Below are 142,201 nucleotides of genomic sequence, written 5' to 3'. Positions count from 1 at the left end.
GAAGAACTATATTAAAATTAAGACGCTGGTTCTTTAGTGGTTTGTACTGGATTGGATATATTTTCCATTGTTTCTTATCTCTCGTCGCTTATGGATTATGGATTCTTCCAAGCCTAATTTGGATTTGACAGTTTTCTTGAATGGAAAGTTAGCAACGTAAACACTCAACTAAACCTAATGTCCATTTCTGGGGGTACAACAGGATCTGTTTTCGTTTCAGACATCTTCTTTTTGGATTTTATTCGGTCTCGTGGGTTCTTCAGCGCCAACCAAATAGAAGATTTTGGCGGGGAAAGCCGGAAATAAAATTATAATATACCTAAAGCTAATATGTACAGGAAAATTAAATAAAAATAATTCATTCTGGAACGGTATCGATGACAAATATATACAATAGGTAATTTTCTGGTTCTGGAAAACAAAATTACAATTTATATACCTTTCAGGGTGCAGAACCGGAGTCTCCTGCTCGGGCGCCAATTTATGTAGTGATTTCTGTGTTTCGGTTGGATCGCCCGTTAATAGGACAACAAAACCTTCTCGGTGAGTATGTACAACGATACTAAAATGAATGAAAAACAAAACTCTTTCAGCCACTGATATTAAACGGGGGGTAATAATGCCAATGGTGTCCTGGCGAGCCGACGGGAATTTACAGATCTAACCAGAGAGCCCGCCCTAATTCTAGTACCTATCCACGGTTAATTTAACGTTAGTAGTTATAGTAACCAGTTTACAAGGGCATTCACCTCGGAACTAGAATTACCGACAGGCAGGTCGACAGGATACAGGTAAGCGTTTTTACCGTTGAATAAAGTTTCGAAACAGTTGTTTTATTGTAATATTCATATTAATTAATTAAAACCAGATCTTTATTTGTTTTAAAATTTATGTTGGTTGCACAAAATTAAATATAAATAAAAATAAAATAAAATTCTGTCCTTTAAAAGTGGACATGGGTTCTACTTCTTAATAAATATCACATTAATTAATTAATTAAGCATTTATCCTAGTTATTTTAAATCAAATGCGCTAAAAACAATCAACTAAAACGTAGTTTGTTAAAGCACGATTTTGACAATATTTGAATTGGTATCTACGCTAAAAAAAGTAGAAAACCATAGCGTGTTTCAAACAGAAAAATCCATATTAAAAAATCCCCAAATTCAAATTGGCCGCTATATAAAACATTTAGAATCTTCGCCGAAAACAATGGTTTCCGTTAGCACCTTCTATGGGCACTTTTTTTTCGGAGTATCTGATTTTTTTTCAAATATTTCAAATGGGTTTTTTTAGTCACTAAAAGGGACAACTTTGCCCACCATTTAACCTACACTGTATCTCAATGGTGAGCCACGAATTTGAACCACCCTGTACGTCACTGTAGAAAGCTCGGAAAAGCTTTATCTGATAGATGTTAGCTAAAGCTCTTTTTATCAATATTCTATTTTTAGTTTAAAACTTAAATCTCAAAGGTATATATTTATTTCACTAGTTACAATTACCTACTGCAATATTTATATTGATTTTATGTTTTCTATTTTAAATATTAGTTCCTACTATAGTTTTAATAATGCAGTATGCGCTTAACGATTCATTTATCTTTTTTTTGCGATTGTTCATATATGGATTATGAGTCTGTTGAACAACAATAAACATTATTATTATTATTAAAGGGTTGGCGTGGTGTACAATTTAGCATTCTAATTTTTAGCTCTTGTAAATGCAATAGCCACCATGCACTATCAAGTGCTTCTTTTTATGTCAAATGAAACAGCCAAAACTGAAGCCAAATTCTCTTTCTGTTTTTTTCTTTCTAATGTTTAATGTAGTCTACCGTTAACTATTCTTTTTCGAAAATCGTTCCCAAACAATTCGTTACCTGCGTCGGATGCGTGGTTTCTTATTATTATAATTCTGTCATCCTTTCTGTAAACACGACGAATAATGGTCCCAATTATATATGATGACCACAAATTGGCCTCAGTCAACATTTTCTGGTTTCTTTTTCTCCCGACCTTTTTGAAATGCTCGTGGCGAAGCAAAGTGGATCTATACGCCTCAAAGAGCATATGCCGCTTTGTGCACTTTTAATAATCATTTGAAAGACTTTAGTGGTTAGTCATCAAAGTCTTCACACTTATACCTCGATCCTTGAAAAAATGACTAAAAACAGAAATGATCACCAAATCGGACCAAATCTAAATTTCGACCAAGCGCCGGAAAGGTAGTCGTTTATGGAGATGTAACAAAAGACGACCACTTTCCGACGTGACAATGACCTTCCACATAAATGGCCATCGTATAACACAACTTTCGAAACCGCTTCTTGTCTCTATGACATTTTAGAGTGTATTTCTAAATCGCCGACAACTTAATCGCCAGTGGTAGATTTGATTAAAGATGAATCACCTGCTGGTCATCATCATCGGCAGTTAAAAGCGCTCTCATGTCATTCTATACTACAGGTGCAGGTAGTTGTTATTTTAAACAAGTTGCAGGGGACTTAATCCCACTTTTACACGAAGATACATTTTTAGCGACTAACTGGTTTCCTTTGTCCTCTATATAGGCATCTATTTTAGTTTTAAATGAGTCATAAAGTGGCCACAAATCATTTTGACCTCGTTAATCACACTTTCATTACGATCCTATAAGATATTAAACAAATTTAGTCATCTTTAACGAAAAAAAAGTGCGCTGGCACAAGGTGCAAACGCTCGTTCTTCCTGTTTTTGCAGTTCTTTGTCGTAAATATATCCTTCCCGTAATAGCTTCAGTTAGGCTTCAGGTATATTTTTACCTTTCCGAGTTTCAGTGACTAACGGTATAGAATTAGACATAAATGAAAGGAAATGTTTTGTATTGAAACTTCCACTACCTGAAAAGCTCGAAATGGCAAGTTGACAGACGCTATCGCCGCCCCGCATTCTGATAAACGAATTTTCCATTAATTTCGAGTTCTGCTATTGTCAAATTATGAGTCATGTTACGTTTTGATTGTGTAGAATTACAAGTAGGTATCGATTTGGCTGCAAAACTAGTTTGTAACAAGAGAATCACAGTAAATTACCGGCTAGAAGAGAGAGCTGGTTTGTTATATTATCTAGAATTAGCCGCAGGATAACAGACAGGTAGTGCATTGGACAGGTAGACAGCTGGGCAGCTGCACTACCAAGGTTCATGCCGCTTCTATCTCAAGCTGCAACCTTCCGTTTTCGAATACCTTACTTACTGTTTACATGCTTTGGCCATATTTTATTTCCCTTTGGGGAGAGATTTACTTTTTTAGGACTAATTATCTTCTAAGGAAGAAGCAATTAACTATCGACCTAGTTGTTAACTATTTTTACTATTTATGGACAGTTAACTGTTAATCTCGTTTTTGCTAAGCACAAACTCGACATCCATAAGTCTATTTTAATATGCTGTTACACAAGTATAATGTTGAATATTGTACATGAATACTTAGAGGTCGTTAATCATATGAATCTGAAATCGATTCAGATCACTAGCATTCTCTCGAGTTGGCCAAAAAACGGCGAATGAAACGAAAGGCAAAACAAGTACAACAGAAGGAAGTGATTGATTTTTGTATGAAACTAGCGGAATGTATACGCTATAGGAAAACCGTCAGCTACTGCCATTGAACCCAGGAAAAAAAAGAATCTTTGGAGGTGACCATAACTATCACTGACGATAAAAAGACATGCACAATATAAAGTCCGAGAAGAATCGGAACAGATAAAGTTACCTACTATATACGGGAAGTAGACGAAACACCAAAGAAGACGAAATTAAAGAGGCGCTGATAAACGCACTGGGCGAGGAAACTAAGGAAATGGTCGGGTGTAGGTGGGAGTCACCCGATGCGTCATTAAGGAGAGAGTATGAGCTGTGTTTAGGCTTGCACGCAAGAGGCGGTAGATATATTGAAAAGGATGTTAAATGCAAGTGCCGTAATTGCGAGGAAAAGGGTCACTACAAGAATAAATGCCACAAAAGTAAGAAGTGTCTCGTGTTTCACGCCCCATGGCCAATGGTATGTCCAGAATATAAAGCGGTCATAAGGGCCGCGGAGAGGGCACACGCCTTTTATGAGTACCTATCCCAGATGGCATGGATAGAGGGCTGAGCTGTTCGATGCAGTTGGAGACAATTTAACACCTAGCAATATGATCGAGATGATGTGTAAGGATGAAAGAGCGTGGACGGCGCCGGTTGGAAAACACTCCCAAAGAATCATAGGCATCCCAAAGCTTTTAAACTTGATTGCATTCGCGGCTTGAAATATTCTTGATACTCTCACATTTTGAAACTTTGGATTTCCTAATCGTCAGACTTCGATATATTTATAATTAAGGTCGAAATACGAAATTTAAAGCTACAAGATATTTATAACTTCGTTTGAAATTTCTTTTTATAGTAGCGGCTTGAAATATCCTTTGTGCATCCTTAAACTTAAAACTGAAAATAAAGTTACCACTAAATACAACATCATGTAGACGTTTTTTCGGGTTAAACACCAAAAATAATGACGGAACATCTAGTATATAGGAATATTTCAATTTATTACGTTAATCTGGAGGATTATTTAGAAAATAATCACAGAGTTGGTTTGTTTTATTTGAATTTGTATCTCAGTGTTGTTATTCAATTTTTGTAAATGCATAATTCTTGTTTTAATTTAATCGCTTTTGCTATTTATTCAATTTAAATAAGGTGGTAGAAGACACATCTGCTCGTTTGTCCGGCGAAAATTAATTAACGCACGGGTTTTATCGGGGAGGTTTGGCGCGTTTCGTCGTTATTGGCGAGTTATATGAAAAATTGTAATGAAGATGTTGCGTCCCCAAACTAGAATTATTATCCTTTAGTTTTTCCCTCGGTTTTTCCTTTAAAGGAAATATCCTAGCACGATCTGTACATAACCATTTGCCTGTCCCTGTGTGTACTCCCACTTGTTATGTGAGGCACCTGAGGTGCCAAAGCTAGAATTACAGTGCATTTGCGCATTCATATTCGTCGATCAGCAATTCAAAAAAGATGTTCCCGTACAGCCATCAATAATACTGAACGTGTTTGTTAAAAAGCTATCGTCATTTTCATCGACCGTTTCTACAACAGCACGAAGCCGTCGTCTAAACAAAAGCAACAACGACATAGTCGCCATCTCCTTTTTGCCTTCATTTGTATTGACCTCTACTTCGAAACAACAAGTAAGTCCCTTGGTTTATGTTACTTTCGTGATTATACCAATTTGCCAACTAAGATTTAGAATGAATTACTTTATTTGTATTTCTTACCGTAACACAACGAAGTTGAGGTAACGCTTATGTTCTCAATTTTCCGTCGTCTGTCTGTCTGTTCTATTGAGATCTCGGCTCCTGGACCACTTAGAGACTTCGTGTTCTCGCTAATTGGTAGCTGCTATAGTCTATATTTGCTCGTTACTCATAATTTCTAGTTGTGTTACGTGGTCACACCCACGAGTGGGTTTTGAAACATTTTTTTATAAATCTGTGCAGAAGCAAGTTAACCAAAGTAGTCTGAGAAGCGTGTTGGCCGATTACGAATAAAGTTATATTGGGTTAAAAAAGGAAGTAGTGTACGATAGTGAGTCTTTTATTAAAAAAGTTAAAAGTCTCTACCGTCCGAACAGCCACCGAAAATTTTGTCATTTTATTCATCACACCAATTCTGTTTGTCATCTAATTCTGTGGTAAAGCAAAGTTCCGAAGCTGTCACCGTTTGTGCGAGTTTAATACGCTTTATATCACAAACCTTATACGGCCAGATTATTAAGAAAAACACTAAGTAATTTTAAGATTTCTTATTTTATTTGTCGCCCGCTTGCGTGCGGGGTAATATATTCAAACAAGATTTTCATATTTTCTTTCTTGCAGGGATTTTATTTTAATTGCTTTCCATTGTGTTTCCGAAAAGTTTTTGGCATTGTCAATCAATGAATTGTGTGTTTATTCGAATCCATTGTGCAATCCGGATCGAGTTTTCATGTCAGATTTTTACTCGTGCTAAGATTTATTTTAGGCGTTGATTAAAAGTTGTGTAATAAATTCTGTGGAATTTTCGCATTTTCGTTAATCAAAGCCACAGAGTCTTTAGGATTGAGAAATTTTCAGTCAATATTAGAATTTTTCTTATAAGCGAATTACGGATATGTATGAGGAGAGATTATAAAATTAAATTTCAAGTTTGATTTGTTTTGAGCTAGCTAACATCATTTTTTGTAACCTTTGCGTTTTCAAATATTGACCTTTTTGGTTCAAGTGCCATGATTATGGTAACTGTTGAAGGTTAAAGTTTTGAATATTATTTGAGTTTCAAAATTTTTTGAAAATACACTTCCTCAATGAGCACATCGCTTTTAATAAGGAACACAAGATAGACCTATGTTCAGGATTTGTTTAGGGTATACTCTCTTTTTCTCTGTTACGCAATAGACTCTACACTGAAAAATAAGGGCAATTTTCAAAAATACCCCTGTATGTAAAATGAACGGTTTTTGTGAAAAATGGAACGAATCAAAATATTTTTAATTACAGACTTGGGAAACCGGTGAGTTTAGTCATATGTAAGTAGTTTAGTTGCAAAAGGTCCTATTTAATCATAAAGTCATAACCCTACCAGAGCTCTATAGAACTTTTTAAGAGATTCTCTGGCACCACTAGTCCTAGAAAGGCCTTATATATAACTCTGTAAGGATGTTCAAACTATCTTGAAAGGGCTTAGGCGCTAAACCTTTCTAGGATATTTATAAGTCTTTCCTAACATTTTCCGTTAAATCCTAAATGTTACAAGATTTATATACTGTCATTAATTGGAGGTGTACTGTACCTACCATATTTTGTGTTTGTCCCATTTCAAAATTAAAAAGCTCATAATTTTAGATTTCCAAACGAGAATTGCAGTAGAGATGCCATGGGCACATAAACACGATGTAGTTGAAAGTTGAGAAGAAAACGAAATCTAATTCCCTGCGCGATTATTTACGCTATGTTAAAAATGCAAGGACGTACACAGAAGAACGAGCTGCATTTTCTACCCTACTACTACAATCTTTATTTTATACTCCCACGGTGTATATCAACAATTCCGGGGAAGTGCGCTTTCATCCAAGGAAAAGATCTATATTACAAACGTTTTTAACTGTAAATAAAATCTACACCTCGATTTTCTATGGCTTCTCAAATAAATTTAAGCTCGAACGGGCTCGATTAAAGTTTAATCCCATCGCAATAAAAAAGGACTATCAGACAATAGACACATAACTGCAAACGAGAATGTAATAATTTTATTAAAGCTGACAGTTTAACAATAGCGGCAGCGCGCCGTTACAATTCATATTTCTTTATACTTACTTTCCGCAATTTATCTCTCATAAAACGTGGGGATGTACTCTCTTAACTTTCACGAAAGTTCGCCGATTTATTTCTAAGGCTGTGTTACTGATCCTCGTATATAAATTTTCTTCTTGGTTTAACAAGAAATTTATACTTATCCCTCCTTTAATTTAAACATGGGTTACCAAAGCTGAAAATGTTTGGTTTGGTTCTAATAGAATATGCTGATTTAACTGTTGAGATCCTAAAAACGTACATAAAAGGAGTTTTTTCCTGATGAGTCCACACATTTTCATTTATGCAATTCTCATAATTTAAGGATAGAGCACAATAAGTGTAATCACCCATTCAGTTTTGTTATCAGATAATATAGCATCACGACATTGGCCACAAGTGGGTAGCGCCATTTTATGTTTGTCCGATTTTTATCAAGAACATCAATCTTAATTGTCACTCACACAATTGAGTCATAATCTAAACGCCTTTCACAATGAGTGGAGGTTTCGTTAGGGTCATATTCAAATAGCCATATTGGTTTGGTCTTGGTTTGATGCTTTCAGTGTTCTTCCAATTGCTTCTTCGATACCACCAGCCCGTTCCAATCTGATCTAATCCAAAGAGCACTTTTCTAATATTGTGCTTTAAGATCTGGATTGGTTTGATGTGATGGTAATTGGTCCATTAGATAATATGCAAATGAATTAGCACTGTAAATAAATTTTCTCGCATGAATGAGTAAGTTCAAGTTGCTTACTATAATACTATAATACATTTTCAACCAACACTCGTTGATTGGGTACGTGGGAGTTGATTGATAAATCCAAAATCTCGACTATAGATTATTTTTTTCCTTCCTCTACTTATACGAATTTAATGACAATTTCACTTCCTCTGTTGTACATACCTAAGGGGTAGAGTCATTAACTACGTGGTGGTTCTAAATTACAGCTATCGGTTATTGGCACCGTTTTTGCCTTGTTTTGAGGTTTACCGCAATGCAATTATCTCTCATCCGACAATTTCCGGAAGAAAGGTGACCACACCAAAGGAAATAAAAGGCGAGCGCCGACAGTCCATAATACCTTTGTTAATGACTGATAAACCGATTGATAACAGAGAAAACAAACCTTCGAACGTTGATAATTCATCGCTATCTTTTATTTATAACCGAAATCTATTCCATTTTGCGTTCTCGCCTTGTAGGCCAAGCCACTATTCATCAAAATTCAATGAACAAGAAAATCGGTTTAGTTGAAGCATTACATTTCCAGAAGATAGTTTCCTTTCATCTAACATTCGAAATACCCCGCAAATGTATATTACTCTTTCATGTTCCGTGTACATTTTTCAGGATTTATTCTACAATCTCATGCGAGTGCAATATTTCATTAAATATGTTTCCGCTTGAAATTTCTAAAAAGAGTACAGATTAATCTTCCCAAAGATTAATTATCGAAACTTTTAAATTAGACAAAAACAAGATTCACGCTGAACAGGATAATAATTCAGTGTCGGCAACTGCATCCTTAGATAAAACGCTTTTAGCATTCCTAGGCCACTGTTAATTATATCTGTAGGTATAACGCTCGGGGTAGTCTTTATATGTTAATAAAACTTGCACGTAGTTTATAAATTCCTGTGTAAAGAATCTAAAATGAAAAGAAAAAGAGATATGTGGGAAGAAAGAGCATTAAATTAAACATTGAACGGAATAAAACTTTCTGGGCACACACATTTATTAAAGTTGAAATACCTGAGTAAAAAAAAGGGGGAAATGCAAATCAATCTTGCGTGATGGGAATGATTTTGTAGAGGAGAATAGCTATGAGAAAAATATTTATGATGCCGCCTCAAATAAATAATACTCTTTTGTATGCCATTTTCAGTATATTCCTTTCACAAATACAATACGAGCCGAGCAATCTCCTCTACAATTTTGCAAAAAGGCCACGTGATTTTAGGTTGACCAACTAGCAATCGATGCAATGATTAACTGTGTTAATTTGCGTGAATCCGTAAATTCGAGGGTCCTCTTAAAATAAGGAACCTTTTCTGATTAGTGTCTGGAAGCTCTGACTGAAAAAATGAAATTGAGCACTACCGAAATCCTAATGGCAATCTCGACTTGTCCGATATTCTGATCTCGGCTCCCATGCATTATTGTGGTTTACTGGTGTTTTTATTTTACTTTTGCAAGTTCAACAGCCACAAGTAGTTTCAGTGCTTTCCCCTAATTGTTCTCTAACTACAATTGTTTTCTACCAAGCGTCGAAAATTTCTCAAATGAGAACGGCCCTTATAAAGCAGTGCTATACCAACACGTACGGTCATAGTCTTTAGTAGTATTTGTAATAAGTCGAAGTGTAGCGGCCTAAAGGGTGAACTTTGTAGGACGAAGGAAGTTTTTGGAATAGGCTATGTTTCGTGAAACACTAGCCGGTTTATCAACCGCATTACGCTAACTCTGGAGCGATGTAAATAAATGAAACTACGTTCACTCTTGACTATTTATAGACTCCTCGCGCAGCGCTGTTCGAATTGCGTCCGCTTACTTTTAGCAAAGAGTAACCATAACACTCTTTGCTTTTAGTATTACTAGTAACATTTACTGCATTACGTTTCTCCCCCTCCCCCCTCTTTATACCAAGAATAAGTTGAAAAGGATTTTAGCAATCGAGAGGCATTATTTGTGCCTCTCCCTCAGGAGTTTTGGATATATGAAAGACTGGAATAACATGTTGGAGCTTCAAACAAAATTTCGCAAACTATATTTTCGTAATTTTGAGGGGTCCTATAGAATTTTCTAAATTTAGTTTTTTTTATGTAGGTATTTTCCCAATTTTCTTAGTTTTGGAATTTTTAATTTGAACTTTTGTGTATACTGCTATTCCCCTTTTTTTAGCTTAGTTCATACGCTTACTTCATGAGTCGAACAAAGGAAAAGAGGGGAAGGCTGACCACTGCAAGTTATAGTTAACCTTTTTTGTGGCGTTTTTAGTTTCCTTACTTGAGCTAGTTTTAGATCACTTTCGGCAACTTTTAAAAAATACATTTTTTTCCGTCTGTATGTATGTACGCACGTTGGCAATTTTACATGATAACGGATCGATGGATTTTGTTCAAATTTTTGATAATTATGTATGTAAGCATATGAAAATGAAAAATAACGCGCGGGATTTTTGAAAAAAATTTTGGAGCGCCGCAACGGCATGGATTTTTTTAGCGCATTTTTGAAGTTCTTTGAATTATTTTATGGTGGCGTTTACATTGAAAAAGTGGAAATTTGTTTCCACAATAACTTCCTTCTGGGTATACAGTTTTGGTTGAAATAGCATTCATTCAAATAGTTCCGACATTTGCATGAAACAAAAATGATTTAGCTAATTCCTGTACTTTCGCCGTTATTTAGGAAATAAGTTGTTAAAAAACTCCCATATAAAATATATATCTTTCATTTTTATCACACACTGATAATAGTTTGTTATAAAATTTAATTTCATTCACAAGCTTAAACCTTTAACAACCATCGATCGTTAACAGAAGTTTATTTTTTTACCTCGAAAGTTATTGAGGAAATCGCAAGGCAACTTTTGCACTTTTTGTAAACGCCATCGTATGGCTAAAGGTTCATATGAACATAGGTCCGCAAACGGTTCGCTACCGATATATAGGGTGGTATATTTACAAACATTGCGCAAACAAAAACTGTAAAAAAACAATAAATTATCCAAATAAAGGGCCTACTACCATCTTAAAAATCTTCATTTAGCTAACTACCAAAAATTGATTTGTATTTCTTTTCTCGATAACGGTCGCATCAGATACAAAGATTTACAACAGACCAAAATGTTTCTATACAAACCAGGTAGAGATTGGAATATGTGCCAAGTTTCACTTAAATATCTCAAAAACTGCAGGAAAAGAAACAAGTTAAAAAGTAATCGTAAACGATTTACATAAAGCGCATTTCCACTTGCATTCATTTCCCATTTGTAAGATGCAACTTCTGTTAAAATCGTAAAATCCGGCCACAAATATGAAAGATAGCGTTGCACATGGGCAATCCATTGTTGACGTGCTACTTCAATTTCAGTTTATAAGAACAATTTCATTTCAATGCTTTTCTAAATAAGAAAGTTGGAACTGCGCATGCGCAAACCTAAATTTTAAAACTAATGTTAGATTTTCCTTTGTTCCAAGCGCCTAAGTATCAAATTTCACTTAAATAGTTCCATAGATAAAAAAGTTGGCACGGCGCATGCGCAAAATAAAATTTTGAAACTGGCGCTAGATTTTCCTTTATTCCAAGTGCCTATGTATCACATTTCATTTAAATTCTTCCATAAATAAAAAAGTTGGCACTGCGCATGCGCAAAACCAAATTTTGAAATTGGCGTTTGATTTTCCTTTATCCCAAGTGCCTATGTATCAAATTTCGTTTAAATTCTTCCATAAATAAAAAAGTTGGCACTGCGCATGCGCAAAACCAAATTTTGAAATTGGCGTTTGATTTTCCTTTATTCCAAGTGCCTATGTATCAAATTTCATTCAAATACTTTTATAAGTAAAAAAGTTTGCAATTCGGTTTATAAATGGTCGAGATGCGAAAAGGGCACTGTGAATTTTGAATCGATTCGATTCAACTTTTGGCATTGCGTATTATATGGCTAAAGCTATGCCCATATTGAATTTCATGCAATTCAGTTCATAACTAACGGAGATGTAAAAGCGATCGAACATTTCTAAACAAAGTTATCATTCACACGGACAGATAGATGAACAGACAGACAAAGGAACAGACGGACAGACCAACAGGCAGACGACAGATAGCAATGCAAAATTATAAACGATCTCTAGGATCGTTAATAAACGACAAAAGTGTACATGTGAAAAACGGTTTTTTGTTTTTTTTACGATAACTTTTTTTGTAAGCGGTACAGAAAAAATTCCTTCCTTGGTACAAGACTCGACACCATAACGAACCAAATAGCGAAAAAAGTAGAACAATAGCTCTTAAGATAAAGATCTAGTAGCGTCGCAAAGTTAGCGGACGGACGGACGGACGGACGGACGGACAAAGTGGCCACAATAGCGCATTTTTTATTTTTATTTTTGTGGAAATGCGCTAAAAAGTAGAGGAGATTAAAAACGAATCAAAATTTTTTTCGAAAAACTCTGAAACCACAAATCAGAGCGTGATGATCTACATTATCGGTATATATTTTGTATCACGATAAGGAGTGTCGAGGAGGAGGAGTATGGTTGGTATAACAGCATCTCAGCCCTCTGGCGCACCTTTAAAGTATAAACTACCTACTGCAAAAAATTCCAGGACTATAGGACCATTCCCCTAGAAGTAGTTCAAAACGACAGAATCTTAGCTGTCATAGTCAAACAAAATCAGAAATGATTTCATTACCTACCTGCTAAAAACAGCAAGGTGTTGGCCCCTGTTACATGACACAAGAGGAGACAAAAGTCAAGTTTTCGAAATGGATAGGTACATAAAGAGTACAAGAATTCTGGTATAGGTAATTAATTAACCAAAACACTTCTACTTTATTTATTATTGTACATATTAGTTTATATCACGGTGAAATTCATCCTGGTTTATATTAAAGAAATGCTTTCATTGGATTGATTACGAATGGCTTTAGTATAAACACACTTACGGATGTTATGTTTATTCCAGGGTTTATTCCAACTAATCACGCGTGATAATTTCAAGTTTAAATAAACTTAAGTATGTAATTAAAATTGCTTACCTGTAAATGACTCACGCCAGAGCAATTAAAAATCCCGGTGACTAAATAAATTATAGTAAATTGGGGCGTAATGATTTTTATGATCGTTAAGGTGCGCATTTAATTACTTGAGACATTTATTTTTTAATTACAAAATATCTGCTCTTTTACCGCTGGGGATGAATTCGTGTGGTACCCCGGACAGAAATTCAATTTAGGGCTCTCGGCCCACAACCTCATCCGTAAAGATTGTGGACAAGGTTGTCTTGAAATGTTGAAATGCCCCTCTTACAGCTTATACAGGGCTGTATGTCAAATAAATGGAGTGGGGATGAGAACTTTTTAAGCAACTTTTAAAGAAATACGATTTTTTTCTTTTTGTATGTACCCATGAACGTACGTTGGCAATTGTCTGAGATAACGGCTCGACAGATTTTGTTCAAATTTTGGATGTGCATATTAGGCATACGGAAATTAGGTGAAAATTTAATGGAGCTCTACGAAGAATATTGTACCTATATAAGTAATTTTTTGATATCACCGCTAGTTTCTACAATAATCAACTGTCTCAAGATAAACCTCGAGATAAACTATCTTTTCTAGGCAAAAATGCTTGCCTCAAAAGAATCGTATATAACCCGCGTTTTATTATGGATCTGTTCTCAATTCCGTGCCTTTGTTCTACTCGAGCAAAAAAGAAATTTCCCTTTATTAATTAAATTAATAATTCTAGTCTTGAGTGAACATTCATTTAAGGAATTATAGAAGTGTTTCAGAATACTGAAAAACAATTTCAGAAATGGAAATGGGTAGTATGGACATTTTTGACACGTTTTAATATTTTCTAAACGTGTATGCATTTTGAAATTTTTTTCAATGTAATCAGAATCGTAGACTTTTTTCGTTTAACTTTAAAGATGTTGGAAATACGTAAGAAACTTGAAAATGTTCAAGGAATTGCTGAAATTTTGGAAATGAATGTTTACTGAATATTGGCAATGGTTGAGAAAATGTTTCAAAAAATGTTTTAGAAAGATTGGAATCATTTCAAACAAATCGGAAAGGTGGGCAAAACTGTAGAAATTTTCAAAATGTGCCTGAAATGTTCGAGGAATTTTTAATTTTTGGAATTGTTTAAAAAATTTAAAAATCTTTCAGAAGTGATGAAAATGGGAGGAATTTTTAAATACCTATCAAAAACGTGTACTAAAGGAAGGTACCTATAGAAACGATATTTTGGAAATGTTTAGAGAAATTAAGAAGTATTGCAGAAGTGATGAAAATGTGTCATTCGCTGGTTTTGAGTTTGAATTTTGTAAAATATTTCCACATGTACCACTTCATAGTGAACATGAACGAAAGTACGTCTGGAAATACTGGAAAGCGATAACATGGTGAGATAAGCATTGGTTAGACCGTGTGCGTGTAGTGTGAAAAGCTTTAATCTCCAAACAAGAAATACGCTGCTATTTTTTTTTCAATCGCATCGTTAGGAACAGAGCTGGGCAGAATACTTTCAAAATATACTAGATAAAAGTCTTAATACTACTTAAAAAATCAAGCTATACGTTGTATGGGGTTAGCTTTTTTTATATTTCTATTGTTATATACAAATTTAAGGGGAGTAAAAAATTATTATTATATTATTATATAGGAGGTACCCACCAGGACCTTTCTTATACCAGTTATATCCTTAAGAATACGTGTACCAGTTTTCAAAGCGATCGTACGTCGTGCACATGATACGTACGCCTTTCTGAAATTAATCCTATAATAGCGATTTTGGAACAGATCCATTTTTGACCATCCGTTTGTCCGTGTGCATGATAGTTTGTTTAGAATCGTGCGATCGCTTTGAAAATTGGTACACACTGGTCTTAAGGATATAAGAAAGGTCCCTATTGTTTTTAAGTTACGTGGACTATCGAGTCAAAAAGTTTCACTCCAGGATCGTTCGGTATTCAGTTGTATCGGATTTTTATATTTGATTTTGTGACAATGAAAACTTTCGTTAAACATTTCTAAATTGTTCTTAAATATTTAAATAACTTAAAAGTACTGCCTTTTTTTGAGGCCGGAAAAAAAAGTGTCTAAGATCGACCGGGAAAAAACATTTTCTTATAGAATTTGGCCCGTAGAATCCATAATTTAAAACAGTTTGAAGATTGGGCTACTAGAAGTTACAGCCCTTTGAATTTTTTTTCGATATTGGTTTCTACATAAAATTAATTGATTGAGAAGTCTGATTGAAAAAGTACGAATTGTTTTCGATTCTACGCACCAAAATTAATAAGAAAAAGTGTTTTCCCGAGAAATTTTGGTGCAGTCGATTTTTGGTAAAAAAGGAAGGTTATACACTGCCTTTTTTTGAGCCCGAAAAAAAAATTGTCTCAGATCGACCCGGAAAAAAAATTTTCTTATAGAATGTGGCCTGTAGAATCCATAATTTCAACAGTTCCAAGATTGGGCTACTAGTTCAAAAGTTACAGCCCTTTGAATTTTCTTTCGAAATTGGTTTCTAGTCTATAACTTTGATTGAGAAGTCTGATCGAAAAAGTACGAATTGTTTTGGATTCTACGCACCAAAATTAATAAGAAAAAGTGTTTTCCCGAGAAATTTTGGTGCAGTGGATTTTTGGTAAAAAAGGAAGGTTATACACTGCCTTTTTTTGAGCCCCGAAAAAAAAATTGTCTCAGATCGACCCGGAAAAAATTTTCTTATAGAATGTGGCCTGTAGAATCCATAATTTCAAACAGTTCCAAGATTGGGCTACTAGTTCAAAAGTTACAGCCCTTTGAATTTTTTTTCGAAATTTGTTTTTTGTCCATAACTTTTTATTGAGAGGTCTAATCGAAAACGTACGAATTGTTTTGGATTTTACGCACCAAAATTAATAAGAAAAAGTGTTTTCCCGAGAAATTTTGGTGTAGTCGATTTTTGGTAAAAAAGGAAGGTTATACACTGCCTTTTTTTGAGCCCCGAACAAAAAATTGTCTCAGATCGACCCGGAAAAAAAATTTTCTTATAGAATGTGGCCTGTAGAATCCATAATTTCAAACAGTTCCAAGATTGGGCTACTATTTCAAAAGTTACAGGCCTTTGAATTTTCTTTCGAAATTGGTTTCTAGTCTATAACTTTTGATTGAGAAGTCTGATCGAAAAAGTACGAATTGTTTTTGATTCTACGCACCAAAATTAATAAGAAAAAGTGTTTTCCCGAGAAATTTTGGTGCAGTCGATTTTTGGTAAAAAAGGAAGGTTATACACTGCCTTTTTTTGAGGCCCGAAGAAAAAATTGTCTCAGATCGCCCGGAAAAGAAATTTTCTTATAGAATGTGACCTGTAGAATCCATAATTTCAAACAGTTCCAAGATTGGACTACTAGTTCAAAAGTTACAGCCCTTTGAATTTTTTTCGACATTGGTTTCTAGTCTATAACTTTTTATTTTAGATTTTAGATTTAGATTTATTTATAATTCCTTTTGACAATTATCGATATTGTATAGGAAGCGTCAAGTATAGGTATATGACAAACAATTAATGAGACAAAAACTATGACAAACAAAAATAAGAAAAAGTGTTTTCCGGAGAAATTTTGGTGCAGTCGATTTTTGGTAAAAAAGGAACTGCCTTCTTTTTGAGGGCCGAAAAAAAAATTGTCTCGGATCGACCCGGAAAAAAAATTTCTTATAGAATGTGGCCTGTAGAATCCATAATTTCTAACAGTTTCAAGATTGGACTACTAGTTCAAAAGTTACAGCTCTTTGAATTTTCTTCCGAAATTGGTTTCTAGTCCATAACCTTTGATTGAGAAGTCCGATCGAAATTGTTTTGGATTCTACGCACCAAAATTAATAAGAAAAAGTATTTTCCCGAGAAATTTTGGAGTAGTCGATTTTTGCTAAAAAAGGAAGGTTAAGTATTCTAATACTATGCGAAGTATTCGAATACTAAATATTTGTGAAAGTATTTGAGCTACAAATACAAATACTGCTTCCATAAAAGTATTTAATTACAAAGTATTTGAATACTTTAAAGGATTTGAATACTAAAAAGTATTTACAAAATCGAATACTGCCCAGCTCTGGTTAGGAAACTCTTTGTAATAAAAACTGTGAGAAAGTGAAAGTTACCTGCAACCTGCAGAAATTGATTTAATTTGCAGTAAGGCTGTAACGATTTATTTTCTCCATGACGAAACATTATGATTGTTTATGGTTTACTACTTATCCAAGAACCCCCGTAACAATTGAAGAGATTTGATAGATGGCTCCACTTATTGATGGAATTTAACCACTCAATTTTCTGCGCAGGGATGACAGGGGGCATTTTTCTGAAACTTCCATTCCTTCTTTCCGTTAACCTTCTCGTTCGGCACATTTGTCAAAGGCTGATAACATGTTAATTCCCTTAAGGTGGGTTGAACTTTTATATAGAAGTGTCGCCCTGTGCGATAAATAAAATGTTGTATGCAAAGGCATTCGGTATTAAATTTGAAAATTGAAATTAAAGCTGGTATGCCTCATATAAGAACCTTGAGTTTACAGGGGACGCGTCTACGCCAGATAGAGGAGTCTCTTTATTATAAGAGGGATCGCCAAATGAACCGTAGGACTTGCATTCATGTCGATAGGCGAATGGAGTCTTATCTAATGGCTGATTTCTGTTTCAAGGATCTCGTAGCTCTAAGACTTCAGCTGACAGATGGCTGAGGATGCCAAAGGACGGAGCAGGCACTTGGTGGCCTGTTCAGCCCCTAGCTCAGCCTATCCCCCGTACGACTCAGAAGAGACTCCACCTATTAGGGAGCTTGCTAAGTTGATACAGTACTGTCAAAATGGTGGGCTCCCTCTTGTGGCTGCAAACGCACACCATGTTACGTGGGGCACGAACTCGAAAGGCGACCACCTCCTGGAGTACTTTTTTGATTTCAATGTTTTAAATCAGGGAGCAGCGCCCACCTTCCTCACAGCACGACGGCAACAGGTTATCGCTATGACGTTGGGCTGCTTTTCACATGGTTACAAGTTAGAGGATGTCTGATGAGTCATCGCTTTCGGACCAGAGCGGTTAGATGGGCCACCCTTGCTCTGTCGGAAAGCAGGACATGTGGAAGAGGCTGTTTCATTAGTAAGAGCGATACCATAACAGCGTTGCAAATTGCGAGGAACCAGGAGAACACCTTGGTGGAACTCAGACTTGAAAAGGTTCGTAAGGAGGTTCGCACGCTATTTAATAGGGCCATGCGAACGAAGCTGCCTGCGGACCTCAGAAGATCTCAAGACCGCTCAACGCACGTATAAGGACCAAACGACGATCATGGAGGACTCTCTGTGGAAACATGGGGAGTCTTTGTGAAGTTCAAAAGCATAGAAAGATCCTTTTCAAAGACCCGGGGCAAAAAGTAGAGACAATGACGTTACCAAGGTACATAATTATTATCAAGTGAGTAAAAAAATAGGCCTGTCAATCATATTCTGAATAATAAAAGTTATCGTACTCACGGACAGGCGGACAGACAGGCATAATCGACTCCCCTATAAAGATTGCATCCCTGTACTCTGCCGCTTAATAAAGTAAAACGGCATTAAATGGTTTTATATTTAAAATATTACGTAAGTGCTAACTGAACAAATGGTGTGGGACAACATGCTTACCGAGGGGTTAACCTCGCTGGGAATTCGGTGTATAAGTTTGAGGAATTCTTTGAGAATTCTCTGGGAAGTTTTAGGAATTCCCAGAATTCTTTGGGAAGTCTCGGAAATTCCGAAGAATTCTTTGGCCACTCGTGAATTCCAAGGAATTCTTTGGGAAATCTTGGGAATTCCCAGGAATTATTTGGGAAGTCTTCATTACAGACATCTTCAGAATCGAACGTCACATTAGGTTCAATGGATGCCGCTGGCATTTTGGTTACCGTCGAGTTTTTGCGAACGCTACTAGAACTATTTTTCTATTCTAGGTGCCTACATTCAAAATTTCATTTAAATCCCTTAACAAATAATAAATCGGATTGTTCATGAGCAAAAAAATTTTTTGATTCTGCATTCGTTTTACTTTTATTCGAGGTGCGTACATTCAAAATTTCATGCAATTCGGTTCATAACTAACGGAGATGCCAAAAGGGCCTTGCTTATTTTTTGGCATTCATTGCCAGTTCACGAACTCCGTCCATCCGTTCTCGTTCAAATCGATGCACATGAAGCCATCGATCGAGCGAGCAATCGTACGATAGGGAAAAAGCATATAACCGCTCTTAAGTCTTTTTTCAATTCTAAAAATCTGCGCTGTTAAAACAAAAATATTATTAGCGATGTTTATTAGTAAATTGAATTCTCTTACACGGAGTCATCCATATATAGAAAAAAGTACAGTTTCGACATGAAAATTTCAAAGAAACGTTATAAAGTGTCTTTTCGAAAAGTTACTCACTTTTTATTAAATGGTAATTAGGCTTATATCAAAGCTTAAACTTTCTACTTTTCAAATGTGGCATGATCTCGTCCAGATTTAGCTCTTGTGATTTGTTTCTGGGTGCCCCACATATACACTATTAAGATTTAAAACCTTGTTTGAAACAGACAAAAGTTTCATTAAAATCGCTGACTATAAGCTCGGGTTTAAATGCCTGATCATGAATACGGGCAATCCTGGGAAGTTTCCCAGGAATTCTCTGGGAAGTCTCTAGGAATTCTCAGGAAGTCTGCAAATTCCCGTGAAGTTCTTGGCAATTCCCGGGAAGTCTTTGGGAATTCCCGTGAAATCTCTGGGAATTTCCGGGGAGTCTCTGGGAATTCCCGGTAAGTCTCTCGGAATTCCCAAGAATTCTCTTGGAGTTTCAGGGAAACCAGTTTTTTGGGAATTCTGGTATATGCGATTTTTTAGGCAGATTAACCCCTCGATGCTTACCCACAAGATGCCAATTTAACACCTGATTTACCAAAAAGTAAAAAATTACTTCCATAAGAAAATAACAAAGTTGATGATGGTCAACCGGAGACGAAACGTGGGATTTAAAATTTAAAACTAGCATCTTGAATAGAAAAAAAAGTGGCCATAATAATGCGTTATTTATTTCAAAATATCTTTTTAAATAACCAGTAAAAAATAAAAACGGTTTTTTCGGTAGACGGAATTTTTAAAGATTCAAAACTGTATTTTGTTAAGTATCAAAATACGCAACTTTGCCAAATTTAAACTACCTATCTATTTCTTACAGTTCCCGAGATCCCCATGATGGCCCTCGAATTTGAATCAGCCTGTATAATACGCAAAGCCAAGCTATGGCCATACTCAGGAGCTCGTTTGCTATTTGTTTAATTTATTAACAGGGTGCTTTAAGGGTGCAAAATTGTATTAAGGACGAATCCGTAGATAATGCGGATGGACGTTATTATAACAATTTTTCAATAACGTAATTGTACATAGTAGTTTAAAAAAGAAAAGGAATTTATGTGAGAATTATGACTTTGTATGTTGAGGTAAAATTGCATCTAAATAAATAAATCGAAATTTGCTCATTAAACGAATAGTTTAACTTTTCTTGTAGTGTGACGAAACTGAGAGTGAACCCAATCGTTTATTGGTAAAAAATTACAGTTGAAAGGAAGTAGAAATTTCTTATGCATTGGTTCAGAACAGCAATGTTGCAGGTCTAATTTTTGCAAAAGGGACCAAAACCGAATTGAACCCGAGGAAATCATCAACCTCACTATCAGCAAACACTTCTCAAAGCGAAATTTGTTTAGCAACGCGTTTCTCAGGTGTTAATTAACGAAAATTGTTGTATAAATGCTTATCTACCTGTAAGTGATTCATTGCTTAAGTAAGCGTTGCATAGAACATTAAAATTATTAATCACCAAACATGTGACCAAGCAAAAATTATTGATCGTTGAATATTAGGACGCAGTTTAAGGAACTTATAACGAAAAATAAAAGTTCAACAAACTCACCCCTATTTTTATGCTGTTTGTAATTACTTTACACACGCACCTTGCTAAACGCATTCCATTTGATAAACTTGCTTATGACCAAAAGATTATAAACGTATCGAGTGTACCAGAAAAGCGTTATCGGGAAGAAATTGGTGACCTGGATCCCGGATAACATTTAAACAAAATTCTCACCTGTCCCAATGGCGACCAGCATCGTTAGGGAATACAATATGTACGAACCCATGGTTGTCCTTTGAGCTTTAGCCAGGTAAAATTTTTACCGCCAATTCACTTTGACCGCACAAACGTAAATGTCTTGATTAAAAGCTCTAAACCGGCTCTTTACGAATGACGACTGAAATGAGTAATCCGTGACGAAACGCAACGACGTGGAGGTGGTGAACTTATGAAATATGCTAGTTTTTACTTTTTACTATCTACTACAAAGTGCAAGCCGAAAATAAAAGAGCGTCTTCTTCGCAGAGTGACAACGGATTCACTTTCCAAGGTCACATTCAGCTCCCACCAGGATCCAGGTCAACATTTTCGGTCAATACGAGGCAAGACCAGCTGGCTCGGGCGTCGTTTGTAAGGGAGGATGAATAAAACGGAAATTCCACGACCCCATTGTGCGAGTGCAAAGACACACCCTATCCGTGCACGTTTTCATGTTGTTTTTGGCAATGTCGATTGCAACCACTTTTACTCGAATTCATTGCCGCAATGCATACATTGCAATTGTGTTCTATTAAATTTTCATTTTTTGGCAGTTACCTGTCAAAAACCCTTCGGAATTGCCTGACGAATGCATAAAACTTTCACATTACGCACTGCTGGCTTGATCTATATTTATTGCAAAAAAATTCACTTTCCAGTTTGCAACTCGTATAATTTACTTGGACTAATTTTATTTATCTGAGACAATCTCTTTGTTGTCAGCGTTTTTGTTTAAGACTATTAAAAAGAGCCTCTCTCTTGGCAGTGTCTCACGAAGTTTTGGACGATGTCTAATTTTTTTTGGGATAATAAATAATGGGAAAAACTTCACCTATTTGTCATCCCAAATAAGAAATCGATCCAGTGCTACATTATATTATTGTGTCGGTCGAACACACACAAAAAAGTAACTAAAAATTTGGGAGACACATAAAACTATCGCTTTATGAAGTTTTTTTAAATATCGTTATTGATCGAAGACTGCTCATTATCCATCTACATGGAATAAATAGGTTTTCTGGGCCGTGGGTGATTTAAGGATAATCTGCTTAAATAATAACTAAACTCTATGAAGTTCAGTCAAAACAGATATAACTCCATCAAGTTAACCCCCGCAATTTAAAAAGAAATGTGTAATGACAATTTTTGTATAGTGTTAGGATTGTGCTAAATTGTGATGATCTGGAAAATTAATTTTTCTTGAATTGAAACGCGGGGGCCAACTTAGGCTATCTCAGCCCTCCGTTTTTTTAATGTACCTGACCTGCGTGAAGACAACCACAACCAAAGATAGCGACCGTTTCTCCGAAGATGCCCCAATACCACAGAAATACAAAAAAAATGTAGATTGCGTCCACCTTTACAAACAAGCAATGCGTCATATAGAAATCCACCCCCAATGTGATTATAAATCGAATACGGCAATGTTGCTTTGCAATCCCCTATATTGTATAGACGAGTACTTTGTTCTTAAGTTTAATTGTTAAGTTTTATTGTGTTCTGTACTTGACAATTGACATGTGTAAATATCTTCAGATAATACTACACGAATAGACTTTATTATTATTATTATAAAACGCGGGTAGTTATCACTTTTTAGTTTGTGCAGAAAAATACTGCTATACATATCCAATAAACAAAATGCAAAAATAATTTCTTGCAACCCCTTCCGTCACATAGAAATCCACCCCCAATGTGTTTATAAAGTGAATACGGCAAAACGCGGGTAGTTATATCACTTTCTACTTTGTGCAGAAAAATACTACTTAAGTATAAATATTCAATTTATGTGGTATTCGGGCATATTTGGAGAAACGGTCGCTATCTTTGGTTGCTGTCTTCACGCAGGTCAAATTCCACTACTATTTTAACAAACTCTGCTCGATGCATATTGGATTGGGCTGGTCAAATATTCGAAAATAGTCTTGTGGTACACGGTAGTTCCTGCACTCAAATCTCAGCGGCCAACTTCAGTCCTAGCCCCCACGTTTTTTACAAATATGAAATAAGCAATAGTGGCTTGATTAATTTGAATTTTGATATTAATTGCAGATTTTTAGGACAGCAGCATGCCGCACAATTAATTAAAGAAGTTTTAATTTTCGAGTTTTTTTTGCTTTGCGGTTAAAGTTACCTTCGCAACCGTACCGTATTTAAATCATCAGCTTTTGCTTTTGGATGTTTTAGCGGTATTTAAATCTGTTTGCTTTCTGCACTTTCCCCAGATACATCTGTACCGTTTAATTTTGCTTTGCAATTAATTTACGGCACCGGATAACTCGGTATTGGCTTTTAGCTAACTTTTGCTACCGCTTCGTTAATTTCGAGGTAAGCTTTTTTGTTACATACCGTTTCGATAAATACATCTATAAGCAACCCTACAACTACCCTCTAAAAATAAATTTCATTCTCGTTTTAAACTTACTTAATTTTCTACTGTATTCACATATACATACATGGCAATCCTCGAGTGTGGGGGTTGTAACTTTTGTGGTGCGCCAAATATTTGTGTTTGTTTAATCGATTATGTTTAAATTATCTATAAGCAACCCTAAAACTACCCTCTAAAGATAAATTTCATCCTCGTTTTATACTTACGAAATTTTCTACTGTATTCACATATATACATACTTGGCAATCCTCGACGGCGGGGGTTATAACCTTTGTGGTGCGCCAAATATTTTTGTTTGTTTGATCGATTATGCTTAAATGATATATAAGCAACCCTACAACTACCCTCTAAAAATAAATTTCATTCTCGTTTTAAACTTACTTAATTTTCTACTGTATTCACATATACATACTTGGCAATCCTCGACGGCGGGGGTTATAACCTTTGTGGTGCGCCAAATATTTTTGTTTGTTTGATCGATTATGCTTAAATGATATATAAGCAACCCTACAACTACCCTCTAAAAATAAATTTGATTCTCGTTTTAAACTTACTTAATTTTCTACTGTATTCACATATCCATACATGGCAATCCTCGAGTGTGGGGGTTGTAACTTTTGTGGTGCGCCAAATATTTGTGTTTGTTTGATCGATTATGTTTAAATGATCTATAAGCAACCCCTAAACTACCCTCAAATAACAAATTTCATTTTCGTTTTAAACTTAAATAATTTTCAACTGTATTCACATATACATACTTGGCAATCCTCGACTTTGGGGGTTGTAACTTTTGTGGTGCGCCAAATATTTGTGTTTGTTTAATCGGTTATGTTTAAATGATCTATAAGCAACCCCGAAACTACCCTCTAAAAACAAATAACATTCTCGTTTTAAACTTACTTACTTTTCTACTGTATTCACATATACATACTTGTATAAGGGGGGCGCTTTCCCGCAATTGATTTTCTGCCGCTTCCGCCGATTTGTATTTTGTTGCTTTCATTCCCGCTAGGGAGTTTGCCCTAATATAGTTTTAGTCTTCCGCCATTTTCTGGCCCCGTCCGATTCCTGGAGCTGCCGTTTACCCGACGCTACCGACCCTCCAGACCGTTGCTACCGTCGACCTCGACCGGACGCGAGACCGTTCGCTTAGTGGTTCTCGAGTCTGTCTGTCCATCCGTCCTCCGAACAGTCAAAGTGAATATACCTAAGCGCTCCTTTTTTTTCAAAAACGCGATAGCTTTAGAGCATAGACCATTCGCCAGAATTTTAATTACAGAAGAAACGAAGGCATTTCCTTTCAAAAGAGTGAAGGTTAGTGAAGCTACAGGGGTGAATTAAGTACCTATAAAAACGTCTTATGAAAGTTAATTTCGACCGAGCAGTTCCGACTTCAAAGAAGTTAGGGGTGTCTAAGCGGGCGGCCATAAATTTTTTTGTGTAGTACTAAATTTTGAGAAACCTGAAGCCCAGTTTGCTCCTAATTCAAATAGTCAATCATCTTTCACTATCAGCGGGTAGTCAAATTTTCCATGCGATATACAAAAGGTCAATGCACAAGGCGTTTCGACTGTAATTTGGAGAAAACGCCGACTGTGTCCAAGATATTCCAGAGAGACCATTTTGTAATATCCATGGGCGCATTCTCCTTCTCCGAAGGAAATTGGGTTTACTTCAGGGCTGATTTTGTGCAGGTATATTTTCATTCGACAGAGTACCTTGCTACCCGTACCAATAGATACAGGTCATTCCAATTGAGTTTAGATCGGTATTTATCCCTTTAACTGGAGGATACATTGTTAAAATGTTAGAGATATTCTTTAAGCATTTTTCATGCAACTTTGTAAAACGGTTTTCATTTCTCCTCCCACCGTCTGAAAGCTTTTTAAACATCTAAGATGTTTCCATGCGAGCGGGTGATCACTCTACTGTGACCACTGTTGTGTGAAGAGTCAGCGCACGAGATTTTCTCTCTTGGTAGCCATATTGGTTTAAGCTTGGGGGCTTCCCTACTAGCATAATCCCTGATATCGTTTTCGATTATCCATACTACTTTTAGAAGGGAAGACACTATAGGCTTATATACGAAAACGATTTTGCCTGGTCTATGACTCGCCCAGGTTTTGCTATAAATTTCACTTTTTTTTCGCCGTGCCACAACCTCCAGAACAATGCTTACCCTGAAGAGTGTGTATAATTTATGGAGAAACAGTTGTAATTTTTCGATCGCCTACGTGTTTCTTCCAGTTGCTTTTCCAAAACGAAAAAGGTAGAATTGAATTTTCCCTTTAGGGCTAAGACTAAACCTTGGAAAGTGCGTCTGAAGCAAAGGCTCCAGTGTTCCTTTCGAGTTTCTGTGTATCTCCCATACCTTTTTTAACGTTCGTTGATTTTATTTCGCGTTTCTTAGGAAAAAAACCCTTGGGAGTATTGGTACCCTTGACTTCGATGCCCTCGTAGTGATTCCTTCAAAATGTTCCTTATGTTTTACTAATAGCTTTCATATACTTTGCAAAAAGGCACCAGATGTTTTCCACTGACCTGCTACCTTTGAAAGACAATCTTTCTCCTGAAGAAGCTCCTTATATATAGGTAGGACTCAATTGGATTTCCTTTGGTCTCTGCACTTATCTTCCATATTCGACCAAGGTTCTTGAAATAGGCACCTTTTTGAGTTATCAATGCACTCGAGGATAGCTACCTACATCACCTCGTGGTTCCAGGTCAGGCATACGTTTCTAGATGTGAACTGAAGCTGTGATCGATGCCCAGTCTGTAAAAATAAGTCTGGTCTAGCAGGATAACCAATTGTTGCCTTTTAGGATTCTTCGCCCCGCCCACGGTTAACAACTCTTTAGTTGTCACGTTCGGGTTCTGTGTACTCGTCCGATTCTGAGAACCCCACAATCTATACCTTGACCATTTCAGGTTTAGGAACATCCTTGGAAGAAACTGTTCCTTCGGCCCTTCCCAAGGTGCCCCCTACAGTAACCGCTCTCCTATTCCTATCTGTTCCAGGTTTTAGTCTTGTTTCCTTTACTCTTCCGAAGTTGCTTTTTCAGTAGGTTCTATTACCTCTTGTGGAGCGAACGGTGTCGCTTAGGCGCCCCCCTGATAAAGTTTCCTGAGCAGTTGGCAGCTCGACGTTGCTCCCTACCCCTTACTCGCTAGGTGGAAGTGTCGCCGGAAAAATACCCCCCTCTCCTACCTTTGCTTCTTTATAACTAACGAGTATAATTATTCGACGTTAGCCTGGCGGGTGGTGATTTGCCAGGTCGTTCCTATCCGCTAACCGGTGTTCACCTCTCAGGTTGATGCAAGTAAGGATTGATTGAGATGGTTAACCTCTGAACCATATGTTGATCTCTTGAGGGTTTCTGAAAAACGCGTACTACCTATTAAAGGAATCTGTAAGGTATAGTAATCGCAATCTTATTTCTAACTAAGGAGACTACAAAGGTTATAAGAATTTCTTGAAAGACTATTTCTAGAAAACCCTTGTAGACGCCGAGAATCCTGATAAGACTCTATCGCCACTGTTTTTGCAGTAGACCTCGAAATCTTTCGTAATCATCAGCTTCCCAGTACATTTCGATAAATACTTACATAAACAACAGCAGATGATTATGTGTGAATAACCCAAAGTACTCAAGCAATCATACTTGGGTACACATGCACCATGTGTAACGTTTTCGTCTGGTCGTACGAACTGAAGATGCTACTGAATAGTTCGTTAGCCGAAGGATCCCCTTTTTTTCCGTGGGTCATCAGTGCAATGCAACTTGGTATTCTTGCGTCAAAGGCTTGAACATCGAATCTTTCAATCCGACAGTAGTGATCCTATCTCTCAACATCTCTGCTATGATTAAATCGGTTCCTTTGTAGTGCACGAGCCACTTACTGCCCAATTGAATTATAACAATCCCTAATTTTGTTTATTTACGTTGACGTCCGACTTATCACTGGGGTTATGACATTAGGTTTGGGTTCACTTGTACTTATTCACACTTAAAATCACAACATTTCATACAAGTGTTTCCATGTGGATAATGACCGGGTTGTACTGAGTTTTATCAGTGCAAAAACAATTCGGTTCGCGATTCGCTAATAAGTTTAATATCGAAATACAACTTTTTCTACTCTTATACTTAAACATTTGCTCCCTGTACTTTTAAGACACAAGTTTACGACCGATAGAAACGCATAATTTATGAAAATCAACGTTGCCATAACAATGATAGCTCTGAAATTGGTTAGTTTTGACAACTGCTGGGCATAGCGAATTGGTGGTTCGTTTTCTTATGAATTAATCGTACGATTCCAATCGGCGGTCATCTTGAATAAATTTGACCGAATAAATAGCAAAAAAAAAGGATAGCATTCGCTATTTTGGCAACTGTGCTTTGAGTATATGATGAATTACTCAATGACATTGTGAAACGGATGAATTTTGGCTTCTTTTTTATTACTTGAGCAATGCTCAATTTTTTTAAATTCCTTTACTGTTTTTTTAACTCGGTTAAAAATAGGTTATTGAAAGCGGATTTATATTAAATTAAGAAACATCCCCTAAAAGAATGTTAATCGAAAAGGGCCCAGCAAAAGGTTAAACTTCTGTGACTGTTGGGGCCTATGTTCCAAGCTTCCAAGACTTTCCGTTCAAGAGTAATCGCATGAACGGACGGATAAGCGGATTGGCGAAGGCACAGCGCATCAAAAAGCCTGAGCCCGGAGTCTGAAGAGTCCGAAGAGTCTGAACCAGGTAGGTATAATCACGTGATTGATTTGACATAAGATGGCGGTGGAATTTTAGAATAGACCTTCCTTGTGCACCAATTAATATCGATATAGATAGCAATAATCAGGTAGATAATAATGAAGAGTAAGAAGCCTAAAAAGATATTATTCAAAGTCAAAGCTAATACGCAATTGTTGGTGCATACCAGCATATTCTATGAAGCGAAGCAAATATTCAGAAAAGAAACTTCAGAGGAATAAAAACAAACATCGACAAATCCATCTATCGGCGATAAACGATTTTATCTAAAACCTGTAATACTTCTACATCTAAGCTATTGGCTATTGGTTACAAAGGAAATACTTAGATGGCGTATGAATGTGACTTAAATTTAGAATTTTTAAATAAAACGTTACAAAGCGGAAGGTTAGTTCGCCCGTTTTCTGTAAAAAAAATCAGTGTAGTGCAATACGAAATATTCGCGGACAATAAGTGTGCGAATTCACAAACTAATTCCAATTTCTATAGTAAGGAAAAGGACAAGTGGATAAGCGATCGCATAACTTTAAATATCTGCAATAAACAACTTAAATTAACACGCTGCGAATCAACTCGGTTGCTCAAGTTGTCCAAAGTTGAACTGCTCGAAGGGTAAATTTAGACATCAAATAAATCAGGTAAATTGTGTGAAACGTTTAAAAGGATTTTTCCATTGTAATTAATATTTACGTATGAACTCGTTTAGACGAATGTAAAAAGTTTTCCGTTTCAAATCAGTATTAGGTGTCGATAACCTTTTGAAATTTTAGGTTTTCAACTTGTGTGTAGAAAAGGAGATATTTCATAGTTTACTTAAGGGTTTGTTTAAATTAGTAAGACAAGACGTGGCCACGCACAAGAACGTAGTAATAATTTTGGACTACTGGGCGTTTTGGCACATATAAAATTGATTTTTATGGAATATTGTAGACCCATATAGCAGAACAGTATACATTGCATATAATATGCACTATCTACATGGGATTTTGTGTATCCATAGAATGTGGAAAACTATGTCGCAAATGTATCTGCAAGGGATATAAGTTTAGCAAACTTCACATAATGCATAGTACCTATATACGTTTTGGATGTCTTATGTATATGTATCAGACATGCGTTGTACATTGGTATACTGACAAGTGGATATACCATAAATATTCTTGCAATATGCAGAGATGTTCACTAGGATATTCCATGTATGTTGTATACATTCAGAATGGATGTTCTATACAGATTGATCTAATATTCGGGGAGCTTCCTAGCATCTATACATAAATATAAATAAATTTTGTTCACTGAGTGAAATTTTCTGTTTATTAAGTCTCCTAAGTATATAGTTGAAAATAGTTTTCACAAAGTCCTTAAATTTTATTGGCAATGAAATATCGAATGGCTAACAAAGTAGTATGCATGCTATTCATAAACAACTAACAACAGTAATATTTTCATTAATCTTACTTTAACGACTAACTGAGTGACCTCCATCATTTAAAGCAATAAAACTGGAAAATGTGCTTAACAAATTTTTATTTTTGATTCCTTGATTGTGTTGTTGTTCAACACTATAATAGCGTGAGTTAATAACAGATTATGAATTAGGTTGCTAACACACCTGCCATTCTTGCCCTTATAGTAGTTCCCATTCGGTCTTTGCATCTCACTAACACATATTTGTAAATTTAGGTCATGATGCCCCAAATTCAAACAATAAAAGCACCTTAGTATGTTCATCGCAGAAAATGAGATGCTAACGTTTGTAACGTCGGTAATACAGAAAACGCATGTATCTAATTCAAAATGTATATACTTACAATCTCATGTATATACATTGAATATCATCGCAAGGGGGTTTAAGGCATATGATCAGGTTTTAATATACATACAAAAAAGATACATACAATTATTAAATTATTAAAAATTAATTATTAAATTATTAAATAATTAATTTAATTAAATTAAATTAAATTAATAATTATTAATTAAATGTGCGTGATACTCCTGGTATATTTTAGATTTATGATGCATTTGTTTTGTGTGTGTGTGTGTGTTTGTGTGCCTAAACATCCATTTCACATCCAAAAATGTATACTTACAGAATACACACACTGGATATAAAATACATATGTCCATAGTGAAGGTACATAGTACATACATAAGACGGGCAGGAGATTTCTTGTACATCTTGGATTTAAAAGGTATATACATAAGATATCGAATGGCTATGTGGGCGAGTAAGGTCCATATGTATCTAATTTTTAATATAATTGTGTATTTATTTGGCATCAACATGGTCGAAGGCGAAAGAAATCAGTTTTTGAATTCCCAGGTAGAAAGCAGATAGTGGATAGCGGAGATCGCTTTTTCCGATCATCGAATACACTATGATAAATTTGGTGGGAGAGCGGGATTCTTCCCTAAGCGTCCGAGGTGAATATATGTGATTCTTTATTTTTACATGGCTTAACGTTTGTATTTATTTGAAAGCCTAAACGAGTTTGTGCCATCGAAGATTACGAAAGAAACATTAGCCGCGGTATCGTATTTCATATTTTAGTGCGCAAGTTCAATCAAGATTGTTCACCTAATTTGTTTATACACGGTGTAATAACATTTTAAATAAGCGGCAACCAGTAAAATGATTAAAGACAATTCGTGCTATTGTTGGCTGTCAAAATACTCTGTGAACTCAAACCAAAGATATTTGTACATTTTTCCTCATTAATTGTGAAGTGAATTTTAAGTTCATTATTACAATTCTTTTGTGTGGGTTAAATTTTATTTAGCATCCAGAGGCGTGTTTATGAGTTACGAATATAAATCTAATAATAAAACAAAGGTTTTAAATGGGCCCACCCAAAAGAACCCCGGAAATGTCACCTAAACTACGAAAATTAGGTAAAACTTTCGAATCCTGTCGGACGTTACAGATATCAGATACTTGATCGGCCTAGAAATGACAAATGAATATAATTTTGGATATTATTTGTGTCCTTTTCAACTTCACAAACCCCGAAAACGACACACTAAATACAAAAATTGCACTACATTGATTGAAATTCGCATCAATTTTAAAATTGCCGCCATTTGTACCCCTAACGGACGGAACTTTCGTCTCTGCGACTCAAATCACTCCAATAGGGCTAGGGAACATGTGTACAAAGTGGCATAATTTTAATGGGAATTGCCGTTTATTCCCGCGGACCGCTCTCACTACTATGAATGGGATACGGAGAGAAAGAAGGAGCATTCCTTTGAGGCGAATTATACTTTAAAACACACGTTCCTGGGGAGGTAGATGCGTCAAAGTACTCCTCCCAGGAAGATTTTGGAATTTCTCAAAAAATAGAATTCTTGAAGCTCTAATATTATTTATTATAGTTAGAGTTTAAATTGTATTTATAGTTATAGTTTAAATTGTATAGATATCTATTTGTTTTGCTATTATATTGTTAACTTAATTTTATTTTATGATTTACGTTTTTTATTTATTAGCTGGATAATTATTGCTACTTTCAATAATGTTTGCTATCTTTGTTTTTTTTTATTTTTGTTTTTTTTTTCGCATTTAGCATTTATTATTGTAGCTATGTACATTCATTGTAATTTTTCTACATTGTCTTAGAATTGGCGTGTTTTGCTGTTAGACAATAAATTCATTATTATTATTATTCTCAAAAGGTGTTGTGGTTTGCTAACGCGAACCTTTTAATAGGCGATGTTTTTTTGGATGTTTGTAGGGTTAGAATTGAAGGTTGTTATGGTAGTTCTATTAGAGAGTTGATATTCCAACATTTTTTATTCTAAATGTTTTTTTAAGTCAGTAATTTTCTGAATTAATAAAGCGCTGTTCGTAAAAAAAATAAGCGCGAAAATTCACAACCCAATTCCAATTTCTATAGTAAGAAAAAGACAAATACGAGTAGATAACCGCATAAAGTCTGCAATGAACCACTATGTTTGCAATTAATACGTTGCAAATGACCTCGATCATGGAGGGTACTCAAAGTTAAACTGCTCGAAGGGTAAATTTAGAGATCATATAAATAAGGTAAATTGTAATTTTGCATTTGTACTTCAAGACGGACTGTTTTCTTCTAGAAATTTAATGAGGAAAAAGAAAACATTCGTGAAAGAAACAATCCATTCACTTTGTAACTCTGTGACACCAGGATTCTTCTGTTGTAATTAATATTTACGTATGAAGTCGGTTAGAGGAATGTCAAAAGTTTTCCGTTTCAAATCAATATTAAGTGCAGAAAAGGTGCAGATAGAAAGCAGGTAAGTCCAACTAAACAGCAAAACTTTTGACTTGTTTTTTTACTTCGACTTTGTTCAACTCTTATCACGAAAACAAGATTATTTTTCCAAAATTCTTACCTAATCGCACGGGTGCTATTTCAAAGAAAACAGATTGCTGAAACTGAAATGAACTGTAACAGACGACAATCCTCCAAATGCTCTGGGTGTCCTGGAGGGTTGGTGGCAATATTGATTCATGGTAACTCCTGCCATATGAGTTCTTCTTGAAAGCCTACTTCGAAATACCTAGGGGATAAATATCAATATTGGGCAACCAGCAGTGAAACGTCCTGCTGGAACATATAATGAGTTCGACTTTAAATCAAAGGTAACAGGATCCGAGCAATCTAGATTTAAAAATTTTCCCGTTCTCTAGGGTTGTTTAGTTTTTCCTACGACATGTAGCAAAAGACGCCCAGGTACTTATTTAGACATTCAAAAATATGCTCAATTTGAGAGTGCTGATATTGGATACCTTGATTCTTGGAAAATATTGACCAAATTGAGTAGACTTCATATGATCGCAAATATTTACAGAAAAATTGTAATCCGAACTTTATGATAGCGTTTGTGTGATTTGTTGACCCGTTGGCACATTCTAAAGGTCAGTTCTCGAACAGCTGAAAGATCTGCGTCCGGATCTAATTAGGAATACCTTATTTTCCAACGGTTTACCACTATGGTACTATGGTCGATATTAAATTCTTGGTTACCGCTGTTTGTAATTACGGCAACGGTATCCAACGCAATCTTGACCCCTTTCGAATACTTTGCCTTTCGGATGAAGGTGGTGAGCAAAAGTTGGAGACAAGATATTTTCTTTGAACTTTTTTACTCTAACCGGTTAATATCTGTCAGATCGTGATAAGAACCTTTCATCTCTATGCTGGAATTAAGGCTGTATTCTACCTCACCCCAACCACCCTGACATACAGACGTTACTAATCGGTGTATAAATAGTGAGCTTGAGTGAATCCGTTCATAAGAGTGCTTGAGCAGTTGCGATAAGTTTCCAGTTTGTCTCAGTCAATTTGATGTCCAAAGTAAGAGATATTCCTTTGAAATTTATCTGATTTTCACCAGAATCAAAATTACACTAACAACAAGATATACGGCATAGTGGCAATTTTATTTTCGTAAAAATGATAAACTGTGCCCCTTGATATCTCGATGTGTTATTGAGACATTCTCCATAAAAAGTAAAGCAGATAGGGCATTAGTAAGTAAAGATTTGGTTAGGAACGCTTTCGCATCTTTAATTTTGCTAGTGAACGTAATTACATTTCAGTTCAGTATGGGGTTACTAATAGTCATCGCCCTGGTTGCGATCGCTGTTTTTATCTTCCGAGAGATCTACAAGCTTCAGCATTGGAAAAGGCTATCAGTGCCATACGATGGGGGCGTACCGTTATTTGGTAACCTGGCGCAGGCAATGTTACAGAAAAGGGCCATCGCCCTCATCCAAAAAGATTTATATGAGAAATACTCCAATCATAGGTGAGAATTAAAATCATGTGGAACAAATTGTGCATGAAATATCGTAGGTACTTTGGGTACTTTATGTTCACCTGCCCCAGTCTGGTTATACGCGATCTTGATCTTGTGAAGCAGATTTGTATTAGAGATTTCGACCACTTCACCGACCACCGAGAGTTCCTGCCGGTAGACGCGGATCCATTCTGGAATAAAATATTGTTTGCCAGAAAAGGTAACGCCCGACTGGTCTGGACCTTTGAAGCAGTTGTCCCTTTGCAGGTCGCGACTGGCACGATTTCCGCAAATTGGTTGCGCCCGCCTTTACGCAAAGCAAAATGAAGCAAATGTTTCCTTATATGACCGAATGCGCGGACCGACTGATTTGCAGCCTTCCCGAAAGTAAGGAGGTAATCTCGATGGATATCCACGACCTGTTCATCAAAGTCGCGAACGATCTCACGTTGAATTTGGCGTATGGCATCAACTGCAATTCATTCAACGATCCCAATAATCAATTTTATACTATGGCGAAAAATGAGTTTGTGTTGTCCCGGATTAAGGGATTTAAATTTTTTGGAGCCGCCATAAGCAAGCCATTCGCAAACGTAGGTGGACCGACTGTATTTTCTTCTAATTGCTTCTCAGTTTTTCAAGGTTAGTTTCTTCAGCGAAGAATCGAAGAAATTCTATAAGAAGCTTATGAAGGAGACCCTTGCGTATCGAAAGAAGAACGACTTGGTGCGAGTGGATGTTCTGCACATAATGAAAGAAGCCCAAAAGGGCGAGCTTCACTTTGAGAAAGAGGATGCTGAGGATGAAAAACTCTTTGATCCTAAAAACATGAACGGCCTCGGTAATAATCACGCTTCTAAGCTGCGCATATCCGATGAAGACATCACGGTCCAGCTCATGGGGTTGTTCTTCTCCAGTTTCGACTCGTTTACCACTTATCTTTGCAATTGTGCCTATGAGTTAACCCTTAACTCAGATGTCCAAGAGAAACTAATCAAGGAAATCGATCAAACCTGGACGAAGTGCGAAGGAAAAATCACCTACGAGTCTATAATTAACATGAAATACTTCGAAATGGTATGCCAAGGTATTTTCAAATGCATGTCGTAGAAAGCGTTTGCCTAATTTGCTCTTTGTAGAGACTCTTCGATTACGTAGTCCCACCGTGTTTTTAGACCGCGTCGTGACAAAGCCCTACACTATTCCACCGGTGCTGCCACACGAGAAACCCCTACACCTTAAAAAGGGGCAAGACATAACAATCCCTGCCTTCTGCTTTACACGCGATGAACATTACTTTGAGAATCCCGAAAAGTTCGATCCAGAAAGATTCAGCGATGAAAACAAAGCGAGCATTTTACCGCAGACCATGTTAACATTTGGTCTTGGTTCAAGAGCTTGCATGGGTAAGAATTACAGTCCAACTGTGTACAGTACTCAAATACCATAAACTTAGGATCCCGAATGGCCGTGCTTCAAACAAAACTTGTGCTGTTTTACTTCCTGTTGAGATACCGCTTGGTACCCACCGAGAAAACTGCGATCCCATTCCAAATACACAAGTCCAGCATTTCTCAAAGCAGTGAGCATGGATACTGGTTGGGTTTGAGACAACGTACCGACAGTCCTCACATGTAAACATTGTGGAACAATAATGAATGTTTATTTTTATGGTTAATTAGAAAGTAAAAATTGTGTCAATTAATCTGACCGCTTGTATTAATTATGTTAATTAAAAGAATTTTTCGGTGCAGATCCCATTAAATCCCTTAGGTTCTGGAACAGGCGTGGAAAATTATCATCACAATTTAAACACTTCACTTGCAATAAAATAAACCATAGAGATTATTCCAAATATAGCCCTTTGAATATACTAATCTACCAATTAACAATTAAAGAGAAAAAAGATTACCCGTACCTTTGACCTGAGTGTGCTAATCATTTATTAAAAAAAATACACAAATTTGTTCGCGAGATAAACCCGCCTAACTCGACCAATCTATCACAAAGATTTAAAATAACTTACTTTTATCGATACGTTGAAACTTTCTCCAATTGCCAGTTGGATTTTTCCTTTGGAAAGCAACAGCAATTTGGAAAACTAGTGAGCAATACGAATAGATTACCAGTTGAATTGGCTTGATTATTAAAAATTAATTTCGAAAGATGGTTGGCGCAGTTTAATTCAGGAATAAACCATGCTTCAGGTTTAGGTTGATTTAATTGAGTTATTCACAGTAATAAATTACCGATGTTTCGCAATGTATGAATGTCAAAAATGTACCGTAGTAACAGCAAACAAAAGCTTGAATTAATTGTCTTTATCCTTTTTACCGGTAGCCGTTTTGTTCCTAATTTTGTTCGCACTTTATATAAACAAATTGGATGCACCGTTTACGTATCTTGGCACTACAAAACGAAAAATGTTCGCTTTCATATTATATACGGTAATGATTAGAAATATTCACAGGTTGGATATTAAATCAGCCGTCCAATCGCCTCTTTCACGTAATAAAATTCTCTTTCTGCATAAACAAGCCAAGTATTAATAGATTCACTTCTACTGGCAACTCCTAGCGAATTTTTAAGGCACCCTCGTTCGGTAAACTTGTTGAAAATGGCGGCACCGCCTTCTGTTGCGATTTTCTCACACAGAGATCCCAAAATTGGCGTAAATAAAATCACAAGAATCTATCAATCTTCCCCGTTCGCAATACGTAAGGTTCGACTAACACTCGCCCGGCATAGATTCTCTTCGAAAGTTTCATTAAGGATCCCATTCTCCCACCAGATTTTTGCTTTGATACCTCGACGAGCAAATAAGAATGATGTTTTAAGTAAACTCATATATTCTGACATACAGTAGGCATGAAAATGATGGTTTCGTGAGGAATTCAGGAAAAAGTAATACCCTAGGTAATTTGGCAAAAGAGGGTCGTTTGCTATTACGTATAGCAGCATCACGCCTAGGCAGTTTCCTCCTATTGAATATTGATGTCGTTTATGGGCGCCCTAGATTATATTATCACGGATGGCAGCACGCGTCAGGGTCCTGAGCGCCAGGATCAATAGAGATTCATTTGGCATTGGCTCACGTTCTGTTATTAAAGATCTCTGATGACGAAAACGGCTCTATTTTGGAAGCAGTTGGGACGCCAATTTCCGGCACTCTACTTTCTACAGTTTTACCACAAAACTGTCTGAACTCGAACCGCATGGGCCAACAGGCTGAAAGAAGCGGGGACCGGTACTTGAAGTCATTACTGTCAGATGCTGAGTTTGACCGTTTCGTTTTATAGTCCCGAGAGCAGTAGGCAGGAGAGGGAAGGAGTGGGCAGGTGCAGATGACAGGCGAGGATAGGAAAAACTAGGAGCGCATTTGGTGACTTAAATGCTGCTGCTTGCATAGCAAGATTTCCAGTAATGGGGGCTTTGGCGGGGTGCTTATGGGGAGCACCCAGGTCTCAGTTCATCCATCTGGTTTGACGATCTTGACATGTTGGGCGGTCTCAGGGAGATCGCGTTCTTCCATTAATTACCCTTTGGTAAGTTTATTAATTACAATTTCCTTGACAATAATTGTTCAGTGTAAAACTACCGCAACAGTTTTCCAACTAATCATAAGTTTGTATACATTATATTATATTCACGCTTATTGCAAAATAAAATTCTTAATAACAAGGTTAATTCACACCTTAGTGGTTTTATGATCAACAACAATTTCAAAACTTCTTAACCTCTTAGTCACTTATGCAAATGGTAATAACCATAGGTGCTATTTTTCACTATTGCTTTTTATAAGGGGAAAGGCCATTAAACTCTATTGCTTTGAGGGCTTCTAGATATAGTTGAGCCCCAGTTCACCAACTGTAACTTTGCAATTGAAGATATCCGTCGGCTGATTTTTGATGTTTTCGATTCGTGCTGTTATTTAATCTCTTCACTCGTAATTTAAATTCAAAACTCTTACGCCACCTAGGTATCTTCTTTGTCATTCGCTAGCTTTTACCAACTGTAACTTTGCAATTGAAGATATCCGTCGGCTGATTTTTGATGTTTTCGATTCGTGCTGTTATTTAATCTCTTCACTCGTAATTTAAATTCAAAACTCTTACGCCACCTAGGTATCTTCTTTGTCATTCGCTAGCTTTTGACGTCAGTTGTTTCTGTAGTAAATTTGTTCCAAGTGCTATTGCAGTAGTCCTTTGTTTTGCCGACCGAGGTCTCTTTAATTCTATTCGACGTAGAGTCCCTAGATTACTAAAGTAACGCGAATAGCAGCCATTTTGGCTCAGTTTGGGAACCGCGAAATTTGAAATTGAACAACAGTTGGAAAGTATGTATATAAAGTATGTTTTTTGTAGTCGCTCTTGGATTGTACGGATACTTGGATAGGGCAAGTTTTGTGAGCGTATTGTTTAATAGCCTTTAACATCGCAAGAAAAATATAAATGCATCGCTTTTTCAATCGTTGCACCATTCCACATAACAACCCTTGTGTTTACCCAATTCTAAATATTTTAATTTATCTTCATTAAAAGTTTTCAAAAAATTGTCTTCATTCTGAGTAACTTCTTTTTCGGTTTCTGCCTAACCGACTTGAACATTTTTTTTTCATTTTTTCTCATGCACTGGCCAAAGTGGATTACACAGTTCTACAAAAGGTTCTATACAGTTTGTTTGTGACTTTCATAGTTTTTGAGAAGTTTTGAATTGAAAAATTAAACTATTTATTTTATTTTTCTAAATTTGCATTTTTCTCGAAAAGTAAGCATCAAAGTGAAAAATGTTAATTAGACAAAAGATGCGTTTTGATGGCATCTACAAAAAAGTCTTATACACTTTTTTCTCGGGTTGAAAATAGAGGCGCCCGAGAGAAGTTTCTAAAGGTTATATGACCAATGACTATATTAAAAGTAGTTGGAAAGTCAAGTCAGGAGTTAATCAGACAACTACTTTTATTTCTTTTGATTTGATTAAACTTTTTATTATTTTTCAAGCAATTGTTTGTGGCGAACATCCCGTCAAAGTTCGTCGCACCCTCTCGTTACATTTTTACGGGTATGAGTATGCGACCAGAGCTATTCAATATTAGGCTGATGTATTTTATCGAATATCCGGAAGGTGGTAATTTCAAAAAGTGGCTCTCACAGCATCTGTACCTAGAATGATAAATTTTCCGGAAAATTAAATAATTAATAATATATTTTGACGGAATTTACCAATTTGATTAAATAGAAATTAAAAATGTTAAATCTAAATTAACATAATTCAATAGGTATGCTATCCAAGTATCAATCTTAATGCGAAACCCTAAGTGAAAAAACAAAAAGTATAGCAAAATTAGAATCATAGATAAATTAAAAATAAAATTACGCGTGAGTCTATCCCTAAAGCAGTAGAAACCAGAATTAAAAATACTGGAATTTCATAAATTATGAGATTACTTTATTTGGTGTTATTTATTTTTCATAATTGTTTGAAAATAATACAAATAATAAAATGTTAACTAAAACTATTTGACAATATGCGAAAAAAAAACCAGACACTCTGACTTGAATCAACAAATTTAAATCGAATAAATATGATTATTCGATTTTTCCAATAAATCACGATTTTTATCACTATGTGTAGTACACGTTTCTAATTCTTCTAATTTTCCCTTATTATGTTTGATATGTGTTAGTTTTTTACATCTGACGAGATAAAGTACTCTTTATACTCGTGACAAAACTGCACCGTTCCGAGGTTGATGCTGTAAAATAATTATAAGTATATGCCTCTATTTCTTTCGGGGTTGCAATCCAAGCCAAGTTCCATCTTCAGCAACCAGTCCAAGTCTCGCCTTACTGAGCTTTAAGGGAATTTGTGTTTTATCGATCACCACCATACTAAACTTTGCCAGAATATGGAACATTAGCGTTTTGGTTTCCAAAAGTGCAAAACGAGAGGCTAAAACCGGCCAATAAATGCCGTAGAAAAAAACACGCACGTACTTACCAATGCAGTTTCTTGGACCGGAACCGAAAGGTAAATAGGAGTATGGTTTAATTTTAACCTTGTTTTCGTCGTTGAACCTTTCTGGATCAAACTTGGTGGGGTTCTCAAAGTGTTGTGGATCGTGGTGAATGCCGACGGCTGGAATAATTATCATCATTCCCTTTTCGATCGTAACAGGTTTCTCGTGGGGTTTCTCCGGTTCGATCACGTAATCTCTTACGCAGCGGCGATCCAGTTGGAAACCAGGCGGCCACTTTCTTAACGTTTCCGAAACGACCATGTCCATGTATTTCATGTTTTGAAGAGCGTTGTACGTTAATTTTCCATTACACTCGTTCAAGATGTCGTCAATTTCGGCCTGAAGCCTTTCTTGTATGTCAGGATTCAGTGCCAATTCGTAAGCCATGAATGATAGCAAGGTGGCGGACGTTTCGAAGCCACCAAAGAAGAAAATGAGTGCTTGCGCGGTTATGTCTTCGTCTGTCAGTTTGAGTTTAGTGGACTTTCCGTGGTGAATTTTGGATTCTTCAACTGTAGCAAATCCGGTGTCCTCGACCTCCGGTTCTTCCTGTACGGATACTCCCTTGCGAGCTTCGAGCAGCAGATGAAGCATGTCGTGTCGAACTAGTCCTTCATTCTCCCTCTTATCGATGGCTTCCTTGATTACTCGCCGGAAAAAATTGGAAACGCTGTTTGGAAATATATCAAATTTGATAATCTAGAATTACTAAAGTAAGAAAAGTACGCCCTGCATTTCCATTACCTTTTGAAGGAACGGGAACATTCCAAGAAAAGACATCACGAGTAATCGACTCCCTCCAAAGTTGGTGGCCTTTTTTCCCATGGTGTAGAATTCGTTCGTTTGGTTTGTAAGGGAATCGCATTTAAACCCGAATGCCGTCGACGCGATTGCGTCGTTGGTGAATCGTGTGAAAAGGTCCTTCATTTCGACCTGGATCACATCTTCACCCTTTTTCTCGAAAAATTCGACCACTTGCTGGGCGCATTCGGAAAACAACAGAAACATCGATTTCATTTTACTGCTGGTGAACGATGGGCTAAGGGTGGCCCGCATGTCTCGCCATGTCTGCCCCTTCAGATTTACCAAATTTTTACTCATCAAACTGTCCACATTCTCGACAATGAAATTGTTGTGGTCAATAAACTGGTCGAAATCCTTGACCGTTATTCTCTTTATTAAGTCAAGGTCGCGAATGCAAAGGAGCGGTTTTGTAAATTGGTGCAGTCCATAATACCTAAAAGTGTGGTGTTGATCTGCGGTTAGTACAGTTCAACTTACCTGTCATTGGGAAATTCATTGTAGATATCTTCCACGAAGTCCAGAAGTGACTTGTTTTTTAAAATTAGAACACTAGAATTTCCAAGTAAAGGTAAGGCCTTCTTGTGGGGTACTCCACGATCTTTCCAGTACGAAAGCGGCTTAATCGCTTTCTGGTAGAACACCACCAAAAGCAGAACCAGCGCAATTAACCATAGCATTGTGCACAATTAATTGTACAATACAAATCAATACTACAAAGGTTTCCAGTGTAGATGAGCGATATAAATATAGATAACACCTAATCGCTGATTAGTAATTTACAAATTCATCACTTTAGTCATTCTACCCGTAGAAACGCGACAATGACTGCTTTTTGGTTTAGACTGTGAGTTCAAGGGTACCTACCTAACGCTACCTACGTGTTTTCGTGGTAGAAATTGAAACTAGGTTTATTCCCATAACCATGTACTTATTATTGTGTTTGTACTTGAACTTTGTACTCTATTAAAAATAAAGTGAACGTTTTTGTTGGGAAGAGCGTCTTTCGGAGGGTGTTCAGTAGTCGATTAAAAGCCAATTTACTGACAATAAATTAGAATTTACAACAATGCCAAAAATTATGTTCTTGGAATTATTACTGGGTCTATAATATTACCCCTCCAGCCGAAAGTTACAAAACCCAAATGGCAGGAGAGTGAGAAATATTTGTCTGTTAAATTTGGATATCTTTTAAGTGGTTTTTGCACTGAACAGTTTCACGTCCCTGTTCAGTGAAAGTGGATCGTGCATATGATCCTTAACAGAAATGGTTTTGATTAAATACAATGGAAAGGGTGCCAATTTGGGCTCCTCAAATCTTTATGGTTGCGTTCTTATTAAGGGAATCTCTCTGATACTTTACACGTATTTTTCGCTGATCGATTGTAATTAAAAGATCCATTATCAACCCTATATACCTACAGTAACCAAAAAATTCATCCCCAATCCGTTTTCATATTACGTATTTTTTTAAGGAAAGTTCTTTGTTACTTTACAAGAGTATTCTTTGGAAAGGGTATCTATTTTGCGACGCATTAAATGTTTATTTTTTTCATTAGAACCATTAGCAGCCCTATATGTATACTTTATACAGTAACCAAAAATTCAGTGTTTAATAGAAACTGAACAATTATGGCGTTAAAATATTCAACTTCAGCTGTTGAATCTCCCTTAATCTGGAAGCACCATTTGGTCTCTATGACTTTCCTTCCAGATGGTAGATCACATACAACCCAGGTCTGGTGAACTATTAAATGATCCAATTCTTTTTTCATGAATGATGTTTCCACTTCGAAGATTGTGAATCTTTGAAAGCACATCGAACAGTTGTCAGTTTATTGGAAAATGTTTTAACATCTAAGAAAGCAAATCTAACAGGGTGCTTATTGACTCTTGAACATTTTCTAAACCAAGAAATTGGTGTAACGGTGTTCTCTTCAACATCCTCAGGATCAGAATGAAATTGACGAGCATCATCTACCAGATTTTTGTCAACTTCATCTGCATTTTGAACCTCATTTGACTTCTTTTCAGCGCTCCGAGAAAGACTTAGATACTGGATCTAATGGAAAGTTATAAACAAACATTTAAATTTGCACTGAACCTAAAGTATCACAACCGAAATCGGCGAATCAATCGATCAAATCTTCACTGAGGGTGCAGTGGAATCATTCATACTGTCGGGTTTTTTTAATAATGCATCCAAAGAAATCATCTATATTCTCCAGTGTGTTAAACCAACCTCACTAGCTGTAAGAACTCCCGGTTTCCACTTCCGGGGAAAAGTCGCTCACATAAGGTTCGTTAAACAATTGTATTATTTTTTTATAACCCTAAATCGTCAGCTTTTCAGTCATTTGAACAAAGGAAATGTTTGATCTACTATTATTACCATTAATCTGTAGGCGAGGGATCGTAAACGTGTTTTAAAACTTATGTAAAAAACGGTTTATATATTTTTGTATTCTTATTGAAAGAAATCTCTGAGTTTGTGACCATTTTTATTCGAGTTTTTATTTTTCGTGGAATCCAAGCTAATCGAACTCAGTAGATTTCCACTATTTATTGTGTCAACGTAAACCATTTGTGCGTAAAGTACCAGTTATTAACAAGTAGGTACAAATTGATTGATTGTTTATTGAAGAAAAAGATGACCACTTCTATCTAGGAAGTAATTACTCAAGTCTGTGCTAGGTAGAAATTTAATGTTTAAGCAATTCCATTAGAATATGCCATAACAACAGATTAAATACCCATAACTAAGAAGCTGCATACTTTTTAAGTGTCTGAATATTTTCCGTGTTTATTTTTTATTAAAATATCGAAAGTTAACCATTCCTGTTGTTGTCATTGCATTGGTCAGATGAAGTTTTTAGCAACCCTTTTTGGCGCAAGTCGAATGCATAATGATTTTAATTGCTATATTGTTCAAGATAAATTTTCTGATTGCAATTTTCACCTTAAGAACAAGAGAGGTCATTTGTTATTGTTAATCAATAACTTGCAACAAAATAAAGCCCTCGTGACAATTGACACCTATCAGTGGGCATTATTTAACCCTCAGATGCAAACGCTTGTTTGTAAACTAACATTTTCATCTTGAAGAGACGGTCATGGAGGTAGCAAAACTGTAACCAAATGAGTTACAACATTCAATGCCAGGGCTGATCTCGACAATCAACTGTACGCTCGAAACCCCGAACAAGGGGCGAGTTATCTATCTCGGGAGCGAGATAATTAGAATCAATGTGTGATATATGAGTTGCGATTCATTGATTTCCACATATTTTTTCGTAACACTGAATTTCACCCTTTCTCAGAATCTTAGTACCTGCTTACCTGACCCATTGTTCCCAAAACTTGTTTTTAAGATATAGGTATGTCATCTCTCGAAGCCTACATATTTTGTTAATATTGTTATAATTGTATTTACATCATTACAAACAAACAATTTGGCTACACAACTTAATATTAATTTATCGGCAGGTTTTTTTCTTGGTAAGTTCTTTTTTTTTCTAGCCTATTTTTGTTTATTTAGTGAACTACCATTTTCAAGGCTTATTCTTGCAATCTAATTTATTTCGACTTAAATTTACGAACTTTCACAATCTTTATAAGATGAGCAATGACTATTAAACAAACTTTTCACAATTTCATTGTTTTCCATTTCAAATTTGAGCTGGATCTGTTTAGTTTTGGAGGAAATAGTCCCTGGGGTCGCCATTGTATTGTAGTGGAGTAAACGACGTCGCAATTTTTTATCTGTTTCTTGGCATAAGCGCATCTGATTGGTCCTTTCAACAAAAGAGATCGCGATCGCATTCAAATTAAATTGAAAGAACCAATCAGATGCGTAACCGTAAGTGACAGCTTGCCCCCTTAGGTTTCCCTTCTGGCTCACCTGCAGTATCCGCGCTTATCATTGTCACGCATGGTCAAAAGTTTGATAAATAACATTTTATTAGGACCAAGATAAAGGGGTGTATAAAGGAAAGAATTTTTGGCCTACCAAGGTATATGTTCACCCGATACCTAGACCCTAGCGGACCTTTATTCTAATATTCAAAGTTTCGAAAAAAAAAGTATGCAACTTTTAAGGAGATTCATGGAAAATACCCAAAACTACAGCTATTTTCAAGAATATTCCCAACAATTAACATTTCATAAAATGTTGAAGGCGGTTTCTAATGAGGTCTCCAAGCAGATTGTTTCCAACGACGATTTTTCAATAGATCTTCAAGAAGATTTCTAGAAAAATGTTTCAATACGATGTTCCATTATCGAATTATAGGGAATTATATGGATTTTATTACAAAACACATATTAATGCGGGTTTAAATTTGTAGAAGTACCTCCCAAGGAATTGTTCATTCCTAGAAAATGGGCTCCTAAAAAGATGTTCAAGAAGATTCCGAATGAGGGTTTCAGGCAAATTTCTAGTAAAGAAATGTTTAAGTAGGTTAATGGAGAAATTTCCAAGAAGAATAATTTTAAGAAAGCTCTAGGAAGAAATATTTAAAAGAAGTAAATTCCTAAACACTTTCTTTCTAAGGGTGTTTCTAGAATGTTCTCGAATTTGATTTCAATAAAGATTTCGAAAATATTTCTATGACTTTTAAAGAGAGGTATTCCACGGAAGAGGATTCCTAACGAGTTTGCAGCCATGATTCGTAGGAGCATTTCGATATTTTCAAAAGGTTTGCATGATGAGTTTCTATGGCGATTTCAAAAAAGAGGATTGTTTCTAAAAGCAAGAATATTTCTCAAGCATTTCTAACACGTTTTTAGTGAAGATCTTTTTGTTTACCAAAGTCCCATTACAAAAATGCTTGATGCTTTTGCTTGTAACCATTGTACTGTCTTCTCCACACTTTTCGGCCGCATACGCGGCCAGAACGATTCACTGTCTGGCTGAAGTATTTGGGGCTGTGGGGCTCGCAGCGTCTTTACCTTGCACTGCAATTATGCCGAAAAATTAAATTATTAATAGTATATTTTGACAGAATTCACCTGAAGCTAAACAGAAAATAAAATGTTTTAAACTAAATTAACTTAAGTCAATATGCTATTCCAATAGCAACCTAGCCACTTAAAAAACGAAACAATATCAGAAGAATTAGAATCATAAAGAAATTAAAAATTAAATTACGCTCGAGTACATTTAAAGCAGTGGTAACTAGAATTAAATACATAAAACATGTGGAGTTTAATAAATATGATTACTTATATTTTAATTACCATACTCTTACATATTTACAAAGTTCTAATTTGCCCTTTCTACGTTTGATAGGTGTTTGTTTTTTACATTTGATAATATACGAGTAAAGTGCTCCTTATACACGTGTGAAAGCTGAGAAATTGTGCAATATCCTATAAATACAAATTGCACATTTGCAGAAGTTGTTACTTTAAAATAATTAAACAATACAAGAAGCAGTGGCGTATTTACGGGGGGGATGAAGGGGATATATCCCCCCCCCCAGAAGAATTGAGTTATCATCATAGCTATTAGGTATTTAGGTAATACTCCGCTATCCGCTCCGCCCACTTTAAAATAAAGGCAATAATAGGTATATATAGAGAGCAATTTTGGTTTTGGTTAAAGTCTAAAGTCACTAAAATCTAAATATTCTGTAGTATTCAGTATTCACTATTCAGTGAGTGATCAGTGTTGGCAGTCAACGATTTGGCTATTCGGCATCGATCGGCAATTCGCTACATTGATGCCCAAAATAACAAATAGGTATCAGGTACTTAGTACTGCTACTGAGGTGAGGTACCTGCGTCCTGCCTTTCACGAAATGACGAAAATAAGAATTTGAAATTTAAAAAAAAAACTTTTTTTGCCCATAACTTTTGATTGAGACGTCTAATCGAAAAAGTACCAATCGTTTTGGATTCTACGCACCCAAATTAATAAGAAAAAGTTTTTTTCCTGAGAAATTTTGGTGCAGTCGATTTTTGGTAAAAAAGGAAGGTAATAACTGCCTTTTTTTTGCCCAGAAAAAAAAATTGTCTCAGATCGACCGGAAAAAAATATTTTCATATAGAATGTGGCCTGTAGAATCCATAATTTAAAACAGTTCCAAGATCGGACTACTAGATGAAAAGTTACAGCCCTTTGAATTTTTTGTCTAAATTGGTTTTTTGGCCATAACTTTTGATGGAGACGTCTAATCGAAAAGTGCGACTCGTTTTGGATTCTACGCACCCAAATTAATAAGAAAAAGTTTTTTCTCGAGAAATTTTGGTGCAGTCGATTTTTGGTAAAAAAGGAAGGTAGGTAATAACTGCCTTTTTTTTGCCCAGAAAAAAAAATTGTCTCAGATCGACCGGAAAAAAATATTTTCTTATAGAATGTGGCCTGTAGAATCCATAATTCCAAACAGTTCCAAGATCGGACTACTAGATCAAAAGTTACAGCCTTTGAATTTTTTGTCGAAATTGGTTTTTTGCCCATAAATATACCTATTATTCAAAGTTTTCGTTGACTAATTAAAGCAAAAGCAATAAAGGGGCCTGTCAGCAGTAAGAAATAAAATACCGTTCTAATCTAATCTTTTTCGCCTGTGCAATCCAATTTCTATTTCTTACCCCCCCCCCCCCCCCGTGCCACGAACTTGTTTAATCCCCCCCAGAATAAATTTCTACGTACGCCACTGACAAGAAGGTAGGTCCGAGGGCACGTCTCTATTTTTTTCGGGGTTGCAATCCAAGCCAAATTCCATCTTGAGCAACCAGTGAAAGTCTCGCCTTATCAAGCTTTAGGGGAATTTGTGTTTTATCGATCACCACCATACTAAACTTTGCCAGAATATGGAACATTAACGTTTTGGTTTCCAAAAGCGCAAAACGAGAGGCTGAAACCGATCCATAAGTGCTGTAGCAAAACACGTACAAAACTTACCAATGCAGTTTCTTGGACCGGAACCGAAAGGTAAATAGGAGTAGGGTTTAATTTTAACCTTGTTTTCGTCGTTGAACCGTTCTGGATCAAACTTGGTGGGATTCTCAAAGTGTTGTGGATCGCGGTGAATGCCTACGGCTGGAATAATTATCATCATTCCCTTTTCGATTGTAACAGGTTTCTCGTGGGGTTTCTCCGGTTCGATCACGTAATCTCTTACGCAGCGGCGATCCAGTTGGAAACCAGGCGGCCACTGTCTTAACGTTTCCGAAACGACCATGTCCATATATTTCATATACTGTAGCGCGTTGTATGTTAATTTTCCATTACACTCGTGCAAGGTGTCGTCAATTTCGGCTTGCAGTCTTTCTTGTATGTCAGGGTTCAGTGCCAATTCGTAAGCCATAAATGACAACAAGGTGGCGGACGTTTCGAAGCCACCAAAGAAGAAGATGAGTGCTTGCGCGGTTATGTCTTCGTCTGTCAGTTTAAGGTTGGTGGACTTTCCGTGGTGAATTTTGGATTCTTGAACTGTAGCAAATCCGGTATCCTCGAGCTCCGGTTCTTCCTGTACGGATACTCCCTTGCGAGCTTCTAGCAGCAGATGAAGCATGTCGTGTCGAACGAGACCTTCATTCTCCCTCTTATCGATGGCTTCCTTGATAACTCGCCGGAAAAATTTAGAAACGCTGTTTGGAAATATATCAAATTTGATAATCTACAATTAGCTAAAGTGAGAAAAGTACTCCCCGAATTACCATTACCCTTTGAAGGAACGGGAACATGCCGAGAAAAGACATCGCGAGTAATCTACTCCCTCCAAAGGTGGTGGCCTTTTTTCCCATGGTGTAGAATTCGTTCGTTTGGTTTGTAAGGGAGTCGCACTTAAACCCGAATGCCGTCGACGCGATTGCGTCGTTGGTGAATCGAGTGAAAAGGTCCTTCATTTCTACCTGGATCACACCTTCATCTTTTCTCTCAAAAAATTCGACCACCTGCTGGGAGCATTCGGAAAACAACAGAAACATCGCTCTCATTTTTCGACTGGTGAACGATGGGCTAAGGGTGGCCCGCATGTCTCGCCATGTCTGCCCCTTCAGATTTATCAAATTTTTACTCATCAAACTGTCCACATTATCGACAACGAAATTGTTGTGGTCAACGAACTGGTCGAAATCCTTTACCGTTATTCTTTTTATTAAGTCAAGGTCGCGAATACAAAGTAGCGGTCTGGTAAATTGATGTAATCCATAATATCTAAAATTCTGGTGTCGTTCTGCGGTTAATATACTGTTCAACTTACCTATCATTGGGAAATTCATTGTAGATATCTTCCACGTACTCCAGAAATGACTTGTGTTTGAAAATAAGGACACTAGAATTGCCAATCAAGGGTAACGCCTTCTTGTGGGGTACTCCACGATCTTTCCAGTAAGAGAGCGGCTTAATCGCTTTCTTGTAGAACACCACCAAAAGCAGAACCAGCACAATTAACCATAGCATTGTTGCACAATTAATACTATGAAGGTTTCCACTGTGATGTGATGTGTTTATATAAATATAGATAACAGCTATAATCGCTGATTAGTAAATTAGAAATTCATCACGTATCTGTCACTTTAGTCATTCTACCCGTAGAAACGCGAATATTTGCATGCACAGCTATTTTTTGATCCAGACTTCATCCAATAGGACCTAATGCCAAGTTTTTCATCGACAATACATTTATTTCCATAACTATTTCTATTTGTTGAATGTAATTACCTTATTATGTTTGTACTTGAATTTTGCACCGCATTAAAAATCAAATTAACGTTTTTTTTGGGAAGAACGTCCTTCGAATGGAGCCCAATTACTGACTAATTTGCTTTTCACAAAGGAAATTTGAATTTACAACACCAAAATAATGTTCTCGGAGTTAGTGTGCGTCCATAATATACCACACCTCCCACCAAAAGTTCCAAAATCAAATGGTGGGGTTGCGATAAATAATTCCCCGATAAATCTAGATCGTTGAATCAGTATGTGCCCCAGAGTCAAAGTGTACCAAGTCACAAAGTTTAGAGAAAACCGCATCCCACACCTGCCTAAAATGTTTGGGAATGGTTAATCGTTAGCGTTTAAAATAAATCACTTATATTTGGCCCGTCCTATATAAAGGAAACTATCTATATCTATCTATATCTACAGGGTGATTCCTATAGTACCTGCCACCGTTTGGGAGCGTCTAGGGGGTGCCTAGGGGAGTATTTTGATATAGGACACTTGGGGTCGGAAATCTAAAATAAGGGCGCCAGAACCAAATTTATCTTCTGGAATTTCACGCCTGTATGTAGGCAACCCAACCGACCGACGTTTCGCGCGGAGCGATGCAGAGCGAGTTAGCGCGAGGAAGCGACATGGAGGGAAGGAGGGAAAACCACAGTCAAAAGCAATAACGTTTACAAGTGTTCAACGTGGCCACCGTTGTTCTCAATGCACTTCCTACATCTAGCCAACTATTATTATACTATTGCCATAGTGTTTATTCACTTGATACGCGTCCTTGCAGACGGGATTTCGTGGGTTTAAACAAAATTCTGATCAAGTGTCAGCCACACATCGCCGCCTGAGATCGCTCCGTGTGCACCGCCGGCCGGTTGGGTTGCTACCTACAGGCGCGAAATTCCAGAAGGTAAATTTGGCTCTGGCACCCTTATTTTAGATTTCCGACCCCAAGTGTCCTATATCAAAATACTCCCCTACGCACCACCTACACGCTCCCAAACGGTGGCAGGTACTATAGGAATCACCCTGTATATCAGAACGATCGATCCCTCCCATATTAACATATTGTACATATTTATTAGATGTGGCTCTCCTTCCTACCATGAATATTCTCTTTTTCTTTTTGGGAGTAGCGTTTCACTTTGTAAATCGTCGGTTCAATTCTAGCCGAATTTGAGCATACAAACTATACGGTAAATCATACCGTTCCGTTTGCAGAAAATTCTTCCAGAGATTGGGGATGGGGGATGTCATAAAGTTATCCACAAAAGAGGGAAAAGAGCGAAAAAGAGCTCCACTTTCTCCTGACATTTTTTGCATACATACTCCAACACTATCCCCGCTCCGACCCTAAAATGCGCATAATATTTGACCGATGTTCATTGCCGCTCCTTGATAGGGTTCGAACCAGTTTATGTACCCTAATCTAGTAGTGCCGTAATACAGGACTTTTGTGTCATCAACTGGGGCATTTTTTTGTATATCTTTCATTCTTGAGAGTAAACAGTGGCCGTACTTTGCTGAATTAGTCACCTTGTTCTAAATTGTCATGAATTCCACTCGTTCTCTAAAGATAGCTTCTGCTCCATTATGGATCCAAACGCCTAGGAAAGCCCCGAACTCGTAACTTCTGGCGACACGGCGTATTCGCGGTTATCTACATCCAAAAGCTAATAATTCCTTAATTAGTTGTGCCGCCTGAGGACGTCCTAGATTTCTTTTGACACGACTTAATCGGATGCTGTTTACTGTTAATTGCACTTGATTAATTGATCGGATTCAAATTTCTAAAGTTGGTAGTCCAATTAACACCTATTTTTAATTGGAATTTCTCAGATCAACATAAGTCGCTTCTGAAAATGATATCGGCGTAAACCTGCATGGCCTTGCAGTTTGAATGCTCGCTTTAATATACCAGAGGAAACAAATATCTGCTAATAATGACTTAACGGATCTAAAATTCGAAAATATTCATGGATACTCGTCTTCTAAATGACAGCTTTTGGACGCAGCAAAAATTAATGGAAATACCTTGACGGGAACGGTTACAAACCGCGGATTAATTACAGGTTTCGTTTACGGTAGCGGCTGCTGAAACAAAATTCTTGAAATTAAATCAAATACCTTTACCTTCTATCTTCAATTCCTAGAACCAACACAAATATTGTCGGCACGACACTTTTCCCAACGAAGCGCCTAACTTAAAACACTTTTAGATACCGGGTGTTCCGTGTTCATCTACAGAGTGATCACTAAAACAGGTAAACATCAAGGTGAAAACGGATGCTCCGTTACATGGTGATTAAGGACAATAAAAAATAGTTAGAATAGTTCTGTGTTATTAACGTTTTTTGATGTGGCGTTATTATCACATTATTAGTAATCGAAGCGAACATGACAGTCACCCATTTTTGTCTCATTCATGTCACATTAACGCGTTCCTCGAAAACATGACAGTCACCCATTTTTGTCTCATTCATGTCACATTAACGCGTTCCTCGAAAACATGACAGTCACCCATTTTTGTCTCATTCATGTCACATTAACGCGTTCCTCGAACCCCCTAAAAGATTTGCCGACCACTTCCCTTGTATCATTTCTCGAACCTTCACCTAGATAATCTTCTTCATTCCTACTTCACTCTTTCTTTATGATTGTTTCGCATTTTCTTCCTAACGATTTTCTTACATCATGTCGCGCCTCCTTCTTAGTATATCATCCCTAGACCTTCTGTTTTATTTTCAAAACTTTTCACGCCTACTTCAAACGTTTCTCGCGCTTGCTTCAAAGTTTCCTTTGTTACATTGCACCTCGCATTGCACTCCCTTCCTTTTAACCATTTCTCTCCCTTTCTTCGTACCCTTTTCACGAACCCTTCACGATCTCTTTTGTCACGCCTCCTCTACTTTCACATGTTGTTCCTGACTCAAACCACAACCCCTCCCCCTCCGCCACGAGCACCATCTCATCGCTTGCACGAATCGCTCTCGCGTTTTTTTCACCTTAGACGTTGTCCATCCTTCAAACTGGTCTTTTTTTAACCCACTACACCAACATTTTCACCATGCCTGCTTTAAATCTCTACTATGCTGCTTTATTTCTCTTTCAACTCCGAACACATCTCACTCACGTTTTCTTTATGTTCATTTCGCGCATGTTTTTGGGCTTTTCTTTAACCTGTTTTACGGTTTCTTATTGGGACCTTGTTCGCGTCTCCTTCGGGCCTCCTCAAGTTTCAAACGTCTCTTTCACGTCTTTTAGCACTTTTTTCAACCTTTCTTCCTCTATTTTCTTTCCCTATTTCCACCTCTTTGGTGTATCACCTCCTCTTCAAGCTTGTTTATATTATTTTGGTGGCCTTCATGTGCCATTTAAGGCATCTTCTCCATGGTTTTACATGTCTTTGATGCTACCCCTCTGTTATACCTACTTTATACCTAGTTTATACATACCTCATACCCCTTATTAATTGAACCCGGTGTCTCAGGTTGGGTACCAAATACATCCGTTATTCGATTTCTAAGTACCCCTGACGCTTCATCAAAACTATTACGCTCGCCAGAAGAGAAAGCCGATCACAGAGAACCCTTAATGCCGGTTCACAATCGTACCTAATGTTTAATCCGCTACCATATTAATATTTAACAGTCAAAAGTACAGATGAAAAAGCAAGCAGTGCTCATTAGATTAAAGGAAACCCACATACTAAACTAAAGGAATGTTCACTAGATGCGACCCGCTTTCTCATATTGCTAAGACACAAAGACTGCAGTACGAAAGAAATTGAAAAATCATCGTACACAACGCATAATCGAACTACATCTAGTACTTTGTCTACAGTATAAATAGTAATTCGACTCATACAGGGCAACATTACACTGATAATATACTTCCACTTGAATACATAAATAAATAATTAATAAAACAACATAAAGAACACTTGTAACAGATCAAGTTTACTTGTATCTTTCTAGTTACGCCTCTGGTTTGTTCACTTAATGAAAATGTGCACCTCGCCGCCACTGCCTATTCCAGAGAAAGCATTTTGATTGGCCAATGTGTCTTGTTGACGTACGATTGCATAACCTTCAAATTAATTTAATATGATGTCAAACACAAAATGTTTATTTATAATAATTAAGTCAGTAAGTAGGAAGTCTTTAAACAATCTTTTTAGCACCATGAAGATCTAACCTCAATTGTAAATATGAGTCGCCCATTGCAATTAATCGAAGATGCCGTCGAGGCAGCCCGTAGGGCTGTACAGTTCGACTCGAATGGGCAACAAGATCCCGCTATATACTTCTACAACATCGCGGCGAAGAACCTAAACCAAGCCGCTCAAATTAGCGAACCGGAGAAGGCACAATCTCTTAGCAAAAAGGCCCAGGAGTACGCCGCTCGAGCTGCCACCCTAACGAATGCTAAAAACTCGCAGACGCACGTCATTCAGGAGGATGTCCACAAACAGCGGATGCGTCGGTGCCACTTCTTGCTCGAACAGGCTTTGGACGCGGACGCCGCCGGTTTAAAAGACGATGCCATCCAGCTGTATGCCAATGCGATCGAGTACGTAACTCAAAACTCGGAGCTGTTGCATGGAGAATTGAAGGACGTGATCATTCGCGGTCTGGAACGTGCCGAGGAGTTGAAAGGTATTGTTGGCTAAGTACTAACGCTTAAGGTATAAAATCCCTTACCAGGTTTAAGGGTCTCTTTAATCGTCTTTAACAGTCTAACAGTGTCTTAACGGCTTCAGAGTTTCCAGTAGCCTTCTAGAGGCTTTAAGGGTACGTTTAAGAACCTCTAATATGCTCTAATAGTCTTAAGAAACCAGTCTGGAAGAACTCTCACTGGCTTGTTAAACGTTTAAGAGGTTTTATGGAGCTGTAAAGGTCTTTAACAACCTTTAGGTATTGAAAATAGTCTCCAAAATCCTCCCATAGTCTTCCAAGCATCTGCAGTTACAAAGTCCTCGATATATAGGGTGTCCATTGACAAGGTAAGTCAATTATTTGATTTAAATGGGAATATAGTTGTGAAAAGTTGGACAGGTGTCCCATTTTTGACACCTATAGGGTGTCTCCGTCACTGTTAGTGCCCTCAAAAGGTAACATAGGCTTCAGGTGCTCTTTTTAAGTAAAATTTAAAATGGAAAAATCAAAATTTGAAAATTTTCACTCTTAAAAGATACAGGGGAAAATAAAAAAGTTGGCAATTTCAAAATGACCCTATGCTTTTTTAGTTTTTTTTTTTTATAATGCTTAAATAATTGCTGTTTTCAGAATAAATAGATGGTGTCAGGTAAAAATGTGTCGAACCTAACCCCATTTTTTAAATGTAGCACCCTGTAGATTTTAATCTAAAAAAATAGTAGGTATATTAAATTCTTTTTTCAAAAATTTATCAAATAAAAGATTTAAAAAAATGTTTGATCCCTTTTTTGAATTTTTTCAGATTAGAGATTATTCAGCAATCCTTACAAAGAAGCTTTCGTATACAGCATTCTTTTGTTTAACTGAGAAAATATAGGGTCATTCTGTAATTAAAATCCCGAAATGTTGAATTTACCCTCTTAAAGTTTGTATGACTTCCGGGGACATATGAGACTAAAATAAAATTAATTCTATTTTTAAACGCCTTGTATAATAACAACCGAGATAACAACAGACCGAACTGCCGTATGTCAATATATACCTGCAGGTGGTGGCTGGGATCGGCTAACGTAACTGCGTCCTCCGTGTACTTCTGGATCTTGTGGCCGAACTCGCATCGGATGAAGTTTAAGCTTTAACTAACAACACTATCAAAAACGGGACACTGACTTTGTCCTTTTAACTGCGGAACCGCATGTGTAAGTGCTAACGTAATCCGCAACAATGAAATACGCTTCTTTTAAATCGACCCGCAAACAGCCTCGTTTATTCCCCATTTTTCGTACTTAAAGATCAAGCCACCTCCGTTCCATATCATCGTTCCCCGATGATTCTCGAAACATCGCTTCGTTATCTCGCACATGGCGTTGTTAGTAAATAAAGCCAATTAATTGGTCCTTTACAAAACTAGATGGTTATTTTGTTTTTTTTTCAATAATAGGAGTTAGTAAACGTACCCCTCCGGCGACTCCATCGTCACCACCAAAAGCCGCTCCGAGTGCACCCCCAATGTCTCCGATAGCCGAAAGGCGAATACCCAAATTGCACAGGGGAACAAGCGCTCACTTAAAAGTAACCGGTGGCTCCGATACCTACACCGAAGAGGAGAAACGCGTCCTCTTCCACACCTCTAAGATCAACAACAACGAATTCGTACCGTTCATGTCGATCGATCTAGCCGAAAAGTTTCAGTACGCCATTCCCTTTACAGACAAGGACGGGACGCTGGCACTTTCACCGAAGCAAAGAAAGGAGTTCGCTCGTTGGGTGAGACCGGACGAACTCTGCCAGGAGCCGTGCGTTTTGGCACCCGAGTCGCCGAACTACTACAGCATCAAGCAGACTGTAATATCGGATTGTTCGTTCGTCGCCAGTTTGGCTGTGAGCGCATCGTATGAGAAACGATTCGGTCGCAAGTTGGTTACGGCCATCATTTATCCCCGAAATAAGGAGAAGCGTCCTCTGTACAATCCGTTTGGGAAGTACATGATAAAATTGCATTTGAATGGCGTCACGCGTAAGATCATTATTGACGATTTGCTGCCGATGAATCGGTATGGGCAACTGCTGTGTTCGTACTCGAATAACAAGACGGAGTTCTGGGTGTCCCTACTCGAAAAGGCCTACATGAAGGTGATGGGTGGATATGATTTTCCAGGTAGTAACAGTGTAAGTATTTTGATTTTTATTTCTTTAAGGGAAGCATTTCAGTTATGATGCTATTGCCAGAGCCTTTTTTTTTAATTGTCGATCAGGATTTAATTGTACGATTTCTACCCTTAGAAGGCTTAAAGTTGCACTATAACAGTAGGGAGAATTATATTTCGCTGGACGACAACATGACCTGCCATTTTGCCCAATAAATCAAAATCCCTGACGTTTTTATCGACTACATTATGACTGTAGTCGCTCCTTATATAGAGGTAATCAGCAAAGTTCGTGGTGAAAACCTGTTCTGCTCAGTCTACATTTCTTTAGATCAATCCTATTCGTTTTTAAAAGTCCTCACTGGTCAATCCGATATTCTCTTCGAAATTATGAACCTTCCATAAATATTGCTGTGGCCCCACGTTGGGCACCAAATAAATAATACTGTGGCTGGGCGCCAAATAAATAATTTTGGATTTCGCGTTCTTTGGGTATACTTACGCTTATCCTGGTGAAAATCGAGTAACGTAAATTACGTAAGAATCGTCAGACGGGTGTTAATGACTCATCCTGTAATTAAGCAGTTTCATAGCAATGGTCTTAAAGCTGAAGATATCGCGCTCCCATTTTGTACAATCATTTAATTGTTTAATGGGAGTCCGTTAACGTATTTCTTTAATATTTTTTTTAGGTGTGTATTGATATTTCGTGGTGTGTTCTGCAAATATTTACCCGTGAAGGCAATGTGATTGGATGGGTACAATTGGTCTAATGCGTCACGGGATGGGTCTCAATAAAATAAAAGAAAAAGTAGTGGCGAGCGACGTTACTTCAACCGTCTGTAAATTGCCGTGGGATGTTTTGTTAGTAAAAAGAGAATTTGCGTCTGTAAGTGGGACAGAGTTAACTACCTGTAAATTAGCGCGGGGTGTTTTTTTTGTATTGATGTGAGACGCTCATAATCAAGAACGTGCATTACTTTCGTACGCGGTAGCGAAGTCAAGTACGTGTAAAACAAACACGTAAAGTTTAAAAGCACGAATTATAGTATTTTACATTATTAGCCAGGTAAGTGAGTTTTTACTGGCGATAGGAGAAGTTGACTGGCGAGCCTGTCATCTCCTAGAGCCAGTAAAAACTATTACCTGGCGTATAATGTACAATATTTTATTTGTTACTCATTTGTAAACGTAAATAATTAGTTCTTAAATTGATCTCGAAGAAATGTCTAAAATATCATATTATCCATGTAACTCCTTCGCATTAATTCTGGCCAATGAAATTACTAGATTACTAACTTGTAAAATTTTTACACGTCAGCTGTCAGTTTTACAAGTCAGTAGCGTTTAAAGATGACGTTTACCCGTTTGCGTTTTGTCTTGTTAATCAACGTTTACAACTGAGTAACAAATAAAAGTTTTTTGGTGACCCTCATTTACAAAGGATAATTTACGACTTAGAAACTATTACGGTAAATACGGGCAATAGTGGAATTTTTTATTTAAGTTGAATTCTGAAATGGCGGATATTGTTGCGAATGACAACAGTTTAAAATTAGAAGCACGATATTAATTTCTGTTATCTTAATTATTCATAGTAAATTTCATCAATTTGATTATTCACACATTTGAAGCGGTTGGTTGTGCGCCTGACTGGCACCAGCACCCGTTCGCGGGATTTTCACACATTCCGATCTAAATTTAAACCTACGCGAGATCACCGTTGGCATAAAACGGTACATGTTTAAAAATACGTGTCTGTAATTCAACTTATCAATTCATATAAAAACAACTTTTAGAGTATCGACTTGCACGCTCTGACTGGTTGGATACCGGAGCGAATGGCCATACGTCCCAAGGATCCCGATTTCAATAAAGACGCGTTATTCTCTATACTGAGCAGTCGGTTAACGAAGGGTGACGTTTTAGTAACCGTCGCCACCGGTGACTTATCGGACGCGGAAGCCGAACGTACGGGACTGGTACCGACCCACGCCTACGCCGTCATGGACGTGCAGAATGTCGAAGGTGTATGTACACCGTACGCATCGACTCGCTTCCTCTTACTGTCCCCGTAGGTTAAATTGCTGAAGTTGAAAAACCCGTGGTCTCACTTGCGCTGGAAGGGCAACTACTCGGAGTTGGACAGGCGGCATTGGACGCCTCATCTGCAACAGACTCTCAACTTTGACCCGAACAGTGCCGCGCAGTTTGATAATGGAGTTTTTTGGATCGACTACGATAGCATCTGCGCATTCTTCGACGTGTTTTACATGAATTGGAATCCGGAGCTCTTCGATTACACGTACTGCCTGCACCAGTCTTGGAGTGCCGGCACGGGACCCGCCAAAGATATGTACACGATCGGTTCTAATCCTCAGTTTTCCTTAGACGTTCCAGGAAGCTCATCTGGGGCAGTGTGGATATTGCTCACGCGTCACATTACTGCGATTGAGGATTTTAGAGAGAATAGCGAATATATCACTGTCTTAGTCTATAAAGGGAACGGAAAGCGAGTATACTATCCGAGTAAGTTTATACTCCCCTTGTTCTTTCCATGTTAGTTTCTTGTTGTGCAGATGATCCACCACCATACATCGACGGTGTTCGCATTAACAGCCCGCACTATTTGTGCAAAATTATTCTAAACTCCAGCTCTAGCCGTCGCTACACGTTGGTAGTTTCACAGTACGAAAAAACTCAAACAATTTATTACACCCTGCGCGCTTACTCGACGACTCCTTTTAAGCTCAGCAAAATAGAGGACAACTACGTGCGGCACAAGGAAGTGGCGGGCGAGTGGAGCGCCGTTACCGCCGGCGGCTGCGGAAACCATCCCCAAACTTACAAAAACAACCCGCGCTACCGCTTGGAGCTCAACAGCGCCACCAACGATAACAAAATTTTCATCGAACTAAAAGGACCGAAGCAATATCAGATTGGATTCGACGTCACCATTGCCAGCGTAAACGATACTGACATCACGGCGCCTTTCCGAACTACGTCATCGGGCCCTTACAGGTATTGGTACAGGTTTGAGTACTCTCATAAGTCTCATTTTGTAGATCTGGTTTCGTGGTTTTGGAGCTCGAGAGTATTCCGGCTGGAGTTTTGCATATCGTTCCTACAACATTTCAACCCAATCAGCAGGGTCCGTTTATTTTGTCTGTCAAAGCCACTTCGTCCATTGAGCTTGTGCGAGAGAAATGATGCCTTTAAGTGATTATACAGATTCGCTTTTATAGCTAATTTATTTTTTTACATGATGTCCGTTACTATAATATGTGATATAATTGACGCTTGACAAGAGCACATAATTGCAAATAAAACACTCAATTTATGTTAGTTTTGGTCAGTGTTGTTATTTAGCAACTTAGAAAACATCAGCCAGGAAAAGGTAAGCTCTAACATAGCAGAAGTGCTAGTCGTCATCAGAACTGGCACCCGAGAAGCCTAGTGCAAATCGTTCATTTTTAGCGCATTTCCACAAAAATAAAAAAAAAATGCGCTATTGTGGCCACTTTGTCCGTCCGTCCGTCCGGCTGTCCGTCCGTCCGTCCGCTCGTTTTGCGACGCTACTAGTTCTTTATCTTAAGAGCTATTGTTGTACTTTTTTCGCTATTTGGTTCGTTATGGTGTCGAGGCTTGCACCAAGGAAGGAATTTTTTCTGCGTTTATTGCTAAAAAAGTTATTGTAAAAAAACCAACAAACCGTTTTTTACATGTTCCATAATTTTACACTTTTGCCGTTTATTAACCACCCTAGATATCATTTATAATTTTGTATTGTTGTCTGTCGTCTGTCTGTTGGTCTGTCCGTCTGTTCCTTTGCCTGTCTGTCCCTCTATCTGTCCGCGTGAACGATAATTTTGTTTAGAAATGTCCGATCGCTTTTACATCTCCGTTAGTTATGAACTGAATTGCATGAAATTCAAAATGGGCATAGCCTTAGCCATATAATACGCAATGCCAAAAGTTGAGTCGAATCGATTCAAAATTCACAGTGCCCTTTTCGCATCTCGACAATTTATACACCGAATTGCAAACTTTTTTTCTTATAAAAGTATTTGAATGAAATTTGATACATAGGCACTTGGAATAAAGGAAAATCTAACGCCAGTTTCAAAATTTGGTTTTGCGCATGCGCAGTGTCAACTTTTTTATTTATGAAAGCATTTAAGTAAAATTTGATACTTTCCCAGGTAACACACATGTGTACAATGGACGTACAATGGATATATCTATTAGACATTTCAAAAGTCCATTGGATGTACATATTAGGTCCTCAAACATTCAATGGATGTTCAGTGGATGTACGTTTGGCACTAGAATGGATATCCATTGAACATCCATACACTACATCCAATGGAGGTTTACCTGGGATGTAACATGGATATTTTGCCTAATAATAATAACAATAATATTGATAGTTTATTTATGTGTTTATAATAATACAGTCATTGATTATTAATTTTTGTCCTTCCTCTCCTTTGCACGTCTCAACCATTTCGCTATTGATTGCTCAAAAACCATTCTTGTGGTGGTGTGTACAAAAAATGGATCAATTCTGAATGTCCATTGGACGTATGGTGTTACTTGGGTTGGCGCTTGGAACAAAGGAAAATCTAACATTAGTTTCAAAATTTAGGTTTGCGCATGCGCAGTTCCAAATTTCTTATTTAGAAAAGCATTGAAATGAAATTCTTCTTATAAACTTTTTAACTTGTTTTCTTGGCTGCAATCGATGGAACTAGTAGCTTTGCGAGTAGATTTTTGAAGATGCTGTGTAATTCCGGCGCTCATTTGCCAGTCAACCGGAACTCGGAAAATTGCCTACATACCAAATTACAGATGGAAAAAAGTACTTTACTAAAACTTCGACATTTGATGAAATTTTGACAAACGCGGTCGCAATAGTAAGCCTCAAGCTAGGATGCTAAAAATCAAAAATTGCCACCCAGTATACATGTTAGTCGATTATCACCAACACAACCACATGCTAAACAGTAGAAAAGTTAATTGAGAGCCCCCCCCCCCCCGTTCTTGCGTTGCTTAGGCACTGTCCGGCAGGGGCACGAGAGAGGAAAACACATGATACAGCGAAAAATCTGAACTATGCGGTACTTCCTCCACGGAATAACCTTTAGTCGGCTCATACAAGGCAACAACACATTACACCACAAACATGGCGCGGGCGCTTCTCCCATGCGCCATCCTTACCACAGGACCGGCATTTATAAAACGAAGCGCAAGACGTTGTTGTGTGAACAGCGGCATTTAGACGCTATTTCGGTCTAAACATCAAAAATAACGACGGGATATCCTGTATATGAGAATTTTTCAATATTTATCAAGGAGATCTCTGGGGGAAATAAGTTTATTGCTTTATTGGAATTGTTCAATTTAGACAATGCGTTAGAAGTAGGAGACATATGGTCGTTTGCGATAAGAGTTTTATTATCAGGCGAAATTTCATTCACGCACGTGTTCTGATGCGGATAAGGAGATACAGAGATTTTACGAAAAATTGCATTCGGAGAAGTGGGACGTTTGGCGCCTTCCGTTGTGGTTGGAAATTTATTTTATGGTGTGGAAGTGGTGTTTGCTTATAAATATTGCAGACAACGAAAAAACAACGAGGCTATTGTAACTGATGTTAGCTTACGTGACGGTTGAAAAGCGTGTTAATTTGTTTACGCTAAATTAGGGCAGTTAGACTGATTTTTGTTTTGTTGAAGGCGTATAGTTTGTCATTTTTTATGAGAAATTATTCATCGGCGGCTTGCGTGCGGGGTACTATGTCCAAACAAGCTTTCTAGGCTCTTCTTTCTGGCACGGATTTTGTTTTATTTCTTTAATGTGTTTCGAATAAAATTGTTGTCTTTGTCATACAATTAATTGTGTGTTTATTCGAGTCCATTGTGTGTGTAAAATCAATTTTATTTTTTGGCGATGTTATTTAAAAAGATATTTCAAAATAAATGACACACATTATTATAGCCACCTTTTTCCCTCTACAAGTTTTAAATTTTTAAGCTTGACGTTTCGTCTTCGGTTAATAATCAACTTTGGTTTTTCTTATGGAAGTCATTTTTACTTTTTGTGTCATTTGATAGAACATTTTTTTCTTTCGTCCTACCAGATCAGCATATATAGCTTGAAAAACAATTTTTTTGACTCAGCATTAGGTTTCCTTTCATTGAGATATGAAAGGTTCCACCCTGTATATACAACTTACGACGATACATACATTTTTGAGAGTTGGCAACCATGCAATTTCTGGCTGGGAAAAAGCTGCCTGCGCCATCTAAAAAGCACGGACGGGGGTTACGTTTGGCATCTTGTCTTGAATGGCGGTCGTGAACGCGTCGCTCCATAAATGTTTGTTGTTATTTTGTGTTATTTAATGCAGGTAGTAATTTTTGCATTTCTTTATATCGTATATTTGTGTTTTGTACGCCACAATTTATATTTTTTGTGTGTTTCAAACTTTGTTTTTGAAATTTACTTGATTTAACCGCAATGCAGAATCACATGTGTAATACCGTTATGCTATTGTTTGTAAATGTTTACGTTTTTGGTGTAATGTTTGCTTAATATATGTTTATTGATGTTGATTACTGTCTTGTCCCTGAAGTAACATTCATATAAGGTTTGATCATTTTTTTTAATATGTTGAAATTACCGATTCATGTGATGTATGTACTGACTTGTTGTTTGTAACTAACCATTTTTCTCCGTGAATGAAGCCGTCACGGGGGTGGTAAAACTGTTGTCAAAATTGAGCTACGACACCTAATCCCGTGATTGTCTTCGACATTCAACTGTAGGCTCGAAACCCCGAACGAGGGGCGACGCTACCTATCTTGCGGGGGCGAGATTACGCTATTCAAAGCTCTTCAGTTTAGAATCTATGTGCGATAAATGAGTTACGATTCGTAATTTCCACATATTTCGTCTTATTTAGTTAAATTTACCTACAAAGGCCATGTAATTTTCCATCTTGCTTTTAACAAAAGGACTTTATTGCACCAAAGATGAGTCACATCCTGTGTATTTCACCCTTTCCTAGAATCTGGGTACCTGTTTACCTGACCCATAATTCTCAACACTTTTAACCTATATGTTACCTCTTGAAGTTTACATGATGATCTCCCTAATAATTATGCGTATGTCAACAATTTTTGATGTGCTTGAGACCCATAATGGCACCAATGATTGCGTCTGTTAAACAAAATAATCAGTAGCAAGTTTTACATTAACATTAAAACACAAAACTGGAATAGCGCAAAATATGTAAATGCACCCATTACAATTCGACCTACCTATAGAAACAATTTAATAATGCAGATATCTGACCACGAAAACCTGCAGACCTTGATGGTGACGGAATTTTCTATCAGTAGAGAAAATGTGGTTCTTGATACTAGTTGCCTTTATTAGTTTACTTGTGTACCTCTCAATTTTTAAGGTTAACACATATTGGACACGAAAATGTGTGCCCCAACTGACACCACTCCCCCTCATAGGAAACATGGGTTCGATTATTCTTCGTAAAAAAGAGGTCTCCCATATCACACAGGACATCTACAACTCCTTCCCAAATTCAAGGTGAGCGCGCTTCCACTCGAAACAGATTAAAACGTATTCCTCCAGATACATTGGAATCTACCAGTTCCGCAAACCAACCCTCTTCGTGCGCGATCCCGAACTGATCCGCCAAATCACGATCAAGTGCTTCAACAACTTTCCCGAGCACAGCCTCTTCAACAACGATGAAAACGACGTCCCTAAAAACAAGGGTCTCTTCTCCCTCGGAGGTAAGTTGCATCTTCCGTCACTTAATCCCACTAAGTCTTAATAGCAAAAAGCGGATGGCACGACATGCGCAAGCGACTGAATGGCGGTTTCACCCCGAACAAGATGAAGGACATGTTCGGTATCATAAACGAATCCGTGGACACCCTCGTTGAGTACCTTTCGGAACGTGAGGGCGCCGGCGTCGACAGCAGAGAACTATTCACGCGACTGAACTGCAACGTTATTCTCAACACGATGTTCGGAATCGAGTGCAATTGTCTAAAAGAGCCACCTCACAAACTGTTCTCCATGGGGAACGAAATTAACGACTATTCCAGTTGGAAATTTGTACGAATTTTTGCTACGACAATAAGCATGACCCTTACCAAGGTAACGTTTAAGCATTTTTGGACCATTCTTAGCTGAATTCGTGTTGCAGCTTCTTGATATTAATCTGGTCAGAGGCGAGCTGTTCGTCCACTTCATGCAGGCGATAAAGGGTTCGTTGAGGGAGAGAGAACGGAATAAAACATTTAGGGGTGACATGGTCGACTTCATGTTAGACAACAAAGGCGAGACCGATGATGAACCTAGCGCGAAGAAGATCAACCTAAATGAAGACGAGAAAGCCATGCAACTTTTTGGATTTTTCATCGGAGGGTACGACGCAATTTCGGCGTTGTTAGCTTACTCAAGCTACGAGCTGGCGGTGAATCCGGACATTCAGAGGAGGCTCAGGGAGGAGGTTGAGGGAGTGACTCATTTGACGTATGAAAGTTTAATGAATATGAAGTATTTGGATATGGTTGTCTCAGGTGACACTGCTTTACATTGTGGACCTTTGTTAAATTAGATTTCAGAGGTTTTGCGAAAATGGCCCATTGCAGTGTTCATCGATCGGAAATGTATGGAGCAGTTCGTGATACAACCGGAGCATGCGAACGAGGCCGAGTTGATCCTGGAGCCCGGCATTCTTTGCTGGATACCTATCTATGCGATCCATCGCGATCCAAAGTACTATCCCGAGCCTGAGAAATTCGATCCCGAACGTTTCAGCGAAAAAAATAAACATCAAATTAACCGATCGGTTTACTTTCCTTTCGGAGCAGGCCCGAGGACATGCATAGGTGAGTTATTGTGCTATTTTCCACCCTTAACGGAAAACTTTTAGCGTCTAAATTCTCGGTGTACGTTTGCAAGTTGGTATTGGTGAGAATTTTGCAAGAGTACCAAATCGTCGAATGTGAAGGTACGGTTCCGCCTTCGGATGTGAGCAAGATTGTCATCTTTTTATCAGGTTCTGGATCGAAGGTGGCGTTTAAACGAAAGAATTAAAAACTTGATTTGCACATATTTTTTTTTCTCTCATTGAATCCCTAATATTCCCAAGTAGGCCAGCCAAATTCAACAATAAATCACCAAAACATGATTTATCTCTGATTTTTACTACTCGCACGTTAGCAAAAGGAGCCGTATTGCATTGGGGTAAAAAATGACCCCTCAGTTTTTTTAACGGAAATAGGTACACGTTTTGAAGCACCAGGAATCCGAATCAAACAAAATCTGGATGATGTGAACTGGTCTGTCGGTCTATCTGTCTGTACTTCGGCTAAACAGTTAAACAGATTGGAACCAAATTTGGTATACCTACATAATATGCTTGGACATAAGAGGGCAGAATCGCAGGTGTGCGGGTGGTATCTGTGCTAGCCACATCAAATTTTGTAGTAGGCTGTTTGGACCCATTAGCGTAGTTTGCAAGTTGTAGCTCTCTAAACGTGGAAAAAGTGCAGCACACGCAAAACCGGAAAAATTTCGGACTTTTTTGCTATATATCACCTAAACCATGTATTTTTCGACGAAAGCTATTAGACAAATTGAAGAGCATTAAATGTATGTCAATGTATATCCAACCGGAGCTCTCTAGGTCAATTAGTTACCGAATTACGGCACTTTGAATATGCCATTTTTTCATCAAGTGAAAATTTTAGTTTTAGACCTTCTTTAGACTGAAATTGCTGATAAACCGTTGTTCCTACAAATAGAGCTGGAATTTAATTAGCTTCAAATTAAGGGACATCTATAGGTCTTGTAGTTCTCTCAAAATCTCAAGGAAATTTATACAGGGTGTTCCCTAAAGACATGCTAATATTTAAGGGGGTGATTCTGGGACCCATTTTAAGACAAAAACTTCCTATGAACGTATGTCCTAAATTTTTGAGATACAGGGTGGTAAAGTTTAAAAAAATCAGTTTTTTAATAACAACAGAGATAATGTTGTAGACATCTTTATGAAATTTGGATGCATCAAGTTGCATCTTCTTTTGTGTAAAGATCCGATACAACTGAATACCGAACGATCCTCGAGATCTTCACACATCCGTCATTTTTGCAATACACCTTAAGGGGTTGATTCTGTCCTACCAGATCAGCATGGCTTGTAAAACGAACTTTTGAATCGGCATTGGCTTGCATGCGCAAAACAAATTTTTTGATTCGGCCCTAGTTTTCCTTTTATTCGAGGTGCCTACATACAAAATTTCCAATCGTAATAAATAAAAAATTGGGAATGCGCAATATTTTTTTGCATCTGCATAGTTCCCTGAAGTTTAAGAAATATTTACTAACACAGAAAACCGGACATTCAAATGTTCTTTGTAACACGAGTTATAAGAGAAACCCCTTTTGGAGGTTTGGGCCTAGGTTTGAGCAGTTCTTGGGCGGTAACTTTTTGGCCCGTTAGTTTACGTAGCCAAAAAACAATAGCGACCTTTCATATATGCCGAAGAACATGTGTATCAATTTGTAAAGCGATCGGACGTTTTTACACAAAGTTATCGTGCACACGAAGAGACAGACGGATAGACGGACAGACAGACAGACGTACGAAAAAAGACATCAAAAGCATAGCTGAACGCCAGTATCATTTATTCATTTACTGATTCCATTAATTTACCACGAGAAGTACATAATGATTATTATATTATTATTATTATTATATGTCAATGGTAAGGATTCATGTTCACTTTCCATTATCCTCCAAGTAAAACGTATAAATATAGACGAAATGTTAATTACAGGACCCCCTTTAAGACACAGGAGCTTGCAGTCCGCAAGATGAAGCTGAGAATCGAACTGCATGCGGTACAACTACAACCCGCTGATAATAAACTTTGTGACGTGAATAACTAAATAAATACTTAATAAAACAATATAAAGGCATAATCACCTGCACCTCACTCAAAACGAAAGCTTGAGATATTGCCATTCTTCCATTTGTTGGCTGTGTAGCTTAACCCCAAACTGCACATTTTTTGTCTTGGTCCTTCTACAGCATTGATAATCATCAAGGTAATACCTCATTTTTGAAGGTCATGTACCTCCAACAAATGTTCCCTTAATTCTTGGTGAAATTTTTGCTTCACCATGCCAAGCCTCGACTTCCAACCACTGTAATAAATTGTTTGAGATTCGCTGACATACCTAAATTACGACGCCACCTGTCGGTGGATTTTTTCGAAGCGCATTCTTCTTACTTTTTAATTTCCTTTTCCGGACATTCTAGTACGAGTACGTCTTAGTTCTCCACGTAAAGCAGACTGAATGGCGAAAACCATATGTTGTTCTAGTTACAATTTTCAATTGTAATTATTCTGGCGATTGTACTTGTATCTTGTGGATCCGGATTCAGTACCTGTTCTGCATTTGCACAGTTGAATCTAGTTTGGTTTAATGAAGATGCTACAGCATCTAATTCGCGATCTGGAACTTCTTCTTCCAAACGACGCGTGATGGCGAATTACCTACTGCTTAGGTATTTTATTCAATACACCAAAATACATAAATTTAATTTAGTGTTTTTAAACACTCACATCATTCAAAAAGGTTTATGATATTAAAAAAAATATAAAAAACATAAATGACAGGTAATTATACAAAAATATTTTTAAATTACGTAAAAAACATAAATTATTGGTAATTTTACTGTAAAATTACGGTTTTTTTAACAAATGGTAAGTTACATAAATTACATAAAATACCATAAGAAACATAAACAATTGGTAATTTTACACGTAGTATTACGCACTTAAAAAAACGTGTAATTTCACATCACTACTTCGTAGGAATTTCAATAATTGTTTACTTGCAATTTATAATTGGGCCACCTCTTCAAGAATATGAATATTTGAACTTAATATAACTTTTAATCGTCATTCTGTAATTTGAATCCAGAATAAACCCGTGCTTCAGGTTTCTGACAATTTATTAGTTTTAATTTGGTTAATTTACACAAATTAATTGAATTTAACCCTTTTACCGGTTTTCGTTTTAGTTATAATGTCATTATCATCTCGTATAGACACATTAGGTGAACAATTTTGATTAATAAACTGGTTTCTCAACGTAACTAGGTACTCCAAAAAAATAGCGCAACGAAATGTTTGCACCTTGGACCCCCACGCTTTCCTGGTAATAATTTATTTAAGTGCTAGCACAACAATGCGATCGTGCATTGACCCCCAAACATTCATGTAGGTATTAAAAAAGTAATTTACGGTTGAAAATTTTATTCATTATTTTTCGCTACCCGACGAAGTTCTTCTTAATATTGATTTTTTTTTCGAAAGAGCAGCTACCACTAAATATATAAGTGCGCACGACAATACATTAGTCAAAAAATGGTGGCATAAATCTGCCTGGCTAACGATTCTTTTATATACTGTTATACGGTTTTCGGTTCAGACTTTAAATTAGAAATAAAATTTCACGCGATCTCAAAATTAGCGCACACGACTCACATGATTCGCTCGAAAGCTTGTCGAAGAATTTCGTGCTACGCTATCTATAAATATATTCGCGTCTGTACTGATAGGTAAGGTCGAGCTCAGTTTTTGTAAATATTGTAACTTTCGGAAATATCTAAAAAATGAATGAAATTTTTAGATAAGTTCAAGAAACAGGAATACTACACTGGTCTGTACGTGTACATATGATTGATTAGTGCCAAATTGAATGACAAGTATCTGAAATTGGTTTGATTTTATTAATATATCGCATGCAAAGTAGACTTAGGACTTATTCTATCGCTCTCTCTACGACATAGGAGTAAAATGTTGCTTCAGATAAGCGTTATCTCTTCAGAAATATGCACATACAAATTTGTACTGTATAAATCGTTCAAGTGTTATAACCGATAAGATTATATGTAGTCATACTTGTGATTTAGTTCGGTATTTTACACTAGCAAACCAGAATGCTTTGGTTAATTACTCTCGCACTGCTCTTGGTATATGCCTATTACAAAACAGCGAAGCCTCTTTCTTATTGGAAAAATCTTGGAGTTGCACACAAAAAACCACTACCCCTAATCGGAAACTCTGGCGTCTTTCTCATAAAGCACACGCCGCTTCCTGAGTACGTGAAGCAGTTATACAACGAGTTTCCAAATGAAAGGTAAGAGTATCAGGGCGTTATGACAAATTTCCAAAAACTGCTAAAAATAGATACTATGGGATTATCCAATTCGGCAATCCGCTGCTCTATGTGCGCGACTTAGATCTAATAAAGAGGATAACCGTTAAGGACTTTGATCAGTTCAGCGACCACAACAGTTTTATTGCGGAAAATGTGGATCCCCTGATGAGAAAAAACCTCTTCAGCTTAGGAGGACAGGAATGGCGAGACATGAGGGCCACGCTGAGCCCGTCCTTTACCACTAGCAAAATCAAGACACTTTTTGAGTTACTAAACGATTGTGCCCGCGAGTTTGTGGCGTACTTCGAAAGGGCGCAAGAAGATTTAATTCAGGTCGAAATGAAGGATATTTCGACCCGATTCACAAACGACGCCATCGCATCCGTCGTCTTTGGGTTCAAGTGCGATTCGCTCAAAGACCGAAATAACGAGTTTTATTCAATGGGAGTAATGACCGAGGACAACTCGGGCGGACTGAGATTTCTCCTGATGGGAATATTTGCACTGTTCCCATTTCTTCAAAAACTTTCAAAAGTGGATATGATACCGGGAACCGTTTCGAAGTTCTTCCGCCGAGTTGTTAAGGAGACCATCTACAAACGAGAAGTCGAGGGATTTGTACGGCACGACATGATTAATCTCTTACTGGAAGCTCGCAAAGGCGTCACCGCTGTGGAGGAATCTGACTTGGCCGCGCCTAGCGAGTTTTCTGCCGTTGAAGAGTCCAAATCCCACCACGGAAAACCAAAACTTGAATTGACAGACGAAGACATAACAGCGCAAGCGTTCATCTTTTTCGTCGGAGGTTTCGAGACCACATCCTCGGCGATGACTTTTATGTCGTACGAATTGGCGACTAATCCCGACGTACAGGAAAAGCTTCAAGCCGAAGTGGACGAAACTCTGAGCGAGTGTGAGGGAAAATTGAGCTACCACGCGCTCCAAAGGATGAAATACCTGGACATGGTTGTTTCGGAAACGTTGCGAAAGTGGCCCCCGGGTTACCAACTGGATCGCCGATGCGTGAAGGACTACGTAGTGCAACCGGAAAAGGTACACGAAAAAACCTTTACCATCGAGAGGGGTTCCAAGGTCATAATTCCGGTTATGGGAATCCATTACGATCCTCAATACTTTCCCAATCCTGACAGGTTCGATCCAGAACGATTCAGCGACGAAAACAAAGTGAAAATACATCCGTACTCGTATTTACCTTTCGGCTCGGGACCGAGGAACTGTATTGGTAGGTTTTGCGCGTAAACATTTTCGAAATTCTTCTCTGGACTTTTAGCATCCCGTTTCGCACTTTTGGAGGTTAAAACGATAATGTTTCATCTACTGTCTGAATTCGACTTCGTTGTTACTGAAAGAACGCAAGTTCCACTCAGACTTTCTAAGATGAAAGTTCACATAACAGCTGAGAAAGGGGTTTGGCTTGGACTGAGACGAAGAAATAAGATTTAATTCAACTATTGTCGCCTAATATGCTACTCAGGCTCGGTAGGTATTCTTCATTATTTATTATTTCGTTTTGGATTACTTTTGCAATAAACATTTTCACCTTTTGTTGGTTTTATCTTAGTTTATACACTCATTTTTACGAAACAATAGGTGTTTAGACCGCTAGAACCCTCCAGGGGTATTTTAACATGGCGGATTCTTTCTGATTCTTCAGGCCTTTCTTGGAATTTTTTAGTTTTTTCAAAATCTTTAGATACTATTCAGACTTATTAGGTATTTCCTGTTTCATAATCGTCAGTTGGTTCAATTCCTTCGGGCAATGCAAATGCTTCTTTCTCGGCTGCGTTGCAGGTTTTCTAAATTATGCAGATTTTCCAGATAAGAAAATGAACGCTATTGTCTGCACTTTGTCCGTCTGTCCCTCTGTCTGACTGTCTGTACCACTACTAGTCATCTAGTTTAAGCTTCTTCGTTGTGGTTCTCATACTGTGTGGCACAGTCCCGAGGTAAGAACGAGAAAAGATTTTTTGGATTATTCACTTCACTTCCAAGCTATTACTAATTCTGTGCGGGGAAAATGCAGTTTTTAGAACATTTTCACCTTTTACCATACGTTCATGAACATGACACTGTAAAAACCTACTAGACTAGATGGTGCTACTCTCACTATTTTTGATATTTTTCAATACTCATCATCCCCATCCCCTCCTTGCACATTTTTCCACTATCCTCCCGCCTTCTACCCGCCTTCATTCCCCCTTTCTTCACCTTTCGGATCTTCTGATCCTTCGCACCCTCCATTGATCCTTTAGACACTATTAGGTACCAATTTTAGAACTCTTAGAGATACAGATTCTTCGGACTTTTCAAGCACCTTTAAGGTTCTTTACACTTCAAATTTTTCAGAATTTTGAGGCTATTCAAACTCATGAGATATTAGTAATTCTTTTCATATTCTGCAGCTTCTCGATTCATCCAAAGGTTTCAGATCTCAAGCTAACTCTGGAGCTTTTCCGGATTCTTTGAGGTGCAATATTTATTCATTGAGTTTCTTTCAGATTGCTTCGTTACTGTATTGTTTTTTTAACCCTTAAAACTTTTTTATTCTTCGGAAAATTTATGCTCATTAAAATTTGTTAGGTTCTTCAGAAACTTGAGACCTTTCAATCTCCTCGATTATCAATCAATCAATCAATCTTTATCACCGAAATGGTAATACAATATACGTCTCTTCTCACCTCGTCCCTCTTCTTCCAGTACAACACTCCTGCTTCTCCCTGTCCTTTCCACGTCCTTCCAATTCCATAACATAATATGTTCTATGTTCTTTTCTTCTTCTCCACATATTCTACGTTTCTTTTTTCTCTTTCTCTTTTCATTTTCAATCTTTCCTCCAACTCCTCTCCTCCTTTCGGCATCAGCCCGTCCGTATCTATTTCTTTCATAGTATTTTTCTCTTTGTTCTTCTCACATTCTATTTGCATCCATCTCTTATTTGAACATTTACTCCATTATTTCAATGCATTTGATACCTTAAATTCGCCCCCAACCCCTTCTGTTCTCTCCTCTCTCCATTTCCGTTTCCCTGCCCAAATCGTATCATCTTCGACTTTTCCACATTTAGTACCGTTCCATTCCTCTCCCAATACTTCTCCGTTCGCCGTGTCTTAATACTTTTTCCATGTCTCTTATGCAGAGATTAAAAATAAGGTTGGGCTAAGTGGGCATCCCTGTCTTAGTCCAAAACACTTCAGACCCCTCCCCTTCTATTATTATTTTCTCCATATAGTTACTGGATTCTGTCCTTTAACTTCTTTTCACTTTCCATCATTTTTCCCTCTCCACTCTGTCAAACGTGTACACCTTTTCGCCCTTGTTTCCAATTCCTTTTCAACAAATCTGTATACTGCATCGCCTCCCCTGCCCCCTTCTGGAGCCCATTCGTGTTTCATCCAACATCTTCTTCTCTTCCATTTCTCTTTCTAATCGTTATCTCATCTCCTTCAACTTTCTCTCTTCCATAGCCTCCTTTTCCCCCTGCTTTCTTGGTCGTCACTTGACAAAATTTTGTTTCCATTCCTCTAATGGTGTTTCCTTCCCACTTGTCCTTTTGTTTACCACCTTTCAAACATCCTTCTTTGTTTTTATTTCCCTAATTTGCTCTTCGTATTCCTCCATCTTATTTTCTGTACATTTCCTCTTGTTCGTTTTTTTCTCACACTTATTTGAATGTTCCTTATTTCTTTACCATTCCCCTCCTCCCACTTGTTTGTTTCCACGTGTTTGCTTTTTTGAGATTCTCAATTATATCATTAAACTCCTCCTTTGTACTCCCTCCTATTTCTTATCCTTGTTCCTTCTAGTATCCATCTATACAGCTCCACCGTGTCTCTTGTCCATAACTCCCTTCGTATTTACATCTTTTTATTTTTTGATCTTCTTACCTTCCGTTTTGGACTCAGCTCCATCGATCCATTTTCCAGTATTTTGTCATACAGTATTGTGTAGTCAACTACCGACTTTTCTCCTCCTGCCATGTATGTGAATAACCCATCTCCCTCCATATTTCCGTTCTCCAACCTTCATTTTTAACAATTCCATTCTCCCTCTTTTTCCACACTTTATCTGTTGATTTTCTATATTATGTAACTCTTCCCATCTTTACCCCATTTATTTTAATTCCTGATCTGACATTAGAATCTCCCACCAAATATTAGCCCCTCATCACCATATTTTATATAAGTAGGTATTCATTTTCATTCTCATTTTCTTTTCCTCCACTTCCATTCGTATCACCTTTCTTCCTCCTCTTTCTTTTCATCCCCCCATTCCCTTACCGCTATCGTACCCCTTTGCTCTTCCCTTTATACTGTCTCTCTTCGCCAGTGGGTTCTTCCATATGTATGCATTCGGAATCCTGTTCTTTATTTTCTCCCAATTTTTTTCTTTTATTCCTGATTCTGCCATCCCCACCACATCAAATTCTCTTACAAACTCCCAGAAATGAGAGTCTATACCAGCTGCCCCTGCTACATTCGAGAATATCATTTTATTACTCCCTTTTCCTTCTTCACCTTCGCGTCTAACCCTCTTCTGGCACTTCGCACTTCAAACGCCCTTCAGACACCGTTAAAACTATTCCAATTGATCGCCGTCTTTAAATTCTTTCAAGTTCATCAGGTACTCTTCGGAAATTTTCAAGAGATTCGTATTTTTCGATCGGACTCTTTGGAATTTTCGCATTCCTTAGACTCGTCTTAGACCCTCCAGACTCTCACGACACTTAATATCCAATGACTCTTCAGGGATTCTTCTGCTCTTTAAACTCTTGAGGTTACTCAGATGTCAGATCTTTCCGGACACATTAACCTCACCAGACCCTTCAAATTCCTCTGGTATTCAATTTACTTTTTTCTTCTTCAATCTTATCAAAGTACTCAAATGTTTCAGATCTTCTCGCAGTCGCTTTAGGAATTTGAAAAATGCTCCTCTTTGATCAACATGAGCTTGAGCCACTTCAAATCAACCAGGTGCTGTTAGATTTCCTCTGTTTTTTCTTCGATTTTCCTTCGGATTTCTTCGGTTTTGTTTAGATTTCTGAATTTTCCTTGTATTTATTTTTTTCGTTTTTTTCCTGAGCTATTGAGAACTAACATTTCTACGGTATTGTGTAACGGTTTTTTAGATTACAAAAGAAGCCGCAATACCTTCTAATCTGTATTAGTTTAATGTGAAGTCCATTTCATCTTTGTTAAAAATCCCCCTAGGTCAAGGTTCGTCTTTGTTGGTATATAAAGTTTTTTATCTACGGGAATTGACAAATTTTGGCATACGTTCCGTTCCAAAGCTACACAGTTAGCAGCCTCAGCCTTTCACCAGGTCAAAGATATCAATATATAGGTTCGTACTTGCGATGTTCACAGGGGTCGTGATTTTACTGGCGATGTTATTCTGTGCGATTAATTCCGTAACTGTTTTTCTTAATTTGTTTGTACGTAACGTAACTCGCCTGAACTTCTTCGAATTTAGTGATCTTACTGTTACCAAGGAATTTAATTTACCGTCGCTAAAGTATTTGTATGGATATTTCCAAAAACAAACATTTTACCCAAAAATCAGGGTGCATGCAACCACTTAGGTTATTCACCAAAGATTGACTATACTTAATAATTATGCGATTAAATCGCCATTGAATTTCTCAAAAATTATACACCAATCGGAGCTCGTTAACTGAATAGCAGTGGATGCCAATCAAAAATTGCATCAGAAAACCAAAATGTTATATTATAAACAGCAAAGGATTGCGTCCGGTTGTATTTCAGAATTCTCCACAGACGTGTCTCACGTGACGTAATTTTTAAGTAAACGTTAAGCACCGTTTATGAATTATTTACCTTCTAAAACGATAACTGTATTCGTAGACACTGTGACAGAGATTTTTTTTTATCTCGAAATCGTAGTTATTTTTATAACCCACAATTTGTTGGAAATGTGGTTCACGCTCTTCGTGGGTTCCCTAATATTCCTCTTATACCAACTCTGGTTAAAGCCACTAAGGCACTGGGAGAAACAAAATGTGCAGTACGTTGAACCATGGCCGTTGTTTGGAAACCTTTTTCCGGTGATTATGGGGAAACAGTCAACTGCCGAACGGCTACAGGAACTCTACAATTCATTCGGCGATGAAAGGTAGGTACGTTAAACTGGCTTCGTCGAGAGTACAACGCCACCTTAACAGATGCATCGGAATCCACCTTTTCACACGTCCACAGTTGATGCTCAAAAGTCTGAGCCTGGTGCAGCTAATCGGTGCGAAAGATGTTTCGTATTTTGAATCAAACGCCCACAAATGGCAGGACTTGGGAGGCATCTTCGGGGTTAGCAGCATGCGGTCTATGTTTAGATCAGTTTCGGATCACGCATCAAATTTCGTACGACAGTTGCCAGCAGAAGAAATTGATTGTCAGGATGTTTTTCCTCGTCTCGCAACTGACTTACTCGCGTCCGTTACTTTAGGAGTTGTAAACGTCCTCGTGGATGAGACCAATGAGTTATTCGCCGCGACCAGAAATCTGCTAACGGATTGCTCCATTTTTACCAATCTGAAAGAGGTAAGCGGGTGTTACAAAGAAACCTAAATTCGACTTTGGGGGTTTTAGCTGCTGAGATTAGAGCCTCGATTGGATTTCTTGGGCGATGTTATTAAGAAACAAATTAGCGAGCGCGAGTCCGTGGCAGCTAACATGCTTGAGATGCTGCTCCAGCTCAGAGATGGTAAAGAGTTGGAGCCCCATAAGGGGTGCAACTGCATGGTCGTGTTATCCGACGAAGAAATCGTCAACTGCGCCAAGGCACTTCTCCTTGAGGGTATCCAAACCACATCCTCACTAATGTGCGCAATTAGCTGTGAGCTGGCGATTAACACAAATGAGCAACAGAAGCTTCTACGGGAAATTGATGACACGTTACAAGGGTGCAATGGTGCAATTACCTACGACAAGCTTGTGGACATGAAGTATTTAGATATGGTCGTTTCTGGTAAGTCCCTTTCGGTTTGAGTAGCGGGGCTTAATCACCTACTTGTATAGAATCACTGCGTAAGTGGCCGCCCAAAGACACGCTGAAAAAGATATGCGGGAGTGACTACACAGTTCGAACGGAAGAGGGCGACATTGCAGTAGTGCTCGAAAAAGGATCGAGCGTAATTATTCCAGTGTACGCAATTCATCGGGACCCCAAGTACTTTTCATGTCCTGGAAAATTTGATCCCGAAAGGTTTAGTGACGAAAACAAGTGCAACATTGTTCCATTTTCATACATGCCGTTTGGAGTTGGTCGTGAGAGTTGTATTGGTTTGTACTCCTGCTAACTCCCGCTTGTTCTTTCTAGCCCCTCTTTCTAGCCCCTCGACTAGCACTTCTGGTAACGAAGATTGTCTTCTTCCACCTGCTGTCCCAATTTGAATTAAGGGTTGTGGATAAGACAACCATGCCAATGATGTACATGAATCCGTTTTCCAAGTCACGTGAACACTGCCATATCGGTCTTAAAAAAAGAAAGTAACACAGCCGTAATCTATACCGATGAATGTTGCAACAACGTTTTTAAATAGAAAATAACACCTACAGAGTAAATTTATCGATACCACCTTCAGTTCCTTGATACCTCCTGATGATGATGTACAGTACATCCCTTCACCGAGGGGGGGTAGTATACTTTTTTCGGGCGCGTTAGATATTGATAGTGTATATCCCCCAACGTGTCTTTGATATTGGAGGTATGTTAATGGCCCAGTTTCGGTGGAGGGGGAGGCTGTACGGAAGGGTGAAAAACGGGATTTATTCGAACGAGTCGGATATTTAAAGCGTTTGTAGCTATAATTTATAACACGACCGCCTATGGTCTCAGTCAACTAACATGCTTCAACTGCTGAACGCACTGAACTTTATTGACGATTTGTTCCACTTGACGCGTGGAAATCGGCAGATTATATTACGTCTACTATTCTTGAATAATATTACTGAAATGCACACTTTTGAACACGTAGTCAACCCACCATGCTTTAATCTGACGCTCTCTAGTAAATCCAAAAATTTCCCATTAGACTCCTTTACTACAATGAGCTGTGTTTAGATTTGTTGAGCAATTTACCCAACTTGGTTCTGCGTTGCTCCACAAAAATCCTTTGCATGGATCCATTCGCTGATCCTACAAGGACATCGACTGTGTTTAGTACCCGGCCCTTCGTTACAAAGAAAAAGTTAATACTGCTCCTGTTAATTTTGAATCAGTGTTCAAATAATTTTATTGATTTTTATATACTGCGACGAACTGTAGACGGTGCCGGCGATAACCGGGGAAGACGGTGGAACAGCGGCAAGGAACGGCAAAACGAAAGTGCTTCGGGTCCCATTAGAAGTTTTCGGTCTTGCTTCTCAACATGATTCGGTCGGAGGGCAGGCGGTGGGCGGCTACTGATGAATGATAAAACAAACTTAAAACGCGCAGCAATTTCCCTAAGCGGGAAAAGTAAATAATCGAATTCGGTAGCTGTTTCCACGGGAAAGCAAATGCAGGAAAGCGAGACAATATTCCTCCCAATTTATAATTAATGAAACGGAAAGTAGCGAAAAGCTTACCTTGCAATAACCGGAGCGCTAGTAATTACTGTGCAAGAAATAGCAAAAACTATAAGTAGTAAATTACAGTTAGGTACACTTATATAAGAGCATAATTTATACGGTGTCACCTCGCAAGTCAAGCTGTTAAGCTACGTGCCGACGACTGTGTGACACTGGGGGTGCAGTGTCGATAACGGGGCTCCTCGTATACTGGCGGTTCCTTTCCTTTGCAAAGCAGCTGACAGCAAAACCCTGGGCAAGAGGTTTTGCTCAGGTAAGACCGTGTTTCTACAGTACTCCTGTGAATTACAGGAGAGAGAACCTTTTCTGGGTTCCTTGTTAAAGTGAATCTACAAATCGGGTTCTCAAAAGTGGTCTGGCAACGAGGTAGGTTCCTCGACATGGAGTACAGCTCCGAAACAGGGTCTGAAGGGCACGGAACCTAGTGAGTCGGCATTAATCGATAAGGTAACTTTTGTGAAGAGTAACTTGCAGCATGGTGAAGGGGTGTTTATGTGGAAAAACGAATCTCATTTAAGGGCTGATCGACTACAACTTCAGCTGAAGAATGGCAGAGGACGGATCAGGTGCCTGATGATTTGCTCGGCTTATCTCTCGTACGACTCAGAAAAGGTTCCAAGTACGAGGGAACTGGCTGAATTGATGGAGGTTACTGATCTGTCGCTGGTATCTTTTTCAATAGCTCACATGGCTCTTTAATAGGCCATGCGCTCTAAATTTCCGGCGGACTAGGATGATTTCAAAATCTTTCAACGCAGACATAAGGACCTTATTCGGAGATCTAAACGAGGAACACGGAGGACGTTTTGTGGTAACATAAAGGGCCTTGCAAAAGTTCAAAAAAGTAGTAGATCCTTTTAAAAGGAAGGGGTAAAAAGTGAGGATACTGAGGCTTCCATGCGACAGACATACGCCTGACGCTCTCACATGTATCCTGGCTCTGGGGACTACGTAACTTCGGAATCCCCAAAAAGTGCTACCCGAGCCGGAGCAAGACAGATTGACTGGAAAGTAGCCACCTAGGTGGTACCCGAAGGATCACTAAGATGGGCGTTCGACCCGTGCAAGACCGGTCGGGATATACCCGGCTCTTTTGCAGAAGGGTCTGGAACGGTTGCTCTTACATCTTCTGCACCTCTTTAGAGTCTCTCTGCGTTTAGGAAGCTGGAGAAAGATGAGAGTTGTGCACCTACTAAAACCATTCATATTAGAGTGGGAATGTATACCAGTGAACGCATAGTTAATAGATACAGATAAATGCGAAAACCCAAACAAGTGGGTGGTGTGGGCACTCACCATGAACAATGGCATGTCCAAAGTTCATGGTCGCAATTAGGGCGGCAGAATCGGTCATAATCGAATAGACTATTTGCCAACCAAGAAAAATGGAGGTGTTCTGATTGTTAGCGAACCAAATCGCAAATTATTAGATCAACGGGATGGTACCTGGAAGGCGCTAGGGAGCGAATCTTAGTAGAGATGCTCTCAGAATTGAACCTGATGGTCCAAAATCAACACGGGTGGGCTACATTCCAAAGAAGAAATGCGGAATCAGTGCTCACGTGCACTGGATTGGATTGGCGGAGCGTCGTTACATTCAGGAGTGAGAGGTTTGTTGAGGAGGATGTAGGAAATTACCATTTACCAATCAGGTTCACAATTCATCAGCAGAAGAAGAGGGAGATGACAAGAAAGCCTCTAGGTGGAGCAAGAGGGTGGGTATATTAACACGAGTTCCCAAATACTGGCGGACACAGCAAGTAGAAAACGCTAGGAGAGAACTTCTTAAAGCAAGAAGATGATTTCAAAGCATCAGGAAAAAAGCGCAAGTAAACACGGATGAGTTCGGGTCGGACTTTAAAACATTACGGAATCTTAAAAAATTTGCCGTGACAAGCACAGAGCGATTCTGCCCTTTTATGTCTAAAAATATGTATACCAAATTTTGTTAAAATAGATCCCGTCCTTTAGCCGGAAATGAGAGTACTGACAGACAGACCGATTGACACAATCGAGATTTTGTTTGTTTCGGAACGTGTATCTCCCTCAAAAAAGTGAGAGATCTTTTTACCCCAATGCAGTATCTCCTTTACTAACGTGAGGGTGGTAAAAATTCCTGAAGATAAAGCATAGCAGAAAGTGATAAAGGATCTATAGATACGGTCCCATGGGGGAAAGGCTACAAGACAGTTTTGCCTGAAATACCGCCCTCGAAAGAAGAAAAAAAGGGAACAGTGTCTACTGTATCCAAAACAAGAGATCATCTGAAACGAGGTGCCCATAACAGGTATGAAACCGTTTGATAAAAGGGAACTTGAGGTAACGGTAAATTAATTACGAGATAAAAAGGTAGCCGGTCCGGATGGTGTTCCAGTAGAAGTTGTTAATTCGGCACTTTGTTAAACAGCGGGTGAGTACGCAAATCGAACTTATTTTATTACTGTTTTAAAACGCATTAACCGTTATTCTTGTAGACAATATATGTCGGACTCGTCGATTGTTTATAAAAGCCTCTAGTAGTAAAGTGGCTGTATGGAAATATTGCAGCGAATATTCTAGAAATCCAGATAGACATGGAGGGGCAATAGAAGGTTACTCATCGGCGACAAGAAAAGACGACGGATGTGATGCATTCGTTCCGCGAAATACAATGTGTATTCTTGTGAATATCCCGTTAACTGCACAAAATTGCTTATTTCCGAATGTTTTTATAATTTTGCGGGATCCCGCGAATACCGGGATCCAGCGGGATTACTATCTAATGATGCCGCAAATACCGGGATCGAAATTTTGCTGTGGGATTGCATTCCCCACTGTGAAGGAAGTCTTTAAGATGGAGTGGGTACATTCGGGATTGTGAGGACAGAAACTACTAACGACATTCGATCTGAAACGCATTCAACTCCACAAAATGAGATCGAATCGTAGATCCGTTTGAAGGAATCCCCCAAAAACTGTGCACAAATGGTCAAAAATCACCTTTCACACATAACGGATGATCAAAAATGAGTTGTTGTTGAGTCGCATTTGGAAATTCAAGTTAAGTACGATTTCCCATGTAAACAAAAATTCCAAAGGTGACTCGACAGCAACTCATTTTCGATCGCATGGTATTTCTACTAACAGGGCAGGAGGCAGAACTGAAGATTACATGCGGAGTTCCGCAGGTATCGGTGCCTGGCCCCACAATGTGGAACGTTTTGTATAATCCGGTCCTGGAACTGGAAATCCCAATCGGAGCACGCACAGTTGCATTTGCCGACGACGTGTGGATGGATAGATTTGGGCTTAAACTAACAGCTCATAAAACAGATACGGTTTTCTCTGCGAGAAGAAGGAGCCTGGGTGACAAAATCATACGAATGGGAAACCACGAGATCAAACGATAGTGTTAAATATCTAGGAGTTGTACTGGACAAAGAGGTGACTTTTTTCTACACCTAAAGGAAACTTCGACAAAAGCTGAAAAAGTTGCTGCAGTGCTTGCAGGAGAGATGCCCAATCTGAAAGGACCAAAAAGTGGTATGCGAAGACTAAGCATGAGCACAGTACAGAGCATTGTCATGTATGGCGCTCCGGTATGTTCGGAAGCCATGAAAATAGCTTCACGCAGATAAAAGCTCCTGGCGGTCCAAGGGAGAGCATGTACGGTTTTGGTCAGAAGTAATCTCCCTCGATTATCTGAAGATATCTCAACATATAGTTGATATACCAGATCTCCTGTTTTGAGCTTCTTTTCAAAATTAGGAAAGTCCCAAAGATTGAAATGAGATTCAACTAAATCACGGTCAACCTGACATATTAGTACTTTTCTACAGTTGAGGTATCTAAGGGAGGGCATTACTTTTGACCACGACTGTACAGCGGGTACAGGTCAACGAGCGGTGAGGTGCTCCACGTGATGGCCGGCAGCATCCCTTGGGATCTCGTAGCAGAGAGGCGACGCCTCTACGAAGAAATGGATCCAATAAAGAGGGAACAAGAACAATCGAAATCTGACAACAGAGATGCCAGGAGAGAGAACAAGGTAGACGGATTGATTCCCGAAATCAAGGAATGAGCAGAAAGGAAAGGCAAGGGAATAGACTTTTCGTCATTCCTATACGCAGGATACGAAAGGAACGAAAATCCCGGTGCTGGTATTGCAATTGGGTTTTGAAAACTTTTGCATACTTTTGGAGGTCGTTTATCCCAATTGTGTTGCTAGGGTCAACGGTACCGATGGCGAATGTTAAGTGACTGAACTAAATTTAAAAATTCTGAGTCAACAGACGATTGATATGTAGTTTTTTTAAGATTATGTCACAATGGTCAGAATTTATAGAGACCTCGATAGAGACCGTTGTGACTGTTATAAATAGTCTCTTCCTGTTATACTTCCTTGGCAATAAAACTACTACAATTTTAAAATTTTTTACGTACATTCTCCATTAATAACTACAGTCGATACGCTAGTGACACAAAAATTGATAGCGGTGCTTAATTTTAACCTTCATGGGAATCTAAACTGATCGGCTTCCGTTTATAGCCCAAAGTATAAATAAGTGCTTTACCACCACCATATTTCCTCATGGCTGCATTTTTAGCCTGACGAATTCCGAAGTTCAGTTTTATGACACGGCCCAAAATGAAATGGATTTCTCAGTGCATGTCGCGTTGATACTGCCCCTTGTGTTCTGTTCAGGTGAATATTCGATTATTCGGTCGGATTAGTTTTGTCACATTGTATCTACTGCAGTGGACGCGCTAAAATGCTACGTATGCAAAGCGTACAACGAAACCTACTGCCAAATCGGCAATCCTCATCTAAGGATTGTGGACTGCGGTCTTGAAGACACCACGTTCTTTTGGTTTTGTCTTTATAAAGTTTTTGAGCGTAAGCATAATCGTGTTGTGAGTAGTAGCCACCCTGCTCTTGCCAATTTTCACAGATACCAACTCAAGTGTGGAGTTGCACTCGTACAGCTGCGAAAGAATGGGAAGATTAGGTAAGGCTCAATGCGGAACTTGAAGCCATCGGGATCAAGTGTTCTTGTAGATACTAAAATTCTCCAAGAGAAATACTCTTTCGGTTGTGAAAGGAGAGCGTCACCGGCAATTTTTCCATCCGCTGCAAAACTTCCGCATTGCAGACCTGAAGATGGACAAACATTAAAGACATGCAGAGTGTGCTTCACGGATCTATGCGCCTTTGCAGACTACTCGGGTAGTGTAACGGTGACAACTAACCTAATATTTGTACTTGCAGCAATCATTGTTGATAGTATACGATAGTGTGATTACTTTTCTCCTACCAAACTCCTCCGTCCATACTCGAAGAGTTTTTCCACCGCTGCTATTTTGGAACTGGTTTGGTAATCCCTTCATAGTCAATTCTATTGTTACTATTTATTGACGCCTATCGACAAACACTACACAGACATCGGAATGGCTATCGTAAAAATACAAAATGTAATAAAGAAAACCTGAAACAACATTCTATTCTTTCGTTCCTTCCTTTCTATTTTCCTCTGTGGTGCTTATCCTTGTCTGTCTACCTTTCTCTGTTGACTTTACCTTCTTTTTAGCGCATTTTTAAGAATAAAAAAAATGTGCTATTGTTTGCGTTTTGTCCGTCCGTCTGTCCGGACCCACTTCTAACGTTTTGAACTACTTCTAGGGGAATGGTCCTAGAGTCCTGGAATTGTTTGCAGTAGGTAGCCTATACCTTGAAGGTGTGCCAGACGGTCATCAAATTTCGATGTCTAAAAGGGCCCCCCTCCCCCGAATTATTTCCTGGGATGCTGTTTTTAAAAGTAAAACGTGCATAACTTTTACATACGACAAGCAATTGGTCTCAGATTTTACATAAGCATGCCTTTTAGGTGTCAAGTTAAACTTTAGAAAAAGAGGGGGGGGGGTAAACACATGTTCTACCCTTCATGGTATTCTAATGAAAGGTCTCATCGAAATAAATTGGTTTGTACAAAGTATAACTTTCCCGTGCTACTTTCATTCAAGATCAGTGAGCGACGGGACTTGAGGGGGGGTGGTGGAACTAATTTTATCCTTCATGGTACTCTAATGAAAGGTCTCAACGAAAGATAAAATTAATTTCAGCCCTCCTCCTCGACCTCTTATCGTGATCGGGTGTATTCCCTTATACCTCAAGAACCGATTGTCGGAATAGTGTACTCACAAAGGGCGATTGAGGCGTCTGCAAGAAATATATCCATTGTGATGTCAAAGAAAAAGTTATTTTGGTTTAAAAAAATGCACTTTATCTGCACAGGAGTTGTGCACAGCTTATACTTGTTTCTTTCACGTTCTCTTCTCAAGATACAAAATTTTTGAAGATCACCCTCAATCTCCCCTTAAGTTGTCTCTCAAAATTTCTTTTAAACTCTCCTTAAATTACTTTCTCATTCACTTCTTATCTTCTTTTTCGAATTTTCTTTAAACTAAGTTAATCTCAAGCTCTACTTCCAAAGTTTGTTTCAAATCCTACAACAGTTTTTAGTTTCTCCCAAATGTCTTTCAAATTTCTATCCAATTCGTTTCATGTTCGAGTAGGTGCCTCTCAAGTACTCCCTTAAACGTTCCGAAGTTCTCTTGCCATGGTTCCCAAATTCCTCTTAACGCACGTCACCCGTTCGCATCCACATACTCTTCAGCTCCAGCCATCCCCATTCATACTTCTCCTAAGCTTCCCTAAATTTGCTCATAAAAACCGCTCGTAATTTCTTGTTCTTTCCAATGTAATTAAAATGGTGAGAAGTTCACCAATTTTATTAATTTATTTATGGCATCGTCTCATCACCACCATTATTAGAATCCTTGAAAAGTCTTTCCATAAAAATCATCATAGCGGATCCCAATATTTTCTTTGGCTTTGGAAGCAAGCCTTTGCTTTTCTCCTCGATTTTCTTTCGTAGGCCTGCCTGTGTCACCTTCCATTGATGTAGAATTTCCTATCATATCATCCCAAAACCTTCAGCCTTTAGCCATCTTTTACCAAAATTTTAAAACATGCACGGAAGAAAGCACACGAAATAGTCTTCGAACGTCTTTACTTTGAAATTGAGAATAAAATATGAAATCTAACGTTCTTATTGGAGTAATCATTGTTTTGATACAGTCGCTTTATATAAACGTAAACGGATAGGTAGAGTTGGTGCTGCTTTCCTCAAGCCATCTGCATAAACGGCCAACTAGCTCAGCTTATGTAGTATTTTTTAAATATTTTGTAGGTTATAGAAAGGTTACAGGGTGGTCCCCTTAGAGGGCTGGTAATTCCAAAATGTTGTTATTTTCAACGTTTTAAAAGTCAATATTTTACAGGCCATTGGTTTTCGAATGCGGCATGATCGGTCGCCTGCAGCCGACGCGCGATAATCCAATCACAATGTGGTTTACGTGACCAAAACAGCTAAATCAGGCTTAAACATGATAAAAGCTGCGTGGAAGCGCTGAATTTGTAATTTTAAAACGGTCGTGGGTTTTTATTGTTGGGCCTTAAGCGCGCATGATTCGTTGGGCTGAAAGAAACCAATTGGGAAATGCTCATTCAAGAAACTTGGGCTTACAGGAGACGCGTAAGAGGTTTTGCTCGGGTGGAGGACTCTCTTTGTTATAAGAGCGACAGCCAATTGAACGCCAGGACTAACATTTATGTCGATGGACGAATCAAGTCTTATCTAATGGATAATTACTGCTTCAGGGACCTTGTAATAAAGTACGGTGGAAATGGTGGCTCCCTCTTCTGGACGACTGTGATGCAAAGCGACAACCGCCTTCTGGAGTACTTGCAAACAACTGATTGAATGATTTAATTGAGGGACTATCCCCCTCTTACCCGTCACAGGGCGGAGGCAGGAGATTTTCGATCTGACGTTGAGCGGGTTGGAGTCTTTTCTAATTAATCATGGCATCCCACGGCGGGTCATGTAGACTTCGAAATCCCTGATCTACTGATTGGCTAGGTGGAAAAACCATCAGAGCGGTGGGATAGGCCACCTTTATTCTGTCGAAACGCAGGGCAGATGGAAAGTATAAGGACCATATTCGAAGATCTAAGCGAGAACCATGGAGGACTGTCTGTGGTAATATAGAGGGTCTTCTTCGAGTTCGAAAACTTCGTAAATGCGACAAAAAGTGGAGACACTGAGGTTTCCATGCGGCAGATGTACGTCTACCGGCTCTCACATTTCTCTTGGAGACACGTTTTCCAGGTTCTGTAGACCATCTAACTTCTGACCCACCAAACGGATCTACCCGGACAGATGCAAGGCCGATGGACTGGAAATTAGCTATGCGGGTGCTTTCAGAGGGATTTCTGAGATGGGCTATCAACACATTCAGCCCATTTAGCAGTGCAGGACCGGACGGGATATCCCTGAAAGCTTTTTTTTATTTTTGGGGATGGTGGAATGCCTATCGCACACCTCCGCCTGACTATATAGCAAGTAGTGTGGAGCCTGCACCCACTAAACCACTTCCCCCTTTGCGGGTATCGCCAGTGGCATTCCTTTGCGAGTGATCTCTTAGTAAATTCTTATGCCTGTCTGTTTCCCACTTCCGCTCTCGCGTCCCTTTCCCGTGTGCCCATTATTTGGACTATCAATTCGTCTCTTCTCCTCCGATTCCAGCATTATACCAATAATATTACCTTCATCTAAAATTTCTCCTATCCTAATCTTTCGGCTTCCCACCTGGGACAATATAATACACCATGTCCAGCGTCGTCTGTCGCTCCGCAGTCCTTACATCTATCTTGCTCCCTCTTTTGTATTTTTTTGTGGTACACCCCGTTTTCTCCGTGACGAATTAATTCGCTTCGCCGTGTTTCCTTTTGGTCCACCTGTTCAGGTACCCTATGACCGACTTGGTCCACGACTCCCGGGCCTGCCATTCTGCTTCCCACGCGTTAAAGACCTCCCTGTTATTCTTACCCTCGAACCTCGCGCTGATCTTCAATCTTAGTGCGGGCCACCACGAACAGATCTGTATTTGATACATTGCCTGTGTTCCACATCAGTCGATTTAACTTCTCCGCCAATCTACTGGCTTTCTCTACCGCTTTCTCTGCGTGCTGTATGAGAGTTAGTCTCCTGTCTATCTTCAATCCTAATATCTCTATTGACTTTTCTAGTGGTACTCTCGTATGGTCTACCATCAGGTTAACCTCCGGATGTCTCCTTCTCCCGGTGATCAGGGCTGCCTTGGTTTTACTTCCTACTAATTTAAAGCCTCGTTCCTCTTTCCATCTTTGCACCTTCGATATAACCCTCTGAGCCTTTTGAGCGGTGCACTCTAACTTGCGGTCTCTAGTCACTACACTAATGTCATCCGCGTAAGCGACAAGGTCCACCCCTGTCGGGACTCCCAGTCTTATAATCCCGTCGTACGCAATATTCCACAAGAGTGGTCCTAACACTGATCCTTGTGGCACTCCTCCGTTGGACACAAAAAGGTAACTCTTCCCAGACGGTAATTTCCCTACGTTCTTCTTGTCATTGGGATAACTATACACAACTCTCCTCAAGTAGCCAGGTGTACCCTTTCTTCCTCCCCCCGAAAGCTGGCTCTTCACAGGCTTGGGAGGGGAATTTCTGCCGGTGATAACCATGGAATCGAAGGTGCGTTTAACACACCACGTTGGGTTCGATTAGTGACGCTATTGGAGGCTTTGGGATTGATGGGTCAATCGTAAGATGGATCCGCGCCATGCTCGGAAGCAGGGTTATTATGTATATCCTCAATCGGGACGACGGAGGTGAGCTCCTTGATTACTAGAGGGTGCCCTCAGGGTGGAGTGTTGTCCCCATTACGGCCGTACCTGATGCTAGATGGGGTCCCCCGCACTCTGAACAATGACGATGTGGCCTTGCAGTGCGCTATTAGTAGAAAATATTGCGTAAGGAACGCTTCGTCGAAAGCAGACAGTAAAAGTAGCTGTTTCAATTACCGAACTATTACCTACACCCGCACCGGTAATCGTACGAGCAATCATGGAAAACATTCAACTGTATAATCCTTTCAGTAATTCAGGTTTTCTTCGAGAAGTGCCGAGCCAATTTGCACCATAGGAAAACTATCGATTCTAACTATCATTAAGGTAAAGTAACTTTTTTGATTTGTAAAAAAAATAGCGATCGATTCTCTTCGAGAGATGGAGTTACATTTTTATTGAAAGTAATCAAAAAAATTCTAAAGAAATCCTTGGTAATTGGCTGAATGAAACCGCAACATATTCCTATTCTTTTTAGTTTGCCGCATTATTGAAAAATGGCACTTTACATCAATATAATTATTTTTTTTCAATTGTCACCGCCAATTTGGATTTTTTTTTCAGACCAATCAGGCTGGGACACCGAAATTTTTTTTAACCAACGTATAGGGAAGTCAATCCGAGGACACACTGTATACCAAGGTAGGGAAGTCTGGGATTGTTGGCTGAGCACCAAGATTATATTACTGTAAGAGAGTGAACGGTTTGACAGAATTTTGTGTTTATTAATGTTACATGTCAATCAAGTGTGTGACAGTGTAAATCGGTTAGACTGTCATTTTATTATTTTCAAAAAATAATTTCGCTTGAATCTTTCCAAAATGTGACAGTTTTAAGTACGTAATTTCTCTGAGAATGAAGAATGGTGGCAATTATTCATTTTAGAGAACCTGTCTTGAGCCAAATTTCGGGTTGTGATTTTTAAAAGTGACAGCGTGAGAGTTGTCTACTGGTTAATAATGAGTTCATTATTAACCACTTTCAAAAGCTGCCGAGAAAGTCTACTTTGCAAGCGACAAAAAGGTTAATAATCATTTCGTCATAGGCTAGTAGTGAAAAAACATTATGATCAGCACTTGAGCAACGGCGCGCTAGATGAAACACTCGCTCGTGTGTTGAAATCTAAAGCTCGAGTGTCTTTGCTCATTTGTACTAAAAATAATTATTTTCTTCAACTTTAGATCTAAATTTGTAGTTTCTAACTACGTTCGCTAACCTTTTTTTCATTGTCGGCAACTCATTTTAGACTTTGATCTTCAATTTATTTCAATTGTGGACAGTTAATTTTAATTTTAGAGCCGCTGTTTCTATTTTGATACACGTATAAATTACTATTTCGAATTCCTGTTGTAAAATTTAAATTTAAACGCACAGTTGTAATTACCCACATTTTAGATTGTGGCGTTTGTTTCTATACCCTTTCAAGAATTTCAATTGTAGAGTATTTTTAAAGCACGAAACTGATTTGTCATTTCGGAAATTGGAAGATATTGAATTTTGAAGGTGTACAAATTTCAAATTTTTAGGTGCGCCCCGCTCTCTCGATGTATTAATATCAGAAAAATATTCATTACAGAGGCGGGATCAGGTAAAAAGAAATGTAGAGTGCTCAACTTCAGGACTTTGTGTAAATAATAGACGAACGCCAGACCAAGGAAACCAACGAATTCGCGCTCAATCATGATTATTAGCGAATTTTTAATGGTTTCGTGTGTACTTTTATTTGTTTCTTTACTCGCGTAGCAATTCGCTGGAAGAACTCTTAAGTTTTGTGACTTCTAGCAGTGAAATCACAACGCATTTGGGATTTGAGTTCAAATTGAGCACTTGAGCTTCGAAATTAACCCTAAAGTGTAACTACCTCCATTTTGACTTCATCTACTGAAAGCTTAGCTGCTATCTCGGGAAGTTCCGTTCGAATTGCAAACTTGTACTTGGAAATAGAAGTAACTTAAAAGTTAAAGTTAATTCAATTCAATTCGGACACCAACCCCCGCTAAGTACTCTCATTGAAGTAAGCAATTAATTACAATTAAAATCAATTTGGTTCGAATTGAGTGTCTCTACTTGAAAATTAATTTAAAATATTGCTGTGTAAACAATGTCAGGTGGGACGTTGTATTTAGCTTTAAGAGATTTGGAATGAATTCGGGTGCCTAATTGTTAAGTAATGTCATCAAAATTTTTCTCTAATCAATGTCGTGGGTCTAATTACGTTTTAACACACAACAATTTTGCGAATCAAGCGTGTAGTCAAGGTCTTACTTGTTTATTTTCTTTATAAATGATTCAGGTACAAAAATTCTTTAACCTAACAATTGCAAGAAATACCCTATTTGTTATCGAGATACTGATTAATGCAAATGTGTCAGTTTCGATCCTTTTGATTTATTAATATTTTGTTTATTTGGGAAAGATAAAGGTAATTGTTTGAGATAACGTGACAATCTCTAATGCATATTCTAAAAATAAACACGCCATTATAATCGTGCGTGTGAATGGGTGTGTTTTACGCATTGCAAGTAAAATAATTGTTTCATTTATTGTAACTCAAGTCGGTTTTTTATTTAACCCTAAAAAAGCTAAAGGAAGAAATGCGTATGTAAATAAAGTAAGATAATAAATCATGTGGTACGTAGGTATATTCGGGATGAGTAAATGAAGCGGGTCATCGTAATTAAAATAAGGAAAGTTAGGTCAATATATCTACTCGTTACCGATGTTAAATGACAAAAAAGCTAAACACATCGACTGGTGGTCTGGGAACTGCACCCTGGTTTCTCAACCTTAGCCTATTGATTGGCTTTTACTTTTACGGCTCGTTTTTGTCTTTCTGTACTGATTTATAGTCGCTCCAAGACGTTTCTTGTGCCTTTTTTGCGTTCTCGCAACTGATATGAGCGATGGTGGAGTTGTCTATTCCGTTGAAGATCTACCCGGTCAGTGAGCATATGTGGTCTCCAACGGTGGTGATGTCGAGGTCGTCTTATATCGTGTCGTTCCTGACTAACCACGAAGATCTGAGTAAAATTTGGAGGGTACTTGATTGCACCCCTTCGATCTGTCGGACTTTGGTTGGCGACTTGATTATGGCCCTTATGCAGGCTTTGAGTACTTCGACCTTTGTTGTGATTCTAGGAGCTTGCTGCCAGCAACGCGCTCACTTGCTTCGGCGGAGGGGCCCAGCACATTTCATGCTCTTCACGGTAACCACCAAATAAAACACTTGTCGCACTTTGGTCGTAGTGTCTAGGCCTCAATCTACCTACTCCTAGAGTTGATGGTTCTCTTATCGTAGCGAAGCAAAGACTGCTTATGCTAGTCCTAAGAAGGATTGTAAACCAGGAGCGAGCAATCGTTTATACCAAACCACTTTCACGCCGCAGCCTAAGATTTTCCTGAGCATTTCCAAGAAAGAAAGCAACATTTTGATGGTAATTGTGTTAGAATTGAATTAGCTCAAATTACTAACTTGAATACCAAAACTTTGAAACTTGGAATCATTGTAAGAGTGAGTTAAAAACCTGACACAGATATCCTTGGAATATTGGTTCTAACAATCAACAGGGAAGGGGGCTATTTTCAAAAATAGGGAAAAATGTTCCTAACGGGGAAACTTTAATTTTTGACTTTAATAACTTAGAACCATCGAGATCCACTGAACTTAAACATCTCTTACTCTCAAGGACAAGGTCACTTACTTTTGTAATTAATTTTATTTACCATGTCAAAGGTTGACTCCCTATCTTATCTTTTCTTCCAAGTTTCGTAACTTAGAATTGTTCGTCACGTATCACTTGTAAAGCTCTACTGCCGAAACGTACATCAACATGGAAAGATGGAAAGGAAAAGTGGCCGTCGTGACAGGTGTCTCATCTGGAATTGGCGAATCTCTGGCAATACAGCTGGTCGAAGCCGGGTTAAAAGTAAGCCGGCATCAACGCATCAGGTACGCCATAATTACCTTTTTCGCAGGTGGTGGGTCTGGCGAGACGTAAAGACAGAGGCGAAGAACTAGGTAAAAGACTGAAGGGTAAAGAAGGGGAGTTCCACTTCATTCAAGCAGACATTTCCAAAGAAGAGGACGTTTTAAGTGCCTACGCATGGATAGAAAAGAATTTGGGCGCGGTTCATATTCTGGTGAACAACGCCGGTGTAGCATTACAAACGTCTCTGGTGGATGGGGATTTCAGCGTGTGGAAGCAGAATTTGGACACCAACGTACTGGGGCTCTGCGCGATGACCAGGGAAGCCATTAAAAGTATGAAAAAAAATAACGTGGATGGTCACATTGTACACGTGAACAGCTTATCCGGACACAGAGTCCTTTTTCATTCCAACTTGAACGTCTACGCTGCTAGCAAGTACGCCGTTACCGCACTGACAGAAACTCTTCGACAAGAATTGATCTCCTTGGGCAGCAAAATTAAGATATCTGTGAGTTAACGTGCAGGTAAACTCGAAAGAAAGACTATTTTTTTTAGTCTGTAAGTCCAGGAATGGTGTACACCGAGATGGTGAGCGATCGACCGATTGATGGATTGGTGGCGCCCGACGCCAGTGGCCATTCGCTTTTGGAACCCAAAGACGTGGCAGATACCATCGTTTTCGTACTTGCCACACCTCCCCACATTCAGGTAGGTTTCATCGACTAACGCTAGTGTGCCGAGTAAACTTGCTGCTTTTAGATTCATGACATCCAAATGAGGGCTCGGGGACAAATTCCTTAAATGCTGTGTGACGTGAGCAGTTACTAAAGTCAAAAGAAACCAAATTAACTCAAATTAAAGAAAATTTCAAAGCCAAAAATGTGTGTTCCTATTTTCACCTTTCAGTTGCTTCATCAATTCATATTTTCCTCTAGTTCGTATCAAACCCTTCCATTTTTTCTTCATATCCTCATGTTTTGCTCTCTCAATTTTGTCACAAGTTTCTCTCCGAGTTCTCAAGATACTCTCTAGCATTTTAGCCCTTTCGTGTTGCCTCCAAGTTCTTCTCCTCTATGGTTCTCTTCAAGATTTTCTCATTTCTCCTCAAATTCCAACAATATTTCAGAGTTAGGTCCTCCTCCTGTGAAATTTGCACCATGCGGAGATGGCTATGGTCAAATGATCATATGTTTGGCAATTGAAACACTGGAAAATATTTAAAAATGGGTGGCATTTCCAATGTGAAACTCCACAAATGTATGCCTAAAGCACCTTTGAAGAGCATTAAGTTTGAGGGCTTGACGGAACAGTGTTCAAGAGTGAACATTCTCTAAAAAAGCATTATGCGGGTTACTTTGTGATTGGGCGAAAGGCCTTTGATACAGTTAAGTTTGCCCACAGAAATAGAGTAGTGACTAAATCCGATGGACACCTTAAGAATTCCTCCCATGTGAGCTCACACCCTATCCTCTCTCGCCGATTCAGCCCCCCTCCCACTCGAGATTCCAGTTTGACTATCAAATCGTAGTATGTATTGCTTTAAGGGCCCAAACACGTGAAAAAAATTTTTAATTGACCGGTTGTCCATATAACGCAGCTCCCTCCCATCCCCCCGACTAGCATTTCTGGTTGCACCACTGCACTGATCGATGCAGTCGGAGTGGGATAGACACCTGTGTGCCATATGACTTCTTTAAACCACTGCATAAGGTAAACTTGGAAGAATCAGCTTTTGTCATCGATGAGGTATTTCTTCACCATCACCAAATACGTTTACTAACTACGACCAAAGTGCGACAAGTATTTTATTTGATGGTTACCCGGAAGACCTGAAGAGCATGAATTCTGGCTAGGTTCCTCCGCCGAAGCAAAAGACACATTACTCCTGATGTCACCTTTACCGTGTTAACCTGGAAGAGGAACAACGCCATCAAAAGTATTTGGTCCCATCGCTGGCTGGGCTCCCAGGCGACCCTTCCCCCGTCCTTTAGTGGACATGCTGCGCTCCTTACTACTCAGTCAAGCTGACGCCCACAACCTCCTAGGTGAGTGACAGTTCGAAGCCACTTGCGCAGTAAGACCGAAATATTGAACCTGGTATTGGGCAGCGTAACACCCACCTTATGGGGAAGATTCCAGAGTGTTACCATTCCCCAGCGTTTGGTCGGAAAGTCATTCCTACTATTGCTCCCAAAGCAATTCTTCAAGCCGTTCCAAAATCTAAGCAATTCAAAATTCTCCAATTTTTCTTGCATACTTCACAATGCTTGGGATTCTCCCAGTTTTCAGATTCTTCAGATTTGTCGACTGTTAATTTTAGAAAGCCATTAATATCATTGAAACGCCTATATTCCTTTATTCATTACATAGTGGAACAATAAGCTGCCATGATGAAATAAATAAAATTGAATTAAGAGTTATCGAACTTCAGATAAATAAAAAAAACAAGCGAGATAAATGCTCTTTCCAAATTGTGGTTGATAGTTCATCAGTTTGAGTTCGTGTGTCATCTTAGTGTGTGTATAGTGTTAGGTATGGTCTAATATTTACTCAAACAGAATTAACAATCGGAAGGATTTAGGAGATTTAGAACAATAATTATCAATGCTTTTTTGCTTTAAGCTTGCGTGGCGAATGAATTCCACAATTTCTATAAATATACAAAGTAACCTTTCTTATCACTATCTATATATTCTCATAATCTATGTTTCAATAGCAAATTAAAAGTAACTCTGCTTAACATGTTACTAAGTGGAAAAGGTCAAAACACCAATATTTTGATTGAAAAACATATTACGGTGTACCCTTATGGGTTTGGAACAGTTTAGTAACATTTACAGGGATTGAAAGCCCCACTTGCATAAAATAAGGTTTAATCTCTACGGAACTGGTAAAAGTTTTATTGTAACAATTAATTTTTTGTAATGAAATTATTAATATCACAGCTAGCTCAGTTAAACTTCCATGGGTCGACCTCTTCAGGAATGTTAAAATGACTGATCATCAATTGTTATACAAAATCACCAAAACGATCGACTACTGATGTTATGCAATGCAAAAATGACATATAACTTAGGTACATTTATCGATGCGTCGACTTTCTCCTTTTCAAAAGTAGCAGCAATTCGGAAAATTCGATGGTGGAACGCCTTGTGCTGTACAATTGCACCTTTTGTATCGCCTGATAAATTTGGCTTCTCGTTAAGGGTGAATTTTTAAAGATGGTTGACGATTCAAATCAGGATCAAACCAGGCTTCAATTTTTTCCAAATTTCGTATTTGGAATTTTGTTTACTTGTCGGAATCATTTATCAATGTTTCGTAATATGGGAATGCCAATTTTCCCTTGTATACTAAGGGGTTTAACAGCCAGCAAGAGCACTAATTAATCACCTTTAAACTTTTTACCGGTTGCCGTTTAATCTATAATAAATAATAATTAATTCTGCCGGCTACTTCGAATTAGGTTTTCCTGCAGTTTCCCTAATTCGTTAGGTAAACACCGGAGTAGTATAGAACTTAAGACATTCTGCAGGGGAACCTCTAAAAATCATTATGCGGGTCACTCTGTAATTGGACGAAAGCTTGTTGGGGGCCCAGAACGAAAGAGGGACAATAAATAAATAAATAAATAAATAAATAAATAAATAAATAAATAAATAAATAAATAAATAAATAAATAAATAAATAAATAAATAAATAAATAAATAAATAAATAAGTAAATAAATAAATAAATAAATCCTATTGTCACTCCTTATAAATAAGACATGCGCACAATTTTGGTCAATAAACGTGATTTTTAACGTAACTAACCACTCCAAGTATAAACGCAATGAAATGTTCTATACTTTTGACCACAACGCTTTCGTGGTAAAATTTATTTAAGCGCAATCACGCTGATCAACTTAATTACTTAAAACAGTGCTAATTCCCCTCTGCACAATTTATATCGGAAAACTTCGACATTAACTAGAAATTTTCCTACCCAGCTCGTTCATTTCCCCATCCAAATTTGAATTTGGGTTAAGGTCTTTCAACCTATGACTCGAAATTTTCGGATTCGTGGTGGAGATGATTCTTGCCCATCCATCGAGGATCTTCCTTTAGTAAATAACTGAAGAATTTGTCAACTTACTTAGAAAGAACGAAAGATCTTGGTTTAATTTGTACAGGGTGTGACCTGGAAACGGAAAATGTTACCACGTGTTCCTTCTGTGAATTCGACTCGAAAATTGAAAATGAAGGAAAACTAACTCTTGTAAAATCTTTCACTCGATGGTTAAAACATCCCTTTATCGTTTTGCATAATAAATATTATTATCAATATTAATTTAAAACCCAAGATAGGATTCTGTGAGGTTACCGCCAGCTTGAAACTTGAAACGAAATTTGGTGTTTGCGGACGAAATAAGTGAGAAAGCATTTAGGTTTGGATTTAAATTTTTCGAATTTCCTGTAGTATAAATTTTAAACCTGTAAAAACGGGGTCTTTCTTACCCTCATCATGAGATAAATGCGTGTTGTGGAATTCGTTGAACGTGAAGGTTTTGAATCGAGTGGGATCTTTAAAAACCGTTCGGGATTAGTAATGCAAAAGACAAAATTAGATTTTATTTAGTAATAAAAGAGGGGATTATTCATTTTTTAAAAATTTAGCAGATAGAATCTCTCAGCAATTGGGGAGAGATCGAAAATCATTTTGTTAAAAGAGGAATTTTTTATTGATTAGTGTTAAAGGGCTCAACCAATTTTTAAATTTCTAATATTAACAATAATCTATCGATTTAAACACTTTAATCGTGGCGAAAATCAACAGCCTCGTTTTCACGTTGAGTACAATATTTAAGGAAACAGCACTTTCACCATGAAATAATCTCCGTCTTTAAACATTTTTAAACAAATCGCCAATCACAAAGAAAAATTGCGCAACTAATAAATTTCTAAGAGTAAAACCAAACACTGAAATACAAATTCAAATAAAACACACCAACTTTGTGCTTATTCGTAAATAACCCATCGGATTTGCATTAAAAAAATTCACTCACACACAAGATGTCTTTTTACTATTTTTGGTGACTTTCCTGCATTTTTCTCCAACCGCTTAAAAAAAGTTTCCAATTTTATGCAAATCGGGACAAAAGTTGTTAAAGGTTGAAAAGAGTTTCAAATACGTTAGGCGCATCGTGTACGTTTATGTTATAAAAATTGCTCCAAAACACAAAGTATCTTCATCGGTTGCTGTTCTATAATAATGTTATATCATTACCATTTCTTTTGTATCTGCAATGTGAAAAAGATTCTGAATTTTTAAAGTATTTTTTCATATTCAGCGTAGGTGCTGTGGGCGTTTTGTCCGTTGCTTAAGCCAAGAGACACAACTTTACAATTAAACAAAACCGACTGTCTTTTCAAAAGATCTCGATAACGACAAAACGGGCTGCTTTTCAAACAAATACGCTCAAATACGACTACGATTCAACGTCCAAAAAACATAATTCACTTCTTCCACCCAAAAAGAGCCACGATTAACGTCCGGTTCGCTTTTTTAAAACCTTGTCCATTTCTATTTACTTCCTTCGTCTTAGAATAATTTGTACCCATATATTAAACTTCGGCGATAACACGTCCATATCTTGAAACTGATTAGCTTTGCAGTAATTAGAAAACTTTTTATCTGCAACTGGAGAAAAAATACTTTACACTTTCCCAAATAATAGGCAAATCACTTCCAGACTGAATAATTGTAGTCTTTTAGCACGTAATTTAAATGTCCAGTTACCTAAACAAAATAAACAAAACAAATATTTAAACAAAATCAAATATTATTATCACAACATATTGACCTCGAATTCAACTGATAACCGAAATTGTGCTTATCCCAAATTCCAACCAACATTTTACGTTAGTAATAATTGAAATGCACATACAGGGTGATTTTTCATTACTGCAGATGCCGAAGCGAAATAATTCACAATTTGCACAACATTTTATGTACAATGAGAGTTATAACCCTTACAATGAGTGACTTTTGGCGTTGATTATAAAGACTATTACTGAGTTAACCAAACGCTCTAGCAATGATTCTATGATTATTGTATCAATAGGCAAACCGCCAGATAGAACCTTTGGTTTCAGAAAAGTGTTTCCAGCCTTCAACTGAAATATGAAGTTACCAATGTCCTCAAATTCCCTTCATGCTCCTTTCAAACCTTGCTCAACTTTATCTTAAGACCCCTTAAGTTAGTCTGAAGTCTTCTTGTCAAGTTGCTCTTAGTCCCTTCGAAGCACATCGTATTTTCGCGTCAAATACGATTTTAGTTCCTGTCAATTGTTGGTAAGATACGCATCTGAAGTTTCCATCAAGTTTTTCCAGAAATCAATTTGAAGTTGTTCTCCTTTATGTTTCCTTCAACCTTTCGTTAGTTTCGGCACAAATTCTTCTCAATTTCCTCTTAAATCTTCCTCAAATTTTTTTTATATTCACCCGAAACTTTCCCGAATTTCCCATCAAATACTTTCCAATGTCCTCTCGAGCTTTCTTACAACAACGAGGTACCTCCATGTTGGTTACACCAATGATGTTGACTTTTCTTACTGACTCGTTGACTTGTATTTGCTCCTTAGCTTATAGCTCGTTGTAAGAAATTTACCTTTTTTGCTTTGCATGTAGAAATACCTGAAATGTTCGTTTTGCTCAGATAAAGCGCCAATTTTAAATATGCCACCAAATCAAAATCGATACGTTACCTGAATTACATCTACAAATCAATGAATACATCATCTGATAATTCAAGATGCAAACGTTATAGGTATAAACATAAATTTCTTAACCAGAAAATGTAGGTACCTTAAATCAATACATAATTTGAACAAATATGCAGGGAGCTCTATTATTTAGTCATATTCACGTTACGTTCCAGCACAAAATGGGGGTCGTAGTACTAATCGCCCTGGTTGGTCTGGTACTGTTCCTTTACCGACAGTATCGCATATTTCAATTTTGGCGCAAGCTATCGGTGCCCTACCAGACGCCTATTCCGATATTTGGTAACATGCTGCCAACGACTATTCAAACAAAGGCACTGGCCAACATCCACAAGGAAATATACGACAAATACCACGACCACAGGTAAGAATGATTATGGGTTGAACCACGATTGAACTTGTAACGTTGCAGGTACGTGGGGTTGTACATGTTCAGTTGCCCTAGCTTGATGATTCGCGATCTCGAGCTTATAAAGCAAGTTTGCATTAAGGATTTCAACTACTTCAGCGACCATCGCCAGCTTTTACCCAAGAAAGCCGATCCGTTCTGGAATAAGCTGCTGTTCGCGAGGAAAGGTACTGTCAGTTATGGTCGAGTGTATCCCAAATGGTTTGTTTGCAGGTCGTGACTGGCACGACTACCGTGTAATAATGTCCCCCGCCTACTCACAGACCAAAACGAAAGTGAAGTACCCTTTCATGTCCAAGTGTGCGCAACGACTGGTTGAAAGCCTTCCTAAAAGTAAAGAAACGGTCACCGTGGACGCCTACGAAATGTTCTTAAAGTTCTCCAACGACCTGACCCTCAACCACGCGTACGGGATCGAAGTCAATTCATTCGACGAGTCCGGCAGCGAGTTCTACAGGATGGCCCAAATTTCATTTTTGTCAGCGAAAATGGCGGCGTTTAAGTACTTTGGAGCGGCCATAAGCACAACTTTCTCACATGTAACTAGCAATCCGTGAATCCATTTGCTCAACTGTCTTTTGCAGATGTTCAAAATTACGTTCTTCAAAGACGAAACAAAGCAATTCTACATGAAGCTCATGAAGGACACAGTGGAGTATCGAGAGAAGCACAACATCGTACATGTCGACGTACTTTACTTACTCAGAGAAGCGCAAAAGGGCAGAGTGCACCTTGACAACGAAACCAAAGGGGTCGGGTTACAGGGCGAAGACATGGGTGACAATTACGTCCCTCCCAAAATAACGGATGAAGATATACTGATTCAGCTGCTGGGATTATTCCTTGCCAATTTCGAATCATTTGCAACCTTCATTAGTAATCTCGCCTTCGAATTAGCGGTTAATCCCGATGTGCAAGAGAAGCTCATTGAAGAAATCGATGAGACGTGGCGCCAATGTAACGGAAACATCACCTACGACTATCTAATCAATATGAAATACTTCGAGATGGTTTGCAATGGTTATCTTGATCTTCTTGGCATTTCTTGAGTAAACTGTTAATTTATAGAGGGTCTCCGTTTGAGAAGCCCCACGAACTTCCTGGATCGCATCGTCACCAAACCATACACGATACCGCCGGTGCTGCCGCACGAAAAACCTCTGCATCTCGAGGTCGGCCAAGACATTACGATTCCGGTTTACTCCATCTCTCATGACGGGAACTACTTTGAGGATCCCGAGAAGTTCGACCCGGAACGGTTTAACGACGAAAATAAAGACAAGCTTATTCCTGAGACTCTCCTTGGGTTAGGTTACGGTTCCAGATTTTGTATTGGTAAGCTACATCGGGCGTAGATCACCGTGTAATTGTTCAACTGCAGGTGCGCGCCTAGTGCCGTTCCAGACCAAACTGGTTCTTTTCCACCTTCTCGGTAAGTACAGGCTGGTCCCGACTGAGAAGACGGTGATTCCCTTCGAATTACATAAGGCCAGCTTTTCGCAGTTTAGCGCTAATGGATACTGGCTCGGGTTAGAACCACGGAAGGATGCTCCAAAGTTGTAGTAGGCTATTGGCGACTGTAGTACTCCACTTGATCAGGTTCCCATTATACCAGTATACTGTGAAAATACAAATTATTTGCGCAATTAATAAACCATTACCAATTTCTAGATTGCTTAACTCTTCGGTATTTGATTTCAAATTGGTGATAAGGCCTAAAGAGGCTTCTTCAGAGCTTTCCCGTTGATTTTCGACGCTCCAGAAGTTAGAGAGCTCAGAAGATGTCTTGGAAAGCTATGAAAAGGAATCCTGAAAACTCACTTTCAATATTGCTTCGAAGACTGGAAAGCATTTCAACAGCTTTCCGGCATTTCTACCACATTCCAAAACCGGTTGGAAGGTTTCCATTATAAAAACAAAATTAAACACTTCTTGGAAAGAAAGGGGCTGTGAATTTCTTTGGGAATGGTCTAAAACCCTTACATAACAATCTAAAGAGTACTTTCCTCCGCCAAACCGTTATCGAGATATTCGCTCTTAAAGTTTTGATATCACCAATGGATATATTTCTTCTAGACGTCCCAATCGTCCTTTGTGAGTAGTACCCTCTTTCGAATTCCTTTCGTTGAGATTGAGACCTTTCATTAGAGTACCATGAAGGATATTACCAGTTGTAGCGCCCCCCCCCCTACCTCCCTTGTTTTGATAAGGGGACAGAAAGAAGGGCGGTAGTTGGTAGAAAACGGTTGAGACCTTTCATTAGAATACCATAAAAGATAAAATTAATTTACACACCCCTCCCCTCAACCCCTTCACCCTCTGATCTTGCGAAAGAAGCGCTCGGGAAAGTTATAGTTTGTACAAACCAATTTATTTCAATGAGACCTTTCATTAGAATACCATGAAGGGCAGAACATGTGCCCCCCCCCCACCCATTTCCAAAAGTTTTACTTGGCACCACTAAAGGCATACGTATGGAAAATCTGAGAGCAATTGGTTGTCGTATATACAAGTTGTGCACGTTTTACTTCCAAAAACAGCATCTCAGTGAATAATTCATGCACTCTAGGACCATTCCCGTAGAAGTAGCTTAAATGGTAGAAGTGAGTCCGGGCGGATGGACAGACGGACGGACGGACGAACAAAACGCAAACAATAGCACATTTTTTTTATTCTTAAAAAATGCGCTACAAAATTCGTCAACATTTGTGATATGTGTTTAACACAAGAAGGCTGCGGAAAGAAAACCCTGAGGACCGCCGGTTGCCTTTACAGGAGCTTATACACCTTTTTAGCGCTTCTCAGAACGTATACGCGGGGGGGGGGCGGTTCTTAGGATGTAGAAGAGTCTCTTAAAGCGCTTACAACACTATGAGCTCTTTTAGTAATGTAATAAGAACGGTTTTTCACCGCGCCGCCATCTGGAATTTCTCAAATCATCTCTTTTTATGGACACTGGTTGAAAATCCTAAGAAGTTCGAGAGAAGGACGTCGAGTACGCTGTGGAGAAATATTTAAACAGATTCGGATTGGTGTTTAAAGTTTTAAATGAGCACGCTGTCTCCCTTTAACAGTAAGAGGGATAAGAATGATCTTTTTGACCGCAAGGGTAGATATTGAAAGAAATTTGCATTCTAATGACATTTGCCATTCTTATTAAAAATAGGACGCGGAGCACGGAATAAAAGAAGTTCAGAACAGAGAACACATAACCCAACATTGCTATATTTCACTACTTAAGTTCTTAAGTTTTATGAGTTGTATGGTTTCTGCTATACAATAAAGTTTTGTATTATACACGACGATATAAAGAAACTATAAATCCATCTTGTAATTCACTCGTAAGGCCCTTTTATTAACCATTACTAAAATACACGGGAAGGAACGTTTTTCAACCGAAATAAAAACACACATACAAACAAACTGACATTAAAAGAAAGTTTAGCTTTACTAGGCAACCGAATTTAGATTTTAATCCGGCAAGTTAAGTAAGTGTAATTAACAGTAGCTAATTAAATGAGTCGCAGTAAATCGCATCTGAACCAAGAAACAAAAAGTTTTAACTTTTGGATGTAAACAATCGAATATGCTGTACCGGCTGGAAAAACCGTCGATCTCAATGAAATAGCCGAATTTTATAACAAGTAAATCCGTTGTTTAGAGGAGATCTTTTTGCCCTTTACTGCTTCAACTGAAACCAAAGATAATCTTTTTGACGTTTTTACTGTACTCGCGTACGTTTTGAAATGTTTATTTACGACACCGTACCGTTAATTAAAGTTAAACGTGTGCTATCTTTCTCCCACTAACTATAAGGATAGTATTGCTTTTCCCTGTATTTGATTTCCCATAGCTACCGCTAATTAATATATGCTTTGTTACTGACGTTCCTGTTAGGGCTGTAACGGTTTGTTTTCTTCATTGCAAGAATTATTAGTGTTCACGGTATATTTACTTGAAAGATCCTCGTAACTTTTAAATAGATGGCTCAATTTATTGTTGGCATTTTACCGCGCAATCTTACGGCGTACTGCGTATCAATTCAGTTGAGAACGCATCGAATTTGAATTGCCATCGTCCAAATTTTATTTCTCTGGCAATTTGATTAATTGAATTGAGGATACTGGAATAATTACTGAAGTGGAAGAGAGGATATAATTGCGTTTTTTCTTCTTTATTGTGAGTACCGCCATTTGCACTTTCTGTAACTGAAGCGTACCTTTTCTTTAGTTTCGGCTGTTATCTGTTACAATTTCCAACGGCAATTGTTGCGTCATCTATAATTAGCCCTCTTATTTAAGAGAGATGTACAATCTATGACATCAACTAAGAGGGTTACCCTCGTATTTTCTCAATTTCAGACGAGGAGAGTTGAGATGAAATCAGTGAATCATCCAATATCGCCCGTGAACTATTGATATAAGAATTTTATGTAGATTTAGCGTGCCATTCGAAACCGTTGGATGGAAGTAGTATCGCCGAATCCACACTGTGGTACCTATTTATCCTGGTGACCATCGACCTACGCTGGAAATCTACCCTACGATAACCCACGGGCTTATACCTGTTTATGCTTTATTCTAAGAATGAACATCAAACCAGCAAAAAAGAGTATACTCTAGTACTTTATTAAATCATTAGTATTTTGATTCCGTTGGTACATTTATCTGAGACGGAAACCGGCCCAAATTGTATTTTCAACAGCCAAATCTATCTGGGTTTTCTCTACGGCAATTATCTCAAATTTTGACAGCAGACTGAAAAACAAGAGTTTAGTTTCAAGCATCGCAAATCGATTGCCAATGCAAAGGCGCGGTCCACTGCCGAATGGAAAGTACGAGCCAGGGACGATCTTCGACTTGTTCTCATCGCTGAAACGTTCCGGATTGAAACGTTCGGGTTCCGGATAAAAATTCGGGTTCCTGTGCATGGCGTATACTGGAATCCACAGAGTGTCCCCTTTGTTCACATGTATTGGTTTTTCACCAGGAGTGATTGGGTCGATGGTGTATGGTTTGAGACAAATGCGATTTATCGCGATGATACTGGGCCACTTGCGCAATGTTTCTGAAAGGTAATAACTATAGCGCGTTCGCTCCTCCAGATGCAGTATGGGGTCTTATGGACTAATTGCCTCTCTGACTAGTTTGCGTCATTCTTCGATAATACTATCCTTATTTCTAACCGCATTGATGTCAAATTGACATTTGATTAAATTGAAGTATTAAAACAAAACATAATCTCCTTATGCTGTCATTGTCACGTTTGGCAAGCATGTACTGTATGTCCATAAGCACCATACTGCATTTGGAGGTGCGAACGCGTTATAGAGTTCACGGTGTTAGTGTAGCGGCATACCTAAAATGACCATATCCATATATCTCATGTTCATTATTGCTTCGTAGGTCAGAGATCCATTACATTCACGCAGTGTGTCATCGATTTCTTCTTTGAGGCGTACCTGAATGTCAGGGTTGACTGCCAGTTCATATGCGAGAAAAGTCATCAGGGTGGCAGTCGAATCGAATCCCGCAAAGAGGAAGATGAGCACCTGTGCCGTGATGTTTTCATCTGTAAGTTCTGCCAATTGCTCGCCCTTTTCATCGAACGTTGAAAACCTTTCGTTGTCCTCAGGTGTGGCGTCATATTTCAGTTTACCTTTCCTCGATTCCATTAGCAGATGAATCATGTCGGGTCTAATGATTCCACTTTTTTCACGTACATCGATGGTTTCTTTAACCAGATTGCGGAAGAATTTGTCTGCTTCCTTTGATAGTACCCGAAGGTTGAGTAACTAAAAGCAACATCCAGGTTATATGATCTGATACTACTTTTAAAATTTACCTTAGCTAAGGGTTGGCCGAGAGACACAACAAGAAAGGCTAGATTTATCCAAAACCCAGTTGCATCGGTTGCCTTTTTTGCCATTTTGTAGAATTCGTTATTGGGATTCTCCAGAGAATTGCAAGTGATACCAAACGCAGCTGATGCAATTCCATCATTCGCACATCTCGTAAACGCATCCTTGATATCCACAGTCTTAGCGGCCGACGGATGGTCAACGTAGAACTGTACCAAATCGTCCGTGCATCTCTTTAATAACCCGAACATCCCTTGCATCTTATTGCCGGTAAAGGAAGGACTTAGGGTGGATCGCATCGTTTTCCATTCATCACCTAAGACAAGACGGTTCACGAAAGGATCCTGCTGGATAATTACTACCTACCTCTAAGTAAAAACAGGGTTTTGGCCCACAAGCGATCGACATCTTCATTCACGAACATCGACGATCGACGAAATGGCCAAAGTCCTTTACGGTAATTTGTTTAACCAACTCCGGGCCTTGAATCATTAAAATAGGCGAAAGGTTGTAACAAGTTGCAAAATATCTAAAAATATTAATGCATTTCAAAATTACGCCAGTGATGAACGAACTTGTAACTAATAAACTCACAAAGAGCGTCTAAAAAAGCAGCAGGGACTTGTTACATGTGGCATATAAGTCTACTGTGCAAAGTTTGACTCCGTTAACTTAGCACCACCATTTCAAATTTCTGACTAAAGACAGATTGCGCTAGAATCTCTATGGCCAGCGCCACTTTGAGTTCAGCTAGCGCCATTATAGATTTTGCAGAAAAGCCCTTGACTTTCGGGGGGTGCTATGTTAACGCTAGCACCACCATTGCGTCCGATCACTTCCAAAAGCAAGCGCTGTGTTCGTCAGACCTAGCGCCAGCTAGCGCCACAAATTGTAGAGCTAGCGCCACCCCCCAATAGTGAGGGGAGCAATTTTTCCTAGCACCACCATTGTGTCTTTTGATGTAAAATTTTGACGTTTTGTGTTCCGCTGACCTAGCGCCAGCTAGCGCCACTTTGAGTTCAACTCGTGCCATTATAGGTTTTGCAAAAAAGCCTTTGACTTTCGGGGGGTGCTATGTTAACGCGTCACTAATTTTAGAGCTAGTTTTATAATTTTGCGGTGTCTGTCCGTCTGTCCGTTAGCACGATATCGCGATAACGAATTGACCGATTACGATGAAATGGATGGATTCTTTATCAAATTTGTAGATCGGAGTTGGCGAATTGGCAATATAGCCCAAAAAATAAGGAAGGTCCTTTTGACGTCTCTGTGAGTTATGAACCGAATTGTATGAAATTCAATATGCGTATAGCTTTAGCCATATAAAACGCAATTCCAAAAGTTGAGCCTAATGGATCAACATTCACAGTGTCTTTTTCGCATCTCGACCATTTACAAACCGGATTGAAAACTTTCTTATTTATGGAAGCATTTAAAAGAAATTTGATACATAGCAACTTGGAATAAAAGCAAATTTAACTCCAGTTTCAAAATTTGGTTTTGTGCATGATGTGCGGTGCCAATTTTCTTATTTATGGAAGCAATTAAATGAAATTTCATGCATATACACTTTAAATAAAAGCAAAACTACCACCAAGTTCAAAATTTGGTTTTGCACATGCTGTAGCCATATCCAGGAGCTCGTTTTCTATATTTATTTACACGTCGATGCGAAAAGGGCACTGTGACTGTTGATAGATTAGGCTCAACTTTTGGAATTGCGTGTTATATAGCTAAAGCTATAATACGCATATTGAATTTCATGCAATTCGGTTCAAAACTCACGCAGATGTCAAAAGGGCCTTCCATATTTTTTGCGCTATATTGCCAATTCACGAACTTCGATCTACAAATTTAATAAAGAATCCAACTACAACATTTCATCGTAATCGATCCATTCGTTATCGGGATATTGTGGTAACGGACAGACGGACAGACACCGCATCTGGGATGGTCAAACTTTTTACCATTTTTAAACCCTAATGTGCAAATCTGTCCCTCTTAGGGCCGGAAATAATAAACGAATTATTTTAATTTGAAATCCTTTACTTTTTGGATTGATCGTTCTGTACAGGGAGATATGTCAGCAAAACACAAAATAGCAAAAATGTTGGGGATTGGGCGCCAGCTCTGCAATTTGTGGCACTAGCTGGCGCTACGTTTAAAGAACACAGCGCAGCGCTTGCTGTTGGTAGTCATCGAACACAATGGTGGTGTTAGCGTTAACATAGCACCCCCAAAAGTTAAAGGCTCTTTGCAAAATCTATAATTGCGCTATGTTTTCTTGAGCGCTAGGTCTACAAAACAGAATACATAAAATTTTTACCCGAAAAGACAAAATGGTGGTGCCCCCCCCCCACACACACACTATTGGAGGGTGATGGAAGCTCTAATATTGTGGCGCTAGGTCAGCAGAACACAAAACGTCAAAATTTTACATGAAAAGTCAAAATGGTGGTGCTAGCTCTAAAATTTGTGGTGCTAGCTGGCGCTAGGTTCGATGAACACAGCGCTTGCTTTTGGAAATGATCGGACGCAATGGTGGTGCTAGCGTTAACATAGCACCCCCCGAAAGTCAAAGGCTTTTCTGCAAAATCTATAATGGCGCTAGCTGAACTCAAAGTGGCCATAGAGATTCTAGCGCAATCTGTCTTTAGTCAGAAATTTGAAATGGTGGTGCTAAGTTAACGGAGCCGCAAAGTTTCAACCGAATAGGTTCAAGCGTTTGGCAGAGACAGAGAAGCGTGACCCTACGGGGTCATTGGATTTGACCCATTTTCAATTGGCTTGTTACATGTGGTATATATGTTAACTGCGCAAAGTCTGAACCGGGCACGGACGGACGGACCACATCGACTCCCCTATAACTCTTGCATTGCTTTGCTTTGCCGCTTAATAAAACACCTAATTGTCTACATAAACATTTATTTGGTTTAAGTGCATGATGCTAATACTACTTAATGTTAATACTGTGACGCAGGTTTTTTCGTAAAGACCACACCAAAAGAAGCAGCATAATCATTGTCAATCCAGCTCTTTTCTTCTAGAATGGAACCCGACCCAAATTCCATTGGACGCAGCCAAACTAAACTGTTTCTTACACAGAGGTAGAGGTATATCGGTTTTTTCGACAACAGTAAGCTCAAATTTAGACAAAAGGATGAAGAACAGCAACTTCGTTTCGAGTAACGCAAACCTGTTGCCTATGCAGCTGCGAGGTCCGACTCCAAAGGGAAAATACGAGTACGGTACGATCTTTGACTTGTTCTCGTCGCTAAATCGCTCGGGATCGAATCGCTCCGGCTCGGGATAATACTTGGGGTCTCTGTGCAAGGCGTACATCGGGAACCATACTAAATCTCCCTCTTCGAGATGTACAGGTTCCTCCCCATCCTTTGTGGGTACTATAGTGTAAGGTTTTACACAAAGTCGATCAATTGCAGTTATCGTAGGCCATTTCCGCAACGTTTCTGCAAATTCACCAATTAATAATCAAGTGAAAATAAATCGAAGTGCGCACCTGATACCACCATATCCAAGTATTTCATTTTGAACAGCGCTTCGTAGGTTACAGATCCGTTGCACTGCTCCAAGGTATCATCCACCTCCCTGTGAAGACGCTTCTGTATGTCAGGATTGACAGCGAGCTCATACGAAAGAAACGACATTAACGTGGAAGACGAGTCGAAACCGGCAAAAAAGAAAATGAGTGCTTGAGCGGTAATAATTTCATCTGTTAAGTGCAAGTTTTGTAACTTTTCTTCTTTGCCAATTGCCGACTCCTCAATTGTCGCAAAACCCGTGTTGACTTCTCGACCTTCGTCATGTTTTAGCTTGCCCTTTCTCGCTTCCATCAGCAAATGAATCATATCCGGTCTGATGATCCCGTTCCGTTCTCGATCCTCCATGTTTTCCTTCATAACCTTACGAAAGAACCTGTCGCACTTTGCCGGAAGCAGTCGTAATCCCAATGGCTAAAAGTGAAAGACACTCAGTCTGTACAGTCAGAAAAGCGTGTATACCTTGGCAAGTTTTGGAAAAAAAGAAACGAAAATGATCGATATATTCTTCCAAAATCCACTCAGATCAGTGGCCTGCTTTCCCATTAGATAAAACTCGTTATTCGGCTCCTCGAGGGAATTACACGTCACTCCAAAGGCGGCCGATGCTATTACGTCATTTGCGTATCGGGCGAAGGCGTCCTTAACGTCGACGCTCTCAGCGGACGATCGTCTATCTTCGTAAAACTTGACGAAGTTTTCCGCACATTCCTTAATTAAACCGAACATCCCCTTCATTTTGCTGCTAGTAAACGATGGACTCAAAGTTGCTCGCATGGCCTTCCACTCGTCACCTAAAAAAAGAAAAGGTATAGCAGTTGAAAAACTTAGCTAAAAATAAATTACCTCTCAGCAGGAATATGCTCTTCGTCCACAGCGGCTCGATATCGTCACGTAAAAACTGAATGCGATCAATGAAATTTTCGAAGTCTTTTATGGCGATTTGTTTGATCATGTCGGGGGCGCGTAGCAATAAGAGAGGTTGAAAGTAATAGCATGAACCGGCAAATCTAGAATGTGATAAATGAATTGCTGAAATCTCTCTGCTAGTAACTTCTCTCGCATAATTTCAAAAAAATGTAAATGAAATGAAAGGGAAATATAGGGAAGAAAAAAAAGTAAAAGAAAACAAAAAACAATGTTTATTCTAAGTAAAACAAAGGAATTCAAATTGAGTAGAATCGACAAACAAAGTCTCAAACAAGAAGAGAGAGAAGGCGAGATACAATTTATCTCCACTCAGGGGCACATCGGATCAATACCGTCCGCTTTCCATTTTTAGAAGGTAGTCAGTCTTCCACCACCGACGAATATGTCGCATCTCTACCTCACACTGTCCTTGTGTTAGTAACTTCATCCAACGCTTTATTCGCAAGAGATTTTAGGTAGTAGGGTTTGATGAGAAATGTAATGGGTGGTCGCATTAGAGTTTCAAAAGTTTTATTTTCAAAATTCGTAAATTTTAGACATATACCGCTTCATAGCGAACGTGAAGAAAAGTATGTCTCGAATAAGAGCAAGAACAAAGTGTGCATTTTTGAGACCGGATTGTAAGAAGCACACGAGGATGGACTTTAAAAGACTAAGCACGTACTACTTGTCTGCGAAAAAATTGTTATTCCGCGTATTGACGAAGAATTAGTGGTTTAAATTCAAGAGCCCCGGGCACGGTTCGTACGTGAAAGTTTATCTAGTAGCTGTAAAGTTTGACCAGGTTTTTTTAAGTAACAAACTATGTAAACAGGATCGCCTAGTTAAAAAGTGTGTAATTGAAATTTGATTGGTGACAAACTGCTAGTTACCTGCAAGCTTAATTGTATTTAAAAACGGGAGGTTGGTTTAATTTGTAGCAACGCTTTATTTTCAAATAATAAAAAAAATCTACGCGAATCTGAAAAGCGCTTGTCAAACAAGCACGTGATTTGAGCGTAACGTGAGGGAGTGGGTAGTCGCGAAATTGAAGCCAGTTTACTTGTATTCGAAATACGGACGGACATTTTTCCACTAAAATCTCGCATTTATCACGAAGTCAACTGTACCGTCTAAGCGACCTGTTTCTATATTTTTAAAAGAAGGGGATAGAGAACATTACCCACGTCAATTGCCTACTATAAGCTATTTTAAACTTCTTGATTTGTATAAAGTAGCGATCGATTATTTTTAGTAATTCGCATATTAATTTTGTTTGAAGCAATTTTCATAGGAATTGATCCTCGAATTGATCTATTAGAACTATTGAACATATTTGTATTACATTTATGAATAAGAATCGAATTCAAACAAAGGATTTTGGTTATCTTGTTTCGTTTCGTTTGTTTCGATTGGCAAATTACATTGAATGTCAGATACCATTCCTTTGGTTGGATTAAAATTTTGTTTAGCATTCAGAGGTGTGTGTATATTTTGAGCAGGAGAATGTAGCGGTAATTTATTATTACCGAAAGATGAACATTCCAACACGCCAAACTTTTATTCGTGTTTCTTTTCCAAATACGAACGTATAGAACAATTTAATGAAAGCCCCTTTTTAGCAAGAAATTTTACACAGGCACCTCTAATTGAGTTGCCCTTGATCGAATTCGGCTCGCGACGGAAACATATTATTGCCCAACAATAAATTTTTTCTTCTTTCTAACTGCACGATCATCCCCTTTTGTGTGTTCTAAAACAATCACGTTTAATTAATTCACTTACCATTTTAAACTGTAAAACAATTAGGTTCAACCAGATATCCTTCTTTACTAAAAATTCGTAAACCAAAGCAGTTTTTGGGAATGATGGTGAACTCTCCCACAGCCTAAATCCCAAAAAATCTTGCGCAAAATTTTGTTTGAACCGCACATAATGATTGCTCTGGTAGTCCAAAAAGGAGCGAATTGCAAATCTTTCCAGGATCAACCCCACTTATTTTCACTTAATTAACGCCTTTTTTCAAAGTGACGTATAGTAATTAAAATTCAATGGATTCGGCATAATCCCCCGCGGATTCTTAAAAAAATTACTGAATTTTGCGGAATTGGATTATTACAATGTAAGCGAATGATCTCAGTACCGTTTCATCCTATGTCAGCTACGTCATTCAATTGCAACCCATCTTAGTTAACTTAAGATTACCGCGACTTACTGGAGCCTACAAATTCCGAAACCCATTATGAAAACAAGGCACCACAGACATTTAAAGACGTAGAGAATACACAAGCTCCCAATAAATTGTTCATGTATGAAGTAGGTCCCTAAAAAGATTCCTTAAGAAGTTCTCAATGAGGGTATCACGCGAGTAAAGAAATGTTTAAGGTTGGGATTTTAAGAAACCTCTAGGAAGAACTTTTGGGTTGTTTTGAAAGAAGAAAATTACTGAACACTTTCTTTTCAAGAGTGTTTTTGGATTGTTTTTGAATGTGATTCAATGGAGGTTTTGAAAATATATCTAGAGAGGTTTAAAAAGCGTAGTTTCAAGAAAGAACATTCCTAATCGGTTTGCAGCCATGATTCATAGGAGAAGTTCGTAGAAATATTTTAAAGGGCCCATGAAGAATTTCTTTGACGATTTCGAGAAGTGAGGATGTTATGAAGAGGAGTGCGAATACTTCTCAAGCGTTTTTTGTGAAAATCTCATTGGTTTGGGAGACGAATTCCAAAAGGAAGCAAACAAACAAACAAAAAGGTTGGATACATTCTCCACTGAATGCTTATTGCTTAGTTTGTAACCATTGTCTTGCATTTGACTGCCTTTTGGTTACTTTTCGAGTGGGTATGAGTATTAAATATCGGGCTGAATGGCTGAAGGCTGTAAATGTTTAAAGGATTCTAACATAGACATTTGCGTCTATGTCAATATCAATTATCAAATAAGAATAACGTAACCGGACTTTGATTCCATTGGTTTTGCGCAACATTATTACATGAACTACGTACTGTAATTATTGCAGTGCAAATTTTGATGGAGCGGAAACACTTTCATTTTGGACACAAAAACTAGTAGACATAATTAAAGATTTTGCGCAGAAAATCTTCAAAGCGTAAAGGATAAAATATAAATTATTCATGTTAAATTTCAAAGGTAACACAAACAACACACTTAAAAAGGCTTGGTGGGTACTTAACATGCATAATATTACAAAATCAAAATTGTTTTGGTCTGTTCCAAACCTGAACATTTCCGCAGGGGTGTCGCGTTTCATTTTTGCACATCCTCAACATCCATTTGCATTAAATGACATCACAATTTTCATTGTAAGTAAAATCGAAAAATTACCTTTCGGAACTAAATCTCTTATTCAACTCCACCGTATGTTCAGCCGGTGAAACCAGCTGAAAAATGATTTTGATGTTATCCACCCATAGTTGGAAAATTGAACTTTGCTTCACTCCCTTGGATGACCAATATCGAAACTGTTTTAGTGTTATAAAAAGAAATATGGCAATTATAAGTCCAAATACGAGGAGTAACCACAACATGACGGCAAGTAACTTGTTTCCACTAGCACTCTCAATTTCAATTACGTTCAATACCACTTGAGATAGTTATTATCTACGTAGCAACTAGTCGAGTTAAAATAAATACAAAATAAAAAGTAATTTGTCCTTGGGGTACTCGAAACGTGACCGATGTTTGAATGATGCTAATTTTGGCAGTTACGTTACTGTTACCTATCATTACCATTTGAAGAGTGATTATATAATTGCAGAGTAAGTTCCTTTAGATGCCTCAATGCATGTACAGTAGACACTTTGGGAAAAAGGTCTTGGTTCATTACCTAATTACTGAATTTTTATGCAACATCATTTTTCGTGATGTGAAGGTTAAGATCAATTTTTGCAATGAAACGAATCCCATACCTTGACCGAGCTAATTAAATTAGGTCTTTATAACTGCTACCCGTGCGCTCTCTATCTTCACACTCTGTTATTGTATTTTATCCTACTTTCGTAATATTTCCTCTTAGTTCTTCCCATATTCCTTTTGCGTCCATCCTCGTCTAGAATCCTTTCACCAAATCGCCTTCTCTATCGCTCCTTCTATCGAATCTTACCGCCCTGCGCCCCGGCGGCATCCTCTTCTTTTCCATTTTAGTTCCTCTAATATACAATTTTGTGCCATCCCGTTTAACCCACCTCCCCACCTTCTTTGTATTCCATCCAGCTCCTTCCATCCCCCCTCACCCCATATCGCCGTTCCTTACATGAGCACTCCTCTCACCATTGCGTCGAACAGGTACTTTCTTATTTTATAATCATTCTTATACCCCCTCTATCCCATTCCCCACACCTGTCTCATCGTCACCACCCCCTTTTTTCTTAATTTTTAAATCTGCGAGTTTGGTACCCTAAATGTTTAATTTCTTTTATTTCTTCCATTCTTTCCATTTCCATTTTATGTTCCTTAAGTTGAGGTTGCGCTCAGTGAGCCATTACATGTCCAAAACCCTTGAGACTCCTTCCATTCTATTCGTACCCTCAATCTCGTTTCTCAATATAAGTTCCTTGATTCTTCCCTTCAACTTCTTGTAAATTTTTCCATCATCTTCCATACTTTTTCTTTTTCCACTCTGTCAAACGCGGCCTTCAAGTCCATGAAAAATGCGAGCACCTTCCCGTCTTTTCTTAAACATCCTCTTCTCTTCCATTTCTCTTTCTTGACTTCCGCTCAAGATCATTGCATATATTCTATACGCCGTAATTATAGTAATTCCTCTACAATTTCCCACACAATCATTGTTCCCTCTTTTGAAGATCGGCACTATTACCCGTTTCTCCCATTCTTCGGGAAAACCTCCTCCTTTTCGTACCTTGTTTAGTAGATTTATCATTTTTTGCCTCATCACCTATCTTGTCTCTCCCCATCGCATTCCCTTTCTTTAGTTTTTTAATTGCTCCTAGATTTCCTCTTCTAATTGTATTTCCCTCCGGCTTGTTTTATTTTTCTTTTTTCCTTTGTTTATCAACTTTTCCTTTTATGTTTTTATTTTCATGATTTGTATTCTTTCTGTTTTTCCATCTTTTTTCTTTACGTTTTTTTCTGCTTTTTCGCCCCTTTCTCCTCTATTTTCCCTCTTATTTCTTTCTCCATCATTTCTTTTTATCTATATCTGTCTTCTGTTCACTCTTTGTTCTGCCACTCCTTTCTTTAGTCTATTCCCTCCTCTTCATTTACCTATTTCTTCTGTATTCCCTTCGAGTTATTTTCCTTATTCCTCTAGTCTCCACCTATACACTTCCTCCATGTCCCTTGTCCATAATTGTTTCTCCCTTCTTCTTTGCGTATTTTCATTTCTTGATCTTCTTATCTTCTTTTTTATTTTATGTAGCCTATACCTTGAAGGTGTGACTGACGGGCATCAAATTTCGCTGTTTTTAGCCCCCCATTCACGAATTTATTTCCTGAGATGCTGTTTTTGAAAGTTAAAAGTGCATGCCACAACCAATTGGTCTCAGTCTTTGCATACACATGTCTTTAGTGGTGTCTACTAAAACTGGGGTGGGCAGAGGTAAACAGACGTTCTGCCCTTCATGGTGTTCTAATGGCAGGTCTTCTGGAAATGAATTACTTACTACAAACTATAACTTTCCTGCGCGACTTCTTGTAGAGATCACTGGGCGGAGGAGATAGGGGGGGGGGGGTAAAAGTTAATTTTATCTTTCATGGATTTCTAATTAAAGGTCTCAAAAAAGGGACTGTTTTATATTAACTACCGTCCTTTTTTACACCTCATCAAAATATGGGGAGGGGGGGGGTATCCTGGTCTCAATGAAAAGAATTTATTTCTACCAAACACAGTCCTCCTCCTCGACCCCTTATCGTAATCGGATATAATTTCCTTATATCTAAAGAGCGGATTGTCGAAATAGGGTACTCACAAAGAGCTATTGGGACGTATGGAAGAAACATACTCATTAGTCATGTCAAAACTTGCAGTGTGAATATCTCGAGAATGGAAAATCGGGGAAGAGTACTCACAAAGGTCTAGGCATATCTAATGGTAGGGTAAAAACTGTAAGTGCGAATGTGTCGGGAACGGAGTGTCGGAAGATGTTACTCACAAAGATCGATTGGGGCGTAGGGGTGTTAAAAAATGCGCTTCCCTGCGCAAGATGTACTTGTAAATTTTATTTTTAGCCTCTTTCATTCTTTCTCTGTTGTATACCTCTAGTATCACTCTAATTTTTTTCCCTACACTTCTACTCGCCTGATCTGTATTCCTTCCTCCGCTTTCGTTTCCTCCCCCCATTCCGTTATCCATTGTTTACCCCTGTTAATATACCGCCTTTTGCTCTTCCCTTTAAAGTATTCCTCTTCGCGAATGGTTCTTCCATATTGATTTATTCGGAATACTTTTCGGTTCTTTATTTTCTCCCAATTCTTTTCTACTACAACTACATGATTCTACCATTCCCACAACATCATATTTTTAAAAACTCCCAAAATTGAACGTCTTTCTCAACTACCCTCGCTACATCTCAGAATATCATTTTCGTTATCGAACACGCGCATTCTTGGACCACCCTTCCTGTTCAAATCGTAAGCTCCGACGCTAAACCGCCAAAATCTATCGATTTCATAGCCTACAGGATCTACGCAACTAGGGAATGCAATCCAGCAGCAAAATCTCAATCCCGGTATTTGCGGGATCGTTAGATGTTAATCCTGCGGGATCCCGGTATTTGCGGGATCCCGCAAAATTTTAAATAAATTGGCAATTAATACCTAAGCAATTTTGTGCGGTAAACTTCTGTATTAAAATAAATCGCTAATTATCACAATAAGTACCTATTCAAAAAAAAGTACCTTCAGCCTAACTTGAAACTCAAAAAAATTACCTGTAAAGCACAAAATGGTGAACTCAAGGTGCCTCAAAAATCATAGTACATTTTTAACGAAAAAGGTTTAACAATTATTTTAAAAATAATTTCTCCGTTATGCGTTTCATTAACAAAGCAAACAGAGTCGTTCCCTTGGTCGACAAATTCCTCAGTCCCGCAAATCCCGCGGGATCCCGCTCCATTTATGTGCGGGATTAATCCCGCAAAAAAGCTGCGGGATCCCGGTATTGCATTCCCTAGGTGCGTAGAATCCAAATCAATTCATACTTTTTCGATCAGACTTCTCAATCAAAAGGTATAGACTAGAATCGAATTTCGAAAAAAAATTCAAAGGGCTGTAACTTTTGAACTAGTAGCCCAATCTTGGAACTGTTTGAAATTATGGATTCTACAGGCCACATTCTATAAGAAAATTTTTTTTCCGGGTCGATCTGAGACAATTTTTTTTTCGGGGCTCAAAAAAAGGCAGTGTATAACCTTCCTTTTTTACCAAAAATCGACTGCACCAAAATTTCTCGGGAAAACACTTTTTCTTATTAATTTGGGTGCGTAGAATCCAAATCAATTCGTACTTTTTCGATCAGACTTCTCAATCAAAAGTTATAGACTAGAAACCAATTTCGAAAAAAATTCAAAGGGCTGTAACTTTTGAACTAGTAGCCCAATCTTGGAACTGTTTGAAATTATGGATTCTACAGGCCACATTCTATAAGAAAATTTTTTTCCGGGTCGATCTAAGACAATTTTTTTTTCGGGGCTCAAAAAAAGGCAGTGTATAACCTTCGTTTTTTACCAAAAATCGACTGCACCAAAATTTCTCGGGAAAACACTTTTTCTTATTAATTTTGGTGCGTAGAATCCAAAACAATTCGTACTTTTTCGATCAGACTTCTCAATCAAAAGTTATAGACTAGAAACTCACAAACCATGGAAGCGCCGTACGAAACATTTCTATAATGTCTTAAAAATTACGAGCAATTTGGAAAGCACTTCCAAATGGTATGGTATGGTATAAAACCAATGAAAAACCAAAGCTGCTGGACTGTCCTGACAATATAGGAGCCCGCATTATACTTACCAAAGTGGAAAGGGTAATGAACGATATGAGATCAGGTAAAGCTAAAGCTACGGGGAATAGATGAAATTCCAGTAGAAATATTAACGTACCCTCAGAAAGAAGGAATGAAGGAATTAACACCTCTATATATGAATCGGGAATGGTCTGAAAATTTCCTGAAGACTCAGATGATGGCACTGGCTAAAAACACAGGAACAGAGAAGTGTGGTAAACATAGAACAATCAGCCTGGTAGGACATGCGGCGAAAAGATTGTTGAGCTTGTTAAACAGAAGGATAATGGAAGAAAATGTGAAAGAAATGCAGTTCGGATTTAGAAGAGGGAGGGGAACAAGAGATTCGATTGGATGTGGAACAACAATAATAGACGAAAGATTTCTGGAAAAAGGAACGAATCTGCGTTTCGGTTTCGTTCATCTCGTAAAGGCATTGACTGTGTTCTGTGGGAAAGATTGATGGACAGTTAAAATTAAAAAGGGGTAACCTGTAAGAATATAAGGCTTATCACCATTCAGCAACAGAACGGATTGGATGGAACTTGAAAGGGTGTGAGGCAGAGGTGTCCCTTTAAAAAGACAGGATAAGGCGAAATGAATGTAGTGGTTTTTTAAATAATTGGGTGCAAGTCGTAGAGGGGATGAAATGAGAACAATTTTGGTGGTTCCACAAATGCTGTTCAACGACTTTCCTCAATCCAGGCCTCAATCTTATTTTGTGCTCAATCAAAAAGCAGTATCTGATATTTTCTGTAAAATCAACCCAAATATTCTTTTGGTTCTATAGTATTTTGACATGGAAAATGCCTACCTCTGATGTTAAGCGGAGCACGAGTACGATCCACCTTGTAATTGAAATTCTTAGTCCTTTTTCGTTTAATTGTATACTTTGTAATTATTCGACCATTATGCCATTAAAATACATTCGTTTTAGAACGTCTTAAGGCGTGAATTAAAAAGACAAAGTATATTTCTTTTTAACAAAAGGGCGCATAATTAGAAGAAATAAAAAGGCGTAATGAATTGGCGCGGTCACATAAAGGCAGTCTTCGTTAATAAACACATTCTTGCAAAATAATTAGCGTTCTTTTAAAGTCTCAGCTACCGCAGACTTTTATAATTGAAACGTTTCTCTCTTAAATCGTATTTCCTTCAGTATAATCTCTACGGCGATGCGGAAAGAAAAATTTAATAAAACCAAACCTCCCTTACTTGAAATGTAATTATCTCTTTTAGTTACTATTTGGATAATGGGATTCGCGTTTATTAAAATTCTGTCTGTAGGTAGTCGAGCTTATGGTAAAATCAATTGTAAGTATAAGAATATGGCGGTGCAGGCACCAATTTCTTGTTTAATCAAGTTAAGTTCGTAGGCTTAAACTTCGGCGATATAAATCTTTCGAGAAGGGCCAAAAGAAGTGGACTACTTCAGTCTATTAAATTCATCCGGGTAGTCCCTATTATGGTGATTGTCAAGTTTTTTAATTGAATCTACTCTGGGAAAATTTGCTGTCTCCTTTTTTTAGAAAGCTGTCATAAAACATTTAATAAGAGTGAAGAAAGGATGCAGTCAGTGTTTTTACAACGAGGTGGTGGAATGATATATGAAAAGTGAGGCACCAATAACTTTCAATTTCGTAATATTGCAAAATAAGAGCCTTGTGGCTCCCTGTGCAGAAACAGCAATACTCACGGGGTGCTGCGTAATTGATTGATGTCGTCCTATCACATTTACTTACTTATATATATATATATATCACCCAAATATTTTACCACGTCAAGGTAGATGCTCAATATCCGCCGAAACCTAATTCACTTTCATATTTATTATTCTGAACATATAAAAGGTTGAATTTCAAAGTGACTACTTTAAGTAATCAATTCGAGAAATAACACACCCATCTGGACACGAAAAATACTTCAATAAATCACCGAACGTATTGTCATTCTTGTTAGATTCATTTTATCTACAGAAATATATTTTCCAGAAAACAAATTGATTCGACAATCTATCAAGCTTCCGTTATTAAATATATTAAATTGAGCATTCGTATATCTATGGAATTGGATGCAACGTTCAACTTCTAAAATGATTTAGTTTAAGTTAGAACGAACTATATTAATCAATCGTAATAAAAATGACTTTTTCTTCGGAGAGAAAAGATTACACAAGGAATGATCACCAAATGCCGAAGGTTTTGATCTGGGTTTGAATCAAGGTTGTATTATTGTATGGAAGTTAGTGGAGGTCGTTCTGTTAGTTTTTGGGCTTTTATTAATTTTTTAACCTTTGAAGCTTAAATTGCGATTTATAATAATAAATTACCAGTCCATATTTTAAAAAGATAAAAGAAGTTTTGTGAATAATGGAAATCCTTTCCAAATATGCGTAAGCTGGCCCCTCGTCTCATTTAAAAATTTATGGGGGGTTAAATTTGCCAAAATTATTTGTGTAGGTATAACAATTTTTTTGTCAAAACATTTATTTATTCGAATATTAGAGGGTACAAATTGCGCCCCCATACAGAAAAACCATTGTGGAGCGTGCAAAAGCGGCTTCAATATTGAAATGTAATTTAAAAATGTTTTCGCTTACTATACCTTTGCATGAGAGGGATGAAAGATATCGACACGAATGAATTAACGTGTTTATTATAAAAAATGCAAATAAAGTAATTTATTCTAAATCTGGTTCGAGATCGGTACGACGACACAATACTAGAAATTCAACTTATTTGTCGTTTCGCAGTAGGCCAATGGTTACACGTGCTAGGATATTTTCTTTGAAAGAAAAAACTGGAGGATATTAATTCTAGTTTGGGGAAGCAACACATTAAATACAATCAGCTTGCTCTTGTGAAATAGGAGATCGACTTCCTGAGCTGTAAGTTAAGAACCATCAGTATTTATATTTAAAAAATATAAATATTTTGAAGATTTTACAAAAGTTGCGTTATTTTTGTACAATTTCCGACTCTATTTAATTTAGCTAGCGTTATTTGCCCATTTCTACTGAACGTAAATATACATATAGGTCCTATTAAACGTTTTTCTTTACTTTAGTCTCTCCAAAGAACGTACATATATAAATACCTTTTTAAATTTCTTGCAAATGTAAATTGTTTGTTCAATTAGGGCAGGAAATTCGGGAAAAAATAAAAGATATCTGTATTCTGGTTCCTAACTGGATGCTAATGTAAACTTGACGTAATTATTTGTCAGCAGAAAATATTTGATCTCTGAAATTGAAGCAAATATAACATATTGATGCCTTTGATCAAATTTCGCCTTTTACAGGAAATGTGAAAAATTCGTAACGTAAAACAAGTCCTTATGTTATAGGTAATAACAGCAGAATTTGTTTAGGGTTTTGAGGCTGTATCACATTCAAGAGGAAGCGAAGCCGGGTATACTGAGAAGCTCATTGATGACATTGTCGTCTTTCCAAACCTGATTACCCATAACGTGACAGATTCGCTTCTTTTTCGCTACATTTGTTATTTCGCTTTTCTGTATTTAAATAATTAAGAAAATTAGTTTTTAAAACGTTTGGTAGACCCTTAAAGTATAGTGGGCTACACGCACTTGCGTCATTGCGTGATAGGAGACTCGACACGAATGTTGTGATAAAGTTTTTAGGTTAGACACTATTTTTCGAAAGCCCACAAGGCGTTTTGAACGTTTTTTTTACGTGGTCCTATGCATATTAGAATATTATACGTAAATAAAATATCTCCTATGGCTCCTATAGTAGTTGAATTGATGCATTAGAAAATGGTTTATTGAAAAAGTGTCTCGTGCAGAGCTTTTCCGCTTTCATGCTGAAAACAATGCAGAGATCGCTTAATTAAGATAAATAGTTTACCTGTCTGGTACATATATCACAAAGTTCTGCTAACGTGGCACGTACATACGTTAAATTTTATTGTTTTTATGGTAAATGGTGCAGTTAAAACCTAATGAGGTGCATTACGCGCGAGGATACTTCATGTGTAATAGATTGCAAAGATGCAAATGCAAGCACACATGCACGAATATGTGTCGGTAACAGCTTCCCAAGCGATCTCGCTCATTACTTACTTCATCCCCCACTTGACTAACTTTGCGAATTATTTATACCGAAAAACAATTAGGGTGCGATAAAGTACGATATCAATGTAAGCACATGTCGCATTTAATTACAAATCTAATCCCCTAAACACACTAATCGCAAACGTAATTTATTTCCCAATTAAATGTTATTTATTGAATGTTTCCTATTATTCTAAATATCTAACTGCCCATTTTAATCAAATAAGTAATTACAAAATTGTAATGAGTTATTCCGGACACTATTAATGGATACAGAATATTCAAAATTAATCATGAGTTCATCAATTGAGATATTTACTAAACAGAAGTTACACAAAAGCGTTATATTGTAATGTAATAAATGTGTACTATGTGTTCAATTTATTGGGTGGAGTGAAGAATGTAGTTTTAATTTACGCTATTCATTACAGTTGATTAAAAATTTGCACTTCTCAACCAAGAAAGAAGAAAAGATGAATTTCAATAAGTCATATTTTCGAAAGATTTGGTGCTGATTTTCGACGTCCAGAAGCGCTGCTCACATTATTAGAAAATACAGTAAACGTTTAAAAGGTGTCATCAAATAAATCAATATTAAAAACTTTTGTTATGATCTCTCCTCGTACACTTCCGGAAAAATCCCAAATACAAAATGTTCCCTTACCTTGAATAAACTCGGTCGCTGTAGAGGGCACTCCTGTACCGAGTCCGAACCTGTAACAAACAAAATCCAGGAACCTAACCTCGGTGGTACCGTAGTTAACTAATGCCTGAAGGACCAACGCATATTACTTGTGGCCGTAAGTCCAAGATCGAAAACATATGCACTATACTGCATTCATTATAAGAAGGTAGTAGATGGCGCTGTGTTAGAAGATAAGCACACACAGGAGAAGTATAAAACGGCACTAAATTATTGTAAAGTGGAAAAATCTAGCACCGCAAACAGAAATAAATCTTTGGCATTAACAGCTAATGACACTTCAACAGTTTAGTTGGCAACAGAAACTACCAGCTTGAAAAATTCGCCACTCGCTTTATGTTTCAGTGTAATACTGACTCGTGTTTTAACCAATCACAGGTCAAAGCTTTCCTGTGCTTTCTTAAAATGAATACAGTATAGGCGTAGCAATCAAAAGGTACCCGCTACCGGCAGAAAACATCAATGCAACTACCGCGTTCAAGTCGATCATGCATCCGTGGGAATTATGGTAAATTACTGACCAAGTTACAATGCAAATTTATCCCTTTGAGGTATTTAACGATACGCTTTAACACGCAGTAGTAACGGAAGTTGTTCCATATGAGGGCCGATCCTCGCTGTTAGTATCCCCTTCGTGACCTGATGACCTATTTCTGATACTGGTTTCACACAAAAAGGGCCGCTTGCTATTAGCAGATGTGGGGATGAGCGAAGGGCGGCCGCAACCGCAGGTAAGAGTGAGTTTAACCCAAGGTTACAAGACTTGTACATTGAACAAGAATTGGTATGTAATGTAAAACGTGTCTGGAACTTGAACCCTAAAAGAAATCAAAGGTAATTCTCCTTTTATTTGGTAACAATTTTGGTTATTTAAACTTCTTTGTTATTTGATAACAATTTTAAATTCCTCATTATTACATAACTAAATATGACCTACAAAAATTAAATTGGACCGTAGAAGGTGGGAAACGATTAAACTTAAGTACACATATGTAAGGCGAGGGATTGAGAAGTAACAGAAGGTAATTGCTATTTCTAAGCAAATGTATCTGAAAGAAGTTCCATTCTACCCGACAGATATGTATGAAAGTTTCAAACTTTTTTCTACATCGTTGAAAGTTATATTCAGAAAATCTAAACTTTCGAACTATAACACATCAATCAGGGCTTACCCGCCCGATACTTCTAGATATCGTACGGATATATACCTGCTAAGAATAGTTTTCTTCATCGAACTTTGTAGTGTTAGTAGTGGAAATGGAAGTTTTAAACTTTCCGTAAGATCAAAGACAAATACCTACTCATGCACTCTTCCTTCGTAGAATATGTGTGCTGAATGCAACCTTTGCACATTGCTTTGAAGGTGTAAAGTAATTTAATGGAAGTTAGTGTTGCATCGTTGCATTGCGGTAGAACTTTATCGGTGTCAACGGATACGAACTAATTTGGATGAATTTAGAAATAAATTCATGAACGTCCTCGAGTACGAGATTGTGTCAATCCAGAAGTTTTAGAATTCCAGTGTAAACGTGCACAAAATAAAGTAGCGTACCGATGGACAGACGAATGGAAAAGTGAATTTGGCAATTCATCCCAAGAGAGAGTCTTGGGTTTTACATCGCGAAATTGTAAACTACATTCTACGTTATAACCATCTAAGAATTTTGCATTGAGTATCAGATTTTCGACAGGACAGCGAATACACCCCTATGGGAGAATAAAATTTCTTGCTGATGTTCGCCCTTTTTTATATCCACCTTTTATACTTAAAACTCCTTTACCAGGATTTGGGGTTACGCTTTCCTAAAGGTAGATGCGAGAATAATACAGTGATAAATATTGCAGAAAAAATCCACAAGGGATCTTACGAAAAACATTAAAAGCTCCTCAAAAACGTGTTAACAATAATCGTCCTTACGAGAATTTAAAAGGTGGTTCTTCAAAATAATATTACCCACTCTTACTGCCATTTTATCCCGCACGCCAATCGTGGAATTATCAATAATGGCTTCCTAAATCAGAAAGCAGGACATTCCCTCCAACCTCCGGTAATCCTAATGCACATTGAAGGTCGTGCTTAAATCTTGTAAAGCATTTTCCATTGTACCCAGCATATGCTATGAATTTATTGTTTAATTCAGTTAAATTTAGTTTATAGCTGCGTTCCAGTATTAAATATAAAATTAAATAATCTTATTGTAGTTCTTGTCTGTAGCACACTTTTACGACGATAGTTTCATATGATAGAATTAAATAGACGCACTAACGAGAAGATGATATCTCTCATACCTCGACAAAAATATGGGGTGTAAGAAAAGTTATGTATTTCAGCTGTAATATCGAAATGATTCGAGGGGTTGAAATTCAGCGCTCACAACACACGATTACTTTGCAACAGATGATATTTCTAACAAGTAATTATGCTTAAAATACCTAATCTAATAGCAACTTAACACATGAGAATCATCTCGCATATGAAACTGTCGCGGCGCACAGATTTTATGTTGTTTCAAATATTTTCGAAGAATCACGTTATTTACACCCCATCTTCTGTACCTATATCTTGTAAAATGACTATACGCCTTATCAAAGAAGGAACTTTTAAGTTAATAATGGCTGTCTTTTATAGTTCTTTTGAAGGGAAGTTGCGGCCCTCGGAAACCTTTTTTTTTTTCAACATGAATTTTACGTAAACGGGGAAGTTACAAACATTTCCCGAACATTTAACTTGTCTATTTCGAGCTATCTTTACGTCTACCTACCACTGACATACACAATAATAAAATAAGAACAGATAAACGACATAATTAAATTAATGGTATAATTGCCTACGTGCAGTTAATTAGAAATTAAATTTAATTACCCCTTTTATATGGCGTGCAATACTTCAAGAGAGCAATCAAGTATAAAGCAAACAGCAAATCTAATAAATTAGGCCAAGTAAAATTTTCAATAAAATCAAACGGTTTATTCGAAAGTTCTTTATGAACGAAACCAATTTAGTCTAAGAAAAGAAAAAGCTTTCAAGTAAACAGAACGATTTAAAGTTGATTAAACAATGTTATATGTACTTTCTAAATTATAAGAATCGATAAGTTCTTTTGAAAGTTACGATATAAATTTGAAGACTAACAAACCCTTACAGAACACCACGACGCGAGAATTCTAAAACCATGTCGTCAATCCTCATTTCTTGAAAATACGAGTAAGTAGATGAACCATAGCTTTCATCAGGCGAAGTGACGTTACGTATGCACATTAAAAATTTAAATTCAATGTACGGATTATTTGGTTATGACTAAACCCAACTACACCGACAAAGAATATATTCCTGAAAACCTGTACCAAAAAGCATTGACACTTAATGCGACAATTTAAAATTTAAATTGGGCAGTTTTCAATTAAAGCGCGGTTTTCTGTTCAAACTTTGTTCGCGATTGTAATAAATTAACGAAAACTTTAACTGGGATAAGTGGTTATGTTTAATAGCGCCAGTATTTTATAGGTTCAGCCTGTTTGCTCGTGAAACTTTTTTTAACGCTTTATCTCTTTTACAGAGCCTATAACAACACTGCTAGGAGGTCCAGAAATGTACATCAATAAGGGAAGCACAATGAATTTAACGTGTATAGTTAAACACAGCCCTGAACCGCCACCTACTATATCATGGACACATAATTCAGAAGTACGTATATACATAAGCATATTATTGTCTAACTTTGGGTATTAATGCACGTAATTATAACGATTGTCTTGTTTGTATCTTACAGTTTGAGCAAATAGCAGACTGTGTAAAATGATTTCTGATTCGATGCAATGAAAAATAATTGGTATTAATAAAAGTTCCATTATTAACTGCAGCCTGCAGGCAATGCAGTACTGAGCACAGTAATAATAGACTAACATTTCTGAAATCTCTGTTTACCAAGATTTTAACCCTTGGCAATTTTCACTGTTCCACATCACATCTTAAACAGGTCCGTGAAGTTGGCAATGCCCATTTCACCAAACTTAAAATTGTTGTAACTATATTTTTGTGCTAATTTTGTGCTATTTATTGCTGATAAACAAAAATTTTGTGCTTTTGAATTTACCGAGTTATTCGAAAAAACAGATGGGTACGGCCAACTTCACTAAGCGATACCCATGTTATAATTTCGAAAAACTTATACTAATTAAATTTGTGCTAATTTTGTGCTATTTATTGCCGGTAAACCAAAATTTTGTGCTTTGGAATTTACCGAGTTATTCGAAAAAACAGATGGGTACGGCCAACTTCACTAAGCGATACCCATGTAATAATTTCGAAAAACTTATACTAATTAATTTTGTGCTAATTTTGTGCTATTTATTGCTGATAAACAAAAGTTTTGTGCTTTTGAATTTACCGAGTTATTCGAAAAAACAGATGGGTACGGCCAACTTCACTAAGCCATACCCATGTAACAATTTCGAAAAACTTATACTAATTAATTTTGTGCTATTTATTGCCGATAAACAAAAATTTTGTGCTTTTGTTTACCGAGTTATTCGAAAAAACAGATAGGTACGGCCAACTTTACTTAGTAATGATTTGGTTATTTATTGGCGATTATTACATAATGTTCTGCTATAATCTTGGTTATAATACTGAGTGAGCAACTATTACTTGTATAATCAAGACAGTACGAACTACTAGCCGCATGCTGCCATAACCAACGATTTGTTTTGGTTTGTGGTACCACATTATTTAGTAGTAGAGTAGTTACATCTTCTTTAAAAAAAGATTTTTGGTTCCAAAAAAGTGGTGATAACGGATACAGATTCTATGCGACGACAGAAAAAAATACACAAAGAAACTGTAGTAAACGTTCAGGTGACAGCATATCCTAATCGAAAGTGTTTGTTGACAAGCTCATACAGATTAGATCTTTTATATGTGTACTACATCGTCATAGCTGTTTTTTCAACAACTTTACTATTCAACACTACGTCGATGTCATTATTAACGTCAGGTCTTTATGTAGCAGTGTTTTGGGACTAAGCAACATTTTTAACCCATAGTTATATTGCAACAAATCTTAAGAGCATAAATGAAAATTCGGATACAAGCTGAATATGGGGATTTATTATCCACATCTGGTACATTTTGTATGCAAAATCGTATTAATTTTCAGGAGTACTTATTGTTTTTTTTTTAATGATTTTTACGAAAGCAAAAATGCCCATGCCTGGTGTAGATGCATAGCGGTGTTGTATGCCATGGTTAAATAGGAAAAAGGGTTGAATGGTGACTTATTTTAAAGGTTCTGCAAAAACCACATACGTGTCCTTTTTGTTGGCATTTTTAGAAAAAGTATTACGGAGTACGTATAACATAAAAATGGATAAAAGCACTTTTCTTGAATTATAATTCAGAATACCTCACAGTATCCCTTGAGAAGTGCCAGAAAAAGATGAAAAGAAATATGGATTCTTCGAAAATTCATGAAAAATAATGAAGGCGAGGAAAAAGGTAAATTGGAAAATTGTGATGATGCAATGTCCTTTTACATTTGTAAAAAGGGATAGAAAAACAAAGTGGGATCTCTTGTCAGCAAGCAAATTGATTTATGGCTGCGATAGAATGCTGGCTCTAAAGCTTACCGCTGTGCCAAAGGATATGATAGTGATAGTACCACTGACTCAGTCTCAGACTCAGTTATTCGACTGAGGATGAGGAAGTAGTAGGAAGTATACTCAAGGATTGAAAACATAATCCAGGAAGAATGTAATGAAATAGAAAAGTTTGATATGAAAGGAAGGCACGATATTGTTTACAACATGATGAAAGAGGTTACCTGGGATAGATCATCAAGACCTGGTATAGCAATGAGGTGGAAGAAAGGAATTTAAAAGTAATGAAAGAAGAGAAAGAAATTCTAAATGAATGGAACGAGTACATGATAGATCTCTAAAAACTAATGAAAATCCAAGCCAAACTGGAACTGGAAACAGAAGAATCAGCCTGCCCTGACAATACAGGGGTCAGCTTTATGTTCACCGAAATGAGAAGAGCAATGAAAGAGCAAATCAGATAAAGCTACGGGAATAGACGGAACTCCATTAGAGATATTAAGGTGTCTTCAAAAAGAAGGGATGAAGGAATTAACATCTGTAGCATGTAATGATATATGGATCGGGGGAATGGTCTGAAGATTTGCTGAAAACTCTGATACCTCTGACTGAAAAGAAAGGAACAAATAAGTGTGGTGAACATAGACCAATCAGCCTGGTATGACATGCAGCAAAAATATGGTTGAGACTGTTAAATAGAAGGCTCCAGAGGATAATCTGGCAGAAGAGTGGTTCGGATTTAAAAGAGAAATGGGAACAAGGAATACGATTGAATGAAATGGGCGAAAGATTTGTGTAAAAATGAAGGAATCTCAATTTGATTGTGTTCTGTGAGATAAACTGATGCACATTCTAAAAGGAATAGGGATAGAATGGAAGGATAGAAGGATTGACAAGGATTCTATCTCCGATGCTATGCAATATTTACGCTGAGTACATAACTTCAAGGTTTTGGAAAGGTGATAAGAGCGTCAATATTGAAGGAAGAAGAGTGGTATTCGGTTTATTGGTAACACCCTCCTGTTTGCAGAACATACAGAAGATCTGTAAGCTTTAATTAAACAACTTAAAGAAAAAGGAATGTGGCTTAGTTATAAATCATAAAAAGACTATGGTAATGAGAATTAGGGAGGCTGAAGAAATGCGAACGTATGTGAAAGATCAAATGCTGGAACTATGGAAATATAGATGCGGAGAAAAATGTTTGGAATAAAGTTATCTAACAGGATTCAGAACAAACAAGTACTAGAAAGAATACTTGGATTATTTGAGAAAAAAAACTGTATGTAATTTAAGATTTTTTAATTATAGACCGTCTGCGTGTAGGGTATTATGTCCAAACAAGCGTCCCCTTCTTTCAGGAATTGTTAAAGATATTTTATCAGACCACTTGGAAGATTGGAAAGTGGCGCAATACTTATAAGAAATTGGGTAATTAGAGACTCTTGAGGATTGGTACGTCTTGCTTGTTTTTTAATAAAAAATTCAACGTTCCTAATCTAGGGGGCTATGAACATAACTCTGGTTTCTTTAGATTATTTGTAACAGTTTGCTCCTCTTCTTATCTCGGTTCTGATTGTGTAAAACTACTTTGCGAATTTTAACTCAATATTTTCCATATTTGTTTAATTCCCATTGCAACATTTTCCCTTTAAAAACCCGATATTCATACAACTAAAGATCCGAATTTACAAAATGTCCTCCTTGGCACTCAGTAGCAAGAAAAAGTCTTACTTATGCACATGGGTTTACTTAGTAACTTCAACCACATAGCACTCCAAATACATATAACATTCATCAATTCAAGCATATTTCTTTTAATTAAATGACATGCAAACGGAAGAACCCATTAAAATTCACTTTGGTAACCGCCGAACCAAGATAACATTGACAAGGGGTATTGACAAATAGCGTCTTACTGTAAGTACGCTATATGAAACTTTGACTGGAAAGAAAACTGAGTTTCAAATAACCTTCACGATGGATTGTTGATTAAAGTTGGGAAATTTATTTCGTCAGAAAAGACTAAATAGATTGAACTTCAAAATTGCTTTTAGTGAGTCGCACGAAACTACGCTACATCTACTCACAAGGATAATAATTACTTTGGAAGTAAAGGCATGAGGACCTTGCAGAAAATATAGCGAAGCCCATTTCGGAATTAATTTATCGAATTACTTACGCATGTTTGAAAATGAGCTTGGAAACACATAGATCGTCTATCTGGAGGTAAAAAAATAAACCTTCGCACTATAAAACAAATAAAAGTAACACATAAAACCAAAAAAGACCTCAAGTAAATATAGGTATTCCAGGAACATTTGCACGATAAAAATAAGTATCCTTTTCAATCTTGTCTCAAAGTTTTTACTGCCCATAATATCACGAAATCCCCAGTAGATTTTTTTCTTAACGCTCACGTTTCACTAACAACGTAAATCATAAGTCTATGATACATGGTGGAACTTGTTATATGGGGGCTGCCTTTGCAAGATAGGGAGTATTATTAAACCCTTAGTTCTTTCTGCATCCCGAGGCAGCCAATCTAGCGTAATATTTTAACTGTGCATGTCGGTTGTCATATGATCAAGTTTATTTGCTCGGTTGATACAGGTAGGAAGATTTAGAAACTACGTTCGAGTGGGAATTCGCATTTAGTGATGATAACAGACGACATGAATCAATACCGGGTTCATTTCGGATTATTCGACCAGTTAATTAAAACGGAAAACTGGAGACAAGCTTAAGCGGAATTGACAAATACCGTAATGTAATTCGATATATTTTTGTCGCGTTTTAGTAGAAGACAACATTTTACAGACCTACGTCGGACGATTGAAATATCTAAATGGAATGCAAAAGGCGTGTTGGCAGGATACATTTCCTTAGAGAGAGTAAATTTGTTTCTTGCTATTCAGGAACTGCCGGTGGGATATTCGTGCAAGCTATAGTTAGTATAATCGATAACAGCGCTTCTTACCGGTATAAAACAGGTTTCGATTAGATTCCAGACATAGTTACTTTTCCTTTGGCATTTCAATTCAGGAATCCATAGCATAATGGTATAATACAAAAACATGGTTCCGTTTTAGATCTCGTAACTACAGAAATTCTGTGCGACTACCCCCAACTTTAGCTCATTTAGTGCTTTTGAATTTCTAAGAGATGGAACTTTCCATAGGGCAACAATTTATTAATGATCCTCAGATCCTTTATAGTTTTGTATTGTTGTCCGTATGTCAGTCCGTGTGCTATAAATCTTTTTAAAATTGGATGATTTTGTTGAAATTTGGCGTACGGGTACTTTAGACATTATGGAAGGACTCTATTTTCAGGAAGCTGGCTTAACAGGAACAAGAGTTGTAGGACCTCGAATGAATCGATGTCAAATTCTTTTTATGGGGCAACATGTATTTTGATCAAAAGATGTCAAGATTGTTATTCTTGCACCCAAAACACGTCGATTTTGGTTGGAAAGGGAACATTTTTACTTCAAAATTTACACCCCTGCTGTCAACCTCCTAAGCAGGGTGGCCACACATTCAATAATTATAAATTGAGCGTTGGAATCATTGGAAAGGGCTCTTAATTTCCTACACGCTTATGGTTTAGTTTTCAAAGTTGAGCGATTAGGATACAGGATATCAAAGCACAAATAATTCAAATGGTGTTTGTTTCAAAAACTATTTCCTTACGAGTTATTTAGTCTGTTTCGTTTTCGTTGGACCACCATAAACCTTAGTCAAATTAGACCTAAAAATGCTCAACAAAAGGTACGGTAGAAGATTTTATTTTTCTAACTTATTTAAATGGCAAAGAGAGAGAACACTCCAAGTTTGCCAATGCAACAGACATCGGGAGAAATTTCTGTGGCCCAAAATTAACAAAAATTTCTGAGGTTTTTCTAAAACAACTCACCAATGGCGATGCTTAGGTAAAATCATGTGTTATTCAAAATTGTAGAATATAAAAATACCTTTAATTGGATATTCTATTTGGTCCTCTAGCATATATAGGGTGGTGACTTGCGTAACGCATCATAGGGATTTCAATGTAAAATTCATAACATGCGATTATTGGCTCCCCAAATTATTTTAGACCAAAAATGTATTAAGGTTTTTTGTCGAAAAAAATTTCCATGACTAATAACCCACGAGATTGATGCCTCTCTTTAAATAAAAAAAATAAATAAAACAAAAATATATCTGTTCAATAATATAATACCTAGAAACGAAAACCAATTTCTGCATTTAAAATATCTGTTCACAACAGGTTAATTATAAATGTGCATTTTCATTAAAGTTTATTGAGTAAAAGTAGCAGATTAATTTTACTCAAAATATTCTTTCATTGGTTTTTCAATGCACACTCGGTATTTTACAACGGAGACTATATCTAAAATAATATACTTCGTTGTTTATTCCAAACAAACTGATGACAAAAGAAGTAAAGAAATTAATGACGTGCCATTGTTTACACAAAGTAACTACTTATTAGCTTTGGCATCAAATACGAAGTATACCAAAATCGATTAGATTTTAATTAAACGCCATACTTTCGAAATGAAGAGAAGCAGAGATCTCATTGCACGTATCAAATCATAAGCTCCAACAACATATTTTCAATTTGCGAAAATAATAGGGGAGACCGTATCTCTGGACCGCAGTCCGATTTGTCATAGATGAGGATCGTTTTCAAAATAAACGCATTTTCCCTGTTGAAGGACTCTATATAATTGAATTTCTTCTAACAAATTTATATAGCGCGGTCGATTGTTTGAAAGCTAAAAATTGCGGGACAATAAACTGACATTTCCGAACGTATGGAAAATTCGTTTTCTTTTTGCTGCATCCACTGCACCGTTCCACTTTGTGATTTCTTGAACTTGATTGTATCCCTCTTACGTCAATTTGTGCACAGATTCTTTCAGGTGGATTTCATTCTGTAAAGAGGATTATATTTACGGATGGGTAAGCGCATGAAAGTAACAAAGAAATGTGTGCATTACATTATTAAAAACTGGAGCATAAGTTAATACTAACTGACACTGATATAAATACAGCAACTTTGGAGATAAAACAGTATATTGAGACAGAATCCACTTAAACTATAAAGTGAACAATAAATTAGATTTAACTGCTTTTAAAACACTTCTTAACTTTCTATGCAGATTTCTTTATAACTACCCCACTTTGTTTTCTTAATAGCTCTATAAAACATGAAAATAAAACTTCTAATTTGGTGAAACATCATTGGGTTCTTTTGCTTACTACTGATTGCTATTTTCTGTCTATGGGCTAAAATTGCATGAAATTTCCATTCGTCGGCGATGCCTTTCAGATTTTTGTTTCAAACTATGTATAATGATTAAAGTTGGGACTTGCCAATTGAATGTACCTGCCAATACAAAAAAATGGGTTAATAACGTTGCGCGCTAATAATCGTGGTTTCAAACGGTTTTAGTTAATTGATTTATGATGAACAAAAGGTTACGATGGTTTAGTTAGTGTGTACAATAACAACTGATAGGGTGTTGCTACCCTTAATTATTTGCGCGGGGCATATGGAAGAGTATACCTTTAGCTGAACTTTTTATTGCCTTTTTTTGTAAGCAATAAATTATCGTGTTCATTTTGTGCTAATTTATGCGCTAATTGTTTACGTTACAGAGAAAATCAAAGTGTTCCAATTGAATACTAGAAAGTCAACTTTTTCGTACCGAAATGAAAATAAGGCGATGGTTATGTGCTCGTTATGACCTACTATTTGCCTCCATACACATACACATGATTGAGCATGAGCTTCGGAAGGATTTGTAATTACCACATCATGTGCATTCAAAATGTATTCTCAGTGCATCCAACCACACCCCTACCTTACAGTTAATTGGTGCTGAAAACTGGTTTGCGTTTCGATTTATCCTTATTTTTTTGTCGAATTGGTAGAGCAGCCTGGGTTTGGAAATCAAATCATAAATAAAATGAACAGATTCTTCGGAGATTCTGTAAAGATTTGAATATATTTAAATCTTACGTTTTTTTTAGTACTTGATAGATTGATTTTGATTTTTACATTTTCCATTAGTCTGCTCTAGCATATTTTAAAGAAGCTTCAGGAAGTCTTAATAAATATTCTCCAGAGATTCTTTAGCTGTTAAGAAAACTGGAGTTTTTAGAGAAATGTCAGCTTTCAGCTCCAAAATTCTTCCTCCTAAAATGTTAAGATACTTTTGTGAGGGTTTTTAGACATTCTTCTGAGAATCTGTAAAGAAAAATAAAATTATTTTGCAATAAGGTCAATGGTTTTCATCCTTAAAAAAAGTTAAAAAGCGACCAATGCAAATTTGGCGAGAACGTGAATTTCCATGGGAAAAAATGGAATAACTCGTAAGAGCACAAAATTTATCGCATTAGACAAAAAAAGTTGGAACCTCAACTTCACTGTGTGTGAAGCAGTTACCTTTCGTTAAGTTTAAAAATTTTATAAAAAATCATTTTTTAGCTTATTGTTTCTACTCCATAGAGGAATACCTCAGTACACCTATTGTTTTTAATTTGTGATTTTAACTTGTATTTTTATTTTTAATATTGTTAGTTTTTTATGAATCTCTTTGTCCGTTTGTACTTTTATTGTATACTACTTATTTATGCTGTAATTTGACCTGTCGCAAGCACTGAATGTGATATTACGACAAAATATACAATATACAATATACACTGATCTGCATGTTTGATAAATTTTCTAGTAACATACTTCCAGTATTGTAACTGAAGTTGTGAAAACGGTACATCATCGGAAGTAAATGCAGTAAGGTATGTAATGTAATTCTGTTTCAAGATTAAAAACAACGATATTATAGTACAAATTTTGTGTACCAAGGATTTAATGCCATTTGCTGCGCACTCTTCCCCTTTCTTTTAATACAAAGTCTATAAACCCGAGGATAATGCTACATTTACAAGACAGAAGATGAAAAAAGTATATTAAAAGGCCGTTTTATTAGAAATTCCTTACTTGATGTTGTACGTCAGGGTCCCTTGCGAGATATAAAGCAGAAAGGCATCTCTTGTGTAAATGTTATACAGATACAAACAGAAACAAATATTGAAAAGGAAACCATCAACAAAGCACGCGACGTAACTTAGATTTGTGTAATAATTAATAGAGAAGTTTAAATTTATTTTTTTGTTACAGGAAATAAACTATGATTCTCCGAGAGGTGGAGTGAGCGTAATTACAGAAAAAGGTGATATTACCGTCAGTTATCTACTCGTGCAAAAAGCACGAAATTCCGATTCTGGAAAATATACGTGTAGCCCTTCGAACGCTAACCCGAAAACTCTCATAGTGCACGTACTAAACGGTAAGTTAATTATCCCTTGAAGAATATTAAATTTCATAGTGTCTCCTCCGCAACCTCAAAAGTGGACGGGCAGACGGTATTCTAATTATCTCTGCGGTTTGTTTGATTAACTTGTGAATCATGATTGACTTAAACGAAAATTTACTTAACTTTTTAGTAGGTTCGTAATTTATTAAAACTTCTTGAGTTTCACATCAATTTTCTCAGTGGGGTGTTAAATGTCAACCTCTGAACTTTTTCCTAGGACCATTAACTTAAATTTACGATAAGTGTAATTATTACCTGTAAACCTTTAGCGTAAAAGCTTTCCGAGCAACAGATGTGCCATGAACTGCTATTATATAGCTAATTATGCATTTACGTTATACAGAGGTTTGTTTTAAAATTGTAATACACAAATGCCGAGAATTAAACGAGTAGAACTGTTTTCTGTGGACTCTCAATGGGAAAGATAGTGGTGTTGGCAACCCTACTGAGTTGCACTGCTAATTCACGTATAGGTCATTGGATAAGAAGTTTATACGAAATTGGAAATAGACAACTAACGAATTGACGATATTTTGTATACAAGGTGTCCCAACGAAAATGTGTACTGCAACAAAGTATTATCGCTGAGACCGGAGAATAACTCTCGAGGTCTTAAGAATTGTAGCATGTGAGTTTGAGTCGAGATTGCATTATTCTTTGGAAGAGAATACATGCGTTAGTTTAAACCTTTTTGGACATTTATTAATTTTTAAAGTTTGATTTCCCAGTAAATAATTAATCGATGTTAAAAAATAAAAACGCCTATGTAAATAATGAAAATCTTTTCCAAGTTATGAGATATTTGTCCCTTCGACCCATTTATTGATCTGGAAAGTCCCTGCAATAATTATGGTTGCATAATAATTGGTCTTCTTGGACATAAAAGTCGATGGATATGTACCACGATAGATGGAATTGTTGGCAAATGCCCATGCGGTTGAAGACATGGCTATGGATATTTGCTAACAAAAACAAATTTTACCTCATTTTCCGCATTCCCAGCGGATGACCTGGTGCGCCCTGACGAGTGACGGCGGTAGCGAGCGGAATCACATAGGAACAGTAAGTTGGTCTATTGAAGAACTTCCGTATGATCTTCCGGCCATGCCGACGGTTCCTCTTCGGGGCCACTCGCGGAATTTGATTAGCCCCTAACGCTGAAGAATACAAATAATCCAGGGAAAATAACACCGGAGGCGTTAGGCTAAAGAGCGCTACCGGATCTTGACCTGCTAGAGACTGACGACTTCCATTGCGCATCGCCTCATCAAGCCGCCGCGCATGCGCGCTACTGTGCTATTTTCGTTTTTACGACCAATGGCGAGCCCCTTTAATTCAATAGTTATACTTTTTGTGCTAACTTGTGATGTGTTTTCTTTTCAAAATTAGTGGCCTTGTGACAAATTATGTATTCCAAAAATGTGATTGAGATCTAAAATTTACTACTCAGGTGAGATATTATTGAAGGGTTTTTCTCGTTTCCCTATGTCCTGTTAGGCGGATAGGAATATTTATTTTGTATTTTCATTAAACTCTCATTAAGTATGTTTTTCCTACAATGTGAAATTTCATGATTTACATCTTTTACAATAAAAGCACATGGACTGACTTTGCATATATTAACCCCCTTTATACAGGTGTTTTGGTTTAACGTTAAAGTTACTATAAAAACAATTTGAAGATGAACGTCCTTATTTATAGGGGCAATGACGAATTTACAGCAACTGTCAGGGCCATTTTGCAGAAAGACCAAATGAATATTTTTATACTGGATTAAAGATGTTATTGAAGCGATGTTATACTGTATTCAAAAGCAAGGGAAATTATTGAAAAATAAAACTTGGTGTTGCTCTAGTCGTAGTCGTAAATAACATATTGAAATACGGCTGAATTTCTGTACAAAAGTTAATTTGAGAATACAAAAATGAATTATTCTCAGTCTAATAAGTTACTTATTTGTCATTTATTAGCTACATAATATTTGAGATCATATTTTAAGTATATTAGGTATGATTGATCAGTGTCCAATGAATATATCATTATTTAGTGACTTGAGTTTAATTCAATATTCGTCACGTCGCATTCGTGAACTGAAACTGTATTTCAATACAGAAAAAAGCATGACGCCCCAATAATCAACCTTCATGTTAAAGCGAAAACTTTCAGGATTCTGACGTATTTGTGAAACTAGAATACCTAATATGATCGTAATAGCTAAAATTAAATTCCATTCAATATAAAATATAATCTGTGCATAGTTGTTTGCAAAATAACACCCCCACCGCAACTGGAGTGGAATTTGAAAGCTAACTAATTCATTCATATTATTTATACTACTATAATGAATAATTTGAAGTTGGGTAACTATTGTAGTTGGATAACTTACAGTATAAATTATAATTCAATTCTTACAACTCCCTTATATCTTTCAGAAGCCACTAACATAAACTTTATAGTAGGTAGATTTTTTGTTAGATTTCTACATTTACGAATCGATTTCACTAAATACCAATATGGAACAGCAGGTAAACTCATACAAAGTTTTAGTCGAATCCAATTATTCTCAACAAACTAATTACCACTACAAACACGAGCTTCGTCTCGTCACGGATATGGGTCAATCACACTTCATACCTAGAGCACGTGCACATAGCGTAGTTGGAACTGGTTTGCAAATACTGATTTGAAAAATGTAATTAAAGTTTCCATTTTGTTACGTCATATCTCATTGAATTTATATACAAATTTAAAGTTCAAGTCTCGTTATCTCTGGCAATATTTGTGATCAAATCATTATTAGATAACTGACTGGCTGGCCTGCTGAGACCTCAGCAATTACAATAGCTAGAGACATCACATTTTCACTAAAAGCTTTCTGGTATAGTGTAGATGTGCAGGCGCTAGTCTATTTTGAGTTAAAGTACTCATGAGATAGGTAATTTTACTTCGCTAATCAAATACTGATCGGTATTACTGTGGTATTACCAAAAATGCGCTTTCATCATGCATATGCTGATTTACAACTTGTTTTTTAATAACTGACCAGTGACCACCACAATTTTTGAGGCTGTTAGGATCCGAAGCATATTTTCCAATTCCAACATCCATAATCCATAGTTCAGAACGCCTTTTCAAGGGTAATAAGGCGCTAAAATCTGTAAATGTAAAAGTAAATGGAAATGCCGTGTTGTTCGTTCGTGCAGAGATAGTGACTTTATTTCGAGGTTACTCAAATGCGTATGAATGTATTCGGAATTAACATAAGTTGAAATTGGAACTGGTCCTTGAACTGGTACCATAAACTGAAATAGTCTTGAACGTGACATTAAAACTGGAAATTAAAACCCTCAAAGAAATTAAATGTAATCCTCGTCGTGTGATAACCTTAAAATGTACCTACATAGCTCTTTAAATAAGGAGGTGTATTAAATATTAGCCGGAACCTAAAGAAGATCCGTACGTCAAGCAGCTATGTTACACGAAAAATTAAAATAACATGAGACAAAGACATTTGATCATTCTGGTACATTCATTTTAGCAATAGTAACAATCGTCCAGAAATAAAAAGTTTTGCAATGACGTGAACTTGACATCACCACGATTGCTAACACTATTCGCCCATACCCACTTCCTTTCCACAATAAATCGTTTGAGACTTCGCGGATTGTATCAATCAAGTCGAAGTATCCACAAAATAAAGAAAATCAGATCATAATTCAAGCTGTTACAATGAAGCATTGTGTGATTGTTACAAGCTGATACGATAAATTGAGCTATCAGGGAAGCACATTTGAGGGAAACTTATACCCCTTCATTCTGGTTTATGCCTTCTCTATCAACCCAAAAATGTTTCTCTAGTACTGTAATTTCACAAGGATTAAGAATGTGTACATAGCGAATAAATTTGAAATCCCGCACCGTTCTTGCCATAAATCTAATTTATCGCTACACGTCCTCAAAGTTGGAATGTCGAAAATTGCTTTTCATAGATACTTAAAGATACTGGGCAAACTTTTCGCGCATTTCAGGTTATATACAATGAATTGTAAACTATTTCACATTGTATACTCGACGTTTACGTGTAAGTCTCATGAAAGTTTTCATTTTCTTTGACATACAGCACTGTATAATAGAAAACCACAGATGGCACTCTCTTTGTCAGCTTGAATGCGAAAAGAACTTTAAATTGAATCCTATTTTTAAAGTAAAAGGTCTTTTATGTCAACAAAAAGGCGAAGATAGAGAATATTGTTTATCATCCTTTGACTTTTACTACAGAGGGAAAGTGTCACAAGTAAGTGGCGTGTAAATATGTTTTTTAATGAAGTACTTACACCACAATACAATAATTAAATAAGCAACTACCATTTTATTTGGTTAACCCAGCATCGTCTCTGCTACAAAGCGAAATTTTATTTCCCGAGCGTAGGAAGTTTGTTGATCCTGTATCAAGCCACGTACATCTACCAAGTAGAACAAATACAGGGTAAGATTTCACAATTCCACCCTCGAGACTGTACTCTAGATGAAATGGATTCGTGTAGCAACCCACAATCCCAAAAGTATAAATGCTATGAATTTTTAAGTGAACTACAAGTTAAATTTAGTTGGAACTGTCGTTGTTACATGACGAGAATTCGTGACCGCGATATGTCAGATCGTGTATTATACGAGTGCAAACTAAAATTGAGATGGGCGTAGTTTTGAACTGTAATGAACTCGGCACCAACAAATATTACTTTAATTAAGCCGAAGCTGGAATTAAAATTGAAGAGGGTGAACATGATCCTTTAAGGGTATCCGAGTTGGAGGTCGTTTATGTTGTTCAGTCCTGATTTCGTAAGCACTAACACCCATATGAATTTACATATCATTACGCTGTCCAGGCGCATTGAAAATCGGTCATTGATACAAATAAAGACAGAAATACCTGAATCTGGTAACAAAGAATTTAATATAAATGCTTTGACGTATAAATTTATGGAAAAGTTCAACACCGACAGAGTTTACTGTTCCCAAGAGAACTACGCTAAAGATAGAAACTCAAACAATGAAGTGCCATAATATAAGCATTTTTGTTCCGAATTCAAACAATTCGATAACACTCTTGCACGTCGACAGTGACAGTGAGTAACAAATATTCGTGGTAAACGTAATATGTATCTATTAGCATTGAAGTTAAAGGGTGTAGGAGCATCTTAATAGTTACTGTACAAGAGAATTGATTACACTAGATTAACCCAACAATGATCCTATTCAGAATTATAGGTATACAAATATCTTGCGTTGCTAACACAGTACAACCAATATCGGCGTGTGGGAAAAAATACCTTTGGTCAGTTACCATGTACAACTGCCACCTTCCATAAATTATTCCACGAGATAAATACATTAACTAAATGAATTACCTTGCGTTAACACTAACGACAAAGGCAAAGGATCAATTAAACTGCAATTCACAGTTGATTGGACAGTAACAACTTTTATATTTCATGTAATCAATTGCAATCACGATATAAACGGCAAGATAAACTAATGACAAAAGGCAATTATTAACAGATTACTTGCAAGTTTGCAATTTCCGGTTTTTGCGATAAAAGTAGCGATTCTTCCATCTTAGATACAATGTAATAGATCAGTTCCAGCTAATCAACAGTTGGCATTCTTCAATTCTAAAGCGAGTAGGTATTCTCATTTCATTAAATTACCTAATTGGGAGGAAAGGCGAGATCTCTGCAGAACCTCTGAAAAATATCTGAATGAACAATTTCAGTCCTAGAAACCCTTAAAATATTGTGACCAAGAACATTTGACCTTAGGTAAGCTGTACTAATCCGGGCTCATGGCAAAACTGACGTAAAAAGTATTGCAAATTATTCAAAATTCCAGAATTAAGGTTAAGGATAATTTTGAAAGGATAATTATATCAAGACAAGCCCGTAGTTTTACCGCAAAAAATACTTGATTTAAAACGAACCGAAAGCCGCAAACAGAGGAGTATCGATAAAGGATGTTGTAAAACGTAACAAAGAAAGTAAAACCCTTAGATGGTCACTTAATAAAGAAAATGGACACAGTTACTAATGTGGCCATTTCGGAGATAAAAAAGTAACGAGTTTGATAAAAACACACTGTTACATCTGAAATGGCGTAAACGTCCACATTTAATACACAAAAAAAATGCAAATATCTTATCAGGAATTGGCCAATTTCCGGACAATTTCCTACATTTTGGGTTTGTTTCCCGTTTCGTGTTTCCTATGAGGGAGGTGACATACTACTGAATCGCATATTATGTTGATAGAAGAATTTAGAGAATTTAGAAGGGTGCTAAGTTTTAAACAGTTTCGACGAGGGGAAAATTTAATCGCCCCTGTATTAGTGATTAAAGTTTCATCAAGCCTAAATTTATGTTAACGGTCACCACAAAAACCATACAACTATCAGTTGTTAATGCGAACGCGTGCCCTACTCGATAAATTTAAAGCACAGCAGCTGAGGTTTCAGCGTAGTGAAAATTGAAATTATTAACAGAAATATAAATAGGATTCAGTCAAGTGGAAATGAAATTACTCGACTTGTATCCAACTTTTCCATTTCAATAACATTAAACATCAACGTTTACTCGGTTTATCCACAACCCGTGAAAACTTTTCGCTTTTTGTTAAGAATTTAAGATTGAATAATATCACCTTTTGTTACAAGTTACGCAGTTCTGAATTATACTTATGTAATTATGATAGAACTGAAGATTTTTTACAAGAAGCGAGGGTACTGTAATTTGTACGTCATAACAAGCAAATTCCTTTATCCGATTATAGCTTTCAGTAACTGACAAACACCTTTATTAATTGTAAGGTAAAT

The 142,201-nt window shown here is 37.6% G+C and overlaps 11 protein-coding genes, 2 long non-coding RNA genes and 1 pseudogene across 18 annotated transcripts; 8 read left to right on the top strand and 6 right to left on the bottom strand.

Annotated features, from left to right (window-relative positions):
• Positions 1-33,728: 33,728 nt before the first annotated feature.
• On the top strand, positions 33,729-36,009 carry LOC116178675 (cytochrome P450 9e2-like). Of its 2 annotated transcripts, none has more exons than XM_031498244.1 (7): positions 33,729-33,772; positions 34,018-34,226; positions 34,274-34,437; positions 34,485-34,810; positions 34,851-35,304; positions 35,357-35,623; positions 35,674-36,009. In XM_031498244.1, exons 1-7 carry the CDS (start codon positions 33,764-33,766, stop codon positions 35,853-35,855), a joined length of 1,611 nt encoding a protein of 536 aa, XP_031354104.1. In that variant the 5' UTR covers positions 33,729-33,763; the 3' UTR covers positions 35,856-36,009. The 2 variants fall into 2 exon arrangements, with proteins under 2 accessions (XP_031354104.1, XP_031354105.1); XM_031498245.1 differs by lacking the exon at positions 33,729-33,772 and adding an exon at positions 33,820-33,963.
• A 3,894-nt stretch (positions 36,010-39,903) lies between these two features.
• Positions 39,904-41,870, bottom strand: LOC116178045 (cytochrome P450 9e2-like). The gene is made up of 4 exons (XM_031497314.1): positions 41,518-41,870; positions 40,981-41,473; positions 40,218-40,935; positions 39,904-40,169 (listed from the first exon to the last, which is right to left on the bottom strand). The coding sequence occupies exons 1-4, from the start codon at positions 41,715-41,717 to the stop codon at positions 40,000-40,002; spliced, it is 1,581 nt and encodes a 526-aa protein (XP_031353174.1). The 5' UTR covers positions 41,718-41,870; the 3' UTR covers positions 39,904-39,999.
• Positions 41,871-43,524: 1,654 nt separating this feature from the next.
• Positions 43,525-49,868, bottom strand: LOC116178046 (cytochrome P450 9e2-like). 3 transcript variants are annotated; one of them, XM_031497318.1, is made up of 5 exons: positions 49,248-49,868; positions 48,709-49,201; positions 47,945-48,662; positions 47,693-47,897; positions 43,525-45,993 (listed from the first exon to the last, which is right to left on the bottom strand). In XM_031497318.1, exons 1-4 carry the CDS (start codon positions 49,445-49,447, stop codon positions 47,728-47,730), a joined length of 1,581 nt encoding a protein of 526 aa, XP_031353178.1. In that variant the 5' UTR covers positions 49,448-49,868; the 3' UTR covers positions 43,525-45,993; positions 47,693-47,727. The 3 variants fall into 3 exon arrangements, with proteins under 3 accessions (XP_031353178.1, XP_031353177.1, XP_031353175.1); XM_031497317.1 differs by lacking the exon at positions 43,525-45,993 and having other exon boundaries at positions 47,627-47,897; positions 49,248-49,639; positions 49,709-49,867; XM_031497315.1 differs by lacking the exon at positions 43,525-45,993 and having other exon boundaries at positions 47,627-47,897; positions 49,248-49,867.
• A 3,909-nt stretch (positions 49,869-53,777) lies between these two features.
• LOC116179703 (calpain-7-like) lies at positions 53,778-59,863 on the top strand. Its single transcript, XM_031499523.1, has 6 exons — positions 53,778-54,366; positions 55,808-56,535; positions 58,313-58,543; positions 58,592-59,042; positions 59,093-59,534; positions 59,579-59,863. Exons 1-6 carry the CDS (start codon positions 53,919-53,921, stop codon positions 59,721-59,723), a joined length of 2,445 nt encoding a protein of 814 aa, XP_031355383.1. The 5' UTR covers positions 53,778-53,918; the 3' UTR covers positions 59,724-59,863.
• Positions 59,864-63,802: 3,939 nt separating this feature from the next.
• LOC116179704 (cytochrome P450 9e2-like) lies at positions 63,803-65,666 on the top strand. Its single transcript, XM_031499524.1, has 6 exons — positions 63,803-64,124; positions 64,170-64,333; positions 64,378-64,703; positions 64,753-65,128; positions 65,174-65,440; positions 65,485-65,666. Exons 1-6 carry the CDS (start codon positions 63,925-63,927, stop codon positions 65,646-65,648), a joined length of 1,497 nt encoding a protein of 498 aa, XP_031355384.1. The 5' UTR covers positions 63,803-63,924; the 3' UTR covers positions 65,649-65,666.
• Positions 65,667-67,224: 1,558 nt separating this feature from the next.
• LOC116179705 lies at positions 67,225-68,129 on the bottom strand. The gene is made up of 2 exons (XR_004147017.1): positions 67,850-68,129; positions 67,225-67,763 (listed from the first exon to the last, which is right to left on the bottom strand). It is a non-coding gene; the product is annotated as an uncharacterized LOC116179705 (long non-coding RNA).
• Positions 68,130-69,433: 1,304 nt separating this feature from the next.
• Positions 69,434-71,353, top strand: LOC116179700 (cytochrome P450 9e2-like). Its single transcript, XM_031499520.1, has 3 exons — positions 69,434-69,767; positions 69,818-71,031; positions 71,080-71,353. The coding sequence occupies exons 1-3, from the start codon at positions 69,568-69,570 to the stop codon at positions 71,250-71,252; spliced, it is 1,587 nt and encodes a 528-aa protein (XP_031355380.1). The 5' UTR covers positions 69,434-69,567; the 3' UTR covers positions 71,253-71,353.
• Positions 71,153-77,365, top strand: LOC116179701 (cytochrome P450 9e2-like). Of its 2 annotated transcripts, XM_031499522.1 has the most exons (6): positions 71,153-71,288; positions 75,710-75,938; positions 75,988-76,360; positions 76,409-76,787; positions 76,838-77,101; positions 77,152-77,365. In XM_031499522.1, exons 1-6 carry the CDS (start codon positions 71,273-71,275, stop codon positions 77,310-77,312), a joined length of 1,422 nt encoding a protein of 473 aa, XP_031355382.1. In that variant the 5' UTR covers positions 71,153-71,272; the 3' UTR covers positions 77,313-77,365. The 2 variants fall into 2 exon arrangements, with proteins under 2 accessions (XP_031355382.1, XP_031355381.1); XM_031499521.1 differs by lacking the exon at positions 71,153-71,288 and having other exon boundaries at positions 71,460-75,938.
• Positions 77,366-82,995: 5,630 nt separating this feature from the next.
• On the top strand, positions 82,996-83,867 carry LOC116179038. Its single transcript, XM_031498739.1, has 4 exons — positions 82,996-83,075; positions 83,130-83,267; positions 83,323-83,379; positions 83,430-83,867. The coding sequence occupies exons 1-4, from the start codon at positions 83,024-83,026 to the stop codon at positions 83,663-83,665; spliced, it is 483 nt and encodes a 160-aa protein (XP_031354599.1). The 5' UTR covers positions 82,996-83,023; the 3' UTR covers positions 83,666-83,867.
• Positions 83,868-91,931: 8,064 nt separating this feature from the next.
• LOC116178487 (farnesol dehydrogenase-like) lies at positions 91,932-92,969 on the top strand. The gene is made up of 4 exons (XM_031497993.1): positions 91,932-92,086; positions 92,136-92,597; positions 92,645-92,797; positions 92,849-92,969. The coding sequence occupies exons 1-4, from the start codon at positions 91,991-91,993 to the stop codon at positions 92,888-92,890; spliced, it is 753 nt and encodes a 250-aa protein (XP_031353853.1). The 5' UTR covers positions 91,932-91,990; the 3' UTR covers positions 92,891-92,969.
• Positions 92,970-94,113: 1,144 nt separating this feature from the next.
• LOC116178485 (cytochrome P450 9e2-like) lies at positions 94,114-100,944 on the top strand. Of its 2 annotated transcripts, none has more exons than XM_031497992.1 (7): positions 94,114-94,134; positions 99,011-99,219; positions 99,268-99,431; positions 99,478-99,803; positions 99,849-100,284; positions 100,333-100,599; positions 100,646-100,944. In XM_031497992.1, the coding sequence occupies exons 2-7, from the start codon at positions 99,017-99,019 to the stop codon at positions 100,825-100,827; spliced, it is 1,578 nt and encodes a 525-aa protein (XP_031353852.1). In that variant the 5' UTR covers positions 94,114-94,134; positions 99,011-99,016; the 3' UTR covers positions 100,828-100,944. The 2 variants fall into 2 exon arrangements, with proteins under 2 accessions (XP_031353852.1, XP_031353851.1); XM_031497991.1 differs by lacking the exon at positions 94,114-94,134 and adding an exon at positions 94,519-94,621.
• Positions 100,945-103,870: 2,926 nt separating this feature from the next.
• LOC116179580 lies at positions 103,871-105,762 on the bottom strand (annotated as a pseudogene).
• Positions 105,763-108,032: 2,270 nt separating this feature from the next.
• LOC116178420 (cytochrome P450 9e2-like) lies at positions 108,033-113,251 on the bottom strand. Its single transcript, XM_031497907.1, has 5 exons — positions 112,940-113,251; positions 109,531-109,694; positions 109,147-109,478; positions 108,645-109,098; positions 108,033-108,594 (listed from the first exon to the last, which is right to left on the bottom strand). Exons 1-5 carry the CDS (start codon positions 113,140-113,142, stop codon positions 108,149-108,151), a joined length of 1,599 nt encoding a protein of 532 aa, XP_031353767.1. The 5' UTR covers positions 113,143-113,251; the 3' UTR covers positions 108,033-108,148.
• Positions 113,252-133,028: 19,777 nt separating this feature from the next.
• On the bottom strand, positions 133,029-134,195 carry LOC116179168. Its single transcript, XR_004146968.1, has 3 exons — positions 133,995-134,195; positions 133,667-133,949; positions 133,029-133,344 (listed from the first exon to the last, which is right to left on the bottom strand). It is a non-coding gene; the product is annotated as an uncharacterized LOC116179168 (long non-coding RNA).
• Between the last annotated feature and the right edge of the window lie 8,006 nt (positions 134,196-142,201).

The sequence above is a fragment of the Photinus pyralis genome, unplaced genomic scaffold (genome assembly GCF_008802855.1).
Source record: "Photinus pyralis isolate 1611_PpyrPB1 unplaced genomic scaffold, Ppyr1.3 Ppyr1.4_LG8, whole genome shotgun sequence".
In the NCBI taxonomy this organism is placed as follows: domain Eukaryota; kingdom Metazoa; phylum Arthropoda; class Insecta; order Coleoptera; family Lampyridae; genus Photinus; species Photinus pyralis.
The sequence above is the reverse complement of the archived record's forward strand: the minus strand, read 5'-3'. Positions and strand labels throughout refer to the sequence as shown.

Excerpts from the sequence above, each read along its gene's own strand:
- LOC116179038 (XM_031498739.1), top strand. The coding sequence starts at position 83,024 with ATGGATTTCTCAGTGCATGTCGCGTTGATACTGCCCCTTGTGTTCTGT. Across the intron at positions 83,076-83,129 it reads GCCCCTTGTGTTCTGTTCAG|TGGACGCGCTAAAATGCTAC; the intron begins GTGAATATTCGA and ends TATCTACTGCAG. Across the intron at positions 83,380-83,429 it reads CGAAAGAATGGGAAGATTAG|ATACTAAAATTCTCCAAGAG; the intron begins GTAAGGCTCAAT and ends GTGTTCTTGTAG.
- LOC116178675 (XM_031498244.1), top strand. Across the intron at positions 34,438-34,484 it reads AATATTGTTTGCCAGAAAAG|GTCGCGACTGGCACGATTTC; the intron begins GTAACGCCCGAC and ends GTCCCTTTGCAG. Across the intron at positions 35,305-35,356 it reads CTTCGAAATGGTATGCCAAG|AGACTCTTCGATTACGTAGT; the intron begins GTATTTTCAAAT and ends TGCTCTTTGTAG.
- LOC116178485 (XM_031497992.1), top strand. The coding sequence starts at position 99,017 with ATGGGGGTCGTAGTACTAATCGCCCTGGTTGGTCTGGTACTGTTCCTT. Across the intron at positions 99,804-99,848 it reads TAAGCACAACTTTCTCACAT|ATGTTCAAAATTACGTTCTT; the intron begins GTAACTAGCAAT and ends TGTCTTTTGCAG. Across the intron at positions 100,285-100,332 it reads CTTCGAGATGGTTTGCAATG|AGGGTCTCCGTTTGAGAAGC; the intron begins GTTATCTTGATC and ends GTTAATTTATAG.
- LOC116178046 (XM_031497318.1), bottom strand. The coding sequence starts at position 49,447 with ATGCTATGGTTAATTGTGCTGGTTCTGCTTTTGGTGGTGTTCTACAAG. Across the intron at positions 48,663-48,708 it reads TGTTCCCGTTCCTTCAAAGG|ATTATCAAATTTGATATATT; the intron begins GTAATGGTAATT and ends AGCTAATTGTAG. Across the intron at positions 47,898-47,944 it reads CGGTCCAAGAAACTGCATTG|CCTCTCGTTTTGCGCTTTTG; the intron begins GTAAGTTTTGTA and ends GATCGGTTTCAG.
- LOC116178420 (XM_031497907.1), bottom strand. The coding sequence starts at position 113,142 with ATGTTGTGGTTACTCCTCGTATTTGGACTTATAATTGCCATATTTCTT. Across the intron at positions 109,479-109,530 it reads GAGCATATTCCTGCTGAGAG|GTGACGAGTGGAAGGCCATG; the intron begins GTAATTTATTTT and ends TTCTTTTTTTAG. Across the intron at positions 108,595-108,644 it reads CTTGGATATGGTGGTATCAG|AAACGTTGCGGAAATGGCCT; the intron begins GTGCGCACTTCG and ends GTGAATTTGCAG.
- LOC116179701 (XM_031499521.1), top strand. The coding sequence starts at position 75,631 with ATGAATTATTTACCTTCTAAAACGATAACTGTATTCGTAGACACTGTG. Across the intron at positions 76,788-76,837 it reads TTTAGATATGGTCGTTTCTG|AATCACTGCGTAAGTGGCCG; the intron begins GTAAGTCCCTTT and ends CTACTTGTATAG. Across the intron at positions 77,102-77,151 it reads TGGTCGTGAGAGTTGTATTG|CCCCTCGACTAGCACTTCTG; the intron begins GTTTGTACTCCT and ends CCCTCTTTCTAG.
- LOC116179704 (XM_031499524.1), top strand. The coding sequence starts at position 63,925 with ATGTGGTTCTTGATACTAGTTGCCTTTATTAGTTTACTTGTGTACCTC. Across the intron at positions 64,334-64,377 it reads GGGTCTCTTCTCCCTCGGAG|CAAAAAGCGGATGGCACGAC; the intron begins GTAAGTTGCATC and ends AAGTCTTAATAG. Across the intron at positions 65,441-65,484 it reads AGGCCCGAGGACATGCATAG|CGTCTAAATTCTCGGTGTAC; the intron begins GTGAGTTATTGT and ends GAAAACTTTTAG.
- LOC116178045 (XM_031497314.1), bottom strand. The coding sequence starts at position 41,717 with ATGCTATGGTTAATTGCGCTGGTTCTGCTTTTGGTGGTGTTCTACCAG. Across the intron at positions 40,936-40,980 it reads TGTTCCCGTTCCTTCAAAAG|ATTATCAAATTTGATATATT; the intron begins GTAATGGAAATG and ends TAGTAATTCTAG. Across the intron at positions 40,170-40,217 it reads CGGTCCAAGAAACTGCATTG|CCTCTCGTTTTGCACTTTTG; the intron begins GTAAGTACGTGC and ends GGCCGGTTTTAG.
- LOC116178487 (XM_031497993.1), top strand. The coding sequence starts at position 91,991 with ATGGAAAGATGGAAAGGAAAAGTGGCCGTCGTGACAGGTGTCTCATCT. Across the intron at positions 92,087-92,135 it reads TGGTCGAAGCCGGGTTAAAA|GTGGTGGGTCTGGCGAGACG; the intron begins GTAAGCCGGCAT and ends CCTTTTTCGCAG. Across the intron at positions 92,798-92,848 it reads CCACACCTCCCCACATTCAG|ATTCATGACATCCAAATGAG; the intron begins GTAGGTTTCATC and ends TGCTGCTTTTAG.
- LOC116179703 (XM_031499523.1), top strand. The coding sequence starts at position 53,919 with ATGAGTCGCCCATTGCAATTAATCGAAGATGCCGTCGAGGCAGCCCGT. Across the intron at positions 58,544-58,591 it reads ACGTGCAGAATGTCGAAGGT|GTTAAATTGCTGAAGTTGAA; the intron begins GTATGTACACCG and ends CTGTCCCCGTAG. Across the intron at positions 59,043-59,092 it reads AAAGCGAGTATACTATCCGA|ATGATCCACCACCATACATC; the intron begins GTAAGTTTATAC and ends CTTGTTGTGCAG.
- LOC116179700 (XM_031499520.1), top strand. The coding sequence starts at position 69,568 with ATGCTTTGGTTAATTACTCTCGCACTGCTCTTGGTATATGCCTATTAC. Across the intron at positions 69,768-69,817 it reads AACGAGTTTCCAAATGAAAG|ATACTATGGGATTATCCAAT; the intron begins GTAAGAGTATCA and ends TGCTAAAAATAG. Across the intron at positions 71,032-71,079 it reads GGGACCGAGGAACTGTATTG|CATCCCGTTTCGCACTTTTG; the intron begins GTAGGTTTTGCG and ends CTGGACTTTTAG.